The sequence below is a fragment of the Urtica dioica genome, chromosome 6, assembly GCF_054948205.1.
Source record: "Urtica dioica subsp. dioica isolate 48M chromosome 6, U.dioica_male_clone48M_v1_H2, whole genome shotgun sequence".
In the NCBI taxonomy this organism is placed as follows: Eukaryota; Viridiplantae; Streptophyta; class Magnoliopsida; order Rosales; family Urticaceae; genus Urtica; species Urtica dioica.
In genome coordinates, this window is record NC_142761.1 from 27860596 (window position 1) to 28004774 (window position 144179).

The window sequence follows — 144179 nt, forward strand, 5'->3', positions numbered from 1 at the left end:
AGAGTAGTAAGACCACGGAAGACAAGGAGGACGACCATAGCAAGTCGTCAAAGAAGAGAACCAACGACCCGATAGGGCCAGTCTGGGACTTGCACGTGGATGGCGCGTCAAACGCCCGGGGGGCTGGCGCCAGCGTTGTGCTCACAAATCCCGATAGGGAAAAGCTGAGATACGCCCTGCGGTTCGAGTTCAAGGCTTCCAACAACGAGGCAGAGTACGAGGCTCTGATCGTTGGCTTGGAGCTAGCGAACAAGTTGGGCGCCCAAAACCTGCGCATCCATTGCGACTCGTAATTGATCGTGAACCAGGTTAAAGGCGACTACGCCGCAAAGGAGCCACACATGATCGCCTACTTGTCCAAGGCCCAAAAGAACTTGGAGGCCCTATCGTGGTTCGAGATCGTCCAGGTTCCTCGAGAGGCGAACGTCGACGCCGACGCCCTAGCTCGCCTCGCGTCAGGGATAGACGAGGAGGGCGAGGGCAGCGTCCCAATCGAAGTGTTGACCCGACCCTACGTCTCGAGAGGCGACGTAAGGGTCATTGACGAGACTCCGCCTCCCTCATGGATGACCCCGCTCGTGGAATTCCTTAAACGAGGAGTCGTCCCCGAGGATAAAGAAGAAGCCAGAAAGCTGAGAGGCTTGGCGCCGAAGTACACAATAAGGGAAGACAACTTGTTCAAGAGAGGCTACTCTATGCCTCTCCTTCGCTGCCTGACCGAGGTAGAGGCAAGGAAAGCACTCCACGAGGTGCACGAGGGGGTGTGCGGTAACCACGCCGCTGGGCAATCTTTGGCATTGAAGCTGCTGAGACTTGGATATTTCTGGCCGACCTTGAAAAAGGACTCCCACGAGTGGGCCAAGAAGTGTGACAAGTGCCAAAGGTTCGCCCACATTCCGCGCCAAGCACCGGCCCCTTTGTGTCCGATTATCGTGCCGCGACCTTTCGCGAAGTGGGGAATCGACCTCATCGGCGAGCTGCCTACGGCCCCGAGACAATACAAGCACGCGATCGTGGCTGTCGATTACTTCACGAAGTGGGTAGAGGCTGAGCCGCTAGCAAAGATCACCGAGGCGAACACGACAAGCTTCATTTGGAAAAGCATCATCTGCCGCTTCGGGATCCCTGCGTCAATTGTAACCGACAACGGAAAGCAATTCGACAATGCGCGCCTTCGAGAAATGTGCGAACAACTTGGCATTAGCAAGACTTTCTCCTCTCCCCGCCATCCTCAAGCCAACGGTCAGGTCGAGGCGGTGAACAAGACGATCAAGGAGAACCTGAAGAAGAAGTTGGAGGCAAGAAAGGGGGCTTGGGCCGACGAGCTCCCCATGGTCTTATGGGCATACCGCACCACCGCCCGAAACGCGACCGGCGAAACCCCTTTCGCTCTCGCGTTCGGCGTCGAGGCTGTGGTACCCGTCGAGATCAAGTTGCCAACCTTGCGCATCGAGGAGTACGACGAAGCCGCCAACGATGACGCGATCAGGCTCGAGCTAGACCTCATAGACGAAAGGAGGGCGGACGCACTTACCCGGCTTGCTGCGCAAAAGAGGAAGGTCGAGAAGTACTACAACTCGAAGATCAAGCTGCGGAAGTTCGCCGACGGAAGCCTCGTCCTTCGAAGGGTGTTCCAAAACACCAAAGTGCAAGGTGCGGGAGTTCTAGGCCCCACCTGGGAAGGCCCGTACCGTGTGCGCCGAGCCATCCACAATGGCACATACGAGCTCGAGAACATGGAGGGACTCGTGTTCACACACCCGTGGAATGCGGAGCACCTCCGGCAATATTATCAATAGATGTTCATTCGTCCATTTTTACGCTTGGTTGTTCTCATGTAACTTTCGATTCTAGCAAAGTCAATTTTAAATTTCAAGTTTGGCCAAAGGCCTGGGATGTAATTTTTGAACCATTTCGATAATCAATGAATTACATTTCACTTCAAGACATTGTATCTTAGTTTCTAGCCTCCTCTACGAGCACCCAAGAAACTCGGGGGGCTAAGGGGGATAAGGCGAGAGTAATAAGCTCACCTATTCCACTTTCCACGCGCCAAGCGGTAACAAAACACCCATAAATCGGATCCGCGCTCCGGACCTCCGACTTCGTACCCTCCTCGTGCGACGCTCTCGCACGGGTTGAGGCCGTATGCCGAGAGATAGCGAAACGTCGATGAGTTGGATCCGCGCACCGGACCTCCGGCCTCGCACGTCTTCTGCTGCGACCCCCTCGTGCACCGATGCACCTTGCGCACCGATAGGCGGCAAGTCATCGATGGATCACGTCCGCGCACCGGATTGTCGATCTCGGCAGTCAAAACCCAAAACGTGACACGCGTACCAACGAGTACCACGCTCACTGGGAGCTGCAAACCCATCCCGATACGCACGCCGATAGGTAGCGTACTCACCGGAGGATGAGCGCGACGGCCACCCAGCTCGCGCGCGCCGATAGGCAGCGAGTCACAAATGGATGGCCGGAAATCGCACTCGTCGGATGAAACTGGTCTAGCCAGCGTCCGCGGGAAACTTCGCCGCCAAATGCGGCAGTAAGCCGCGCCAACCGGTTACGCTAAGCATAGTAAGCCGGGCTCGTAAGACACGCACTATTCAAATTGCGCAAATCGATTACACTAAGCGTAGCAAGTCGAGAAAATAAGACGCACGATGAAATAAAAGCTTCAATCAAAGCAAAACAATGTTGCACAAACGACCCAAACATAGCAAGAATCCGAAAGAAAGCATAAAGCAAGCGCTAAACAAGTGCGCGAAAAAACCAAAGAGAACTCGGTTACTCCGAGCCATAATCGACCTGCTCTTCGTCGTCCTCAAGGTGAGGGGCGCCCGACCCGCCAACGGCTCCTCCACCGGACCGACAGTTTGACGACTGGGCGGCCTCCGCAGGGACTTCGGGAGGCAGGTCGTCCTCCAGCAGCTCGCCCTCCAAGGGAGGAAACATGGCGTCGAAGAAGGAAAATGTGATCCCTCGAGACGCGTTCTCCTCCGCAGTCGCATCTTTGACCCGCATGGCCACCTCGTAACGGGCCACCTCTAGCGAGAGATCCCAGTCCTCCTCCAACTCCGTCTTCGATCGCACGGCGTCATCCTTCTCCTCGATGAGGGTCTGCACCTCCGCTCGCAGGGTTTCCCTCTCCCTCTCGGCCCTGACCCGGGAGATCTCGCTTGCCGACAATCGGGCATGGACGATGTTCAGCTCTTCGTCCCGGCTCGAGAGGGCCGCCTGGAGTTTCTTGGTCTCCCCTAGGAAAGTATCGGCCGCCTGCTCAGCCTTCTCCCGAGACGCCTTCTCGGCCGCCGCCTTCTCACGAGCCCGCTTTAGTTCCTCCTCAAGCACTTGGAACTCTTGGACGGTGCGGACCCCCGCCAAAGCAGCGGCATGGGCGGCCGCTGTATCCTCCTTATCTTTTTCCATGATCTGCATACGACGCAGCAAGTCCCGGAGAATGCGGTCGCTCCGTTCTTGGCGCGCGAGCATCTGTGGAAGCAAACAACGTACATGCAATCGAAATAAGCACAACAAATCACAAATGAGGTAAACAAGCAAGTCATACCTTTCGGGCATCGCCGATCCCGCTCTGGAAATGCTCGAGGTCGCTCACCGTCAGGAGACTCTTGAAATCCCGTAGAGAGGTTTCAAGGATCCCCCGAGAGCATCGGTCCCTCAGCTCCGCCGCCTCCGCCAGGAGCATCGACTCCATGCCATCTGACGTCGCCGACGTATGAGCGCGCTTGTGGCCGGAGGACGAGCCGGGGAGGATCGTCGACGACGGTCGCTTATTCAAGGAGTTCGCCTCGGCCCTCGCCCGCGTTGGAAGCCCCCCATGGCGGGCCTCGGCTTGTGGTTGAGCCGCGATCACGGCCTCGACGTCGGGCGCCACCCTCGGTGCCTGCGTGCGTGGTCGGTGTCGTCGGGTCATCGTATCTGAAAAAGATGAAGAGGTGACAGGTTAGAGTGCAATACAATGGAATATACATTAACTAGAAGCTTGTGTGCGGTTGGTACCCCCCACGTCAGGGGGAGGAGCAGACGAGCCCCCCGCCTCTGATTCGGGGTCCTCCGTAGCCTCCGCGACGAGGCCCGAGCTCGGAAGGGCGTCGTCTCCAGGCGGGAACCACCCAGTCCTTGCCATTAGGTCTGGGGACTCGAAGTGCGGTCCTTGCCGCCTCGATTCCGGAGCGCCCTGATCACCGCGTGAAGCTCAGAGCTTTCGATATCGCCCATAGGTGGAAAATCAGCCGCAAGACCAAAGAAGAGGGGTGCGACCCCGAAGGCTGATTCGGACACCCATATCCAAGGATATCGGTGCTTCGAATTAACGTTGCTGACAATGACGAAGCGCTTACGGTGTAGCGCTAGGTAGAAGCCCGGCTTCCCTGGCACCCCTCGTATCGTCATGAGGTCCTGGATGTCGTCGGCGGTGACAGCCCTCTTCTTCGCCCGGTAAAGCATCATGTGGCACGCTGCGACCACCCGATAGAAGGCCGGAGACATCTGTAAGGCGTGCATCCCCAGTCGAACTAGCAACTCCTGGATCACCGGCTGAAAGGGCAACCTTAGCCCACCGCGGAGGCTCGCCTCGTGGACCGCGGCGTACCCCCTTCGAGGGCGGGACGGAAGATCGTCGGGCAACGGTCTGAGGATTGACACAGAGTCCGGGATGCTGTAGCGCTTCCTGAGGCTCTTGAAGCTGACGATAGAGATCAGGCTCGGGACATCGACGCCCGAGCAGTCAAGGTTACCCCGCACGGCTGACTCTCCTATCGGGAAGGACGAGGTCCGCGTTTCCTCCTGCGCAGTAGAGGAAAGTCCCCTCGCCGCGGGTGCTGCACGACGGCTCGACGAGTCGCCGGAGTGCCCGGAGTCCGGGGCGGTGCCCGAGCGCCCGGCCGGCTGTCGGCCGACCGGGTCATTGCCGTCAGGCTGGCTCGTCCTGTGGCCGGCAACATCCTCTCCTGCGTGTGCATCAAGCCCGAGGACCCAGCCCGTCTCCTGGCTGGGTGGCTCCTCCACGCGCGGCCCCGGCGACCTCCGGCCTTCGGCGCACGCGCCAGGCCCGTCGGCCCGGCCCGGCTCTCGGCCAGTCGGGTCTCCGGCGCTTGAGGCCTGCCCGGGCGTCCCGGCGTTCGGCCCAGACGCGTCCAGCCCGCCGGCCCGGCCCAGCTCGCGGGTTGCTGGGTCCTCCTCGCGCGCCTGTCGCCCAGCGGCCCTGTCCGGCCTTCGGCCGGTTGGGCCCTCCTCGCGCACATCGGCCCGGCCCGACTCTCGGCCGGCTGCAGTCTCCTCACCTAGGCTCGGCCCACTGGGCCCTAGGGTTTGCAGGGCAACCAGGATGGCCGCCTCCTCCTCTCCGGCTGTGGGCAGTCGGCTTCCTCCCTCTCCGGCGTTGGGCGGCCGGCACTCCTCCTGTCCGGCGCCGCCGACCCCACCTGCAGCATCGGCCGCCGCCGGCGGCGCTCCCCCGTCGTAGACGCGCTCCAGCCCGGCTGGGCCCGACCCGCCTGGGCTCCCATGGCCGCCGACCACCTGCAACACAACCCCACCCGAGAGGGTGGGGTCCCCCCTGATGCCAACGCCGCCCCGGGCGGCGCTCCTCTGCACCAGCGCGTCATCGCCGGCGTCGGCCTCGCCAGACGCGTCGCCCGCGTCCTCCACGACCGGCTCGGCCCCCCTGGGACGAGGGACGTCTCCCCCAGGTCCTGGTTCGCCCCAGACGGCGCCGACTCGGCCGGGCTCGGCCTCCTCCACGCCGGCGTCGGCCTCCTCTGCCTTGTCGGCGTGCTCCCCGGCCGGGATCGTCGCGCGCGACTCTTCTGGCGCGATCCCGGGGCTGGGTCCAGCGCAGACGGCACCGACCCAGCCAGGCGCGACTCCCCCGGCGTTGGCGGCGGCCTGCACAGCGCCGCCCGCGGCCGGCCCGCCTCCTCCGGCGCCGGAATCGACGAGGGCGCCCCTCCCGGCGCTGGATGGATCGCCGCCGGTCTCCTGGGCGGTCGGCCCTGCGCGCGTGACCTCCATGGCGCGTCCCTCGGCCAAGCCAGCCTCGTGCTGGTCGGTCCGGCTGTCCCCGGCGGCTGGTGCCATCAGGCCGGCGCTCTCCGGCCGGCGCTGGCCGTCTCCGGCGCGCGCGCCCTCACCCTCGTCGGCCAGCCACGCTTCCACCAGTGAAAGATCCTCTCCGGTCATCTCAATAACGTTGAACGAATGCGACGAGTGTCGTGTGTCGGGTGGTGTTGATGGGGGCGAAAATTGAGCCCAAAAAGCATCCAAATCCACGTGGTTTTCCTCAAACAAGTCGTGTAAGCCATCGTCAACGGTCCCACATCCCGGGTCAATGGGGTCCATGGGCGCGAATAACGAAGCGAGCACGATCGACAAAAAATATAATAATAAAAATAACATGAAAAGACGTCGGAGCATACCTCTTGAAGGCGGGCTTCTCCGATGGGCCAACGTCGGACTCTGAGTTTACCACGCGATTTACAATCGATGATAAACTCGGGGGGCTAATGTTACCGGTCCGTCTCGGTCTGGTAGATCGACGACGGCCACGCTGGTGGCCGTCCTGAGCCCGGCGCTCGTCCGGGGCTGGCACTCGCCGTGGCCGGCTCTCCACGGCCGGCTCTCCAAGGCCGGCCCTCCAGGACCGGCGCTCCAGGACCGGCGCTCCAGGGCCGGCGCTCCAGGACCGGCTCTCCACGGCCGGCGCTCCAAGGCCGGCCCTCCACGGCCGGCGCTCCAAGGCCGGCTCTCCACGGCCGGCGCTCCAAGGCCGGCCCTCCACGGCCGGCGCTCCAAGGCCGGCCCTCCACGGCTGGCGCTCCAAGGCCGGCTCTCCACGGCCGGCGCTCCAAGGCCGGCCCTCCACGGCCGGCGCTCCAAGGCCGGCCCTCCACGGCACGGCCGGCGCTCCAAGGCCGGCCCTCCAAGGCCGGCCCTCAGCCAAGGGGTTCCTCAAACACCTCTTGGCCGCCTATAAATATGAGGGTCTCTCCCTCGACCCAGGTAATCCGAATTTGAGTACTGAAACGCTGTCGAACTCGTACCTCGCTCGTTTCTCTCAAGTCTCGACCTCTAAACACTAAACCCTCTACAAACCACCTCAATCCTACTAATGTTGAGCGTCGGAGAGGTAAACAGAGGTAACCCCTCTGTTTCCCCTTTGTAGTTCACACCTTTCTGTTCACGTTTCAGGTGCTTGGACGAGATAGAGATCATCTACAGCTAAGGGACGGCTTGGGATACCAAGCCCGACACGCTCGAGTCGAGACGAGACCACTTGGTTCGGCCTTGGGTCTAACCGTCTACGACTCCTAAATCGTTGTCCGAAAAACTGCGACAACATCGGTAAAAAATCATGCATAACCGTTATCGTCTTATATTTTATTGCCAAAATATCGCGATATCTCCCCAATTTTTCAAAATATCGCGATAAATTGGAGTGTATAAATCAAGAGAATATCGGCCAAAATTTGGAAAAAAATCGTCCATTTGTTATCGCCCAAAATCGTTCAGCCGAAGACCAGAAGTTATGTGATATCGGCGATTCTCGGCGACCAAGCTCTATATCCGTCTAATATCGTCCGGCGAAGAAGGAATTTTATAGCTTATCATCGATATCTCCGCAGATATCACTGGTAAGTGTATAACGGCTGGAAAGTTTGAAGAATTTTTTTTTAAGTTTTGTTTTTCGTTTTTTGATAGATTTAACTCATGTTTTGTTGAAATTTTTTGCATATTTGAAATTAGTATATGAATATCTTTCAGATCCCCAACTTTTTTTTAAGTTCCGGCGAGTTTTTAATTTTTCCGGCGACTCGCCACCCAAATTGATGGCGGCCGGAGACTTTTCTGGCGACTTCAAAATTTCCAAAATCTTTAATTAAAAGAGGTTAGTGTAAAAATTATGTTAGTGTAGAATTTAGGACATTTCGACGTGTGAATTGGAATCTATGATTGTGGACGGGAATATGTGAATTTACGATATAAATTGTGAATATGTGAATTTTTATGTGATTTTAATATATGTGAATTTAGAATACGGGAATATGTTAATATGTGAAATTGAAATTGTGAATATGGACGAGAATATGTGAATTTAGATTTTAGAATATGTGAATTTAGAATACGAGAATATGTGAATATGTGAGATTGAAATTGTGAATATGGACGGGAGAATATGTGAATTTAGATTTTAGAATATGTGAATTTAGAATACGGGAATATGTGAATATGTGAAATTGAAATTGTGAATATGGACGGGAATATGTGATTGTGATTGTGATTGTGATATTGTGGTTGTGAATGACCGACGAAATGACCGACGAAAGGGCAAGAAAGTATTGTACGCCCATCCAGGGGAGTTCGAACGGGTTCGCATGCCACTTTTGTGATTGGCAAATGAAAGGTGGTGGGATTACTCGAATGAAATACCACTTGAGTGGTAACAACCCCAATAAAAATGCGAGAGCATGTACTAAAGTTCCTCCTGAGGTTCAAAAACAGATGCAAGAACTGCTTCTACAAACCTCCATGAAGAAGCAGAAGAATAAGAGTTCTGATATTAACGTCGGTCGAAGGTTGACACAAAATCTTGAAGATTCAGAAGAAGACGCCACAGCAGAAAGAGAACTGTTCAGACAATTCCAAAAGAACCGTCAAGAAGAAGCCTCAAAAAGATTTTCCAGTGGATTTGAGGGTCCCGGGGGAGGCTCAGGGGCAGTGCCCCCCATCGGCCCCTTCTTTGTATCGATCAGAGAGTGCGAAGCAACAACGGATTCCGGAGATGGTGAATCTGCGCAAGAAAAAATTTGTAGGTCACCTAATTAGCAAGTTTTTCATCCACGCAAATATCGCGTTTAACAAAGTAAAATCGCATCATTTCAAGAATATGATAACTGGAGTCGCTTAAGCGGGTAAGACTACCATTCTTATAAATGCTTAATTATAAAACTAGTTATGTTGTAGCGAGCTTGAAAATAATCTTTTTTGTTATCGTCGTACAGGTCCCGGTGTGCCTATACCCTCACCGTATGAGATATCCTCCGTGTACTTGCCGATGGAGGTTGAAGACTTCAAGAAGTACGTGGATGCACAACGACCCACGTAGGAACGCTATGGTTGTACCATTATGTCCGACGGTTGGACTGGAACCACGAAGTTGAGTATTCTCAACGTAATGGTATATTCCGCTGGACGTACGGTATTCTTGAAGTCTGTCGCTGCGTCGAACAAGATCAAAGATTTTGTGTACATATTTGGCGTACCGAAAGACGTCATCGATGAAATCGGAGTGTACAACGTCGTGCAAGTTGTTACTGATAATGGCTCGGCTTACGTCAAAGCTGGGAAAGAGTTGATGAAGAAGTACCCAGTGTATTGGACGCCGTGCGCTGTACATTGCATCGACCTCATGTTCGAGGACATCGGGAAACGTCCTATTGTAGCGGGACTAGTTGCGAAAGCCCGTAACATTACAAAGTTCATTTACAACCACTTGAACGTGTTAGCAACGATGAGAGAATTCTGCCCGACGGAGCTTATTCGCCCTGGGAAGACACGATTCGCGACGAACTACTTGGCATGTAGGAGCATGCGCAGCAACAAAGTCCAGCTGCGAAACATGTTCATATCAGAATCGTGGGACGTATCGAAGCTCAAGAATTCTGCCGCCAGTAGAGCTGTGGAGGAAACGGTCATGGACTCCTCATTTTGGACTTCCCTTGACATGGTTTGCTCCATCTACGAGCCGATGTACGCAGCTCTACATGTCGTGGACACTGAAGTGGTTCTCACTCTCGGAATGATGTACAACGTGTTTGAGTCGATGGTTTCACGTCTGTTCGACCTTCAAGGCAAACAATGGGTGGTAGACATTGTGACTGAGCGGTGGAAGAAGCAGCTACATCATCCGTTACATGAAGCAGCTCATTGGCTAAATCCAAGGCTTCAATACAACCCCAATGTTGAGATGCGTAGCGAATATATGCAAATGGTGACTAGAGTCTACGATAAGTTGCATCCACATGAAGACTACACCGATATTGGGAAAGAGGTAAGCAACTGCTTGTTTTTAATATCGACATTGATTACATGCATAATAATTATAGGACGTACAAAATTGAAGTTCATGTACTGTTTTCGGTGTAGATGATTTATTTCCGTGATGCAAAGGGTGGATTAGGAGAGCGAGCTGCCATAGCCGCAAGAGCGAACATGCCACCAGATACGTTATTTTTTTTAGCTTTCATAATATGTATGAAGTTATTAATTACACGGTATATGATTTAATTTCATTTGCAACCGAATGGTGGAACGTTTTTGGGCATGAATGTCCGACATTGCGAAAGTTGGGAATGTGCCTCTTGTCCCAAACAGCATCATCATCCGCATGCGAACGGAATTGGAGTACGTTCGCATTGATCCACACGAAACAACGGAACAGGTTGGCTTACAAGCGCTTGGAGCAGCTTGTCTTTTGTAGCTACAACCAAAAGCTGCAACTAAGAGACATTGAAGGTGCGAATGACGGTGTTGATAGGCAAGATCCTTATGACATCCTCGAACGATCGATGGCGACGGTCGGTGACGAAAACCTAGACGAGGAAATCCTCGATTGGATTCGACCAATCCACCTCGATGACGATACTGGTAATCCTAATCCCGAAGTAGCTACCGAGGCGCGAAATTTAGGTGTTGACATCGACCGAGTTATGCGGGATGATGTTGGCCACGATGGCGGTAGTACTGGTGGTGGTAGTACTCACGGGGGCAGTACTTATGGTGGTAGTACTCACATGGGTAGTACTTATGGTGGTAGTTCACATGGCGGAGGTGTCGAATATGCTGGTGGTGGATATGGATTCGGTAGTGATTACGGGAGAAGTGATTACGGGGGTGGATATGGTCGGGGTTGTGTTGACCCAAGGGGCCAAGGAGATGGACATGACTTTGGTACTCGAGGTGATGTCGGCGGTTTTGGCCGAGGAGGTGAAGATACTGGTCAACCTGACAAGTCAGATCAGCTATCCACATTTGATTATTTTTTTGGCACGCAGCCAGTTTATCCAGGCCCCATGTCTCGTGCGTCAACTACTGATATTTATCAAATTTCTTCTCAATTTGATTCAATGTCGGTCTCTGGATCTGAGGCTCAAGCTCAACCTCAATTCTCAACAACCGGAATGAAAAATATTTATGAACAGTTTCCTGCCCTCAACATATTCATCGGTCTGGATCAGTACAACTATGAAATTCACATCAAAACCTACCTCGACTATTATTCATCATACATTTCGTGGCCCGAATACTGTCAAGGTCAGATGGTGCAACCCCACACATTTCAACCTCCTCGACACTCAACCTACAACTGATTCGGACTTTCAAAGGTTGTAGTCTTCTACTCTTCTTTCATTTTAAGCATGGTGGAACGGTTTCTTATGTTCTATAATGTCTACTTTGTGTTTAGTTTTTTATGTTCTATAATGTCTACTTTGTGTTTAGTTTTTGTCATGAACTTTGTAGTATTTGATTTTGTATTTTCGTAATTTGGATTCCAACACTACTACAAAATACCTATTAGAAGTCGCTATATTTGCGTCGGGTACATTTTTGAGCGACGCATAACATTATTTTTTGGAGCTCGTTTGACGTGGAAAAGATTAAAATTAAGCCATTTTAATTTTATTGGGCCACGTGGCCTGGCGTCGCTCAAAAAGCAAGCGACGTGGGGCGTCGCTCGTTTTTTGAGCGACGTGGGGCGTCGCTCGTTTTTTGAGCGACGCCAGGCCACGTGGCAGGGGCGTCGCTCGCTTTTTGAGCGACGCCAGCTCTCTGACCGACACGTGGCGTGGCGTCGCTCAAAAAATGAGCGACGCCCCCCCTTTTTAAAAAAAAATGCATAAGTATTTCGCACAACAGTTATTTAACACTTCATCTTCTTCATTCGACATTTTCTCTCTAAAACCCCCAAATACCTCCATTGAAACCCACCTCCACCACCATTACACATCTCCACCGACCACCTCCACCACCATTACATATTTCTAGCACTCTACTCCGGCCGGCGTCGTGGTTTTGGTGAACGTTTTCGGTCGTGACGCACGGGTAAGAGGTTAGTTTTAGGGTTTTTTTAGGTTTTTTTTTTTCTTTTTTTTTCATGATATTATGAGTAAATATTCTTAGGTTATTTTTTATTGATTTCGGTGTGAAGGATGTGCATTTGTTGTTATTTACGGCAGTCTCCGCGCCCGTAGTCGCCGCCGGTCCCTCCGCCCCTCTTTCGTCCGGTCGCCGTCGTCGGCTTAGGTAGAGTTTTTTTTTAATAAACATTTTATTAAATTTGTTGTTACATATTTTCAGCCTCTCATTAGCTTGTGGACGCCTTTAATCCGGTTTTCACTCGCCGTCGCCGTCGCCGCCCGTGTTAGCATCCAAGAAAGTTTTTTATTTTATTTTATAAAATGTCAATTTTTTTTTGTACATATTATATTGGGCGTCGCTTGAAAATTGTGTGTCACTAGATAATATAAAATGATTATTTTTTGGTGTTTTTGATATATGTATCGATATGTTATGTTTACTAGTAGTTTATAGACTTTAGACGTCGCTTTTTCTTTGTTGGACATGAATTGTGTGTGAATTGTGTGCGAATTTTGTTGTTTTGTAATGATTAAATAAGTTATGTTTAGCTAGTAGGTTAGACTTTAGATGTCGCTTTTTTTTTTTGCACGTGAATTGTGTGTGATTTTGTTGTGTTGAGATGATCATATATGTTATGTAGTTTAGATGTCTTTTTTTTTTAAAATTGGGTTTAATTTTTGTGTATAGTTTTATTATGGATAAGTTATGGATGTCGGCTCGTAGAGATTCAAATCAATATGTGGATGGTGTGAGAAAGTTCTTGGACCATTGTCTTAGTGTATGTGAAAACATAGAGAGAATTCCATGTCCGTGTGTCAAATGTGGGAATTTAAGCTTTGGTAACATTACTACCCTAAAATAACATTTGATATGTAAGGGTATCGATCAAAGCTATAATATATGGATACACCATGGAGAAAATTATGTGGCAGAACATAATGTTGTCGTTCAAGATAATTCCGATGAAGAAGACGTTGATGCCCCTTACATCGCTGAGATGGTTAATGATTTGAAAGATGAACTTCAAGACAATCCCGACGAGCTTTATTCTCTTTTAAGTGACGCCGAAACTCCTCTATATCCTGGTTGTGTCAAGTTCACCAAACTTTCAACCTTAATAAGGTTATTCAACTTAAAAGCCAAATACAGATCGAGCGATGTTATGTTCTCAGAACTTCTTGGCTTGCTAAGAGATATATTGCCAGAAAATAAGCAGATACCCTCGTCTGTATATGTTGCAAAAAAAACTCTAGCGGCTATTGGTTTGGGATATAAGAAAATTCATGCATGTCCAAATGATTGGATCCTTTACTGTAATGAGTATGAAACTCTTGAGCAGTGTCCCATGTGTGAAGCTTCTAGGTGGAAGCAGAAAAAGGATACAGAAAAGCAATCTAAAATCCCTGTAAAACTATTGTGGCACCTACCAATCATTCCGCGTTTTCGTCGATTATTACGAAATCCTAAGCACGCTCAAAGTTTGACTTGGCATGCTAACCAAAGGATCGATGATGGAAAGCTTCGACACTCCGCAGATTCGCCTGCCTGGAAACATGTTGACTCAAAGTGGCCGACGTTCGGCAAAGAGTCTAGAAATCTTCGTCTCGCTCTCTCATCCAATGGTATTAATCCACATAGTCTACAAAGCAGTAGATACAGTTGTTGGCCCGTTGTTCTTGTGACGTATAATCTCCCGCCTTGGTTGTGCATGAAACGCAAATTCATGATGTTATCTCTACTTATCTCTGGTCCCAAACAACCAGGTAATGACATTGATGTGTATTTGGCTCCATTGATAGACGAACTGAAGTTGTTGTGGGAAAATGGTGTCCAAGCTTTTGATGGACATCTTAAAGAGGAATTCACACTTCAGGCTGTTCTGTTATGGACCATAAATGATTTCCCGGCTTATGGAAATTTATCTGGTTATTCTGTCAAAGGCTTTAAGGGATGTCCGATTTGTGCAGACGATACTGAAGGTGAATACCTGAAATATGGGCAAAAAGTTGTGTATATGAATCATAGACGCTTTTTACCATTAAATCATCGTTTTCGCAGATGTCAAGCGGCGTTTAATGGCAAAAAAGAGTTTCGTACAGTTAAAAAGCCATTGTCAGGAGTTGAAACCTTTAATATGTTGTCGAAGATGAAACTTAGGCCTCTGGGAAAAATTGTGAAAAAGCCGAAGAGTGATACGTCTGTAAAGAGGAAAATAGGGGAGAAAGTAGTCTACGACGAAGGAAGTTGGAAGAAGAAATCGATATTCTTCGAGTTAGAGTATTGGAAGCATCTACTTGTGCGTCATAATCTTGATGTCATGCATATTGAAAAGAATGTGTGCGATAGTATCATTTCTACACTGCTTAACATTCCGGGAAAAACAAAAGATGGTATATCGTCGCGGCGAGACTTGGTTCATATGGGAATTAGAACTGAATTAGCTCCGAAGAAGAATGGAAATCGTACATATCTACCACCATGTTCTTTTACTCTAACGAGAGAGGAGAAAAAGAAGTTATGTCAAACATTGTTTGATATTAAGGTGCCCGAGGGATATGCAGCTAACATCCGAAGTTATGTTTCTTTGGAGGAGTTGAAAGTCTTTGGACTCAAGTCTCATGATTATCATGTTTTGATGCAACATCTTTTGTCCGTGGCCATTGAGTCGATGCTCCCAGACGGATTGAGAGATGCCGTTATACGACTCTGTGCGTTTTTTAACATTCTTTGTTCCAAGGTTGTTGATACATCGATACTTGACGAGCTTCAATCTGACATTGTGACCACGTTGTGTAAATTGGAGCAATATTTTCCGCCATCATTCTTCGACGTAATGATTCATCTTACAGTGCATTTGGTGAGAGAACTGCAATTGTGCGGACCTGTGTATCTTCGATGGATGTATCCTTTTGAGAGATTCATGCAAGTGTTAAAAGGATATGTAAGAAATCAAAGTAAGTGTTAAAAGGATATGTAAGAAATCTATTGTTGCATGGTCAAAGAGACTAGTTATACCAGATGATGAAGAAGTAAGTATGTTTTGGTTTTTGGTTATATTATATTACTATAGATGTAATTGAAAGTGTATGCAGGTTCTCATACGAAGCTCGAAGAAGAAAAGCAAATCAACTCCGGTCGCGCCTAGAACGCAACCAAAAACTCACCCACCTCCTCCTCCGACTGTCCCACTGACTCAAGATGTCGCCAATCCAATTACAACGTTGTTGGATATTGTGGCAAACACTACAGACGATCATTTATACACTATGGACACCGATCCTGTAGTATTTGGCACTCATGCGGATTTAATGGTTTTAAAAGAAGATATTGAACAGTTCTTAGCATCCGAGGAGATTGGAGCCACAACTATTATGATATACATGAGGTATGTATACTAAAAAAACTATTTATTTTAATTACGGAAAATCGTATATAACTTGTTCATTGATTAGGGACTTGTACGCGAATAATCGACAAACCGAATATCGATTTGTGAACCCGGTGGAAGTTGCAATCGATGTTAGACCTAAGAGCTTCGATGATCGAGTGAATCATATTGAATCTCGGTTGGATGCTTTGAGAGGAACACAAATGTTGCTTATGCCATGGAACTATTCGTAAGTTCGTTAATGAGTTATTATATATATTTTTTTCAAATTGTTTATAAGTTAAGAATTTTATTTATTCAGGAGGCATTGGATACTTTTGGTCATGGACGGAGATGGTCATGTGTACCACTTTGATCCTCTTCATCATGCTATTCCGAGTGATCTCAAATCCGTCCTCTCAACGTAAGTAGTAACTTTTTTTTATCGTATATGACATTTTTCAACTACAATTCTATTGTGCATTTAGACTTATTAGACTTATCTTATGTAGAGCGTTTGGAAGATATTTTAACGTGCCGTTGAAGGTCGCTTGGCATAAGGAAAAGGTACTATAAAACATACATAATTTTAATATAAACATGTTCATAAAAATGATGTATTTTACCATAGGGCCCGAAACAACCTTCAAGTACGGAGTGCGGATATTTTGTCTTACTAATGATGAGAGATTTTTTTAGAGGGAGATCATTCCGTGATACCCTCGCACATGTAAGTATCTAATTAATAGAGTTTCTTAATATGTTATGTATGTTTATTAATATGCTTATTTATTTTGATTTCAGTTGGGATCGTTGCAAACTTACAGTGATACCGACATGGACGAACTTCGACAAGATTATGCTAGAATTATTGTGGATGGTATGTTGATGTCTTTATATTGAACTATGATGCGTTAAGTTACTAGAATTAGTCTAAATATCTTTATATTGAACTCGAATTATTGTGAAAATGGTAAACTGATTATAAAAACTGCGTTAACTGTTATTTTGTTATGTTAAAAAAAAACTTGATTATGAAATTTAGCACGAAAAATTTGAGCTGCTATATGTTTTTCTGCTTGGTTTGAGTATTGTTTCGTCTGTTTTGTTGCAGGAAAATTGGGTAAACGTAGTTTTTAAATATTAAAAAAAAAAATCTGGAGTCGCTCAAAAATTGAGCGACTCTAAAAACCTTGAGCGACTCTAAAAACCTGGAGTCGCTCAAAAATTAAGCGACGCCAGCTTGGAGTCGCTCAATTTTTGAGCGACGCCAGCCTGGAGTCGCTCAGAAATTGAGCGACTCTAAAACCTGGAGTCGCTCAATTTTTGAGCGACTCCAGGCTGGCGTGCTCAATTTTTGAGCGACTCCAGCTTGGAGTCGCTCAAAAATTGAGCGACGTCAGGTTATTAAGCGACGCCAATAAAAAGAGCGACGCCCAATTAAAAAACCCGCCAATCCAACGTGGCGCTTACGTGGAGCGTCGCTCGGTCATAAGCGACGCCAAAGCTTTGGGCGTCACTAACATATGCGTCGCTCAAAAAGCGACGCCCAAAATATAACGCATCGCTTTTTGAGCGACTCTAAAAAGGTATTTTGTAGTAGTGCAAGACATATATATATTGAGTTGTTTAAAAAATATTTATTTGTTATAGGATTTCTGCCGATATATCCGTCGGTATCCGATATATCACCGATATAATCGGTACTCGGTATTTAAATTGTTATAGAATATCTGTCGATATATCCGTCGATACTCGATATATCCGTAAAATCAGAACCTCGGTATGGATATCGGTAACGATATTTTGAACATTGGTTTCGCCACATTATTTATGTTCGGTTTTCCGTCGGCACGTCGGTTTTCCGTCGAAAACGGCATTTGAAAACGGCATTTCCCTTGCCCTTTTCCACAATTTTTCCGTTCGATTTCCATCGGCATGACGATTTCCGTAAATCAGGAGGCTCGAAACGGCAACGAAAACGGCATTTTTTTTCCTTGCATGAAGCATCTGACCATCGACCACCACTTTGTTCCCGATGTAGTTCAAACTGGAGCTCTAAGAGTGGTCCACATTTCTGTCGGAGATCAGATTCTTTAACAGAAAGTCTCTTCCGTGACCCCATTTGCTCAATATTTGTAACAATATGGTGTTTCAGATTATACACCATGTTGAGTGCGCATATTATTTACGTATTACTGTTTTACATGTAATTTCCTTTGTCCTTGAGGTTATTATAAAACACCCAAATGCCTTTGATAATAATATAGGTTCATTCAAACCTAATACCCGAGACCGGATGATGCAGTACCGGACGACGTGATTTTTTAGTGAAAACGTGCCAACGGATAAGCCAAATTCCGTCGTTTTGGAATCCAGATTTGGCGTTTCTCAGTTTTTGTTTATTATTTTATAATTTTGGCAGTTTTTAGTATTTTATTTATTTTCATATTTTATTTATTTGTTTCCGGATTTTGTTTATTTATTTCCGTATTTCTACTTATAATTTTTGGATTTTTAGGATCTTTAAAAGCCCGAATCGTTATTTATACGACAATTTTTCAGAAAAAAAAAAAAAAAAAACCTTTTGAGAATCGTTTCTCTAGGTTGTTCTTTGTCTTTCCTAACCATAGCCTACATCAGCGGCTGCCCTTAGTACATTTATAAACACAAGTATTATGATAATTTATTTAATTAATATTATGATCAATATGATAATTATAAGGGCACTGTAGCGAAATAGCCAAAATGAAACTATGAAATTTGTTTTTAGCCTATGTTTCACAACTTTTGGGGAAATAACCAACAGACTTATGTGGCAATAATTAAGGTCTGATTTACCCTTATTTATTAACAAATTCGTCACTTTCTCTCTCCTACTTTTTTCCTACACTTTTTTTACATAAAAACTTCAAAAAACCATATCTATCTCATATGAACTCGAAATTGAGTGATTTCAAATCCTACGGATTCGTGACGCCGAGATCTTCAAAAATAGATCTATTGTGTTTGATGAAAAATCATGTTTAATACCATAGATGTAGAAAAATCAGTTTACTACCTTAAATATGGAAATAACTGGAAGTTTTTGAAATTATCAAAAAAATAAATGGAAACGTAACTATGATGCATTAAACATAAGTTTTTATCAAACACAATGGGTCTATTTTTGAAGATCTCGACGCCACGAATTTGTAGGATCTAAAATCACTCAATTTCGAGTTCGTATGAGAAAGATACGAATTTTTGAAGTTTTGATGCAAAAAAAATTATTTGAAAAAAATAGGAGAGAGAAAGTGACGAATTTGTTAATAAATAAGGGCAAATCAGACCTTAATTATTGCCACATAAGCCATTTGGCTATATCCCTAAAAATTGTCAAACATAGGCTAGATCCAAAATCACATATTTAAAGTGACCCAGTTACTTACAAATCTCTAATTATAATCTCTAAATTGTTATAGGTTATATATATTGGCTCGTTTATTACACAAATAGCCGGTGAAGTAACTATTTAATTCCACACCAAAGTCCATCGTAAAAAAAAATATTTAAAAAAAAAACGCATTAAAGGAATAAAATATTTAAAGGATGTACGTTATATATGTTTAGGCATCAATAAATAATCAGATATTACCATACGAAAAGTAACATATAGCAATCAATATTAGGGTACATTTATCTTCAGTTCAGCATGGTGAAGGAAATGGGTCGCCAAGTATTGGAATGTTGCCAGGGCGTGAATACACAATCTGCATTAGAAGCTCAGTATAAATTTTAAATCCAATCCTGAGAATACTAATCTATATGCATTTTTATGATCTGGAAAATAAAAATTTGAATAAAGATTTTAAAATTTAGAAGAACGCTTACCTGGTAATCTCCAAGTGTACGTGACTTGAACCCCGCTGCACAATAGTCAAAATAATACTCCCACGTCCTACGGAACTTTTCGTTGAATCCTAGAGCTATTATTTCCCTGGAAAAATAAAGCAAAAAGAATAAAACTTGCTAAAAATGTTGTATGAGATTTAGCTGGGTTATTTCTATGTATACTTCAATTGTTCAAATCTAGCGGCTCTAAAAAAATTAAAAATTTGGGTTTTTAATTTTCGGTGTCATTTATCCCGTGAGACAGAGAAACTTCAATGATCTCGATCAATGGAGGACTCTCCACCTAGAGGAATGTAGTTTTTATTTATTATTTTTTTTTTTCTTCATGTTTTGGTTTATGTTTCAATAATCCAGATTTATAAGATCTGGTTTTTGTACTGTCCAATCTTTAATCGGAGCGGTTATGGATTTTTCTTCAGATTTGAATCTCAGATCTAAAATATGATTTTTTTTCTTTGGACGTGGATGTCAATCGGCAAGACCCCTAAAACTGCAATCTGCAACAAACGAAGACGGACGTTTTCGCTCGCGATTCGTATAGTAATATGATAATAACTGATTAGTTACATAAATGGGTAACCCGCGAGTTATTTTGTTGTACTTATAATTATTTGTAGTTCACTTTTCATCTTTTTTTTATATAAGTTTTTTTATTTCTTTTGCGTTAATTTCGTAACTAAACCTTTGACTTTTATCAATATATTCATTTGAATAGTTCTTTATATAAAAAAAAATGTTGAATGAGATTTTAAGCTATTAACAGACAGCCAAGAAATCGGCATATACACTTTGCTAAAACTCGAACTTTGCCTTTAATTGTTTCAATATATATATATATATATATATATATATATATATATATATATATATATATATATATATATATTTGGCTATGGTCAGGAAGCATATATATCTTCAAAGTGAGCACTTAATATTATTTTGGATATTTTGCCGCTTGAGTTAAACCCTGACTATTTTTATTTGAAATTTATTTTCCCCAAGCAATTAGACTCCTACATACTAGGAACGAGACTAGAAAAAAAAAATAAATAAATAAAAATTATGTAACCTGAAATTTAGATTTCCAAACCTGTGATTATCCAATAAATTTTTTCTCCAACATCTCAGTGTCTTGTAGTAATGGATTCCAATGTTTTCAACGTGCTCAACACTGTAGTTCCAGTAATACAATATTAGAATAGATCCAATAAATTTCATTGCTAATTAACAAGTAGATTTAAACTATGTTATTAATGGAATAAGAAGATTTGTACCAAAATCTAGATGAACCAGCCATTGCAGATGTTACACTATTCAGAGAAGGAAGACATCCACCGGGAAAAATGTACTCTTTCATAAAATCTGGACTTCGTCTAAACTCATCGTATCGTTCATCCGGTATTGATATAAACTAATTTAAAAACAAGCAAAAAACTCAACACAAATTGTTCTTGAGGGACAATTAATATATGTTAGCTTAAAAAGTTAAAAATTAGTATTACAGTTATAAGGTACTGAGATGATCATTATTGAAGTAATTTATTTAAAATTATAAAATGTTTACCTGTAGCACAAAAAGGCCATTTTCTGATAGTACAGATTCACATGAGCTAAAAAACTCTCCCATATATTCATGTCCAACATGCTCTATCATCTCACTGGAATTAGGATGGGAAAATACAGCAAAATTGTCAGTCATTTGCTTAGAAATAGTGGTTAAGGAATATAACCAATATTAATAAATGAAAATTAACAATTAGTTGTGTGATTTTTGAAGTAATTAGTAATATCGTTAACTATACCTTCAAAATTAGATATAGACTTGGAACATGGAAGTTTTTGTTGAACGATGGAGGTTTTTAGGCCGTTAATAAAGAATAAAAATGAAAATTTAGGGAGTTGAAAGCCAGATATAAAAGTCCGGGAACATGCAAGTATTTCTTTTTTTGTTATTCAATAAAACTTTCTAATCTCCTTTTTGTGATTTAACAGAGCCTTTTTTTCATATCTCGATGGATATTTCGTATTCGACACACCTAACACTAATTAATAGATATGTATTGAGAAAAAATTGAAGGTAAAAAAATTAAAACTAACTATCACTCATTATTAGAATGTTGACAAAAATAAATTAAAAAAAGACACTTTTTTTTTTGTTTTTTAGTCTCTGAAACTTGTAGTCACTCTTTTCTTTTGTTATTTCCATATCAATTGAATAAAAATGTATATATAGGAGACCAAAATACAATTTAATGTAAAAATATTTGGTTTCTTATTATCATATAGTTGTATTTTTTTTCCGGTAAAAGTTATTATTCAACTTTTAAAATCTCAATAAACAACTTCCCAATCAGCTCCATAATAGGCTTTATTGCTGACTGTTGGAAGTGAAGCCCACATCCCCGAGCATTGAAGCCCAAGCCCATTAGTCAGAGAACGACGAGTTGTAGCACTGCTTGGTACCGAAAACGACATAAAGTCTCTAAACCGACTTTACCTAGTGTTTGATGACGTGCCAGAGTTGTTACCCGTTCGATCTGACTGAATCCAATGGACAAGAAGTCAAGGCCTCACTATCAGTATAAAAGACGAGAGTCAGACGTGTATTGACTCACTTCATCTTCTCTCTGCTGAAATTAGGGTTTGTTCTCTGAGTGTGTTTTTTGAGATCTTGATTGTAATCGTGTGAGTTTTGCTGAGAGGGTTCTTGGATACGTTCGATCGTCTTGATCGTGAATAGCGTGAGAACTTGTAAAACACTGAGTGATTACTGTGTGAGTTTCTGAGAGGTGAGGTGATTGTCTTGAGGGTGTAACTGAACAAGGATACTAGTGCGCAGACCTTTTCCGATCGGAGCTCAACGAGGATTAGCACAAATCTCGGTTTGTGTGAACCTCGGTAAAAAGGTTGTGTTGTTCTTTTATTTTCTGTTCAAATCTTGCAACGCTAGTTTGTTCTTAGGACCGACAATTTACAACAGTGGTATCAGAGCTTTTGGTATTCTTTCTTTTTGTTCGGTCCTTTATTTTTTATCTTCCGCTGCGTATCTTCTTGGCTCTCCTTGTTTTTTAGTTCTTTGAGAAAGAAATTAGGGTTTCTTATTTCTTTGCCCTAATCTTTGCTCTTGCTGGTTTTCTAGTATCTTGTTCCTGTCACCCGTGAATAGATCTGCTCTGATTTATTCTTTTCTTTTCTGTGTGTCTTCTTTCATGGCCACGACTCGCCTCGATATGTCCGTCTTCGACGGCAAAGTGGATTTCGGAGTTTGGCAAAAGAAGATGAAGGCTCTGCTGACCCATCACAGGGTTGCAATTGCGCTGGAAAAGGATCCCGAGAAGTGGCCAGAAGCGTCGAAGGCTCGGAAGTCAGAAATCGACGACGAAGCCTATAGTCTCCTGATCCTGAATCTCTCTGACGGGGTTCTTCGAAAGGTAGATGGTGAAGACACACCTCTGAAGCTGTGGTCAAATTTGGCCTCCATATTTCAGGCTAAGTCTTCCTCCAACCTTGCTTTCTTGAAAGGCTCTCTGTTTGGGTACAAAATGGATTCCTCTAAATCCATTGATGAAAACCTTGATGAACTTCTTAAGATGACTCTGGTATTGAAAGGCACCGATCTTGCCCTGAGTGAGACTAGCCTGTCTATGATCTTATTGAATTCAATACCAGATAATTATCAAGTTGTCAAGGACGCTTTTCAATATACTGGTACTATGCCTTCTTTTGATCTGATCGTTACTGGTTTGAAGACTCGAGAAATTGAGTTGAAAAACCAGAAATGATCAGGTACTAATCTGTTTGTGAAGAGTAAGTAGGATGCAGGTACCTCTTCTGGTTCAAACAAGTCAAAGAAGCATAACAAATCCTCCAAGTCAGATACCAGTAACAAGACAGAGTCCAGAAAATGCTACTACTGCAACAAAACTGGGCACATCAAGAAAGATTGCTACAAGTTCTTGAACAAGAACAAACAGACCAATCCTGAGACCAATCTTGCAGCAGCCCCTGACCAAAATTCCACATCCGAGGTGCTGAACGTCTCAGACGTGGTAAGTCATGAGAATTGGATATTAGATTCTGGTTGTACCTTTCACATGAGTCCAAATGCAGACTGGTTCAGCGACCTGAAGCCTGTCACTAATGAGTATGTGTTCATGGGGAACAATAACTCATGTAACGTGACTGGTACTGGCTCCATCACCTTTCTTCTTGATAGTGGGAAAAAGGTAACCCTCACAGAGGTCAGATTGATCCCTGGCCTCAAGAGGAACATGATCTCACTTGGTGTTCTTGATGACAAAGGTTATCCATATGGAGCAGAAAATGGTGTGTTAAAGGTATGGAAAAATGGTAAGGTTCTCATGACTGGTACTAAAAGGCATGGCCTTTATGTTTTGAATGGAATTCATTGTACTGCTTCTGCAAATACCACTACTGCTGGAACTAACCTTTCAGGTACAGAGAAATGGCATCTAAGGCTTGGGCATATGAGTCAAGGTGGCCTGAATGAACTAAGAAAACAAGGTATGCTTGGTAAGGATCCTATCTCTGTTCTTAGTTTCTGTGAGCCTTGTGTCCTAGCCAAACAACATAGATTGAAGTTTGGCACGGGTGTACATTTGTCTAAGGATAGGTTAGACTATGTGCATGCTGATCTGTGGGGACCAGAAAAGTGTGAAACCCATGGGAACAATAGGTATTTCCTGTCTGTAGTAGATGATTTTTCTAGAAGAGTGTGGACTTATCTCCTTAGGACCAAAGATGAAGCCTTTTCTAAGTTTAAGGAGTGGAAAGTTTTAGAGGAAAACCAAATAGGCAAGAAACTCAAAGCCCTAAGGACTGATAACGGTTTGGAATTCTGTAACTCTGAGTTTGATGCCTATTGTAAGGAACGCGGTATCTTGAGACATAACACAGTCCGAAAAACCCCTCAGCAAAATGGGGTTGCTGAGAGGATGAATCGGACTTTGTTGGAAAAAGTGAGATGCCTCTTGTTTACCTCTGGCCTAGCTAAACCGTTCTGGGGTGAAGCCTTATCCACAGCTGCTTACCTGATCAATAGGAGCCCCAATAGGTCCTTGAACCTTAAGAGCCCTATGGAAGTTTGGGATGGTAAGAAACCTAGCTTAGACCATCTAAGAATCTTCGGCTGTTCAGCCTATGCCCATAACCGAGAAGGAAAGTTAGACCTTAGGTCCCTTAGATGCATCTTTGTAGGTTACCAACAACCCTATGGAACCAAGGGCTATAGGTTGTGGGAAAAAGATACCAGGGGTGTTAAGATTATCATCAGCCGAGATGTTGTGTTCGATGAAACCTCTTTCCCGTGTAAAGAAAACCACACTCAACCAAACCCTGAACCTTCTCTAGTGCCTGATCTCCAACCTAGTACACAGTTTGAGGTGGAGCCTGATGACCAAGCCAACCCTAGAGAAGTTGACCCTGAACCTGATCCCTTAGTTGCTGAAAATGAGCCTGTAGACCATGATCTCCCTGACTTAGAGGAAAACCTAGATGTCTCTAACCATAATGACCTCGTTAACTATCAGCTTGCTAGAGACAGATATAGGAGAACCATAAAACCACCCAATAGGTTCTCCGTTGCTGATCTGGTGTTCACTGCTTTGGTTGCAGCTCATGAGGTTCAGAGTTCCGAACCAGAGAGTTATCTAGAAGCCTTAGAGTCCAAGGATAGTGATAAGTGGGTAGAGGCTATGAGAGAAGAGATGAACTCCCTAGCTATGAATAAAACCTGGGTTCTGGTTAAGCCTGAGAAACAAAAGCTGGTTGAGTGTAGGTGGTTGTTCAAGCTGAAAGAAGGGATAGGTACCTCAGATCCACCTAGGTATAAGGCTAGATTGGTTGCTAAAGGGTATACTCGGAGAGAGGGCATAGATTTTAATGAGATTTTTTCACCAGTAGTTAAGTTCAAAACCATTAGAATCATGCTTTCCCTTGTAGCCTGCCTAGACCTAGAGTTAGAACAACTAGATGTTAAGACTGCGTTCTTGCATGGTGAGCTTGAGGAGACTATCTTCATGAGACAGCCGAGGGGTTTGAAGACAAGAAACACCCTGGTCATGTGTGTTTGCTGAAAAAGTCCTTGTATGGACTAAAACAATCTCCGAGGCAATGGTATAAACGCTTTGACTCTTTTGTTCTTAAACTTGGTTTTACTCGGAGTAATTATGACTCGTGTTTCTACTTCTGTTCTCTTGATAATAAACCTGTTTACATTCTGCTTTATGTTGATGATATGTTGTTAATTAGTAGTTCTCTTGAGAAAATTGACAATTTAAAGCAGAACTTGAACTCCGAATTCGATATGAAGGACCTTGGTCCGGCTAAGCGAATTCTGGGAATGTATATTGAAAGAAACAGAAAGAATTGTACTCTTAAGGTTCATCAAACACCTTACTTGATGAAACTGGTTGATAAGTTTGGAAATAGAAACACAAAGTCTGTGAATATGCCTTTGGCAGCTCATTTTATGTTGAGCAAAAATCAGTGTCCTCAATCCAAGTCTGATATTCTTAAGATGGAGCATATACCTTATGCAAACGCTATTGGCTCTATAATGTATGCCATGATAAGTACCCGGCCAGATTTGTCCTTTGCTATATCTCTTCTTAGCAGGTTTATGTCAAATCCGGGCTATGATCATTGGGTTGCTTTAAAATCGGTTATTGCTTATATTAATAGCACTGTTGATTATGTTTTATGCTATGGTAAGAGAAATGTTGCTTTTGACTTGGTTGGTTTTGTAGACTCTGATTTTGCAGGTGATCGAGACAATAGGAAGTCAACAACCGCCTATTGTTTTACGCTTGGTAATAATTGCATCACATGGAAATCTCAGCTTCAACCCTTGGTAGCTCAATCAACCACGGAGGCAGAGTACATTGCTGTGGCCGATGCTTTCAAGGAAGCTGTTTGGCTCCAAGGTTTACTGAGAGAAGCCCAGTTGGTAAATTCTGTTGTGACTATTTTTTCTGATAGTCAAAGTGCTTTGCATCTTAGTAAAAATCCGGTTTATCATGAGCGTACTAAACATGTTGATGTTAGATTTCATTTTATCCGAGATTTTATTGCTAACCATACTGTGAAGCTGTTAAAAGTTTCAACAGAAGATAAACCTGCAGATATGGGCACGAAGGTGGTTACTTGCAACAAGTTTAGGCACTGCCTGGACTTGCTGTACGTGGGATAGTTCAACCTAGCAGGGAGCGATGAAGATCGTTGAAGAAGCCTGCGCATTAGTTAGAAATTTTCAGTACACGGGTCGATGGAGCTTCAAGGTGGAGACTGTTGGAAGTGAAGCCCACATCTCCGAGCATTGAAGCCTAAGCCCATTAGTCAGAGAACGACGAGTTGTAGCACTGCTTGGTACCGAAAACGACATAAAGTCTCTAAACCAACTTTACCTAGTGTTTGATGACGTGCCACAGTTGTTACCCGTTCGATCTGACTGAATCCAATGGATAAGAAGCCAAGGCCTCACTATCAGTATAAAAGACGAGAGTCAGACGTGTATTGACTCACTTCATCTTCTCTCTGCTGAAATTAGGGTTTGTTCTCTGAGTGTGTTTTTTGAGATCTTGATTGTAATCGTGTGAGTTTTGCTGAGAGGGTTCTTGGATACGTTCGATCGTCTTGATCGTGAATAGCGTGAGAACTTGTAAAACACTGAGTGATTACTGTGTGAGTTTCTGAGAGGTGAGGTGATTGTCTTGAGGGTGTAACTGAACAAGGATACTAGTGCGCAGAGCTTTTCCGATCGGAGCTCAACGAGGATTAGCACAAATCTCGGTTTGTGTGAACCTCGGTAAAAAGGTTGTGTTGTTCTTTTATTTTCTGTTCAAATCTTGCAACGCTAGTTTGTTCTTAGGACCGACAATTTACAACACTGACTTTTGTGGCTGAAAGACTCACCGGGTCTAAACAAAACCCTATTGAATATATGACTTTCACTTTCTTAAACTCATTTTTGCATTTTTTTACACTAAATAAAAAATCATAACTATATTAGACTATTTTAAAAAATCTCATCAAATTGTAGATTACTATTTTTCAAATAAGTAAGTGCTTTAGTTAATGTGAATTAATTCAGAACGTGTGAAAAATTAATATAAGGGATAATTTAGAATTTGATAAATAAGCTTATATTTAACATTGAAGTATAAAAAGTGAATGTCGATCTTGACATACCTTTTATTTTTATTTTTAAACACAAAATGTTAAAAAAATAAAGGGATCTCATTTTAAAAAAATATGATGTATATCTTACCAAGATATGATTCTGTCACATTTGTAGCCAGCAGGCAACTGCCGATAATGACACAGAAGAAATCGAATGTTTTCCTGAGCACAATCCAATTATGATTTCAATTGAGGCAAAATGACAATAGTTATATTCTAAAAGCGGAGGAATTATACATAATGACGCACATGGCATAATTCTATGCGTGAAATAAAATTATGACATTGATGTTTCACAAATATGATACTTTTCAAAATTTGAAAAATAATATACTATTGCAGTATCCTAACTTGATATATAATCAGTTCAAAATTAAAAACACAGTTAACTCATAATAACTTAGTACCTCAAGTCCAGCTTCTTTGACTCTCTCTTGAGCAAATTTAAGTTGCTCTTCAGATAGAGTAATGCCAGTGTATTTGCATCCAGTCTGTTTCACAACTTCAATCGCAAAACTTCCCCAACCACTCCCGATATCAAGAACCTCGTGATTCTTTTCAATTCTAGCCTATTTTTATGAGTACAAAATAAAATAAATTAAACAGTTTAATAAATCAACGTTCAAAGAAGCTGAATATATATTTTGTAGAAGTAATGTGCTTACTTTCTCAATCAGAGAGGATATTTTTCTCAGCTGCGCAGTCTTCAAGTCTTCATCTTCCGTCTGTGAAACAAAACCGATAAACATTTCCTCTTAAATAAAGCATTAATAGAGCAGGTATAAATGTGATGATAATATTTGAACAATGAATATGAAAATAACTGGATTATAAGAACGAGATCCAAGAAATCAAAATCATCAATCAAGTATAACCTTTGCAGTATTAAAAGGATAAAAGAACTGGTAATTAACCAGTTTTGTGGAAAAACGATTCACTAAATAATCGAGGCAAGTACACACCACATCTGACACTAAGAATTCCTCTAAAGTGTCTCACAATTCTTATGAACATCACACGCTTAACAAACACTTCTGCAAACATCGATCGTCTAGCAGAACCGACTACTAAATAAATAACGAATAGCTCGAACACCATGTACTGTCTTTCAGAAAAATCTTTGAAAGTAAGAATTTATCGTGGATGACTAAACTTTATATTTCGTTCGCAAGGCCATCACCCCAATTAATCGATACATCTCACTTATCATAAGATATCTCAAAACCAAATCAAACTATACCATCATAGAAATCTGGAACAAAAAACATCTACATTTTATGTTTGATCCCGTAAACAAAAAATCCATGAAATCATAAAATGACGAGGGGCCCCATTGCTGAAAAAATGCCTTGAAAATGAGATATCTCACAAAGCAATAGTGTTTTAAAAGTAAAATATTTTTAAAATAATGGTTTCTTTAAATACTTTTAAAAATAGTTTTTTTTTTAATTGTTAGAAGTTATTCGGGATTATTTTCCTATATATGAAACATTAAACAGTAAACAAAGTTAATTAGAGTTAAAAATATCAAATAACATTTTGAAAAATTATGTAAACATCAAGAAAAATTATTCTTTAACTTGGAGAACATTATTTTTGCGAGAAAATTTTCAAACATGCTATTCTTGCGATATGTTTAAAAACGCAATACCATATATGTAATTTTGACTTTTGTCTTCCGAACAAATAAGGGACATTTCCTTAACTAGGACTAAATTAAGGGACATTTCCATTTTCCTATTTTTTTCAAAAATTTACCAAACTAGGACTAATAAAAAAAAAATTCGTTTTTTCGATGGGATGAACGGGAAAATAGAAAGAAAGAGAAAAAATAAGAGATTTTATTGAGGAATATTGTAGGTTGGTAATTAGTATGATGGTATAATAGGTAGATTTTTGTGTATCTCTCATTTGACTTTTGTTTGACCGGTCCTAGTTTGGTAAATTTTTGAAAAAAATAGGAAAATGGAATTTTACCTTAATTTAGTCCTACTTTTGGAAATTTTCCAACAAAAAATAAAGATTTGACACAAAGATCTAACAACTGGCCGTATTGGAGCGGGTTAGTCATTGTCCTTGATTAAGATCCATAGTGTACTAATCTATGGTTGAGGTTGATTTTACAAAAAAATTAGGTAACTAACCAACTAAAACGTTTGAGATTACTATATAATCAACATTTCGAAAATCTTAGGTAAATAACCACAAATATGACGTGATATTCATGATTTTTCTCTTTTTATTTCAAGAAATAATGGTATTTACATCAATGTACGTGTGTAAATATATGGACGTGACTATTTACTTAAGATTTATGAAACATTGACTATATATTTATGTGAAATTGTAAATATGACTATATAGCTAATGGACCCTGATAATTTTAAGAAGGAAATAAATTATGTACGTAAGCGCATCTTTTTTATGGATCCAATTAGCTAGAATGAAAGTCTTCCTCAAAGCCTTGAAAGAAAAGCCATGCACCCAGAACTTCAAGCTACATCAATAAGCAGTAAGAAAATTTCTTTAACTTATTCTTACTACTAGAAAAGCCTCTATTGGAAACTACTGAATTCCTCCAAGTGTTAAACAATGTCCTTCAACATATGTTTGGCAAAGTTTTGCAAAAAACAAAAAAAACATGCACATAATCTAACATGAATTATATAATTAATCACCACATAAACATCATTATTAATATCATGAAGTTTTCCCTGACCTTGAATATAGCAGTGGAATACGTCATTGTCTCATCCAAGAACATAGCAAAGAACTCATTGCCCTGTCAATTCACCAATACAATATTGTTGGCTGTCCTTGTTCAGGAAACCTCTCCCCCTAAATTGAATTTTCATTGATATCCTTACCACATCATAATGGCGTGAGATATTCCTACGAGACTGTGTTAGAGTATTTTGTCGTATGACATGTCGAAAGAAATACATTCCTGAGGCTAAACTTGCTGTCAATATCATTGGATTCCACCATCCTCTCAAGCTGTACACAATATAGAATAAATAAAAGAACCAATTAATTTATGTTTGCGTACAGATGATCGGAAATCTGCAGTTTAATGTATTGTCATATGGCTTCCGGTTATAATCAGGAGATTGGTATCGCAATAACTATTTGGTCTGTTTGACCCCAAATAATGCGAGGGAAACAAAAATTTGACGGAAGACAAAAATGGAAGGGAAAATGAGAGGGAAATAAAAATTATATACAGTGTTTGGATGTAGTGAAAAAAAAAAAAAAATTGGGGAGGGCGTTTTCACCTTGGACCCCATGTAGCTCCCCCCTTACCAATTTAGGCCTCACGTGTATAAACTTAGATGAATTTAATTTCCACCTAATATTACATGGAAAATGAAATCCCTACTTTGATTATAAATTTCCCCTTTTTCCTCTCGTCTTTTTTCACTCAAATTTTTCTTCAACCGAAACAATAAAAGAAAAATAAGCCATATTTTATATTTTATTCACGAGGACAAAGTAACACAAGGAGCTACAATTTTTTTTACTTTTAATATTTTTTTTTTTTTGTTTTAACCAAAACGCAAAAATCTTCTATGCGAATATATCTTTTTTAAATGAGTTGAAGCTGGCCCCACCAATGGATAAAGTAGTTATATTTGTACCTTTTCTTGTATGATTTCGGGACAGGAGGATTCGCCTCTCTATTAGCAATGAGAATCTGAGACGATGAATAAGCGAGAGATATTTTGTCAAAATGATTCATGTTATGTATTTATCTAATGGATGATAAATTTTATTTGAAGGTTCAAAATTAAGAGTCTTACAAGGAAGAGGTTTAGAAGACCTTCGTCTTTGTCAACAAAACTAAAATCTCCATGGATGTAAGCGTCAGCAAGGCCTAAGTCGGCCTGAGTCATTAACTGAAATATATTTATGCAACTAGATATCATGGAGAGTTTTAATTTTATACAAAAAATATTTAGCACATAAATAGACATACCTTCCAATAGAACTGTGCACTATGAACTCTGATTACAGTTTTGTAGGAACATTTTGTTATGCTACCCTCAAACGTGAAGGAATTGCCTCCTTCCTCCCATAGGCTATATATTATTACATACATAATTTTAACATTAATCAAACACTCTTTTTATCAATTAAAAATAAATAAATCAATCCATAAATATTGTTTAATTATAGTAGCTCACACTAAACATCCTCTGGAGATGAATTTTTTAAGAAATCTAGTGACCATAAACCGGGCCCCGGTTTCAACTAGGGAAGGCACCATCACCATGTGTTTAGGATTGCTGAGAAGGTCGCAACTTTTACCAAGCATTCCATTTACAGAAGAAATCACTGCCTTCAATAAAATAAAAAGTAAAAAACAAACAAACAGAAAGAAAAAGAAAATTAACATCTGCTTATCAAGTTTTCCGAATAATATAATTTTCAACATTCTATTTTTCCATATTAGAAGAATAAAAATAAATGATACGGAGAGAGTAAATTATTTAAATACTTATTATGAGTACCTTCAAAGCATCATCATGGAAGCCGTAACCTAAGAAGAACCCAAAAGACCACCATTCACAATAAATTATACTAAAAAAAAATATTCAATTAGCACAAAGTTTGGTTACTCAGACCGCTCGGTTTTCACCTTGGTACACTCCGGAGAACCATATCCCTCTTTTCCCATTAATATGATGAAGCTCAAATGATGCTTTTGACATGGCCACGGTAGGAATTGAATGGCCAGATGACCACTTAAGCAAAGTGTTTTTCGGGGCTGCTTCTGGATTGACTGTCACGAGATAAGGCACATTTGTGTCGCCTAGGTTCTACAGAGATTGAAAGAGAAAAATCAACGAACTGTGTATTTTTTTTTATTCTTGAGAACGAATATAATCATATGTAAGTTTAGTTGTGACTATGTTTACTTACTTGAATAGCATTAAGCCAATATGTCACATACACTCTATTCTCATCATTCCCCAGAAAATTCCATGCACTCCATGCCGATGAGTTTCGAGGCATTAGGGCTTTGTCACAATGTAGGTATATTTCACTGCCCAATAGAATTTAAGAGCAGTGTGGCCATGAGCGACTAAATCTTGAGATAGGATTAAACGAGCCAGATACAGAAAATAAATTTCTAGAATTGGGTTAAAATAATTTATTTCCTTGGAATTAATAAGGCTTATTGGCACCAACGGCCTGTGACATTTTTGCCAGATATCCCTTAAATTTAAATAGAGATGATGACATGGCAGAGTCGTTAGGATCTGTTAGTACTGTTAGAAGCCTAACTAACTTATGCTTAGTGTAGCACAATTGCAGAAAAGGAATGTAAGAGATCCAAAGGCTCTTGATGATCTGTTAATGAGATTTCACTGTCCCCATTTTCGTGTCCAAATAAATTTCCCCCTCTCTCCGTTTATGGTGTAAGAGCAAGATCGTTTCTGAATCAAACCTCTCTCTCATTGATCATCCACGGCGTCCAGTCAAGCTTCATCAGTCTCAGTCTCACTAGCTTCAGCGTCAGCAACTCCATAGCTGCAAATCCTCAATCCTTCGTCACTTCCGATTTCCGTAAAGCATGACAAAGACTATTACCTGATCTGGAATAAACAGATCTCCCAATCAGTCAAAGGCAATGACCTTGAAGGTTTCCTATATATGGAACAATGGCATCTCCTGAAGAAATGATTCGCCACGAGCCAAACAATTCAGAAAACCTAAGGTGATCGATGAATCCTCAATACGTGGCGTGGTGCAAACAAGATCATCTATTAATCTGTTGGCTTTTGTTGTCCATGACTGTCGAAGTCCTTCCTAAGATTATCAGATGCCACACACCTGCAGAGATCTGGAGCGCAGTACAACAACTGTGCGCGACTCAATCCAAGGCAAAGGTAATACAATACAAACTCAAGCTTCAGACCTAGAATTTAGGCTAGCTATCTAAAGATGAATGATTACATTCTCAAGATATGATCGTACGCTGATTGTTTGAATGCGATAGGAGTTCATGGGAGCGATGATGATTTGACATTATACATCCTAACTAGTCTTGGTACCGAATACAATTAATTTGTGGTCTAGATTACATCGAGATCTGAGCCGTTCAACGTACCTCCGTGATGTTACGGCGTGGTTGAGTGCACATGAAGCAAGAATCGAGTAGAGCCCTCTCTATCGAAACCATCTATGTTCAACACCAACAAAGGCGATCGCTCCACGTATGTGGAAAATTGGGGACTGGAAGTGCTTCTACAAGCACAACTAGAGCTTTCAATCCCCTATCGATCCACAATTCAACAAGAACAACAACCTCAGCAATGAAAGTGCAAACGCAAATATGGCAATGGTGAACAATCCTCAGAACTACTCTCAGAGTCATTTAGTCTCTTTGAATTTTTCGATCCAAACTGGTTCCCATACTCTAGTGTGACTCACCACATCGCCAGTGACATGAGCCAACTCTTAGTGAACTCTTCCTGCAACGAATCTGACAAGGTTTAGATTGGAAGCGGTGCATGTTTGAGCATTCTAAGAATAGGCTCAAACTCTTTTTGTATTCCAACGAATCAGGTAGACCATAAAAACTTGAGACCTGATAGAGTACTACATGTACCTCTTATTAAGAAGAATTTGCTACGTGTGTCTCAATTTCAGAGATAATGACACGTACTTTTCATTTCACCCGTGTTTCTGTGTTGTTAAGGACCAGGCTACTCACAAGGTGCTTATCCGCGAGAGTGTTACGAATGGCCTCTACGTGTTCAAGAATATGGCTCAGCGATTCATGACAACAAGAAGTGCACAAGTTCAACAGTCAAGGAGATTATACGAAGGCTCAAGTAGTAACTCTAATGTTCAAGTTTTTATGTCTAACAACCATACATATATGGCAAATCTAGTATTTGTAAAGTTGTGGCATAGAAAGTTATGCCATCCTTCCTTGCAAGTTGTAAAGTAAGTTTTAAAGAGATGTAACATTGATAGTGGTCATCATGGTGACATGTTTTGTAATGCTTGCTACTTAGGCAAGAGTTATAAAACACATTTTCCTCTTTTTGAAACCAATGTCAGAGAATATCGGCGAAAATCGGTGGCGACGCCGCTGTCGGAACAAAAACGATCAGCGAATACACATTGTTGTTACGTTCAATGTTGGATTTATTTTTTAGTGCAAGTTGTAAGGAAATATGTCGGTCTTCATGCTCCAACTTCTGGTGAGACATCCTTCCTCCTGTTCACAGATTGTAATTCTGGCAAGTTTCCGGTTATTCCAGATTTCCTTGGTTGTATCTTTATTATGCATTATTCTTGCGAGTATGGGTAAGGAAATTGTAGATACATTTCCAGGTTTGTATGACTGCTATAAAAGCCATACTATTCGAAATACCTCCTTAGCAGCCTTTGACGCTTTATCAAAATACATTGGACTCCTAGACGTGCAAGACTGACGGACTGGGAGACTTTGTGTATTGATAAGAGCGGTGTTATTTAAATACTATTCGAGAAGATTGAGTGATTTGGGTTCTGTGTTTGCGTGATTGAAGACTCACGTGCGATTGAAGACTGAAGACGTCCGAGCATAGGCGTTTGCTTTGTGTCTTTTATTTATTGCACTGTTTTGTTGTTTATCAATTATCTGTGTTCAAGCAAGTTGTCGAACACATTGTCAATACATTGTGTGCGACATCTTGTCTTTGTGACTAATCAAAATCAAAATCGATTTTCGTGGAAAGGACATGTCGATCAGCCCAAAAACGATTGGTCATTTTTCGTTTATTTTAAAGAATAAAATTGAAATTTTATCGTGGATTTTCGTGGAAGGTCAAAGGAAACAGCTTTCTTTCGGCGATATTCCGGCGACCCACTCCGTACAAAATTTCAAAGAAAAAAATTCTGTAAAAATGGGTCGAGGAAGAAGAAGAAGAAAAGGAAGAAGAGAGAGAGAGAGAGAGAGAGAGAGAGAGAGAGAGAGAGAGATGTGGTGGGCTCTATTTTTATATAAACAAAACTCTGATAGGAGGAGAGAGAGACTAACATTAGATGATTGGAAGAATAATTTAGATATATGGAAAATTTATTATCATACTACAGACTAATTTATTTATGTTGCGAATGAACACAAGACACGTGTATGTAGTGGTTTGGCAAGAAACAATAGAGTATCATGTAGTCTGTCAGTATCTTATCCAAAAAAAATGTAGTCTGTTAGTATTGATAATAGCAATACTACTAAATAATAATATGCAACAAAAGTGGTTATTACATTTTACATTTAATCGTAAAAGAAGACCAATATTCTCTAAATGAGTACAATAGATTTAGATTATGGACTTAAGAAAAGAAAACAAAAAATAATAAAAAAATTAGTGACATGCTTTAATTTGTACACACGTTATTACGTATTAACTCTGACTGAGTATAACCATATTAAATGCTATGTACAATCGTAAAAAAAATAAAAATTAAAAATTAAAATTAAAAATTAAAAAAAAATAAAAAAAAATTAGTCGAACTAAGCCACCTGAAACGTTGAAATTGTAATCTAGCCAACGTTTCGTCCAAATTTTCATTCTAGCAAAAAATGATGATGTGTCTTAATTATGTAAGATGTTAATTACTATAATATCCTCTACTAGAATTTGGCTTAAAAAACTTATAGCCCACACGTTTGATCATTCAAAATTTTCGAAGTTAATACATGTGTATATATATCGAATTTTTAAAAAAAAATTATATATTTGGCAAAGTTGGTTATTGAGCGTTTATTTCTTTAATGAACATTATAGTCGTGTAAGCAAATACAGTGTAAATGTTTGTAAATTTTTGTTAATCTCAGCTGCTTTGTTAATTTCTGTTAATTATGGTAAATTTACATATGTGCATGTAGAACCGATTTCTTTCCTTTCTTTTAATACGCATTTAATACGGTCTTTTTGTTTTCCAAATTTATTTTCAAATTTTGAACGGGTCATGAATAATTACGTGTATTCATTATCATGTTTGACTTATTCAATCAATAAATATTTTCTTTCCATTTTAATTACATCACCGAATCTCCTATTATAAATTCAAAAATCTGAAATTAAATTGCTGTATACAATATAAATATGTGTATATATTTCGAATTTTAAAAAAAATTCTATATTTGGCAAAGTTTGTTATTGAGCGTTTATTTCTTTAATGAACATTATAGTCGTGTAAGCAAATACAGTGTAAATGTTTGTAAATTTTTGTTAATCTCCGCTGCTTTGTTAATTTCTGTTAATTATGGTAAATTTATATATGTGCAGGTAGATCCGATTTCTTTCCTTTATTTTAATACGCATTTAATACGGTCTTTTTGTTTTCCAAATTTCTTTTTAAATTTTGAACGGGTCATGAGTAATTACGTGTATTCATTATCATGTTTGACTTATTCAATCAGTAAATATTTTCTTTCCCTTTTAATTACATCACCGAATCTCCTATTATGAATTCAAAAATCTGAAATTAAATTGTTGTATACAATATAAATATATGTATATATTTCAGATTTCAAAATAAAATCTATATTTGGCAAAGTTAGTTATTGAGCGTTCATTTCTTTAATGAACATTATAGTCGTTTGTAAGCAAATACAGTGTAAATGTTTGTATATTTTTGTTAATCTTCGCTGCTTTGTTAATTTCTGTTAATTATGGTAAATTTACATATGTGCAGGTAGAGCCGATTTCCTTCATTTCTTTTAATACGCATTTAATACGGACTTTTTGTTTTCCAAATTTATTTTCAAATTTTGAACGGGTCATGAGTAATTACGTGTATTCATTATCCTGTTTGACTTATCCAATCAATAAATATTTTCTTTCCCTTTTAATTACATCACCGAATCTCTTATTATGAATTAAAAAATCTGAAATTAAATTGCTGTATACAATATAAATATGCGTATATATTTCGAATTTTAAAAAAAAATCTATATTTGGTAAAGTTGGTTATTGAGCGTTTATTTCTTTAATGAACATTATAGCCGTGTAAACAAATACAGTGTAAATGTTTGTAAATTTTTGTTAATCTCCGCTGCTTTGTTAATTTCTGTTAATTATGGTAAATTTACATATGTGAAGGTAGAGCCGATTTCTTTCATTTCCTTTAATACGCATTTAATGCAGTCTTTTTTTTCCAAATTTATTTTCAAATTTTGAACGGGTCATGAGTAATTACGTGTATTCATTATCCTGTTTGACTTATTCAATCAATAAATATTTCATTTCCCTTTTAATTATATCACCGAATCTCCTATTATAAATTCAAAAATATGAAATTAAATTGCTGTATACAATATAAATCGGTCAAATGTGGGCTAGTGCTTTAATCACGTAAGTATAAGAAAAATGGTAAATTAGGTATTTTATAACCGTAAATTTCAGTAAATGGCTAGATTGCAAAATTTACCAAACATGGGCTAGATTTCAAAAGCCATATTTCAAAATGGCTACGTTGCTAGTTTGCCCAAAAAAAAAAGAGTATATTTCCGTATATAATAACGAGTTATACAAATACAATAAATGACGTGCAATATATATGTATATATAATACGTCTATAAAAATATTAATACTACAAGATATATAGAAAAAAATATATTACATTTTAATAGAAAAAATGTATATTATTACATCCTTTAATATTGACCAAGTAATGTAAAAATTAGTAATATAAATTAATAAAAATGTTATAGATATATTTTATTAAAAATTTGAAATAGAAATATTAATAAGATTATACATGTAAAATCATACTTATTTTTCAATATATTTTACAACAATATTTCCGTTCGATTTTTCATCGCCATGTCAGTTTTCCATGGGAAATAACAGCATTTTAAAATGGCATATCAGTTGCTCTTTTCCGTTATTTTTCTGTTCAATTTTTCATCGACGTGTCGATTTTTCATAAATCAGGAGGTTCGAAACGGCGTCGAAAACGACATTTCGAACCTTGTTTGAAACTGAATTCGTACAACTTTTACAGCTTGATGTCTCTGATGTGTGGGACCCTACTCCAACACCTTCAATTGAACGATATAGATACTATGTTCACTACATAGATTTGTTCACTAGATTTGTATGGATTTACTTTCTCAAAAACAAGTTAGAGATAATCACAAAATTTATTTATTTCAAAGCTCAGGTGGAGAACATATGTAACTTGAAAATCAAGGTACTGTAGAGTGACCGAGGAGAAGAGTTTCGAAGCTTAACTCCAATTCTCAAGGCTAGTGGAATTATGCTCAAACATCTACGAACCACAAGAGTACGACCTTCTTTAATCTATGTATAGAGACCAACGTTTGAGATTATAAACTCGAATCCGATCTTCTTCCAATGTAATTTGGCAACTCAATAATCATATGGTATTGCTCTCAAAATTAATTTGAGCTATCACACTTCGGACTTGTTTAATAGAAAGCATTGAGAGAGAATTGATGAATTCTTTTACAAGAGAAAATATTGGAAAACAAAAGAAATGATCAAATAATTTTTTAGGTATGTTTAGTAGAAATGTAAGCATGATAGGTAGATTGATTGTTTAGAGGATATATGATTTTTTAAAAAACTAACTTTTTTTATTCTTTACTTCTCTTTCCATCAAAATTAGAAGGATTAAAAATGATGGGCCTGATGAATACACACTCCCTCGAAATTCTTCATATTAACCCCCTAAAATCCTCCATATTTTATCTCTCTTTCTGCCCCTCTTCTCTACGAAACAAGTCATTCATGTAGGTAACCACATAATATATCCTCTTACCCTACACAACAAAGTCATCTGTGTGATATACTTGAGATTGTATCGACAAATCGACAAAATTTGGGAAAACCGGCACATTTGCTAAGTTCTAAAGTTCAGGAAGGTTGATGCCAAAAATAAATAAATATAGGCCAATCTATCAAAATTCGTAAAACTTAGAGGCCCCCGATACATATAAGCTAATTTATTATGAAATTGGTCTGTCTTGTGAAGTGTTGTTACATCTTTTGTTGTCTATTTTTTTTTTTACTACAAGCATGTTAGGAAAGATATCTTGCAACATGTTGCACTTTGCGCTGAGACATCGTGTCTTTGTTCACTGGTAAGTATTTCTAGCAAGTTTTCCGTTTTTTCAGAACGTCTCGTAAATGACTTTCTACTTTGGTTTCATGCGCGTGTATGTGTAAGGAAACCCTATATTATCATATCAAACAAATGTTGGATGAGATTTTTATTTCTCAGGGTAAGTATGCCAAAAGTATTGAAAGAAATTTGGGTGTGAGAATGTTTCTCATAAGCGTACATCTGCTACTACCCATGTTAAACTCACTAAAGATGATCGAGGAGTCAGCGTAGATCAAAGTCTATACAGAAATATGATCAGGCCGGAGATGCTCTCGACGGAATGTCTGGTTGCACCAAGCGATAAATTCTTGTATGAAAATCTGTCATAAAACCTTTTCCCCAGAAAAAGTGGCTCTTGGAATTGCTGATGTCACCGGTGAAGTCTCTACGAGTGAGTCTTCAAAAGAAGATATTGTGCCCTCTCCTCCATTCACAAAAGAGGATGCTTCTCCTTTTCCCTCAAAGGATCATTCCTATGTGTCTCCTATTGAAGCTCCACACGTCTTGGTTCAAGGTATTTATGATACTAATGCTTCTAGATTGGATGTTGTTGTGGAGATGAATGTAGAGAATCATGTTGATGATGAGAACATTGCTCTAAATCTTGAGCCTAGGGTTGGTGAATCAGAAGAGACTCCTAAGGACTCTGACAATTTGGAGTCTCTCGTGGATCCTACTAACCCCCCTAGTGCAGATGCATAGGTGAGATTCTTGATTTGTCCCATGGTGTAGTGGATCATGGGAATCTGAGTCCTATTCAGATTATTGGTGATGATGTCGAGAAGGATGTCCCTCTTCCTTCTAAACATGTAGTTTAGAGATTGAAACTATGGGTGAAGTTACAAGTGAAAAGGCTCCTTCTAAGTCTGAGCTTGATGTTGATAGAAATCCTCTAAGAGGAAGGCAGTGCTTAATGATGATCAGATGGTTCTGACTACTTGGTTGTTTGAAAAGAAGAAGAAGAAAACTGCTGAGCAAGGGAAAAAAGGCAGTTGAAGAGAAGAAAAAAAGTTAACATTGGATGGAACTATAAGAAATACATGAAGAAGAAGCCTGCCAATAAATTTATTGAAGAAAATGTTACTGGCATCCTAGGAGATGTCTGGGAGGAAGATGAAAAGGAGGAGTCCTCTAGAAAGCTTCCTAGAGTTGGGAAGCATTCTATTGCTGGGAAAAAGTTGCCCAAGGATATCCCTCTTGCTCCTCTGGACACTATGTCCTTTCATGCAGAAGAAAATGTTGTGAAGTGGAAATATGAGTTCTACATGAGAATTGTTCCTGAAATGGAGCTTTCCGAGGAAGCTCAGAAGATAAATGATGTCGTGCAGTTTCTGGGAGATGCCTACTTAGTGAAGACTGTTGTTGGGATTGGACCTTACTATCCTAGAATTGTGAAGGAGTTCATAGCGAACCTACCCTCATGACTCAACAAGGCTGACAATCCTAACTATAGGAAAGTCTTTGTGGGAGGCCATTGTTTCTCTTTCTCTCCATAAGTGGTCATTGAGTACCTTGGTCAGGGGAGGATCATTACTGCTGAGAGGCTAGCTCTGATTCAACTCATTGTAAATGAGCTTTCAGGTCGTGATGACAAAGTTTGGCCTAAAAAGGGTCTTCTTGCTTCTTTTTTTCTGAGTCAGATACTTTGTTCTATATAGAATTGGGATTGCTAGCTGGAGTCCCTCTACTCATGGCTCTGGTGTCACTTCTGCTCTTGCAAGTCTTTTGCACCAAATAGGTACTTGTGCCTCTTTTAACTTTGGAGAATTTATATTTGATCACTTGGTCAAGCATGCAGAGTCATTTGTTGTGAAGTTCCCTATTGGCTCTCATTCCTTGATCACTAGAATTCTTCTCTCCCAGAAGAAGGACATTCTCTGTGACCAAGATCTTGCTGGAACCCCTTCCAATCTGCTGAATTTCAGTCACAAGCTCTTCATAGGGAAACATGCTCGTGACAATGTTCCACCATTTTGAGCAACATATGTCGGGTCAGCTGATTCTCTTGATGTGGGAGCCTTATCTGGTCCTCTGTGCAATGATGTTCTGAAAGCTCTCATTCAAGAGGTTGCATCCCTCCAAGAGATCATGGACTCATCCTCTCGCCGTAAAAGTGTTCTCGAAGAACTCATTACAACCATTTCCTCTACTACTCGCACGGATGGTACTTCTACCTCACATCATGTCCCCCTTGCTGGGACTTCTACTATTGCACCCACTGAAGATGAAGGTAATGAAGAGGAAGTTGAAAGTGTTGAGGAAGAGAATGAGGAAGAAGATGCTGATGAGGGTACTACTGGTGCTCCTTCCTTTTAGTCTGTTTGTCTGTTGGTTTGAACTTCCTGGATTGTATGTTTGGTGTTGTTTGCTCTGGCTCCTTTCTATTGGTTGTTCTGTGGGCTTATGGCTGATCAGATTGTGTGGATGTTTCAGCTTTATTTTGTCTACTTTTGTGCTACATACTCTTTATTACATTGGTTAGTATGCTTTATAGTGTTTCCTTCGGTATTTCTTGATTATGCTTTCAGACTTGACTCCATCTGGCTTGGCTATCTTTGTCTTTGGTCTGATTTTGAGGCAATCAATGGCAGAGATATGTATTGAATTGAATTTTGATGCATCCTGAATACCGCGCTGGAAGTGCTTGCCTAAAAAATAGCCAAAGGAGGTGTTAATTGTTACGTCTTTAGTTTGCTTATTTTTTACTGCAACCTTGTTAGGAAAGATGTCTTACATCATGTTTCACTTTGCGCTGAGACATCTTGACCCTGTTCGCTAGTATGTATTTATGGAAAGTTTTTCGTTTTGCCAGAATGTCTCGCGAAGTTTCTATACGCGTGTGTAGGTAAAGAAACTATAGATTCACTACTACAAATGTTAGATTCTACAACGGATAGTACCGCTGTGTAAAGTTTCGCCGCGGTGAACTATACACGTTGCCACGGCGAGATGTTTAAATCTGTTAAATTTTTTCACAACGGGACTATCCCGTTGCGAAATCATGGACATTTCCACAACGGGACTCGTCCCATTGTGGAATCATTACTTTTCCACAACGGGACGAGTACCGTTGAGAAAACATTCCACAGCGGAGGATTCAACAATGGTACATAACCGTTGTGGAAGCTTTCCACAACGGTTCTGTACCGTTGTGGAATCCCCAGTTTGTAGTAGTGATTGTCTTCCAGAGATGTTGTCTACAATAAAATCTGTGCGCTTTTCCCTTAGTAGAGTTGAGCATTCATCTTACTTATTCACGTGCGTTTATTTTGAGATCTACCAAACACACAGGAGAGTGTTTGAGAGTGGAAGTGAGGGGAGTTCAGATTCAGGGGGAGCCTGAGTTGAAATTCACGGGTAGTATTAGGAAAATGACATTGAAGCAGGGACTATTCAAATAAGTCCATTGATGAACTTGTAGTACTTTTCATATAGTGAATTTCCTTTCTACTTGGACACACTGCCATCCAAAATAAGTGACGTTGCACCGAACTTGATTATCACATCTTGTGTCATTTCATTTACGCACTGTTTATTATTTATCAGTCTATTGTATCAGTTAAGGTTGTCGCATATATTGACTCTACCTTGTGTGCGAGATCTTAACATTGTCCAAGTAGAATTTCATGTACATTTGTATATATTTTGATTAACAAAGGAAAAGGTCTAGACAAAACCTTTTTGTGCATTGGAAAGCACCGAGTACTCTGCGTTCTTCATGAGTAGCTTGGTCTCCAAGAATGCTAAGGGCATTAGGAGCAGGGACGGCCAATATACATCGATCATACATTTCTTTTGAACCATCTTCACAGTGTACTAAGCAACCTGAAATTTATAGAACAACGTGTTAAGCGTATTATCATTTGCGATTTTAATGAATAAAAAGTCATTGCCACAGTTATGCTTTGCTGTGATTAAATCATCGATAATTGGGTTTTTAATCCGTCACACTACATTGAATTTGTAATATGAAATGTTTAAGCTTTGATTCTAAAAACTTTATTTTTTTCCCTGTAATTATCTACCTTCGTCGGTTGTAGAAATCTTGTGCACCTCACAACGCGTCCTAATTTGACAGCCACTAGTCTCGAGAGCTTCTTTTACCTGAATGTACAGTTAATGTCTCAAAAAAGAAACATGCTGAGGATATATAGTTTCGAATTTTTTATAATTTAATATCATGATCCAATATCTAAATAATTACCTTCTTGATGTAAGCATGCGAACCACCTTTAACAATAAGCCATTGAGGGTGGCCAAAAAGCTGAAACATCAATAAAATAACTTAAATTACCAAAGAGAAAGGCTATCACGATGTAATTGACTTGAGAAGCAAGAAAGAGAGTTAAAAAGACCTGAAGAAGATGGTGATTGCGACAAAATGAAAGTACTGAGAAAGCAGAGAAGCTCAGAACACCTTTAGATTGACAAGACCATATAGAACCACATATTGGAATCTGAGGAAACAGTGATAATTCTGTTATACACTAATAATACCTTACTGAAAAATAATAGAAACATTAATGATCTTACGAGGTAAGCGTTCTGAAAGAGTTCAGAGTAACTGCGGGACTTTATAAACTCTCCCAAAGTTTCATTTCGACCAATATCCGGATTGTTCTCCAACCTCTCAAGATAACTGCAAAATAGGAACCTAATGAACATGAAATTCTTTTCATACGTTTTCAAAATTTTAATTTAATTGTGGAAATTTGATATTTAAATTACATACCTATTTACTAGCAAAATCATACCTACTAAACTGTTTAACTTAGAGGTTACTAAATATTTAAATTGAGAAAATTTATATTTATGTGATTTTATAATTTACAGGTAGTAATTCTTCGTTTTGTCTAAAAATAAAAATGTAGACATATGATTAGATAACATTTTTTTTTCATACAAAAGCTACAAATGTTTAAGGACCTATATTTAATTACAGAGGTGGTTGGATTACCGAATCACATCACTCTTGAACTTCACAATTTCTTTTAACATTTGATAGAAGTAAGGATTATAGAGGTTCTTCTTTTGCGCAAACAAGCTTGAGAACCCATTTTTGGTTCCCCACTCATATCCATTTTCTTTGTCCAAGCTCACCGAGAACGACATGTTTGTTGTCTCCATTTCTATTCCAAGGCTCTCGAAATGTTCCACCATATTTGGATATGTTACCTGACGAGTATCCACATAATGTATGTCCATTAGACGAAATTGAAATGTCACATTTCAACGTAAGTGAATTTAAGTCTAATTAAAAAGTTAGCAAAATTCATTCGATAATAAAAAAAAATTAATTTTGAGTTTGCGAGATAGATTGTTGCGCGACATAAATTTTTCATGTAGAGCCATAAGTGAATAAAAAAAATTAATAATAAACCGAGTTATATTATTATGGAAAGGCATATTGTTGTGCGATAGAATATTTGTCGTGTAAAGTAATATAATTGAAGCGAAAAAAAACTACGCTAAGCAAATCAACCGGTATATTTCTCTAAGTACTATATATTTTATAAGTATTTATACTATTCACCTTTTCTCTATTTTCCTATCATATTAAAATAAAAGTATCAAATCTAGTTCGATGTATTTTCTAGTAATTTCAATAAGTAGCTACAAAGACACATTCGGCCTGACATACCATTAATATTTAAATTAATAAATTGAATAATTTTATGTGTGTTTTGAGCAATAAATCAGAAAACATTCAAATTATTTAAATGAGTATTTAAATGGAAATTTGACTATTATTTAAATTATACTAAATAGGTGAATTAACTCATTAAGAATATCCACCTTTAAGATATATTAGTTAATATGTATTAAATTTTCTCAAATATATTATTTTATTATGTATTTAATCGTATTAATAAAAAATGTACGAAAATTACAGGAGCTTCGAATGAAGTTATATTATTATAATTATAATTAGTAATAAGTTTTTTTAGTTTTTATCTTAAGAAAATATTATAAATTTTCATAATAATTAGTAAATTAAAAATAGTATCTAGTAATAATTATTTCTTCTATATAATATTTGATCATTTAATACCATTGAGTACATTAAAAAATGAATAAAACATTGTAAATGTTTATTTACAAACCACATATAATAAGTTAAATGAAATTATTGAACTTCATATCAGCCAATGCTTGATGATACTATCACAGTTTAAATAATATTATTGATATGTGTTTAAGTTGCACTTAAAGGATGAGAAAATCATAATGAATAATTAATTATGAAACGTGTGCAAATTTGGGTAAAATAAAAAAGTTTAAGAAAAGTTGGGTATTTTGAGATTTGTAAATCTTTCGCGGCTTATTACAAGTAATTTTTCTCAATAACATAAGTTTTAATTTTTACATTATTTACATCATATATATTTTTTAGATGGTGACAACCGAACGCTAATTTATCAGTTTTCCGTTTGAATTGTTTTTTTAACGTAACTTCTTGAACGACATTTCAAATGGACAGCTTGAATGTTCAATTTATAATGGAACAGTTCAGATGGAATGGCCAATTCAGATAGTGTGCCAAATAGACCCAATGTATATACATACATCCATACACATTATATATACATATATACACACTCCAGCGCGCTATATATAGATTTATGTTACATATTTCATAACCATTTGAATGTCCATTTAAAAAGAAATAACAATTCACATTTGACTTAAAATTCTTAATCCACGACCCCTAGGAAGTTAAAAAAATATTCAAATTTAACTCTGCACAAGTTGTTAGAATCCTCATTTTGTCTCATAGGTGTTATAGACTTCTATCTTTCTATTATATTATGATGTTTTTTGCATCACAACTTTCAAGGGTTTTAGAAGATGAATATCGCATTTAGAGTAACATTGATGCGGAGGTGACGTGTCATTTCCAAGCCTCAACAATCACGAACAAAATAAAGGAATTAAAATATTTGTATTGATTTATATTTAGATGTGGATCTCAGAAATTTGTTGTATAGAAACATGTATTTATGCATAAATAATCAAATAACTGAAATTAAATAGGAATGAGAATAATTATATACGAGGCAAGAGATTTTCAGTATCAATTCTATAGTGGAGTCAATTGACACTATTATTAAATATTGGAGAAAGTAGGAGAATTTTTGTTCAATGGTTCAATCTCAAACTTTGCTCATATAGTTACATAAGGCTTCTACAACATACTATTGAAAGTATATTAGTGTTATTGGAATAAGATTTAATCGTCGAATCAAGTATATTTTGAGAAGTACGTGCTTGAATATTTCACTTAGAGTGAAAAGTAGTTTTCACTTGGGTTTGCAAATATGTAATTATATGATTTTGATGTTTATCCTATCATGCTTAATATATATATATATATATATATATATATATATATATATATATATATATCATAGGTTATGAAATTGAGTTATATATGTGGCATTAAAAGGTTTTAAGGCTAAAATCATCTTTGATTTTTCACATGTCATTGTCCTATTAGTTCTAAACTAATTAAGGAAATGAATGAGACGGAAAATTGTGATTGGTTGCTAAATCAATTAAATGGACAATTTTGGCTTGACCCCTTTATAGGAAAGCATAGACTCTGTTTATGAGATGTTTTGCACACTGTCATTTTGTTGGATTTTGAAACAAAATGGTTTAATGTGTGTCAAGGTCTCATTGGAAGTCATCCTCGGTTTTCAGATGAATGACTTGGCTGTATGTTACATGGAGAAAAGTGGAGAGTTGAAGGCTTAAGTGGTAGAGATCATGGCTCCAATATGTGCCCATGAACTTGTTACCACTCGGCTAAATAAGGCTATAAATAGCCTTAGCTTTGGCTCGGCCAAAAGACGTAATTACACACAAGTATTTTGTTTTGAAAAACCCTCTATTTCTCTTTGGCACTAGGTGTCGATCTTTTAGACTCGATATCGAGACATTCCATATAGTCTAGTAGTTTGGAAATAAATTTCAAAGCACTTTGATTCAATTGTTGCCACACGCAAATAAACATGGTTTTTTTTCTTTAGGATTGTTGACGATTTTCTTTTTGGATGTTCTTCAACATCAAGGAGGAGACGTGTGGTGAAAAGGAGGTCCAGAATTGAACAGCATTGCAGCTCGACCAAAAAGATTTGTCTCATTTAATGCTTTCATGCATCATGTGTAGGTTTTATTAAAATTGGGTTTTTATGAAATAAGAAAAAAAAATATTTTCCGCCATATATCTTGATATGACAAAAGTTTTTCAAAACCCTATATGCATTTTCAACAGCTTTGACCTTCACTTGTTATTCTTCTTCTTCCTTTCTATTTATTTTGTGGACTATAGAATATTGTAGAACATTAATTTTATTCAATATGGATTGTTTTTAATTTCATTGACTTTGTTTATATCAATTGTTTTATGTTTGATTGTTGTTATCAATTCGATTATGGGCTATGTTTTTTTTTATAGGATTGTGATGTAGCCGGAACTTAAGATAGGGGATTCATCAAGGTTAGATTGATGCTTGTTTATTTCAATAACATAGTACTTATTGCTATCCAATGATTGATCACCATTAGAGTTGTTATGTAAGATTATTTGGTTTTGAGAGAAAGTCGATGGTCGTGCAAATATTCATGTCTCCATTGTTGACCTAGGTTAGTAGAGAACTCTAGGAGACGGTATAATCATTTGAACTCTTGTCTGATTGTGTGTGATTGTTTTTAAAGAATTAGAAGCTAAGAGGATAATAATTCGTCAATTGAATAGGTTTCCTAGAATCTCGAGAGAGGCTAGTGAATATATAAGAGATAATGAGATTAGCATCCATAGAAATACATTAGTTGTTCCTCTATCTAGTTAATTTCGGTGAAATCTTAATCCTCGCTTACCCATTGATGAATTCTTGTAATTTTATTGTTTTCCATTGCAACCACTTATCAATATTTTTAATATCAATTCGAAATTTAAGTTTGATTAACTCGCTAGTATAACTAGTCTTTGTGCGTTCGATATCCACATATACAAATATATATTATTTGACTTGACACATACACTTGCGTGCATGGAAAACTCACAACACTCACCTAAACAAGGTAGTTGATTATTTGACTACTGGTCTAAGGACGTGTTCTGTTGACATCTACTTGTCATCTACTAACATATTTGTGAAGTATTCCTTGTTGCATGGTATCACCATCAAGAGCCGGTTCCGTCAGTCTACAAAGATGATTTATTAGCAGACCTCTTGCTTAATTCATATTTTTTGCTAGAAGCATAATGAAATTTAACTTTGGAGATGTCCTCTTCGATCAGATTGATGCACATGCTTCCTCGCTAAAGGTTAACCGACGTGTTAGTTTCCTCCCTAATATACGAGCTTCTCATTTCTCAACACGCGGATCCGAGGACCAGAACGACAACCACTCAGGGGAGCTCGTATTTTTTTTTTTTAAAGCACAAGATTTTTAAGGGAAACATGTGATGTGATTGGCATTCCTACCCAGTTGTGCAAGAAAATTTTCTATCTTCTTTCTCTAACTTTGGGGGTACTTCCTCCTTTCTCTCAACCCCATGCATGAAAGAATTATGAAGAAGATCGAGGTTGAGATCAACTTCTTGACCACAAAAGTAACTAATATTTTGGATTAAAATACCATTATCGGTATCAATACCGATGTTTCGATTTTATTGATATATCGACGGGTATCTTATAATAATCTGAATATCGACTACCGATGATATATCGATGAGATATCGACTATCGACTACCGATGATATATTGACTATCGACGGATATATCAACGAAAATCTTATAACAAAATTTAATTAAAAATACCCAAAATTCTATATGTCTCCGAATAATCCACAAAAGCTACTAATTCTTAATATGTACTCAAATTTTATTTACTCATAATTAATTAATGATATAATTTGAAATTTTTAAAAAGGATAGCAAATTAAAGTTAAGATCAATTTACCTGGGAAAATAGTATTTAAACATAGAAATTTCAAATTGTTTAAAAATTAATAATATCATTAATTATCTATAGAAATTTCAAATTGTTTAAAAATTAATAATATCATTGTTTAAAAATTAATAATATCATAAATTATCTTAATTAATAATATCTATTCAAAAGTTTAATTTTGTTTTCTTACAAATGTTTATAATATAATTGTAATAAATATAAATATACAAATAGATATTGTCAACTGGGAAAATATAAATATATATAGAATTTATAATACATATATATTTATAAAAAAAAATATTTGCAATTAGTTAGAAAAGTGATCATCCATATCATAGTTCGTATATGTATTATAAATATATATATATATATATATAAATTATTACTAGTGGATTTTATAAACTATAAAATATATCCCATATAGTTACGAATTACCATTGGACAGTAGGAGGATTATACTTTTTTTATTATTATTATTTTATCAAATAGTAGGAGGATTATACTTGATGCGAAATTGCCAATATACGTGAAGCTTTATATTATTAAAAACAAAAAAAAAACAAAAAAAAAAAACAAAAAACAAAACAAACAAACGACAACAACTGAGCGTGTAAGAATGAAAGAAGAAGGCAAAAAGAAGTGAAAGACAATAATTGAAAGAATCAGACATTATGTAAAGCAATAGAGAAGATCAACTCCAATATCATCAACTGGGCCTCATATTTCGCAGGCCTAGACTTTGTTGGGTCCGAATGGGCTTAAGTTAATATTTTTTTTTTATTTTTTTTAAGTTTTAATCTCAAGTTTGGACGATTTTTATGCCAATTCGGTCGATTTTTTTAGTTTTGTAGGCCTTTTTTTTTAATCGAGTCTCTTTTAGTAATGATATATTGTCCGTATTTTGAATCTTGATTAGGAGAATGCACCTCTATGCCCTAATGTGTGACCTCAAATTCCGTGTTGAAGAAATTGAAGACCTGAAGCATGAAGAAGAAGAATACCGATGCCCCCGCTGCTCTGAAGAAAATGTAATTTTGTTTTTTTTTGGGCTATTTTGTTAACTAGCCAAATCAACTTATTAATATTAAGAGAATTGCCAAAGTTTCAATTAATTAAGGGAATAGCCCAACTAATCTAAACTACCTAAATTACCATTTCACACAACTCTCTCTCTCTCTCTCTCTCTCTCTCTCTCTCCGAGGCTCCGCTCGAACATGATCGCCGCCGAGAGCCCGAGGTAGCCGTCGAGCGCCGCGGCGGAGACGAGATCGCTTGCGCCGCTGGTTTTCACGGTCAGGGTGCTTCGGGATCACCGCCACCGCATCGCCGTCGCTCACGCGGCGGAGCGCGTGCACGGAGAGGCCGCGATCGGGGGAGTCGAGGATGGCTATGGCGTCGCTGTACCGTTTCGATGTCTGTACGCTCGTCCTCGCAGGTACGCTCGTCCTCGCAGGAGATTTCTTCGGCGACGGCCTCGAGTCGTCCGAGCTCTTCCGATCGTTCTCGGAGATGGCGCGGAGGGTTTGGCTCCTCCACTGCCTTGCTTTCACGATCGAACCTGAGGTCTCAGAAGTCGACGGCGAAGCAAAGCCCTAAACCTAACCCTAACCTCAGGTTCGCTGGAGGTGGAGAAGAAGAAACAATTCGCGAATCGGTTAATTTAATTAACCTACTGGAGTGAGTTACGTTAATTAATTAACTGATTCGTGAATAAGTTAATTAATTAACCTAACTCACTCCAGTAGGTTAATTAAATTAACCTATTCGCGAATTTACCAAGGGCGTTATGGTCTGAGCCGAAAATATGGGCTATTTGCTTAATAAAATGAAACTTGGGCTATTCCCCCAATAAGAATGACAAACTTGGCTGATTACGACAAATTTCTTACCTATTTTTTTAGTATTTTTTTTCTCTGTTTTATAGACAGCTTAGACATTTTTCAACTTCCTTGTCCTTTTGTGGAAAAATGGGGATTAATTTTGTTCAATTTTTTTGTTGTTGTTGTTGTAATAGCTAATTTAAACAATTTAATATTTACCTGCTAGATACTTGAACTTCTTAGTTTCTTATGTGATTTCTTAGTTTCTTATAAGCGAAGGAGGATATTGTTAAGTCCTCTGTGACAAGGTTTTTCAATTTGGAAAACTATTAATTTGTTCAAGACATTGCGCAACTAGTTGTTCAAGACAACGGGTCATAAAGTAAATGTGTTCATTTTCACGCGAATCGAAAAAATATTATGTTTTTTATTTTTATTTTTTTGGATATTTCTAGATATGATCAAATTTGGTTTTCTGCTTCACTGATTCGTGGAAGATTTTGTTATTGGTTTTTTACAAAATGCGTCTAGGGTTTCTGTTAATTAACTAATTCTTTTTAGTCGCACATGGTCGAAGTAATTCTTGCCCCTCTATTTATCTGAGATCTTCATTGAAAATGAGTAAGAGAATTACATTCAATCTCTATGCACTTTGTTTACAGGTTTATTAATAACGTGTGTTTGCGTTAATTTCCTTGAGACAATGTTACAGAGAGGGTTGCGTTGAAGAGAGAGAGGGAGAGAGAGAGAGAGAGAGAGAGAGAGAGAGAGAGAGAGATAGATCCCTAATCTAAGGGTAACTTAGATTGTCTTTCATTAAACATTGGAAGAGACTGTCATTTGAGAGGGAGTCTACAAACCCGAGTTATTGTACTTCTGATTATTATAGTGAACTACTTTCCATCACCGGATTTACGTTGTCCTACAGAATAAGTGATTTTTCATTGAACTAGGGGTTACCAATTCTCTTTTCTAATTCTTTTGGATTGCCTTTTTATTGTTCAATCTATGACCACCTATTTTTAAAGGTTTATTAGTAACGTCTTTGTTTACATTAATTTATTTCAATGAAACAATGCTTCGGGAGACGATCGCGTAGAAAAGAGAGGGATCTCTGATCCAATTGGAGCTTAGATTGCAGTTCATCGGACATTGGAGGAGACGAAAATATGATAGGGAGTTGACAAAGCTGAGTCCTTGTATCTCTGATTATTATAGTCAATTACTCTCCACAACCGAGTTTACATATTACCGTTCAGATTAAGTGCTTATCATTGAAATTGAAATGGGTTACCAATTCTCTATCTCAGTTATTATTTTTCTACTACATGTTGATTTATTGTTATATTTCCCTGGTATAAGTAGTTGGTTATTTAACTAAATTTTTTAGTTAGTTATTCAAACAATTGTTTGGCCTAATAGTTGAACAGCTGTCTCATTGAGCGTTTAGTAATTTCAATGGTAAGATATCATAGATAAATTATTAAGTAATAATAATAGTAATAATAATAATAATAATAATAATAATAATAATAATAATAATAATAATAATAATAATACTGTGGAGAGATCTATACCGGGTACCACATACTGAAAAATATAGAAAAATGTGGATAGGAAACAACATGAATAAAACAAAATAAAGGAGACATTCATCATACATGTGACAAGATTTACTTAAGAAAAAAAAATAATCTCGGAATATAATTAAACTAGTAAAAGATGTTGTTACGTTATATGTTGGCTTTATTTTTTAGTGCAAGTTGTTTGGAAAGATGTTGGTCTTCATGCTCCAATTTCTGGTGAGACATCTTTCTTCTTGTGCGCAGACTGTAATTCGGGCAAGCTTCCAGTATTGCCAGATTGCCTCACCGGTGACTTTATTGCGTGATATTCGTGTGAGGATGGGTAAGGAAACCCTAGATACACTTCCAGGCATGTACAGCTTCTATAAAAGCCATGCGCTTTCCCCTTAGCAGCCTCGACGCTTTTGATAAAACACTCAGAGCTCCATAGACGTGCAAGACCGGCGGATTGGGAGGCTATGTGTTTTGTTAAGAGTGGTGTATTCTCTCAAACACTATTCCAGAAAGATTGAGTGTATGTGAGAGTTGGGTTCTGTGTACTCGTGATTGAAGATTCACGATCGTTTGAAGATTGAAAGTCAACCGAGCATAGGCAGTTGCTCGAAGAGTGGAATTGGGCGGATCTCAAATTCAGGGGGACTCCATGGTCTAGGTATTCACTGGTGGTAATAGTCTCTAGGTTTTTGATTTGGTGATTGTAATCATTTTAAACCTTGTGTGTACTATTGACTATAAAATAGTGAAATCCTTTACACTGGCAGAGTGCCCCCAGACGTAGGTGTATTGCACCGAACTGGGTAACCATATTGTGTGTATCTTTCTTATCGCACTTTTGTTGTTTATCCATTATCTAAGTTCAAGCAAGTTGTCGGACACATTGTCAACACTTTGTGTGCGACATCTTGTCTTTGTGACAAATCAGATTTTCAATTGGTATCAAAGCGGACACCTAGATCCTTTGGTGGTTTCCTGGGTATTTCTTTTCTGATTACCAGATATGGATAGTTCCATAGAGGGAGGCTCGGTCATTCGTCCTCCAGTACTTGATGGAACCAACTATGGTTACCGGAAAGCCCGCATGAGCGCCTTCATGAAATCCCTTGACAGTAGAACTTGGAAGGCAGTGATACATGGTTGAGAAGCCCCAGTTACTGTTGATGATAAAGGAGCTCCTACAGGTTCCAAACCCGAGAAGGACTGGAGTCCTACTGAAGATGAGGCAGCTCTGGGTAACTCTCGCGCACTCAATGCCATTTTTAACGGGGTTGATAAAAATGTTTTCAGGCTTATAAACACCTGCACGAGTGCCAAGGAAGCTTGGGAAATTCTTGCTGTTGCCTATGAGGGAACCACTAAAGTCCGTGAGCAGAAGCTGCAGTATCTTACTACAAACTTTGAAGCTCTCACTATGCTTGAAGATGAATCGGTTGCAGAGTTCAATGTGTGCATTCGAGACCTTGCCAACGAATCCTACTCTCTCGACAAACCCATGACCGATGAAGATCTCGTCAGGAAAACTCTGAGAGCTTTAAGCCCAAGATTCAAAATGAAGATCACGGCAATAGAAGAAGTCCATGACCTTAAAACTCTGAAGTTTGATGAACTCATGGGATCCCTCATGACCTTTGAGCTTTCACTTCCCAAGATGGAGAAGAAACACAAAGGAATGGCCCTCAAAAGCTCTATTCATGATCAGAAGGAGCAGGTATACTCGGATTCTGATAATGAAATTGACGATACTATAGCTATGCTGGCCAAAATTTATAGCAGGGTTATGAAGAGATTCATTCAGATGACTGGGAAAAATGTCTCCCAAGATGTCAAGGATAACTTTCAGCAAAGATTCCAGAAGAATGCTAACCCTCAAAGGAACGGAAAAAGTGGTGAACGCTCTAGAAAAGGCAAAGGCATTCAGTGCCATGAATGTGAAGGTTTTGGACATATTCAGAAGGAGTGCCCCAACTTCCTCAAAAATCAGAAAAATGGATACAACGCCACTCTATCTGATGAGGAAGAAGAAGATAGCGACTCCGACCAGATAAGTAACTTTGTGGCCTTCACAGCTTCTATTCTCACTCATAACCTTGAATCTATTGATGAATCTGCTGAATCCTCATAGAAATTTGTTATAGATGAGGAACTATCTGATGATGCTATGAATGATGCGTACAATATTTTACACACTAAATGGGTTGAAGAGTCCCATGTTCTTGACAAGCAGAGTGCTCTTATTCTCTCTCTGACTGAAGACAAGGCAATGCTCTTAGAAGCCATTGTTGATCTGAAACGGGAAGTCAGCCGTCTAAATGGAGAACTGGACCAGGTGACTAAATCAGTCAGGATGTTAAACTCCACCACCGACAGCCTCGAAAAAATCCTAACCATCAGAAAACCTGCAAAGAACATGAAGGGGCTTGGATATACTCATGGTGCTTCCTCATCCTAAACTATCTTTGTTCCCCAAAAGCCAGCTAGCCAGATATCGCGAAACATGTCTCAAACATCTGGTGATGACAAGTTTCAAAATCAACATCAGCGACATCCTTCTGGACCAACCCGGTCTCTTGTCAACAGACCTCGTTGGGTCTGCCATCATTGTGGTCGAATGGATCATTTCGGCCTTTCTGCTATCGCCTATATGGGAGGAATCTTCATCAGCATCAATCCACTTATAGACATGCTCTTCCTAGTCGTCAACCTTCTTCACAGTTGGAATAGAGAGAGAAAGACACATCCTACCGTGCCAATATTGCATACACATCTCTGAGTGCTTCCATCGGTAGCGGCTGGTACTTTGATAGTGGTTGCTTATGCCACAAAACAGGTGATCATGCTTTCCTGACCAATGTAAAACCTTACTCTAATTGTCATGTTACCTTCGGTGATGGAGTGAAAGCCAAGATTATTGGTAAAGGTCAGCTAAATTATCCTGGTATGTCTTGTTTGACTGAAGCTTTATTGGTGGAAGGTCTGACTGCTAATCTTATCAGTATCAGTCAGCTCTGATACCAATTGAAAATCTGATTAGTCACAAAGACAAGATGTCGCACACAAAGTGTTGACAATGTGTCCGACAACTTGCTTGAACATAGATAATGGATAAACAACAAAAGTGCGATAAGAAAGATACACACAATATGGTTATACCCAATTCGGTGCAATACACCTACGTTTGGGGGCACTCTGTCAGTGGAAATGATTTCACTATTTTGTAGTCAATAGTACACACAAGGTTTAAAATGATTACAATCACCAAATCAAAAACCTAGAGACTATTACCACCAGTGAAATGTCTCAAGACGTTTGTTGTTTGTTATGTATGTTCTGCTGTTTTCTTCAGTTATCACCCCTTTTCAGGCTGTGTTTTTCCTCCCTCGATCTTGGTCGATCCTTGTCTTTGCTATGTTTTTGAGGCAATCAGGGGGAGAGGCGTCATGAGGTCATTTATTTTGACTCTCTTCTCTGGTCATGACGCTCGTATGAGAACTGTTCCTGGAAGTGCTTGACTAAAAAATAGCCAAAGGGGGAGATTGTTGTTACGTTATATGTTGGCTTTATTTTTTAGTGCAAGTTGTTTGGAAAGATGTTGGTCTTCATGCTCCAGTTTCTGGTGAGACATCTTTCTTCTTGTGCGCAGACTGTATTTCGGGCAAGCTTCCAGTATTGCCAGATTGCCTCACCGGTGACTTTATTGCGTGATATTCGTGTGAGGATGGATAAGGAAACCCTAGATACACTTCCAGGCATGTACAGCTTCTATAAAAGCCATGCGCTTTCCCCTTAGCAGCCTCGACGCTTTTGATAAAACACTCAGAGCTCCATAGACGTGCAAGACCGGCGGATTGGGAGGCTATGTGTTTTGTTAAGAGTGGTGTATTCTCTCAAACACTATTCCAGAAAGATTGAGTGTATGTGAGAGTCGGGTTCTGTGTACTCGTGATTGAAGATTCACGATCGTTTGAAGACTGAAAGTCAACCGAGCATAGGCGGTTGCTCGAAGAGTGGAATTGGGGCGGATCTCAAATTCAGGGGGAGTCCCTGGTCTAGGTATTCACTGGTGGTAATAGTCTCTAGGATTTTGATTTGGTGATTGTAATCATTTTAAACCTTGTGTGTACTATTGACTACAAAATAGTGAAATCATTTCCACTGGCAGAGTGCCCCCAAACGTAGATGTATTGCACCGAACTGGGTAACCATATTGTGTGTATCTTTCTTATCGCACTTTTTTTGTTTATCCATTATCTGTGTTCAAGCAAGTTGTCGGACACATTGTCAACACTTTGTGTGCGACATCTTGTCTTTGTGACTAATCTGTTCAGCAAAATGACTAACAAATCATATGAACAAGGATTAATTTTATACAATTTTAAACGAACTAATATATCGCAAAATACCTCTCTTTACATGTTATGAACCTTTTTCTATTCCATTATTTTCACAAAGCCAGGTGTCAACTAGTAAAATCGACGAAACGTTTCTATATATGCATGTACCACCACTCTTTTAGTACAAGTAATAGAATAGATAGATAGATTAACCTTTTTTTTTCCTTTTAAATTTGTAACTAACTCAGCTATCTCAATCTTAACGTTTGAGGTTTAGCCAACGTTTAAAAAGTTATAGGAAAATAAACAAATGTATGAGGTGACAGTTGGAGTAATATGATAAATTCCAAAAGTATCATTAAATCAATTTCGCGGTTTTTTATTTATTTTTTTAATTTTTAGATTCGTCACTTTCTCTCTCTTTTGATTTTGAATTCGTCACTTTCTCTCTCCTATTTTTTTTCAAACATCTTTGGTTCATCCAATTTTCAAAAATCCATATCTATCTCATATGAACTCGAAATTGAGTAACTCCAAATTCTACGGATTTGTGGCGCCGAGATCTTCAAAAAATAGACCCATTGTGTTGGTTGAAAAATAATTTTTAATGCCATAAATGTAGAAAAATCACGTTACTGCCTTAGATATGGAAATAACTTAAAATTTTCGGAAATCATTTGGAAATAAATGAAAATTTATTGAGTTTTATGGAAAAATCATTACAAACACACGTAAACATGACGCATTAAAAATGATTTTTCATCAAACACAATGGATCTATTTTTGAAGATATCGACGCCACGAATCCATATGAATTGAAATCACTCAATTTCGAGTTCATATGATATAGATATGGATTTTTGAAGTTTTTATGAAAAAAAAATGTAGGAAAAGAAGTAAGAGAGAGAAGGTGACGAATTCAAAACCAAGAGAGAAAACGTGACGAATTTAAAAAACTAAGATCATATAAGTAATTTTTATTGACTATCACTTATATCACATAGATTATTTAGTTATTTTTCCAAAAGTGTATAAACGTTAGTTATTTCCAAAACGTGAATATTTTTGTTGGCTATTAAATTCCTGTATCCTTTTTCTTTTCGTTTATTTTTTTTCAGAGATAAGGAAATCTGTGCCGGGTACCACATGACAAATACGAAAAATTTGGACAGGTAACAAAATAAAGGAATAAAACAAAATAAGGGAGACATGTGTTATATGTATGTGATAAGATTTATAAAACAAAAAAAATAGAAATCTCGGAATATAATTAAGCTAGTAATAAAGGAATAAAACAAAATAAGGGAGACATGTATTATATATGTGATAAGATTTATAAAACAAAAATAATAGAAATCTCGGAATATAATTAAACTAGTAAAAGATATTCTCTAACCGAAAAATGTTCAGCTAAAGCGACTCATAACTCGTATAAAAAAAGGAAAATTGTACAAAACAGCAATTTGAAATTTATTGATTAGTAAACTACTCAAAATTTCAACTTTTCAATAAAGTAGTCAAATCTATGCTTTCAAATTTTTATGATTAAAATTTTTGTAGATCATTATAAGCAATTTATCACTGTTAAAAAAAAATAATATTAGGATCAAATTATTATACATTTTGACTATTTCACTAAATTAAAATAAACTTTGATTATTTTACAAAATCATAACCTCAATGGACTATTTAGTTACCTCCACCACCCTAAAAAAAAAAAAAATTACTGTTTATAAGATGTTAAAAACTAATATATATCGGATCCCAAAATACCTTTATTTACATATTATTAAACTTTTTTCTTTTACTCATTTTCTTCTTTTAAATTGTTAAGCTTAAGAATGCAGATATATGTATTTTTTTGGGGAATAAGAGTTGTTTTTACGAATAGTATGTCAAATATGGTCACTTCAGGTAACAATTTGGTAAAGGGAAAGAAATATATTGTCTAGAAAGCAACTAGAACAAATAACTTGAGACAAAAACATATCCGTGCCAGCCACGGTCTTGTCGGCCAGTCATAGTCTTGCCGATGCGGGTGGTTTAAAAGACGAGGGCTTATATATAAAAAGTTAGGTTATATATTTTTATATATATATATATAGGCCCGGCCTACCTTGTAAGCAACTAAAGTATTTGTTTTAGCCATCGTTTTGAAAAAGACCCACCCAAAAAATTATCCCTCAATTCTGCCTACATGATTCACTAATATTTTAGGGGTCACATATTTTAATGGGCTAAAAATATAACAACTGTTGTAGTGGTGTACGATAGCAAAAAAAAAAAAAAAAAAACTTTCGAATGCTTATATTTTCTCCGGCACTGACACCATCACACTAAAGGGCATGAAACAAATCTGATATTTTTTCATAGAAATGAAGAAAGTTTTTTTTTTTTTTTTTTTTTTTTTTTTTTTTTTTTTTTCAAGAAGAAGACAACAAATGAAAAAACTCGGGTTTTATCTATGTAACTTTTTTCTCCCCTTATATGTGTTGTTTGTTGCTTTCTATATTTAAATTAGTTGGTGTCCGTGTTTTTTTTTTTTTTTTTTTTTTTAAAGAATTGTATTTTGTTGTCTATATTTCTTAGTTTTTTTTTTTTTTTTTTTTAATTATGTCTAGTAAAAAATATCAACCGATATATCATAAAAATAAAAAAAAGCTTGATTCAATCTAAAAAAAGAATAAGAAGTTGAAATGGACAAAAGCGAATTTATTTTGTCATTATCATATAATAAATTTATTTTATGTGTTTGGAAAAAGACCTTATTTTATACGCTCGCTTTAGGCCTCTGATTTTGTTAAGCCGGCCATATATATATAAAAGTTAGGTTATGCTTGGAGCCTTCGCAAGGTCAAAAATAAAAATAAATGAAATAAAATAACTTTATATATTTTTAGGATTTTCCTTGTTTTGTTTTGTTTTGCATCACGGAGAATTCTTGGTATTTTAATTTGTCTTTAAATTTTCATTTATTTTTCTATAGCCAAGAGCTATCAGGCGCATGTCCAACACATTGAACTCTATAATGCATTTAGAGAGAGAGAGAGATGTACATACATGATTTAAGACCATGAAACTGAGGTCTAAATCAACGCCGTCAAAAGTAACGGTGTTGGGATGACCGCCCAAGTAGTTCTCCTTCTCATACAGAACTACTTCGACGCCGTTTTTAGCCAAAATATATGCTGAAACCAGTCCACTTATCCCAGCTCCAACCACACCAATTCTCATTTTATTTCTTTGATTTGTGATTTATACTGTGCACTGAAAATTTAAAAAGAATGCACAAAAAATTTCTGTGAATAAAAAGAAATCCAGCAACGGTTCTTTTTTTCTTGCTTTCCTGAAATGGAAATAGAAAATGAAATATTGAGATTGCGAAAGGGATCATAAGGTTGAGATTCAACTATAATAATACGTGATATGATATACCTGAAAGGGTAAACTACTCTCGCTTAGACGCGCGCACAGACGGATGGCACTGCAGACAGCACTACTTTTTTTTCTTTTTAAGAGCAGACAGACACTACTGTTGTACGAGAGAGAAAGAGGAAAAAAAAGCACATGGGGTACGCAACTTATTAATATTACGCATCCGAAGTGCATCTTAAATATTATCAACTTGCCAATGGTTGACAACTTGACATAACGTCCAAGTTCATAAAAGAATAATAATAATAATAATAATTTCCTAGTGAAATCGATCAATATTAAAAATAAAATATTTTCCTTAAAAAAAATATTTAAGATAGAGTAATGATACCTTACAAATAATATTATAATTTCAGTATTAAAAATATAGTCAAATTCATGAATGATTCTTTTATAATATAGTGCATAAGTATTGTCTTAGCTAAATTATTCTCTTAATTATTAGATCATTTAACTAAAATTTTAACATATAACGGTCTAAATGAGCCATATAGGTAGATTCATTATGGTGGTCACGACATGAAGTTGTGGATTGATGGTGGTTGCAGTTGTGATTTGGTTGGTAGTGACGGATGTTCCTACTCCCTTGTTAGACTGTGGTCTACTTAAGGTGGGGCCTACAGCACCGATCATATTCAACACGAACTCTTTGAGCTCACCCCATTAGATCAAAGTCTTGATTTGCCTCTTGATTTTAAAGCATTCGTAGGTCCGTTGACCATGATCTCGGTGGAACTCACAATATTTGGACTGGTCGCGAGTCGCAGGGTCCTTTTATATCGGAGTCGGCGTGGTGAACTTGTCACATGCTAATTTCAGGTTTCGATCCATCGTTCTGTTCAGTGGTGTGAATGAAAAGTATCTCCTTAAGTTTTTCGCAAGTCGCGGCTTCTGGGGCGTGGGCGGTTAAGTATTGGAAGTCGAACCTCCCTGTTTCGTCAATTACGGGAGTGGCCTTGTTCTTGGCTTGGCTCGTCTTGGCGGCGGGAGCCTTGGTTATTACTCTTTCGGTCATCGAGGTAATCTTCGACACCCATGAAAGTCTTGACTTGAGTCATTAACTTGGCCATGGTGGAAGGAAAACGACCGACGACAGACTTTAGGAAGTCGCTAGTGCGCAAGCCTTCAATGATCGTAGCTATTACGTCACCGTCGTCAAATCGATCTACCTTTATTCGATTTCTCAGTGAATCGGGCGAGATATCTTCTAAGAGATTTGACATTCTCTTGCTTTATGGACCACAAGTACATCTTGGTCTTCTTCAGGAGTGTGTCCTTCAAGTCTTTGAACAATTGAATGCTACCTGGTCTCAAGCTTTTGAACAACTCGAAGCCGGATCCGGCGAGTTTGAGACAGAAAGCGTGGCACATGACCCTAAGGGTATCACCTTGCATCGTTGTTGTAGGGTGCGAGGTCCTGGAGTTGAAATTTCTCGTGCATATCTCGATCAATATTTGGGGTGTGAAAGGTGAGGAAGTTTCCTCGATGACGCCATAGGCTGCACTACTGCCTACGCCGTATTCTCGGAGATCCCAAACTTCGTTTCGAAGGTTGTAGATCATCGTGACGACATCGAGGCAGGTGGTAGGAGTAACCCCTTTCTCAGGATGAATCATTCTCTCAGTTCTCTCACTTAGGTCATGTGCAAGACGAGCGTTAGGTCGAGAACTTAGTTGTTCTCTCAGTTCTTCATCATGCACAGTGTGCTGGGCGATTATATAATCCCTAATCCCTTTGACCAAATCGGTCATGGGCCGTCTTATTTATCTTACTTTTTAAACTTTAAAAATTCTTTAGAAAAATGGGAGGATTTTTATATAAAAAAAAAAACACACACACACACATACACACACACATCGTACAAATGCTAACCAAAATTTTAAAGATTTTAAAAAGAAACAAAAGTATTAAAGAAACATATAGATTGCATTTAAAAAATATCATGAGGAGTACTTAACCAAAACTCAAAATATGAAATACCAACTTTAAACCAACATAGTAGCAAAATAATACAAGCTAAACCAAATTAGAAAAACTCTTTGAAATTTCATAACTTCAAAATTATTGAAAATAAAAACTTTATTACTTATTTCTTAAAGATTTGTTGCGGAAGACTTATTCTACAAATGAAAATCATAACACAACCCTCTCGCTATCGACGCCGCTAGTCCGCTCTGCTTAGTTCCTTGCAAGTTGTTTACCTACAACACAAACGTATATTTTTTCGAAGAAATGAGCTTACGCTCAGCGAGAATAATATAAAGCTCACAAAATAAAAAGAGTAATGCAATGCATGAACCGATTATTAGTATTTTAAAACTAATTGATGACTTGATCTTTCTTTTCTTGATTCTATCAACTATTAGTGCGGGGTAAACCAAGGGTATACTCGTACCAGTTTCAGTACGAAGACATGTTGTTGTTACGTTATTTGTTGGCTTTATTTTTTAGTGCAAGCTTCATGCTCCAACTTCTGGTAAGACATTCTTCCTCCTGTGCGCATACAGTATTTCTGACAAGTTTCCGGTTTTGCCAGATTGCCTCACTGGTGACTTTAGTACGTGATATTCCTTCGAGGATGGGTAAGGAAACCCTAGATATACTTCCAGGTTTGTATAGCTGCTAAAAAAGCCCTGCGCTTCCCCCTTAGCAGCCTTGACGCTTTTTCAAAATACTTAGAGCTCTTAGTCGTGCAAGACCGGCGGACTGGGAGACTTTGTGTTTTGTCAAGAGCGGTGTCATTAACCAAATACTATTCTAAAAGATTGAGTGTTTGACTGATTTGGAATCTCTGTTTACGTGATTGAAGACTCACGTGCATTTGAAGACTGAAGTCATCCGAGCATAGGCGGTTGCTCGAAGAATGGAATTGCGGAAGAGCTCAAATTCAGAGGAAGCCCCTGGTCTACGTATTCACTTGTGGTAATAGTTACTCGGACCTTGATTTTGCGTGGTAATCATATAAGACCTTGCTTGTAATATTGACTACTATATAGTGAAATCATTTCCACTGGCAGAATGCCCCCAGACGTAGGTGTATTGCACCGAACTGGGTAACCATATTGTGTGTCACTTTCTTATTGCACTTTTTGTTGTTTATCCATTATCTGTGTTCAAGCAAGTTGTCCGACACATTGTCAACACTTTGTGTGCGACATCTTGTCTTTGTGACTAATCAGAATTTCAATTGGTATCAGAGCAGGCACCTAGATCCTTTGGTGGTTTCTTGGGTATTTTTTTTATTACCAGATATGGATAGTTCCAGAGAGGGAGGCTCGGTCAATTGTCTTCCAGTCCTTGATGGAACCAACTATGGTTACTGGAAAGCGAGCATGAGCGCCTTCATGAAATCCCTTGACAACAGAACTTGGAAGGCCAATACATGGTTGGGAAGCCCCCGTTACTGTTGATGATAAAGGACCTCTTACAGGTTCCAAACCCGAGAAGGACTGGAGTCCTACTGAAGATGAGGCAGCTCTGGGTAACTCTCGCGCACTCAATGCCATTTTTAACGGGGTTGATAAAAATATTTTCAGGCTTATAAACACCTGTACACGTGCCAAGGAAGCTTGGGAAATTCTTGTTGTCTCCTATGAGAGAACCACTAAAGTTCGTGAGCAGAAGCTGCAGTATCTCACTACAAACTTTGAAGCTCTCACTATGCTTGAAGATGAATCTGTTGCTGACTTCAATGTGCGTATTCGAGACCTTGCCAATGAATCCTACTCTCTTGGCAAACCTATGACCGATGAAGATCTCGTTAGGAAAACTCTGAGAGCTTTAAGCCCAATATTCAAAATGAAGATCACGGTGATGAACTCATGGGATCCCTCATGACTTTAAAACTCTGAAGTTTGATGAACTCATGGGATCCCTCATGACCTTCGAGCTTTCACTTCCCAAGATGGAGAAGAAAAACAAAGGAATGGCCGTCAAAAGCTCTATTCGTTATCAGAAGGAGTAGGTATACTCGGATTCTGATAATGAAATTCATGATACTATTGCTATGCTGGCCAAAATCTGTAGCAGGGTTATGAAGAGATTCAATCAGATGACTGGGAAGAATGTCTCCCAAGATGTCAAAGCCAACTTTCCGCAAAGGTTCCAGAAGAATGGAAACCCTCACAGAAACGGGAGAAGTGGTGAATGGTCTGGAAAAAGGCAAAGGTATTCAGTGCCATGAATGTGAAGGCTTTGGGCATATTCAGAAGGAGTGTCCCAACTTCCTTAAAAAGCAGAAAAAGGGATGCAACACCACTCTATCTAATGAGGAAAAATATGATAGCGACTCCGACCAGATAAGCAACTTTGTGGCCTTCACAGCTTCTATTCCCACTCATAACCTTGAATCTATTGATGAATATGCTGAATCCTCATAGAAATTTGTTATAGATGAGGAACTATCTGATGACGCTATGAATGATGCGTACAATATTTTACACACTAAATGGGTTGAAGAGTCCCATGTTCTTGACAAGCAAAGTGCTCTTATTCTCTCTCTGACTGAAGACAAGACAAGGCTCTTAGAAACCATTGTTGCTCTGAAGCGCGAAGTATACCGCTTAAATTGAGAGCTGGACCAGATGACTAAATCCGTCAGGATGTTGAACTCTAGCACCGACAGCCTTGATAAAATCTTAACTATTGGAAAACCTACAAAGAACATGAAGGGGCTTGGATATATTCATGGTGCTTCCACGTCTCAAACTACCTTTGTTCCCCAAAAGCCAGCTGGCCAGATGTCGCGAAAAATGTCTCAAACATATGGCGATGACAAGTTTCAGAATCAACATCAGCGACATCCTTATGGACCAACCAGGTCTCTAGTCAACAGACCTCGTTGGGTCTGCCATCATTTTGGTCGAAGGGGTCATATTCGGGCTTTCTGCTATCGCCTATATGGGAGGAATCTTCTTCAGCATCAATCCTTACACAGGCACGCTCTTCCTCGCCATCAACCCTCTTCCCGGATGGAATGGAGAGTGAAAGATCCATCCTTTCATGCCAATATTCCCTATACTTCTCTGAGTGCCTCCACCGGTAACGACTGGTATATTGATAGTGGTTGTTCTCGCCACATGACTGGTGTTCATGCTTTCCTGACCAACATAAAACCTTACTCTAATTGCCATGTTACCTTCGGTGATGGAGTGAAAGCCAAGATTATCGGTAAAGGTCAGCTCAATTATCCTGGTATGTCTTGTTTAACTGAGGCTTTAGTATTGGAAGGTCTTACTGCTAATCTTATCAGTATCAGTTAACTCTGTGACTTGAATTTGCCCATCAATTTTACTCGTGATAAGTGTGTTGTGATAAATGAGAAACAGGATGAGCTTATGAAAGGAACCAGATCTCGTGACAATTGCTACATGCGGTCTCCTGTCACAAACACTCAGGTCAACAAGTGTCTTGTGACCAAGGTAGAGGAAGCCAAGCTATGGCATCAAAAGGTTGCTCACTTGAATCTCAGGAGCATGTAGAAAAATTGTATCTGAGAAGGCCATTGTCGGTATCCCTGATCTAAAGATTGTTGAAGGAAGAATTTGTGGTGAATGCCAGATTGGAAAACAAGTCAAGAAGTCACAGAAGATGGTGCAACATTTTACCACATCGCGTGTTCTGGAACTTCTTTACATGGATCTGATAGGACCAATGCAGGTCGAAAGTCTTGGAGGGAAGAGATACGTGTTCGTGTATGTAGATGACTTCTCTAGGTATACTTGGGTTGGTTTTATCCGTGAGAAATCAGACACTTTTGCTGTTTTTGAGGCTTTATGCAAGCAAGTTCAGAGAGAAAAAGGAGAAAGCATTGGCAAAGTGGTCAGAATCCGGAGTGACCATGGGAGGGAATTTCAGAATATAAGCTTTACTAACTTTTGTACTGCAGAAGGAATAGCTCATGAATTCTCTGCCCCCATCACACCACAACAAAATAGGATTGTGGAAAGAAAAAATCGAACATTTCAGGAAATAGCTAGAGTGATGATGCTGGCCAAAGACATTCCTCTTCACTTATTGGCTAAAGCTCTCAACACGGCTTGCCATATTCATAATAGAGTAACTATTTGTCCATGTACTACTATCACTCACTATGAAATATGAAGGGGGAGAAAGCCGAATGTTAAGTACTTCCATGTCTTTGGCTCGGTGTGTTATATTCTTGCTGATAGGGACCCCCGACGCAAGTTTGATCTCAAAAGTGATGAAGGTATCTTTCTTGGGTACTCTAGAAATAGTCAGGCATATCGTGTCTTTAATAAATGCACTAAGTCTATGACGGAATCCATAAATGTAGTGGTTAATGATGATTCCAAAAGTCTAATGATGAAGATGAAGTGTTTCCTAGTAACACAGATGTCAGGACAGTTGCTGATAACATTGTGGACGACATTTCTCTGAGAAGCACTAATGTCAGGACAGATGTTGGTGACAAAGTAGATGACATTGTTCCTGATAAAGAGCCTCCCCCCTTGCCAGAACAAAGAATTCCTTCCAGAAGAATCCAGAAAAATCACCATGCTCATGAGGTGATTGGTGACATTGGTGAAGGTATGCACACTCGCTCAAAAGCACCTGTAAATTATCGAGAGATGATTGGTAATCTATGCTTTGTCTCTAAGATTGAACCTAAGAATGTGAATGAGGCTATTGATGATGAATACTGGATTAGTGCTATGCAAGAGGAACTTGTTCAGTTTAAAAGAAATGAAGTCTGGGAGTTAGTTCATAAACTGACAATGTTAATGTTATTGGAACTAAGTGGATTTTTAAAAATAAATCTGATGGGCATGGCAATATTGTAAGTTTTTTCTTAATGAAAGAATATTTTCTTATATGGAAATAATCTCCACTTATTATGGTCCATATAAACTCATTAATTCTGATCAAATCGCGCTCATATTAATGCCGGAAATCAAATCGAAATCCCTTAATTAAAGGATTGCAATATTCTCCATTGATGGTTTGGAGCCTATAAATATGACGGTTTTGGGGTCCCTAAACTCACTCACACATTCGGAATACCAACGCCAAATAAGGGTGAGAGCGAGAGTTTAGAAGATCCTCAAAGCAACTCGCCGGAATCGGAGTCCGGAGCTCGCCGGAAAAACGCAACAATGGCCGGAGGTAAACCGATCCTTTTCGCTTCCGTTTTAATGTGTTCATGTTGCTAGAACACCTTTAGTATGTGTAATAAGTTCTTACAAATATAACTCGAAACAAAGCTAGACTTGTGGCACAAGGTTATACGCAGGTGGAAGGTGTAGACTTTGATGAAACCTTTGCCCCTGTTGCTCGACTTGAAGCCATCAGACTCTTGCTTGGCATCTCTAGTCATCTCCATTTAAAACTTTTCCAGATGGATGTTAAAAGTGCTTTCCTCAATGGATACTTGAATGAGGAAGTCTATGTTGATCAACCTAAAGGCTTTGTAGATCCCAGCTCACTCCAACATGTCTACAAGCTTAGAAAGGCTTTCTACGGTCTTAAGAAGGCACCTCGGGCATGATATGAAAGACTAACTCAGTTTCTTGTGCAGAATGGTTATACTAGAGGTGGAGTTGATAAAACTTTGTTCATAAAGAAGAAGGATGGCAACCTCATGATTGCTCAAATCTATGTTGACGATATTGTCTTTGGAGGAATGCCGAGAAAGATGGTGGACCTTTTTGTACGACAAATGCAGTCTAAATTCGAAATGAGTATGGTTGGTGAGCTTAACTTTTTCTACGGTTTTCAGATCAGGCAAATGAATGATGGTATTTTTATCTTCCAAAGTAAATATGCTAAAAACATTGTGAAAAAGTTTGGCTTGGAAAAGTCTTCTCACAAGCGGACCCCCGATGCTACTCATATTAAACTCATAAGGATAAGCTTGGTGAATCTGTTGATCATAGCCTCTACAGAAGTATCATTGGTAGTCTTCTCTACCTTACTGCCAGCCGACCAAACATAGCCTACTCAGTTGGTGTGTGTGCACGTTATCAGGCTAATCCCAAAGCTAGCCATCTGGCTCAAGCCAAGCGAATTGTGAGGTACATCTCGGGAATTGCTGAATTTGGTCTTTTATATACTTACGATACCTGCTCTACGCTTGTGGGATATTGTGATGCTGACTGGGCAGGTAGCACGGTTGATAGAAGAAGCACTTCTGGTGGATGTTTCTACCTAGGAAATAATCTTATCTCTTGGTTTAGCAAGAAGCAAAACTGCATCTCCTTGTCCACGGCTGAGTCTGAATACATTGCAGCTGGAAGCAGTTGTACTCAGCTTCTCTGGATGAAACAGATGCTTGTTGAATATGGTGTCGGACAAGATGTCATGACATTATTCTGCGACAACATCAGTGTCATCAACATCTCAAAGAATCCAGTTCAACATAGTAAGATTAACACTACTACAAAAATGGGATCCTGCAACGCTTAAAAACAGTTGTAGAATGATTCTACAACGCTTATTAAGCGTTGTAGAAGCTTCTACAACGCTTAGATATCCGTTTTAGAAGCTTGGCTTCTACAACGCTTACGCATCCGTTGTAGAAGCTTCTACAACGCTTACGCATCCGTTGTAGAAGCTTATACAACGATAGAGTTCCATTGTCCAATTTTCAAAAATTCCAGAATTTCTTGCCGCGGCGATGTATATTTCTCACCGCGGCGAGATATTCTACAACGGATAAGATATCTGTTGTAGAACTATCTCGCCGCGGTGAAAAATATACACCGCGGCGAGAAATACCTGGGTTTTACCCCAATTCTCGTCGCGGCGATGTATATTTTGAGGCCGTCTTCTAGTTTTTTACTTTATTGCTACTGTAGAACTAGTAGTAGTGGACGAAATGAAATCTAAGAACCACAATTCCAACTAAATATCAAATGCAAACTCAATTCCAACAAAATATCAAACAAATATGATGTTTCAACCTAAATTATATCAATCCATACTCTCAATTCCAAACAAACACTTATTTTCAACCTAAATTATACATAATTCTCAATCAAAAACTAACCCGGAGTGTAGATGAGGAGCATGGATGCATGGAAGAAAGAGAGAGTCGGAGTTGTCACCGGAGATGCCTAGGCTTGTGTGAGTTTGACGTGGTGGTGGAGTTTATGGGTTTGTGGTTGTGGCTTTTGTTGGTTTGAGGTTTGAGTTTTGTGGGTTTGTGGGGATGGAGAAGAGTAGTGAGGGCGGAGAGAGAGTAAGGGAGGAGAAGAAGAGAGCGAGGGCGGAGGGAGAGAAGTGAGGGCGGAGAGAGAAAGAGAAGTGAAGGCGGAGAGAGTGTGAGGGCGGAGAAGAAAAGTGAGGGTGGAGAGAGAGAGAGAGAGAGAGAGAGAGAGAGAGAGAGGGTGGAGAAGAAGAATGAAGAAGAAGAAGAATAATGAAGAATGAAGAAGAAAAATTGACTAAGTCTGAAATTCGAGCGGGCCTTTTGAAAAAATTTAAATTTTTAGGTTTTAAAACGCTTCTACAACGCTTAGAGTAAGTGTTGTAGAACTCTCGCCGCAGCGAAGACTATTTCTCGCCGAGGCGAGGCTACTGAAAAGGAAGCCCAGAATTTTATCGCCGCGGCGAGAGATAGCCTTCGCCGCGGCACGAATATCTTCTCTAAAAAAGGCTTTCTGGAACTCATCTCGCCACGGCGAGAACCTTTTACAACGGATATCTATCCGTTGTGGAAGGTTCTCGCCGCGGCGAAGAAGAATTCTTGCCGCGGCGAGGTCCATTAAATTTCACTAATCCTACAACGCTTAAATTATCCGTTGTAGAAAGTTCTCACCGCGGCAAGAAAAACACGTCGCCGCGGCGAGGCTTCTACAATGGATAGTCTAAGTGTTGTGGGAGCTCTGAAATATGGTGAAATTTTACAACACTTATAGTAAGCGTTGTAGAAACACCAAGCTTCTACAGCACTTATAGTAAGCGTTGTAGAAACACCAAGCTTCTACAACACTTATAGTAAGCGTTGTAGAAACACCAAGCTTTCTACAACGCTTAGCCATAAGCATTGTAGATCTACAACACTTAGTCGTAAGCGTTGTAGAATATGGGTTGTAGAATCCAACATTTGTAGTAGTGTAAGCACATTGAAATCAGGCATCATTTCATTCGGGATCTTGTGGAAGATAAGAAGATCAAACTCGAATATATTCACACTGAAAAACAGCTTACAGACATCTTTACAAAGGCCCTGGATGTGACGACCCGACTTTTCGGACCGTCTTACTTATCTTACTTTTTAAACTTTAGAAAATTCTTCAGAAAACTTGGAGGAATTTAAAAAAAAAACACATCGAATCAAGGCAAACTAAAATTTTTGAGATCTTAAAAAGAAACAAAAGCATTTAAGAAAAATATGAAGATTGCATATTGAACACTTCATGAGAAGTACTTAACTAAAATTGAAAATACGAATTTAAAACTAAACATAACGAAAAAAAATACTAAAACATAATCCATATTCTAAGTCTTAACTAAAATAGAAAACTCTTTGAAACTTTATAACTTGAAATAATTGAAAATAAAAACTTTAAAATTTATTTCATAAAGATTTGTAGCGGAAGACTTATTCTGTAAATGAAACCATAACCCAACCCTCTCGCTATCGACGCCGCTAGTCCGCCCTGCTCAGTTCCTTGTAAGATGTTTACCTACAACACAGACGTATATTTTTTTCGAAGAGATGAGCTTACGCTCAGCGAGAATAATATAAAACTCACAAAATAAAAAGAGTAATGCAATTCATGAACCGGTTATTAGTATTTTAAAACTAATTGATGACTTGATCTTTCTTTTCTTGATTCAACCAATTTTTAGTTCGGGGTGCCCCTAGGGTAGTCGTACCAATTTCAGTGTACACTTTAGATACGAAGATGTGGGGGTTATAAAGTCCCACACTTTGCTCTATCATTTAAACTTATTAGGGCCTCGGCCCGAGAAATTTCTTCATTAGAGTCTCGGCCCGGGAAACTTCTCCTTAATACCTCTCGAAGCGATGCGACTCCCTTGCTTATTTTATCTTTTCACTTTTAAAAAATAACATTACATACTAATATTATATGTACATAAAAATTTTCAAACATATTCTCATACAATACATGACTAAAAAAATATAAAACATGTACATTCTCAAATTTACTTTAACTTAACACTGCATAGTTGACCAAACATAAATCCAACTACTACAATCAAACACACAATCAAATAAAGAAAAACCTACTCCAACATATAAAGCTTTAAACAAACTATAACATGAATTAAAAATCATCATATTTAATTTTGAACCAATCTGTGTTGTAGTGAGATTATTCTCACCTTCGTTTAGGAAGGTACGACCGTTGGTCGTGGACGGATCAAGAAAACTACACGGCTTAGAAAGCTAAACCGCTCGGAACCTAATCGACGGAATAGATTTTTGGGGATCAGCTTAGAAACGGATTTCAAGACATACTGTAGGTTCTGGAAATTTTCGGAATGACATTCGACGTGAAATTACGAAAACACCCTTGGCTATTAGGGTTTCGGGGAAAAACTAAAACTCTGTAATAACTTCTGTAAAAATTCCAGTCACTATAAAACGTGATTTTGAGAACTCTGTAATTGATGACTTGATCTTTCTTTTCTTGATTCTATCAACTTTTAGTGCGGGGTAAACCAAGGGTATACTCGTACCAGTTTCAGTACGAAGACATGTTGTTGTTACGTTATTTGTTGGTTTTATTTTTTAGTGCAAGCTTCATGCTCCAGCTTTTGGTAAGACATCATTCCTCCTGTGCACAAACAATATTTCTGGCAAGTTTCCGGTTTTGGCAGATTGCCTCGCTAGTGACTTTAGTACGTGATATTTCTTCAATGATGGGTAAGGAAACCTTAGATACACTTCCAGGTTTGTACAGCTGCTATAAAAGCCATGCGCTTCCCCCTTAGCAGCCTTGACGCTTTTTCAAAATATTTTGAGCTCCTAGACGTGCAAGACCGACGGATTTGGAGGCTTTGTGTTTTGTCAAGAGCAGTGTCATTCACCAAATACTATTCCAGAAGATTGAGTGTTTGAGTGATTTGGGTTCTGTGTTTGCGTGATTGAATGCTCACGTGCGTTTGAAGACTGAAGTCATCCGAGCATTGGCGGTTGCTCCAAGAGTGGAATTGAGGAGGAGCTCAAATTCAAGGGGAGTCCCTGGTCTAGGTATTCACTTGTGGTAATAGTTATTAGGGCCTTGATTTTGTGTTGTAATCATATAAGACGTTGCGTGTACCATTGACTACTATATAGTGAAATCATTTCCACTGGCAGAGTGCCCCCAGACGTTGGTGTATTGCACCGAACTTGGTAACCATATTGTGTGTCGCTTTCTTATCGCACTTTTTGTTGTTTCTTAATTATTTGTGGTCAAGCAAGTTGTCGAACACATTGTCAACACTTTGTGTGCGACATCTTGTGTTTGTGACTATCTTTTAAACTTATTAGGACCTCGGCCCGAGAAATTTCCCAATTTGAGCCTCGGCCCGGGAAACTTCTCATTAATATCTCTCGACGCGATACGACTCCCTTACTTATTTTTATCTTTTCACTTTTAGAAATTACGTTGCATACTGATATGACATGTACAAATTTTTTTTTCAAACATATGCTCATACAATACATGACTAAAAAAATATAAAAGATGTACATTCTCAAACTTACTTTAACTTAACACTGCATAGTTGACCAAACATAAATCAAACTACTACAATCAAACACACAATCAACTAAAGAAAAACGTACTCAAACAAATAAAGCTTTAAACAAACTATAACATGAATTACAAATCATCATATTTAATTTTGAACTAATATGTGTTGTACTGAGATTATTCTCACCTAGATATCGAAGGTTACGATCGTAGATCGTCGAAGGAAATAGACGCTCAAAATGACTCGGAACTTAATTAGGACAAAATGTTACTGGAGATCAGCTAAGGAAAGGATTCAAGACATACTTTAAGTTCTGGAAATTTTCCGAATGAGATTCGAGGTGAAATTACGAAAATACCCTTGGCTATTAGGGTTTCAGGGATAAACTAAAACTCTGGTAAAACTTTTGTAGAAAAATCCAGTAACTATAAAATGTGATTTTGAGAATTTTTTGTGAAGGCACCACAGCCGAAAGAAAATCAGAACTATTTATTAATAATAAAACAAGTATAACATTTTACTTTAAACACTTGTGAAAAACTGGCATGCGGACCTATCGTAAAATAATCAGAATATATTATGTATCGCATGAAAATATTTTTCGATTACATTTTTAAAAATCAGACATGTAAAACTAGCGTTTCCAAAAAGAATCAATGCAAAATAATGATTTTTGAATCCACAGTAAACGTTTTAAAGTCTGAAAATCGGATATAGGCCAAACCAGCGAATCAGGTCTGCGCACTGATGTAAAGATAATCGGAAAATGTTCTTTATTTCATATAAATATTTTTCGATTATCGATTTAGATAGGAGACATTTAAACCTAACTTTTCCAAAAAGAATAGATGCAAAATAACGATTTTTAAAACCATAGTAAGCGTTTTAAAAAAAATGATTTTTATTGAATCCGTACCAGATAGAAGAAATACATACTTATTTTTTTTAAGGATTGAGTTGTCTATCTAGGGATAAGAATTTTCAAAGAAAAAGAGAAACGGAAGAGAGATGATTGAGAGAAAGCGTTTTAAAAAAAAGATTTGATGATATATATAGGCTTTGATCAAACCTTAAAAGTCCGAACCCTAAAAGTCCAAAACTAATCCTACTTCTATTTTTAAAATATTAATAATAATAATTATTATATTTATATAAACACATACACACACGTCCAATTAGCACTCACTATATATATATATATATATATATATATATATATATATATAAATATAGATGCATTACTAACTAAAAACAAGAATTTAAGAATATATCATATATGTACACATATTGACACTTTATTTAAAAAAAATAAACTTGGCTTTCCGTACGTACTTATAATATCCTAATAAAATATTTTATTTATTAACTTTATATAAATATCTATATATACAAAGACTAAAAGCCGAAGGTCTTACGGCACATATATATATATATATATATATATATATATATATATATATCAATATATTTTGGGGTTTATATTAATAATACATATAAGTATATATATATATATATATATATATATATATATATATTAATAAACTCCACATAATTTTCCTCGTAGTTTAAATCCGAGATAAAAATTAAAAATGTATCTAATGCATTCCACATATCTAAAATTAAATTTTAAAATTAAGGATGAAAAGTTTTAAGTAATTAATAACTTAGCTTTTTGGGGTTTCACAAGTATGGACGCGCATAGCCCATCAAACAAAACAAACAGGAAAAAAAATACAATGAACATCATTCAAGAGAATATACAAGCAAAAAAACAAGTTGAATGAAAAACTTAATCAACTATTAACCATTCCCATGAAAACAAAATTAATCCAAGAAATGAAGGAAATAATTATAATAATAACAATGCATATAAAATGCAAAATTACAAACTGCATAGAACAACAAGTCTTTAGAGATAATAAACAAAAAAGAAATTCCCACATTCACAACCCTAATAAATGATTGAAACCAACTAAAGCATAAACCTAAGTAAAATTAATTCAAATCAAATCTACAACCACGTGAAGAGAAACGAAAAGACTAATACCGAAGTATAATCAGGGTGATTCACGGTCATGACAGCGGCGGTCTCGGCGGCGAGCTCGTCAAGCTGGGTGGTGGTGACGCCCTTGCAGATGCCGACGCAGATCTTCTGCGAAACCAACACAGGATCACAGTGCTCGAAGCTTAGGCCATAGCTCATTTTCTTCAGCCTCGCCGTGATTTTGTTGAAATGAACAGTCTCTTGGCTACCATCTCTCTTCACCACATACATCGCTCTCTCTTCGTCTGGTTATCTTCCGCGAGGACTTTTTTCGAACAGTTTGCGCGCACGGGATTTGAGAAATTAGTTAGCAGATTGTCAGATACGGTTATATATATATATATATATATAATATACGAGAGAGAGAGAGAGAGAGAGAGAGAGAGAGAGAGAGAGAGGAAGCTGAGATGACTCAATGGATGAGACGGAGATAGAAGCGTTGCTACTAAAGGCAGGATTAAATGCGATTGAAGAAAATGAAAAGGATAAAAATGTTGGGATTCAATGAAGAATTTAAGTCTGAAATGAGAAACATTGAATATAGAACCGTGTAAGTGTGTGTATGTGTTAGAATAAGAGTAAGCATATGTGTCATGATATGATTGGTTAAAATAAGAGTAAGTTTAGGTGTCGTGATGTGACTGGTAAAAAACACAAATGGATGGTAACCAAGACTTTCTCACTTATAATATTTATATAGATCACCAAGATATGATTCAGTCACATTTGTAGCCAACTGGCAACTGACGGTAATGGCAGAGAAAAAAAAAATGTTTTCCTGTCCCGAACATATAGATTCATGAAAATCATCATACATAAAAGAAAATAAAAAAGTAGTCAACACGTGCTATTCGTCAAGTACTTATATGAGTTTCGGTTTAGATCAACTCCTACTCAAAATATCAAAGAAAATTTTTATTTTGTAGATCTCAAAATTGGAAAAATATCAAGATTAGACTTCTTACTTGAAAAATATCAAAAATTAGACTTTTGTTCCAGATTCGGACAAAAAAAATTTCTTTTAGCCAATTTAACCTCTAATTTTCAATGAATTCCGTTGAATTTCATCTAAGTTCATCGAAACTCGTCAGAACTTATCAAAAATTAGATGAGTTCCGATGATTTGAACTCATCTAATTTCCAATGAGTTCCGATATAATTCAGATGAAATTCATCGAAAATTAGAGGTTGAATTGGCTAAAAGGGCATTTTTGGTCAGAATTTTAGTCAAAAGTTCAATTTTGGATATTTTTCAACTACGAGGTATAATCTTAATATTTTCCAATTTTGAAGTCTACAAATTGAAATTTCTCATATAAAATTAGTGTAACTTTGACACCAAATCATTGTTTTAACTTCAATCCACAACATCAAATTCTCACACCGAAAAGAATATTTTCTTTTAATACTTTTCAATATTACTTCATATCAATTGCATATTAACCCTTCTATTAATTTGTTATGTCAATAATAATCTGATTAAATATTTCATTATTTTTCTATATCAATAATATTAAATTAATTTATATTAATATTAGATATTATGTTAATACTACGAAATTAATATTAAAAAAACACCCTAAAAACACACATATAATAGTTTTTTTTTCCTGTAATTCATGTTTTTATTTTATTATGCATGTTTTTGTATTTCTTTTTTCTATTATGTCGTATGTCATAAGTTTAATTTTTATTGAGATTGTATTTGTATTATTATTAGTATAACTGGTGTGTATTTTATTTGGTATATATTGTGCTTAATCAATATCGTGTATTTTATAAATGTTATCTTATTTACGCTCTTTTTTAATTGATGATACGTATTTTTTACATAAATTATTTAAAGTAGGGTGAATTTGCTATTAAAAATTATGTTACACCAAATTTGATTTAGATGAATAGTCTCATACTAAATTTAGTGTGGAACTATTTATCCACATCATATATGTCTCATCTGGCACTAAATTTAGCGTGGTTGGAGTTGGTCGCCATTTTCTGTGAAACCCAAAAAAAAATCTAGTTTATTGTAGTTTATAAGGTTTTATGAATTAAGTAAGTTTTATTCTTTTTTTTTTTATATATATGTACAAGATGAACTAGAGTATACATATTAGTTACTATTTTTTTTGGTCAAATAATTTAATATCACTACGTAAATGAATAGCTTTACGTTTATGCTTTTCTTTTTATTGTACAGTATACATATAATATTGTGTTAAGAGTGAGAAGTTGTTTCCTTGTTATTATCTATTTAAGTAAATAATATATATTACCATATAATATATTCAGGAGGTTTGTTAGCGTGGAAGTTAATGTTTAGGATGTAGTGGGAAATTTTCGCGTATCTAGAAACGTGTAGGCTAGTAGAAGAAGGAATGACCTAGTTTTCAGCCTTATAAATAGATTAGGTTAGGGTTAGAAAGGGTTTACGCTCCCAGCCTCTCTCCCTCTTCTTCTCTCTACTGCTCTCTCTATCTCTATCCTTCCTTCTTTTCCAAAATAAAAATAAAAACCCTAATCACCAAATAGTCACCTTAATCTCTAGGTTTTGGTTCAAGAAGTGTTAGTGAGTTTTTCCAATCTCTTTAAGGTATGAAGTGATCCAAATATTATTTTGCTTTTACAGTAATTTTTATCGACCCCAAGGGTATTTTCATAATTTTACACCTTCAGCCGAAATTTTGATATTTCCAGAACCCGAGTTGTCTCTAGAACTTCTTCTACAGAAGCTTAATAATTTTTTCCCATCGATTAGGTTCCGAGCCGCGTAGCTTTTCCGACCCGTCTAGTTTTCCCGAGCCATCCTCGACCAACGATCGTAATTTCCGAAGCGAAGGTGAGAATAATCTCACTGCAACACGGATTAGTTAAAAAAAATATACTAAGTATTATGTGGTATGAAGTGTTTATGTATTGTGTGAATTTTTGTGTGTGTGGTTGTTCGGAATGTGCTTGGTATGATATGATATGACGATATGTGAGTTTATGTTATTATCTTATGCTGTGTATTAGAATATCTATAACATGTCTTATCTTTCTAGCTATGTTATCATGTATGTTTTATCTTATGTCGCTCATGCTTTTAATGTAATAAACACGATTAATAAGTTAAGTAAGCAAGAGAGTCGTACCGCCTCGAACTATGGAGGTAACTAGAGGAATTTCTCGAGCCGAACTACGGGCTCACATAGAGAGTTCCTCATATGTTTATGTATGTGACGGGGCGTCCTATGGGAGGTCGCAGCCCCAAGGTTCGTTACCAAAGTGTACACTGAAATCGGCACGGCTACTCTAGGGGACTCCCGAACTAAAATACGATAGACTTTTAATAGGGTATCTCATGTCACGGTTAATTTTAAAGTATTAATAACCGGTTCATGCATTTTATTTTATTGCTTATGTTTTGTGAGTTATAGTTATTCTCGCTGAGCGTTAGCTCACTCTATGTATATACGTCCGTGTTGTAGGTAAACAACATATGAACAAGTGAGGAGGTTGGATCAGCGGTGGCGATAGCGAGAGGGTTGGGTTATGGTTGCCGTTTTCGAAAATAAAAGACTTCCGCTTTGCTTTCAGTTTTTCAATAATCCAAACCCAAGGTTTTATTTTTCATGGTTTAAGTTATGTTTTTCAATTCCGTTAAAGGTTACGACTTTATTTATGGTATTTATTTACTATGGTATTTTTGGGTTTTAATTTTTGATTATGCAACTTCGACTTTTTGGTTGTTTTCGTTCATCAAGTTTTAAATGAAAATTTATTTTTTTGGGTTATGAGTTTTTCAAACTTTATATTTTATGTTATGTTTTAAAAAAAAATTACCTAAAATTTTCTTAAGTTTTAAAAAGTAAGATAAGTAAGACGGTCCGAAAAGTCGGGTCGTCACAGTTGGTATCAGAGCAACGAACCTACGACCCCCTTCGCTATCGATCGCACGGCTGCCCCCCTACTCAAGTAAGTTAGTTTAGTTTTTTTTATACCTTTAGTTTATTTTTTATTTTTTTACCCCTCTTATTAGATGGATGATGAAGTAATAAAGCACGTGATCGCGGAAACCCGATGCCGCAATGACGATAGCAACCTCCTCATCAAATTCCTAGAGACGAAACCTCCAGTTCTTAGTAGCGAGGTGACAGATATCATTGGCACGCGGGAATGGTGTAACAACATGGATATTCGTTTTAAAGTGTTGCAAGTTCGGGAACCTCTACAGTTATCTTTTGCGCAACTACAAGTTCAAGGGAGAGTATTGGAGTACTGGAAAAGGAAGGTTGATGATCACCCCCAAATCGTTTGGGAATACATGAAGGATGGGGTCATACGAACTTCACCGCTTAAGGATGGAAGAAAAAATTGGAGAGAAAACGTTACCGGAAAATCTTGAGTTCATGGAAGATGAAGGACGGGGAGACGGCAAGTGAGTACTACAACCGTTCCTCCGACATGTTCCATCGCTGTCCTTTTCATCTCGATGATGATGAGGCTATTAGTGTTTACTGGAACGGCCTCTCCGAGTTTGAAAAGCAACGAGGGAAGTATCGCACCTACGAACCTGCGCCTGGATTAACCTATGAAGATTTCTTGAGGCACATGAGGCACTACATGGAGCTGGTCGACGACGACGACTTGCCACTAGGGAACGATACTAGTATGGACCCTGTCGAGTCTGAATCAGAAGAAGATCCTAGTGAAGACGATCCAGAAGAAGACTAAGTCTTCGTATTGACTTAGACCATCACTCTTTCTTTCCTCTTTTCCTCCCCAAAGTCTAAAGCACTCGTTATTTTTTTTTTTTTTGTGAGGTTTTGGTTTTGTTTTTTGTTTTTGTTTTTGTTTTTGTTTTTTGTAGTATCACTTTCGGATTTGGATTATATGTTTAAGTTATTTAATATGAAAAGCAGTATCATCGTAATGGTTTTATAAAGTTCCTTGTATGAGGGTGTTTTGCATGTTAAGTCTTCTCTATAATCGATCCTAATAGTTATAGTAGGCAAAAACCCTAATCGCGAAAATGTCTTCGAAATGTTAGATGGAAAATGTTCAAGCTGCTCGTGGACAAGGCAGAGGTAGGCCACGAGGCCGAGGTAGTGGAAGAGGCAGAGTTGCCACTGATGTCCCAATGCAAGATGCTCATCATGCCACTCTGTTTCCCGCACAACAAGGAGCAGCAGTGAATCCCGACGGTCCAGCCCCCGCACCTCAGCCAGCGGCCCAGCCAGAGCTTGCGGTACTCGTTACTGCATTGCTACAACGTCTCAAAGCTCAAGAAGTGGAGATACAAGAGTTGAGGAACCACCTCCCCCAAGTGAATGGAAATATAGGAGAGGATCAACAAGCACCACCAGTACCTCATCAGGGCGTACCTCAGATGGGCCAAGTTGTTGTGGCTGATGATCTTTTCGAAAGGTTCAGGAGGATGAGAGCTCCAGATTTTGAAGGTTTCACTGATTCTCTAGTGGCTGATGAGTGGATGTCAGAGATGAAGAAGATCTTCAACTTCATGAATATCTCGGAAATAGAGAAAGTCATATGCGCGTCTTTTGTTCTGAAGAAGGATGCACGATACTGGTGGGAGACAGTTGCTGCTAGAAGAGACACACGCGCTATGTCTTGGGAAGACTTCATTGAGGAGTTCAATAGTAAGTATTTCAACATGCGAGCGATGAACACTCAGCAGAAGGAGTTTGCGGAGCTGAAGCAAGAGACGATGACTGTGACTGAAGCTGTTAGTAAGTTCAATCAATTGGCCAGACTGTGTCTTCACTTGGTTCCAACAGAGACAGAAAGAGTTAGGAGGATGATGGGAATGTTCCGACCGGAATTGGCCTTAGCCATTGATAGTGGAAGTCAGCCACCTACCTGTGAGACCCGACTTTTGTACACGTCAGCCTTTGTAAAAAATTTCCTCTTATCAATAAATAAAGGAAATTTTCTTCTCTCTCCATGTTGAATGAATTATAAGAATTCACAATAAGGAAATGGTGAGTTTTGATAATCCGAATATAAGGAAAGAGACTTTTGAAAGCACTTGAATGTTGGAATAAATTTAAGTGCTTGAGAACGAAGGAAATAATATTTGAGGGTGACGAAATTTCGGAATAAAGATATCCGAGGAAACCGGATATTACTTTCTGAATAAAATTACTTGGAATGTACTCGGAGATTTAAAAATCTCAAGAGTGAAAATAAATTCCGAAATCCCTTAAATATATTCAAGGTAACGAGAATTAATGAGAATTTTCTCGGTTATTTTTCGAGATTATTTTCAATTAATTTGAAGGACGAAGATGTGAAGTTTTACTTTGAAAGGACTTATGTGCAACGTTTTGAGGGACGAAACTGAAAAAAAATCTTGCTGAGGGGTTGTCTGGAGAGATACGTGGCCATCAGGACGTGGGCCACATGTCTATATGTGGCTCAAGAGGGACTTGCCACGTGGATTTCATTTCCTTCTCTCTCACTCTCATTTTCGATCTCTCTCTCTTTTTCCCTGTTCTTCTTTGCGTCACTCGGCCGAAAGAACCAGGCAAAGAAAAAAAAATTCAAACCGCCGCTGCTCACCACCATCCCTCACCGCTCGGTTACCACAACCACCGTCACCTCTCTCTCTCTCTCTCTCTTCAGTCCTTCTCCTTCCTCGCTTGCGCTCGTCCAGCTATCTCGAGCCCAAGCTTCGCGCGCGCCATCCAGCCAAGACCGAGCGCGCGACCGCCGAGAGCGCCGCCGGCGAGGAGACACCGGTGAAGAGAAGATTGAACCTCGGAGAGTTCGATTCCTCCAAAAGCAAGGTGAATTTCTTGCACCCAGATTGAAATCCAAGGTTAGGGTTTCATGGGATTTTTGGGGCTTTTGCTTGATTCGAGGTTGTTGTGAGAAATTGGTTGGTTTTGTGTGTTTTTTTTAGCTCGGTTATTGATGATTATAGCTTGAGATTGAGGATTGATTTCGAATTTCTTGTTTTGGATTCATTTGGCTGAAAATCTTGATGAACGAGGGTTTGAAGATCTTTTTTTTCTTGTGGCTTCTCGTTCCTGTGTATTGTTTAATGATTCTAAGACGTTTTTAGCCAGTTTGGTGTCCAGGAATTGTTTGAGAATCGTTGTTGGAATTGAAATAATTTTTGGACGAAATTTTGGTGATTATGTGAACATAGCCGTGTGGAATTGTTTTTGGCCGAAAGTCTTTTCTTGTACAAGTGCTTGTTTTGGCTGTGTGTTTGTTGTGGCCGTGGGCTTGGTTTTGATTCTGTGTGTTCAGCCGAGGCTGGTTAAGTGTTTGTTTGGTTTAGTCGGGTTTTGGGTCGAGATGTCGGGATTTGGATTTCAGGATTGATTATGAGTTTGAAATTGACTCGTTATCGGGTTCGATGACTTGTTCGCAGATTCAGACAGACGAGCGAGAACCGGCAGAGTCGAAGGCAACGAAGCCGGAATTTGGAATTTTCAAGAAAAGAGTTATCGTAGTTAAAGCTCGATAAACTCGTGAGTTTTTTAAATCGCTTAGTGCGTTTAAATACTCTTGGATTTGATTATGTGATGTATTTCGCGTATTTAAATAAATAATTTATGTTTATTTATTTAATAACGTTTAAGAGTTTGATTTGATTCGCTTTGGAATTCTCGGTTACTTTTTATTCGGATCAATTTATTTGAGACTCATAAGCATGTTATTGGATTTTATTTCGTATTATTCTCGATACGAAAATACGCGAGTCTTGAATAAGTTTGATTTCCGAAAAACCGGAGAATAATAAATTAAATTCTCGAATTCCGAACCGACTCGAATTTAATCCCGACAACGACCATTATCTTTTCAAGTAGTTCGATAACTAACGAAGTTTCAACTTCGGATTCTAGTTCTCTCGACGCTCCAGGACGTGCTAAAGGTCTCGGGAAGCGTGTAAAGCAAAGTGTCCTCCGGAATTCATCGAGTTCTCTGACGAACTATTCCGGGTAAGTGGGATTTAAGTTTGAGGCGCCAAAAGGGGAATGGTGCCTAGTAGAGTACTTGTTTATGTTTATTCGTTTAATCCTAAAACAAAGAGAAACCCTCAGTTAGACAAGATGACCGAATAAGGCTTCGGCCACTAACTAATAAGATAATAAAATGATAGGATTAAACGATTAGCGGGTTAAGAACCTTGAAGCCTTTAAAGTTATGTTAAGCTTCTGTTATAGGTTTTACCCTTCGTCCTGATGAGAGGACAACAGGAGGAGGAAAGACGGTGTCCTCCGGATTCAATCTCGAGAGGAACTGTTCTAGGAGAAGGTCCAGCCTCACAGCTGTCGACAACTCCTTCTAAAATACTTAAAGAGCCATACAGTGAAATTAATAATGTCAATGACGGGCTTTATCCCGATAAGATCTCCTCCTGTAATAAGATAGACAGGTTGGCTGTAGACAGCTCCTGTAAAACATAACAAACTTTTGTCGGCAATGTAGCGAGTGGCATTCCCGAAGGCCCTTTAATGGGAAGTCGATGGGTGGCTTCAGGTAAGTCGATGGGTGGCTTACCTGTCCTGAAGGAAATATGAACCCTGGATCGACCAGGGATTGGTGAGGGTTTGATTCCCTCTACCAAACGCGCGCTAAGGCCCTCCTACATGTGCTAGTGGATCCCAGACGTTAAAACTTCGGCCTTCTGAGGGCTAGGCTCAAGTTCTCAGAATGGTTTACTCATCTCTCATGAACGGCTGCGGACTGAAGTGTTGATTGGCCAGTCCACTGATGTAAGGCACCGGTATGAGCGAGATGGATGAGTTTCTAGGAAGACGGTTGTTAGCCGGATTCCTATATGATTATGTGGATTGTTTTAGAACGGGGTTCTAAAACTGAATATGTCTATGTTGATTGAATGATATTTTTGTTATCCTGATTGAATAATGGAACTTCTTTATTCTTCTGAATCTATCACCTGCAGTCATCTGCATTTTATCATCTGCAACCATGCATCTCATGTAGTGTTAGGTTAGATATCCTGCTTACTGAGTCGGTGTGACTCACCCCTTAAATCCCTCTCCTTGTAGATAAAGGAAAAGCTCAGGCGAAGCAGGAGTGCTAGTCAAGGTAGATCTCATGACGACCTGTGGCATAGGAAATGTCTTTTTGGGAAATGGGTATCAGGTTTTTGAAAACCGAGCTTATATGCTCGTGAAAGTTTTATATAGCTTTTGGAAGAACTTTTATTATATCATAACGTTTAGATAATCGGCCCGAACCTCTTTTTACGTTTTGAAACTCGGTTAGCACGATTATGGGCCTGTGCTTATGGATAGCAAGCTAGGGTAGTCCGCATTTTTGTAACGCTTTTAAAAGCGAAAAATTTTACCGGTTTTTAGCGGACTAGCCCTAGAAACCTTTGTTATTCCTTATATGTAAATTAAATTTATTTCCGCTGTTGTTCAATAAACGTTTTGTAAATGACGTTTGAAAATGTTTTATGTTCATTTCGTTTGAAAATATAAATGGTTATGAAAATGTTACGAGAAAGGTCGCGATCCGAGGGCGACGGGTGTCCTGCGGGTCGTGACAGAGTTTTTGGTATCAGAGCCACATGTTTAGTCGTTTCTGTAGACTGTGAGATCTATTAGTTGACTGAGCATCTTGCTTACGGTCTGAGTGTCTACATGTGTGACTTTTTTTTCATGGTTAGGAGTATGAGGGTATCAATGTGTCGGTGTGCTGTGTTTCCTGTTTGGATTCGTTGGGGAATATGTATGATATCTTGAGCTTTCTGGCGTCGTTCAGTTTCTGACCTGGCTATTGTCATGTGATTCCTTTAGAATCTGGAAGTAATGGCGGAAGAAGGGGAAAGTCTTGACGCTCGTATCGCAAGGATAGAGCAATCGTTGGAACGACAGGCTAGAGAAGCGCAACAAAGGAATGAGCAAACGGAGAGACAGAACCGTTTGATGGCATTGCTGCTTGAGCGAATGGATCAGCAGGTTCAACCGGATCCTCCTCTAGCTGCCGAGAACCAACCTCAAGAACCTCTTCCAGCCTTACCGGTAGCGAGAGCGGAAGAGCTGAACTACCGTATTCCTGATGTAGCCCCTGTTATAGGAGAGCCAGTGTACGAACGATTCCGGAAGCAGAAGCCACCAGTGTTCGAAGGAGGTCCAGACCCTGTAGCGGCTGAGAATTGGATCAAGAAGATCCAACAGATCGTTAGCTACATGCAGTTGTCCGACGCGGAGCGCGTAGCTTACGCGATCTACCAGATGACCTCCGAGGCTCGAAGCTGGTGGGAGGTAACTGTCATGTCAGAGGATGTAACGACTATGACATGGGTACACTTCATCAACCTCTTTCATGAGAAATACCTGAGCGAGGCAAGCACATCCGGCAAGATTCGAGAGTTCATGAATCTGCGTCAAGGGAAGATGCCAGTAGCGGAATACGTTGCGAAGTTCGACGAGCTGGCAAAGTTTTCTCCGTCCGTGGTTCCGACCGATCAAGCACGGAAGACAAAGTTTATGCATGGTTTGAACGTTGGAATCGTGAAGCTGGTAGAGAGCGGAGACACTGGGCCCAGAACCTACGCTAGTGCGGTTCAAAGGGCGTTGAGGATCGACGCTTGGCATGGAGACGTGGCAGTTTCTGCTCCAACTCCTCTTACTGTAGTGCCGCCACCACAAGCTGGTTCGAATACAGGGAATCAGTTCAAGAGGAATCGTTTCCAGCAGCAGTCAGGACGCCGTAATCCGACGAACTATGGAAATCAGCCTCAACAGAGGAATCAGTCGGGAGGCGGAAACTCGTATGGAAAAGTTAAGCGCTTCCAGAAAAATGACCAGAACGTCGATAACAAGCGCGCCAGACCTGACAATCAGAACATCCCTCAATGTGCGAAGTGTGGGAACCGACATCCAGGCGAGTGCCGAGCCAATAATGTTACCTGTTACAATTGTGGCCAAGTGGGACATTATTCCAGGACTTGTCCAAACCCGAGACGAGGAGATGTACCAGCCAAGGCCCCACCGAAAGCCAATGCTCGAGTGTTCACTATTCGTGAAGATGATGTGTGTGCAGGAACGTCTACTGCAGTTACAGGTCAGCTTCCTGTGGGAAATCTTTCAGCTTATGTACTCATGGATTCAGGTGCTACGCATTCATTTATTGCATCTAAAGTAGCTGAAAAGTTAGAAAGTGAAAAGTTGAATTTTTCCTACCCGTTCATAACTGTCAGTCCGGCAGGAGATCTGTTCGAATCTAAGTTATGGTTCAAGAACGTACCAATTCACGTTCAAGGTAGAGAGCTGATGGCTCATCTGATTGAACTTGAAATGGTTGACTATGATGTTATACTCGGGATGGATTGGTTAAGCAAGCATCACGCAGTGATTAACTGCAATAAGAAGGAGGTTAAGTTTCAAGCTCCTGGAAGTGAATCGTTCTACTTTCATGGATCATCTCGGAAACCAACCATTCCAATGGTGTCAGCAATGAGAGCTTTGAGGATGCTACAGAGTGGATGTGTTGGATTCCTAGCAAGCGTAAGAGATGTATCAAAGGAACAGAAGGTAGAGCCGAAGGATATTCCAGTCGTAAAGGAGTTTCTAGAAGTATTTTATGAAGATCTACCAGGATTACCACCTGAACGGGAGATCGAATTCTGCATAGAATTGATTCCTGGAACTGCACCGATATCGAAGACCCCATACCGGATGGCTCCAGCAGAGTTGAAAGAGCTTAAGACGCAGTTACAAGAGTTGTTGGATAAAGGTTTCATCCGTCCAAGTCACTCTCCGTGGGGAGCGCCGGTGTTATTCGTGAAGAAAGCGGATGGTTCTCTAAGGTTATGCATCGACTACCAAGGATTGAACCAGGTGACTATTAAGAATAGATATCCGCTTCCTCGTATCGACGATCTGTTTGATCAATTAGCAGGAGCGCAAATCTTCTCAAAGATCGATCTGCGTTCGGGCTATCATCAGCTTAAGGTCCGAGGTGAAGACATTCCGAAGACAGCGTTCCGAACGCGATATGGGCATTATGAGTTCTTAGTCATGTCCTTTGGATTGACGAATGCTCCTGCAGCATTTATGGATTTAATGAACCGAGTGTTTGAGGCGTTCTTGGATAAGTTCGTGATCGTTTTCATAGACGATATCCTCATATACTCGAAGACTCCGGAGGATCATGAGCAGCATTTAAGAATGGTTCTAGCGAAACTCCGAGAAAAACAGCTCTATGCCAAGTTCTCGAAGTGTGAATTTTGGCTTGACAAGGTAATCTTCTTGGGTCATGTCATTTCAAAGGAAGGAGTTATGGTCGACCCAACGAAGATTCAAGCAGTTAAGGACTGGAATAGGCCGAAAACAGTAACGGAGATCCGAAGTTTTCTAGGCTTAGCTGGCTATTATAGGAAATTCGTGGAAGGATTTTCTAAGTTAGCCATGCCTCTGACGCAATTAACACGAAAAGGAACCAAGTTTGAATGGACGGACAAGTGTGAAAGCAGTTTTCAAGAGCTAAAGAAGCGCCTAACGATAGCTCCAATCCTTGCAATTCCACAAGGAACTGAAGGTTTTGCAATTTATTGTGATGCATCGAAACAAGGCCTAGGAGCAGTGCTGATGCAACGGGGCAAGGTGATCGCCTACGCATCTCGACAGCTCAAGGACTACGAGACAAGGTATCCAACGCATGATATGGAGCTCGCAGCTGTGGTTTTTGCACTCAAACTTTGGAGGCATTATTTGTATGGAGTACACTGCGACATTTACACGGACCATAAGACCCTCAAATACCTCTTTACTCATAAAGAGTTGAATATGAGGCAGGGACGTTGGATGGAATTGTTGAATGATTACGACTTTGAGCTTCATTATCACCCTGGAAAGGCGAATAAGGTGGCTGATGCCCTTAGTCGAAAGACCGCCGCAGTAGCTGCGAATCTAGTTGGACAGTCTCCTCAGCTCAAGTCAGAGATAGAAAGGTTGGAGATGCAGCTGATCACTGGGAGATTAGCAGCTCTTAATGTGCGACCAACCCTTCTTGAGCAGATAAAGGAGGGACAATACGCGGATGATTTCTTGCTTGGGAAGATGTTTGACGCCCAAGGGAATCAAGAAGGTGAATTCAAGCTCGACGATCGGGAAATGTTGAGATGTAACGGTAAGGTCTGTGTGCCTGCCGATGATGATCTCCGACGCCAATTGCTGCAAGAAGCTCATGGGACTCCATATTCGATCCATCCAGGTGCGACGAAAATGTATCAAGATCTCAAGAAGATCTATTGGTGGCCAGGTATGAAGAGAGATGTGGTGACGTTCGTCCAAAAGTGTCTTACATGCCAGCAGATTAAGGCTGAGCATCAAAAACCCGCAGGGATGTTGCAACCCTTGGAAGTTCCACAATGGAAGTGGGACCAGATCACGATGGATTTCGTGTCGGGTTTACCCAGGACTACGACAGGGTATGACGCAGTCTGGGTGATTGTAGACAGGTTGACGAAGTCGGCCCACTTTCTTCCCATAAGGACCACTTATTCAATTGATAGATTAGCTGAGCTATTTATCAAGGAGATAGTGCGCCTGCATGGAGTTCCTTTATCGATCGTTTCAGATCGAGACACTCGATTCACTTCGAGGTTTTGGCAGCGTCTCCACGATGGCATGGGATCAAGATTGAAGTTCAGTACAACCTTCCACCCTCAGACTGATGGGCAGAGTGAGCGCACCATTCAGATTCTGGAAGATATGCTCCGAGCCAGTGTGATAGATTTTCAGGGCTCGTGGAGCCGTTACCTTCCTTTGATAGAATTTGCATATAACAATAGTTATCAAGCGACTATTGGAATGGCGCCGTATGAAGCACTCTATGGAAGGAAATGTCGATCCCCTGTCCACTGGGACGAAGTCGGAGAGAACAAGCTCGTAGGGCCAGAGATGCTAGAACAAACTATGGAAGCAATCAAGAAGATCCAAACGAGGATGAAGGCTTCTCAGAATCGTCAGAAGAGCTATGCAGACAAACGGAGACGACCTCTTGAGTTTCAGGTCGGAGATAAAGTGTTCCTGAAAGTTTCACCAATGCGCGGGGTAATGAGATTCGGCAAGAAGGGTAAGTTGAGCCCCAGGTATACAGGACCTTTTGAGATCCTGGAGCGCGTTGGAGTGGTAGCTTATCGTTTAGCTTTGCCACCGTCAATGTCTCATCTGCATAATGTCTTCCATGTTTCCATGCTAAGGAAATATGTAGAGGACACTTCTCACATTCTTCCGGTCCATGAAGTCGAGGTTTCAGAAAATGTACAATATGAGGAGCCAGCAGTTGCAATTCTCGACAGGAAAAAGAAGGTTTTGAGGAACAAAGTAATCCCCTTGGTGAAAGTGCAATGGAAAAGGCACAATGTCGAAGAAGCGACATGGGAACTCGAAGAAGAAATGAAGAAAAAGTACCCATCGCTTTTCTAAGTTTCGAGGACGAAACTTCTTTAAGGGGTTAGGGGTTGTGAGACCCGACTTTTGTACACGTCAGCCTTTGTAAAAAATTTCCTCTTATCAATAAATAAAGGAAATTTTCTTCTCTCTCCATGTTGAATGAATTATAAGAATTCACAATAAGGAAATGGTGAGTTTTGATAATCCGAATATAAGGAAAGAGACTTTTGAAAGCACTTGAATGTTGGAATAAATTTAAGTGCTTGAGAACGAAGGAAATAATATTTGAGGGTGACGAAATTTCGGAATAAAGATATCCGAGGAAACCGGATATTACTTTCTGAATAAAATTACTTGGAATGTACTCGGAGATTTAAAAATCTCAAGAGTGAAAATAAATTCCGAAATCCCTTAAATATATTCAAGGTAACGAGAATTAATGAGAATTTTCTCGGTTATTTTTCGAGATTATTTTCAATTAATTTGAAGGACGAAGTTGTGAAGTTTTACTTTGAAAGGACTTATGTGCAACGTTTTGAGGGACGAAACTGAAAAAAAATCTTGCTGAGGGGTTGTCTGGAGAGATACGTGGCCATCAGGACGTGGGCCACATGTCTATATGTGGCTCAAGAGGGACTTGCCACGTGGATTTCATTTCCTTCTCTCTCACTCTCATTTTCGATCTCTCTCTCTTTTTCCATGTTCTTCTTTGCGTCACTCGGCCGAAAGAACCAGGCAAAGAAAAAAAAATTCAAACCGCCGCTGCTCACCACCATCCCTCACCGCTCGGTTACCACAACCACCGTCACCCCTCTCTCTCTCTCTCTTCAGTCCTTCTCATTCCTCGCTTGCGCTCGTCCAGCTATCTCGAGCCCAAGCTTCGCGCGCGCCATCCAGCCAAGACCGAGCGCGCGACCGCCGAGAGCGCCGCCGGCGAGGAGACACCGGTGAAGAGAAGATTGAACCTCGGAGAGTTCGATTCCTCCAAAAGAAAGGTGAATTTCTTGCACCCAGATTGAAATCCAAGGTTAGGGTTTCATGGGATTTTTGGGGCTTTTGCTTGATTCGAGGTTGTTGTGAGAAATTGGTTGGTTTTGTGTGTTTTTTTTAGCTCGGTTATTGATGATTATAGCTTGAGATTGAGGATTGATTTCGAATTTCTTGTTTTGGATTCATTTGGCCTAAAATCTTGATGAACGAGGGTTTGAAGATCTTTTTTTTCTTATGGCTTCTCGTTCCTGTGTATTGTTTAATGATTCTAAGACGTTTTTAGCCAGTTTGGTGTCCAGGAATTGTTTGAGAATCGTTGTTGGAATTGAAATAATTTTTGGACGAAATTTTGGTGATTATGTGAACATAGCCGTGTGGAATTGTTTTTGGCCGAAAGTCTTTTCTTGTACAAGTGCTTGTTTTGGCTGTGTGTTTGTTGTGGCCGTGGGCTTGGTTTTGATTCTGTGTGTTCAGCCGAGGCTGGTTAAGTGTTTGTTTGGTTTAGTCGGGTTTTGGGTCGAGATGTCGGGATTTGGATTTCAGGATTGATTATGAGTTTGAAATTGACTCGTTATCGGGTTCGATGACTTGTTCGCAGATTCAGACAGACGAGCGAGAACCGGCAGAGTCGAAGGCAACGAAGCCGGAATTTGGAATTTTCAAGAAAAGAGTTATCGTAGTTAAAGCTCGATAAACTCGTGAGTTTTTTAAATCGCTTAGTGCGTTTAAATACTCTTGGATTTGATTATATGATGTATTTCGCGTATTTAAATAAATAATTTATGTTTATTTATTTAATAACGTTTAAGAGTTTGATTTGATTCGCTTTGGAATTCTCGGTTACTTTTTATTCGGATCAATTTATTTGAGACTCATAAGCATGTTATTGGATTTTATTTCGTATTATTCTCGATACGAAAATACGCGAGTCTTGAATAAGTTTGATTTCTGAAAAACCGGAGAATAATAAATTAAATTCTCGAATTCCGAACCGACTCGAATTTAATCCCGACAACGACCATTATCTTTTCAAGTAGTTCGATAACTAACGAAGTTTCAACTTCGGATTCTAGTTCTCTCGACGCTCCAGGACGTGCTAAAGGTCTCGTGAAGCGTGTAAAGCAAAGTGTCCTCCGGAATTCATCGAGTTCTCTGACGAACTATTCCGGGTAAGTGGGATTTAAGTTTGAGGCGCCAAAAGGGGAATGGTGCCTAGTAGAGTAATTGTTTATGTTTATTCGTTTAATCCTAAAACAAAGAGAAACCCTCAGTTAGACAAGATGACCGAATAAGGCTTCGGCCACTAACTAATAAGATAATAAAATGATAGGATTAAACGATTAGCGGGTTAAGAACCTTGAAGCCTTTAAAGTTATGTTAAGCTTCTGTTATAGGTTTTACCCCTTCGTCCCGATGAGAGGACAACAGGAGGAGGAAAGACGGTGTCCTCCGGATTCAATCTCGAGAGGAACTGTTATAGGAGAAGGTCCAGCCTCACAGCTGTCGACAACTCCTTCTAAAATACTTAAAGAGCCATACAGTGAAATTAATAATGTTAATGACGGGCTTTATCCCGATAAGATCTCCTCCTGTAATAAGATAGACAGGTTGGCTGTAGACAGCTCCTGTAAAACATAACAAACTTTTGTCGGCAATGTAGCGAGTGGCATTCTCGAAGGCCCTTTAATGGGAAGTCGATGGGTGGCTTCAGGTAAGTCGATGGGTGGCTTACCTGTCCTGAAGGAAATATGAACCCTGGATCGACCAGGGATTGGTGAGGGTTTGATTCCCTCTACCAAACGCGCGCTAAGGCCCTCCTACATGTGCTAGTGGATCCCAGACGTTAAAACTTCGGCCTTCTGAGGGCTAGGCTCAAGTTCTCAGAATAGTTTACTCATCTCTCATGAACGGCTGCGGACTAAAGTGTTGATTGGCCAGTCCACTGATGTAAGGCGCCGGTATGAGCGAGATGGATGAGTTTCTAGGAAGACGGTTGTTAGTCGGATTCCTATATGATTATGTGGATTGTTTTAGAACGGGGTTCTAAAACTGAATATGTCTATGTTGATTGAATGATATTTTTGTTATCCTGATTGAATAATGGAACTTCTTTATTCTTCAGAATCTATCACCTGCAGTCATCTGCATTTTATCATCTGCAACCATGCATCTCATGTAGTGCTAGGTTAGATATCCTGCTTACTGAGTCGGTGTGACTCACCCCTTAAATCCCTCTCCTTGTAGATAAAGGAAAAGCTCAGGCGAAGCAGGAGTGCTAGTCAAGGTAGATCTCATGACGACCTGTGGCATAGGAAATGTCTTTTTGGGAAATGGGTATCAGGTTTTTGAAAACCGAGCTTATATGCTCGTGAAAGTTTTATATAGCTTTTGGAAGAACTTTTATTATATCATAACGTTTAGATAATCGGCCCGAACCTCTTTTTACGTTTTGAAACTCGGTTAGCACGATTATGGGCCTGTGCTTATGGATAGCAAGCTAGGGTAGTCCGCATTTTTGTAACGCTTTTAAAAGCGAAAAATTTTACCGGTTTTTAGCGGACTAGCCCTAGAAACCTTTGTTATTCCTTATATGTAAATTAAATTTATTTCCGCTGTTGTTCAATAAAAGTTTTGTAAATGACGTTTGAAAATGTTTTATGTTCATTTCGTTTGAAAATATAAATGGTTATGAAAATGTTACGAGAAAGGTCGCGATCCGAGGGCGACGGGTGTCCTGCGGGTCGTGACACTACCACAGTCGCTGACTGCCTCGAACGTGCCATGCGGGCTGAATACCACTTGATCCAAGTAAAGGAGGAACGAGCCCAGTTTTACAAGGCTCGAAAAGAGGAGAAAGGTCAAAGCAGAGGACCCGACAACAGGAAGCCAAACCAATCAGGAAATCCCCAGCCTAACCATAACCGTCAAGGCTTCAAGGCACAACCCCAATGGAATGTGAATGGAAAGAAGAGAAACCATCCTGGAAATGGTGGCAACGCCAACAACAAGGTCAAGGTAGAGGGAATGACCTTTCCAATATGCAAGATTTGTGGGAAGATGCATCCAGGAGAGTGCCGGAAGGGAACCATGACTTGTTTCAAGTGTGGTCAGCCTGGTCACTTTCTCAAGGATTGTCCGAAATCAATTTCCTCTCAGAATGGACAATATCAGCAGCACAACCTGAATGGACGACTTAACTTCATGCAAGCTGCCATCGAATGGCCACAGATTTCCCAAGGTCGTTTAGAAGCACCTCCAACCACCCAAGTTCCACCACCACAACAAGCCCGCATCTACGCCTACACCAACGCTGATGCTCTAGCCAGCTCTTCGAATGTGGTAGCAGGTCAGCTTCCTATAGCTCATTTTGATGCTTTAGTATTGTTTGACTCTGGTGCTACGCATTATTTTATTTCGTTAGAACTGGCTAGGAAATTAGGCGATAGTGTAGTGAAAACTAGGAAGGTTTTTAGGACGGCATTACCGTCTGGTGATGTGCTATTATCAGAGTACTGTTTAAAAATAGTACCGATAATAATTGGTGGTCATGAGTTAAGGATCGACTTCATTGTCTTAGAAATGAAAGACTTTGATGCTATCTTTGGTATAGACTTCTTAGGCGAGAATAATGCAATTATCGATTGTCATCGTAAGAGAGTAATCTTCAAACCGGTAACGGGAAGAGGGTTCACCTTTGAAGGAAGGCCACTCAAGAAATCAAAGATGTTGGTGTCAGCATTACAAGCTAGAAGATTGTTGAGTAAAGGGTGTTATGGATTCCTAGCATCGGTGGTGGACAAGACTAAGGATGTAGAAGCAACTCCAAACGACGTGCCCGTGGTGGGAGATTTTGTTGATGTTTTTCCCGAAGAATTACCAGGCTTAGCTCTAGAGCGTGAGATTTCTTTTGGGATCGAATTATTACCTAGTACGAGACCGATCTCTAAGGCTCCTTACCGAATGACACCAGCCGAACTCAAGGAGCTACAAACACAACTTCAAGAGTTGTTGAATAAAGGATTCATCCGCCCAAGTTATTCACCATGGGGGGAGCACCGGTTTTATTCGTGAAGAAGAAGGACGGATCTTTCCGTATGTGCATCGACTACAGAGAGCTTAACAAGATCACCGTCAAGAACAAGTATCCGCTTCCTAGGATTGATGACTTGTTTGACCAACTCAAGGGAGCAAAAGTATTTTCGAAAATAGACTTGCGATCTGGGTATCATCAATTGCGAGTCAAGGAAGACGACATTCCAAAGACGGCTTTCCGTACCCGCTACGGTCATTACGAGTTCACGGTCATGCCGTTTGGACTTACTGATGCACCTGCAGCATTCATGGATATGATGAATAGGATCTTTAGCGACGTCTTGGATAAATTTGTAATAGTCTTCATTGATGACATTCTGATTTACTCTAAGAGTGTCGAAGATCACGAAGAGCACCTGCGAGTTGCACTACAGACTTTGAGACGACATTAGCTATATGCCAAATTCTCGAAGTGCGAATTTTGGCTGGATGAGGTGCATTTCCTTGGTCACGTGGTTTCTAAGGATGAGATCTCCGTTGATCCTTCCAAGATAGAATCCGTTAATGATTGGAAACCGCCTCGAAGTGTGACAGAGATCATAAGTTTTCTCGGTTTAGCAGGCTACTATAAAAGATTTGTTGAAGGGTTTTCTACATTAGCTGCTCCACTCACCACCCTCACGAAGAAAGATAAGAAGTATGAGTGGACTGAGAAATGTGAAGAGAGTTTTCGCGAGTTAAAGAGAAGACTCACCACCGCGCCAATACTTATAGTCACTGAAAGTGGAGAACCTTTGTCTATTTACAGCGATGCGTCAAAGACAGGTCTTGGTGCTGTATTAATGCAAAACGGCAAAGTAGTGACTTATGTGTCACGACAACTCAAAAATCACGAGAGGAATTATCCTACTCATGATTTGGAGTTAGCCGCAGTGGTTTTTGCCCTCACGATTTGGAGACACTACCTGTATGGTGATCGGTGTGAGATATTTATCGATCATAAGAGCTTAAAGTATATTTTCACTCAAAAGGAGTTGAATATGAGGCAAAGAAGGTGGCTAGAATTGGTTAAGGACTACGACTGTGGTATCCATTACCACCTCGGAAAGGCAAACGTAGTAGCAGATGCCTTAAGTAGGAAGGGTGAGGCTAGTCTATCGATGATGCGAGCTTTATCTCCTCAACTCACTGATGAAATCAACAATTTAGGGGTTGAAATTGTCACACAAGGATTAGCCAATATGACCTTACAGTCAGATCTTTTTGAGAGGATCAAGGAAGCGCAAATGCGTGATCCGGAGATGTCAAAGTTGAAAGACGATGCGTTGGAAAGCCAAGAGTCAAAATTTTCTATTTCGGAGAATGATGTACTCTTTTTCGATGGAAGGATTTGTATACCCAACGAAGATGAGTTACGAAGGCAAATTCTTACCGAAGCACATGAGACACCGTATTCAGTCCACCCAGGTTCCACGAAGATGTATCAAGACCTTCGAGAACACTTTTGGTGGAACGGAATGAAGGGTGACGTTGCAAAGTTTGTAAGTAAATGTCTTACCTGCCAGAAAGTGAAAGCCGAACATCAACGACCAGCTAGAGAATTACAGCCAATCGAAGTTCCTGAATGGAAGTGGGAACAAATCACAATGGATTTTGTGGTTTGATTACCTAAGACGGTTGAGGGTTATGATGCTATCTGGGTAATGGTGGACCGTTTGACCAAGTCTGCTAGGTTCATCCCGATGAAGGTCACGTACTCCGTGGAGAAGTTGGCTGAGTTATACGTGAATAACGTGGTGAGACTGCATGGCGTTCCTCTATCCATCATCTCTGATCGCGATGGTCGTTTCACTTCTAACTTCTGGAGGTGCGTGCAAAAGTCGCTTGGATCGCAACTGAAGTTTAGCACCGCTTTTCACCCCCAAACGGATGGCTAATCCGAGAGGACGATTCAGACCCTAGAGGAGATGCTAAGGGAACGTGTCATGGATTTTGGTGGGAGTTGGAGTAAGAGGCTGCCACTTATTGAATTCTCATACAACAATAGCTACCAATCCTCAATCGGCGTTGCACCGTATAAAGCTCTCTATGGGAGAAAGTGTCGATCTCCAATTCACTGGTTTGAAGCGGGAGAAAATAATCTCGAGAAAACAGATTTTATCCGAGACATTATAGAGGCCATCAAGAAAATTCGTGATCGAATGGGAACTGCCCAAAGTCGACAGAAAAGTTACGCCGACAAGAGAAGGCGGCCACTAGAATTTCAGTAGGAGATTTGGTGTTCTTGAAGGTAGCACCTCTCAAGGGTGTGATATGGTTCAGCAAGAAGGGAAAGTTGAGCCCAAGGTACATTGGTCCTTTAGAGATTATAGAAAGAATCGGAAAGGTAGCCTACCGTCTAGCCCTGAATCCCGAGTTAGCATTAGTGCACAATGTGTTTCATGTCTCGATGCTCAACAAGTACCTACCTGACCCAACACACGAATTAATCCAAGAGCCCATCGATGTTCACGAAGACTTGACGTATGAAGAGAAACTTGTCCAGATTCTCGATCGCGAAGAGAAAGTTTTGAGGAACAAGGTGATTCCTTTGGTAAAAGTGCTATGGCGGAATCACAAGATAGAAGAAGCTACTTGGTAACGGGAAGAAGACATAAAAACACGATATCCCGAACTTTTCAGAGTAGTATATCCAAGTAAGAATTCTTATGTTTTTCTCGACCTTTGTTAATTTTCGAGACGAAAATTCTAATAAGTGAGGGAGATTGTGAAACACAAAAAAAAAAAAAAATCTAGTTTATTGTAGTTTATAAGGTTTTATGAATTAAGTAAGTTTTATTCTTTTTTTTTTTATATATATATGTACAAGATGAACTAGAGTATACATATTAGTTACTATTTTTTTTTGTCAAATAATTTAATATCAGTACGTAAATGAATAGCTTTACGTTTATGATTTTCTTTTTATTGTACAGTATACATATAATATTGTGTTAAGAGTGAGAAGTTGTTTCCTTGTTATTATCTATTTAAGTAAATAATATATATTACCATATAATATATTCAGGAGGTTTGTTAGCGTGGAAGTTAATGTTTAGGATGTAGTGAGAAATTTTCGCGTATCTAGAAACGTGTAGGCTAGTAGAAGAAGGAATGACCTAGTTTTCAGCCTTATAAATAGATTAGGTTAGGGTTAGAAAGGGTTTACGCTCCCAGCCTCTCTCCCTCTTCTTCTCTCTACTGCTCTCTCTATCTCTATCCCTCCTTCTTTTCCAAAATAAAAATAAAAACTCTAATCATCAAATAGTCACCTTAATCTCTAGGTTTTGGTTCAAGAAGTGTTAGTGAGTTTTTCCAATCTCTTTTAAGGTATTTTTTCTTCGTGCTCAGTTCATACTATCCCTTTATATATTTTTTTATGCTTTTATTTCGTTTTTCATAAGAAAAATTAGGTTTAATATTTTCTATTTAGAAATCAGTTTTAAGCAGTGTCAAAATCGCAAGTTTTAAAATAGCGAAAAATGGTTTTTGAATCTAATTTTTTTACAGAATATACTTTCACATGTTATTTAATTTTGGTTTAAATTTCAGAATATTTCGAGTTATCAATATTATTTTATGAATTAACTACGATCAGTGCGCAGACTTGTTTTTACCCCGATTGTTTTTACAACAAAACGTCTTGTTTATATATCTACAAAATTCCTTTTGACCTAATTTTTATACACGGCCTAGTTCTATATGTTTATGGTATTTCCTATTTGGATGCCCACAGAATATATTAGGAATAAATTCCAAACGGTACGCAGAATCGTTCTAAAACAGTTTTTGTTTTTAAAAAAGACTAAATATTGCTTTCTTATACTTTTTTTTTTATTAAATAATCTGAGCATATTTTGTATATACCTCTTAAGTATGAAGTGTTCCAAATATTATTTTTATTTTACAGTAATTTTTATAGATTTATTTTTCAAAAAAATATTTTATCGACCCCAAGGGTATTTTCGTAATTTTACACCTTCATCCGAAAATTTGATATTTCCAGAACCCGAGTTGTCTCTAGAACTTCTTCTACAGAAGCTTAATAATTTTTTCCCATCGATTAGGTTCCGAGCCGCGTAGCTTCTCCGACCCGTCTAGTTTTCTCGAGCCGTCCTCGACCAACGATCGTAATTTCCGAAGCGAAGGTGAGAATAATCTCACTGCAACACAGATTAGTTAAAAAAATATACTAAGTATTATGTGATATGAAGTGTTTATGTATTGTGTGAATTTTTGTGTGTGTGGTTGTTCGGAATGTGCTTGGTATGATATGATATGACGATATGTGAGTTTATGTTATTATCTTATGCTGTGTATTAGAATATCTATAACACGTCTTATCTTTCTAGCTATGTTATCATGTATGTTTTATCTTATGTCGCTCATGCTTTTAACGTAATAAACACGATTAATAAGTTTAGTAAGCAAGAGAGTCGTACCGCCTCGAACTACGGAGGTAACTAGAGGAATTTCTCGAGCCGAACTACGGGCTCACATAGAGAGTTCCTCATATGTTTATGTATGTGACGGGGCGTCCTATGGGAGGTCGCAGCCCCATGGTTCGTTACCAAAGTGTACACTGAAATCGGTACGGCTACTCTAAGGGACCCCCGAACTAAAATACGATAGACTTTTAATAGGGTATCTCATGTCACGGTTAATTTTATAGTATTAATAACCGGTTCATGCATTTTATTTTATTGCTTATGTTTTGTGAGTTATAGTTATTCTCGCTGAGTGTTAGCTCACTCTATGTATATACGTCCGTGTTGTAGGTAAACAACATATGAACAAGTGAGGAGGTTGGATCAGCGGCGGCGATAGCGAGAGAGTTGGGTTATGGTTGCCGTTTTCAAAATAAAAAACTTCTGCTTTGCTTTCAGTTTTTCAATAATCCAAACCCAAGGTTTTATTTTTCATGGTTTAAGTTATGTTTTTCAATTCCGTTAAAATGTTATGACTTTATTTATGGTATTTATTTACTATGGTATTTTTGGGTTTTAATTTTTTATTATGCAACTTCGACTTTTTGGTTGTTTTCGTTCATCAAGTTTTAAATGAAAATTTATTTTTTTGGGTTTTGAGTTTTTCAAACTTTATATTTTAAGTTATGTTTAAAAAAAAAAATTACCTCAAATTTTCTTAAGTTTTAAAAAGTAAGATAAGTAAGACGGTCCGAAAAGTCGGGTCGTCACATTTTCAATGTAGCACTTATTAAATTATTGCATATTAAATTATAATTACGTGAAATTTGTTGTAACTAGCCCATCTTACACTTCTTATTAGGGAAATAGCCCAAGTTTCATTTAATTAAGAAAATAGCCCATTTTTTCTTGGAAGACAATTATACCCTTCGCGAATCAGTTAATTAATTAACAGACTGAATTGAGTTAGGTTAACTAATTAACTAAATGTTTGGATTCGAAATTCACAAAAAAATCACAAAAATCAGAACTTAAGTCAATTCCTATTAAAAGCATTCAATTAATTAACCTAATTCCTAATTCAGTTAGTTAGTAAATTAATTTTACTCAAAAAAAAAAAATCAGAATCTAAACTAATTCTTAATTCAACCAGTCAGTCAATTAATTAACCTAACATAATTTAATCAGATAATTAATTAACTGATTCACGAATTAGAGAGAGAGAGAGAGAGAGAGAGAGAGAGAGAGTTCGGAGAGAAGAATCGCGACGGTGACGCCGCTGGAATAGGCGGCACAAGTTTTGAGGACGCGAGAGGTGATCCAGTTCCAGCTCAGAGATCATGGATCAGAATCTTTGTCTTCGGATACCGGAGATATCGTGGACCTCGTGTGGTCGGCGAATCTTAGAAAATGATCGTCGTCTTGTTCGACCGCCATTGGGCTAGTAGGCTAATTCAGTCATTACTATTAAAAATACATTCTGCGTCGGTTAAAAAAATGCGTTGAAAAAAATAACTATATCATTGGTATCGGTAAAGAAGCAGAACAGGTTGTATTAACTTCGTACAAAATATGTCCCATGAAATTAATTTTTACAACTTATAACGATAAAAACAAATATATTAAAAAAAACACTCATGAATAAATCAATGGTATTGTGTGTGAAATTTAAACGTCTAGATATATTCAAGTCATTGTTTCTATTACCAAAATGTGGGTTTTATCATTTTTAAATTTTTTTTAGTACTAAAATATTGAAAAATTATGCACGGTCTAGTCTGATTTAAAATCGGTCAAAAAATCAAATCGAATCGGTCTAAACGATTTTTTAAAAAATTAAATCTGATCGGACGAAATAAGAAAAAAAAATCGGATCAGACCAAAACAGTTAAAACGGTCCGCTCCGATTTATATCGTTTAGACTAGATCGTTTTGGACCGTTTTAGTTAGATTGTTTTAAATCATACCGTTTAAGTTTAACATATTTTTATTAGTTTTTTTTTTTATTAAATAGTAACCAGTCTGGTCTACTTTAAGACCATTTTGGATCGTTTTAGACTAGACCGTTTTGGACATGTTGTTTTATTAATTTTTTTTAATGCGAATCAGTCCAGTCCGGTCTATACTACAGTTTAAAAAATTTAGACCGAATTGGACCGTTTAAGAGTACAAACCGAACTAGTGAAATTTTTAACCGTTTAAAATCGGATTATTGATCTAAAAAATCAATGATCCGATTCGATTTACGATTTTACCAATTTTTTTGTGCCGCCTTATAAAAAGTATTTTATTGTAATTCTCGTAAAATATAAGTTGGTACCTCAAGCCCCGCTTCTTTGACTCTCTCTTGAGCGAACTTAAGTTGCTCTTCAAAGTGAGTTATTCTTTTTCACGATTTCAAAAACTTCCCCAACCACTTTCAATCTTCAAAACATTATGATTTTTCTCAATCTTCCCCTAATATTTAATGAATAATAACCATAAAATAATAAATAAATAAAATCATTTCCATGAAAACGAAAATACAGTATATGGTATAAATAAAGGGCCCAACACTCTCAATAAAAGAGGATATTTTTCTCTGCAGCTGTGTCAGTCGTCAAGTCTTCATCAGAAATCAATTTAATTAATTATTTACCTAACAATGTTACTCTCTCTCTCTATTAAATTATTTACCTAACAATGTTACTCTCTCTCTCTCTCTCTCTCTCTCTCTCTCTCTCTCTCTCTCTCTCTCTCACACACACATTAAAGGTAGAGCTGGAATATGCCATTGTCACATCTAAGAACGTAGCGTATAGTTACCTACCCACAGCCACACCACACATATAAATTAAATACAAATGTCGTACATAGATAATTTGAGCTGTAATATAAATATGTACCAGATTGTAATGGCGCGATACGTTTCCCAAGGCCAAACTAGCCGTTCATAGCATCATCAGAGTCCACCATCCTATCAAGCTTTATACCAAGGATCGAAATACTGTTGTCGGCCCGTCTAGGGCCGACGAGGATAAAGGCATTTCCTCGACCCTCGTGGCCGGTACGAGGTCTTGAACGGCGAGGCCCTGACCCAACCAGGGGCCGGCCCAAACCGAGGGCCAGGTCAAATGCCCATGCAGCCGGCCCAAGGTTTGCCTCGGCCAATGGCCGGCCCAAGGCTTGCCTCGGCCATTGGCCGGCCCAAGGCTTGCCCCGGCCATTGGCCGGCTCAAGGCTTGCCCCGGCCAATGGCCGGCCCTAATGCTTGTCTCGGCCAATGGCCGGCCCAAGGCTTGCCTCGGCCATTGGCCGGCCCTAAGGCTTGCCTCGGCCGTTGGCCGGCCCTAAGGCTTGCCTCGGCCATTGGCCGGCTCAAGGCTTGCCTCGGCCGTTGGCCGGCCCCAAGGCTTGCCTCGGCCAATGGCCGGCCCAAGGCTTGCCTCGGCCGTTGGCCGGCCCTAAGGCTTGCCTCGGCCAATGGCCGGCCCAAGGCTTGCCTCGGCCGTTGGCCGACCCTAAGGCTTGCCTCGGCCGTTGGCCGGCCCTAAGGCTTTCCTCGGCCGTTGGCCGGCCCTAAGGCTTGCCTCGGCCAATGGCCGGCCCAAGGCTTGCCTCGGCCGTTGGCCGGCCCTAAGGCTTGCCTCGGCCGTTGGCCGGCCCTAAGGCTTGCCTCGGCCATTGGCCGGCTCAAGGCTTGCCTCGGCCGTTGGCCGGCCCTAAGGCTTGCCTCGGCCAATGGCCGGCCCAAGGCTTGCCTCGGCCATTGGCCGGCCCTAAGGCTTGCCTCGGCCATTGGCCGGCCCTAAGGCTTGCCTCGGCCATTGGCCGGCCCAAGGCTTGCCTCGGCCATTGGCCGGCCCAAGGCTTGCCTCGGCCAATGGCCGGCTCTAGAGCCTTCCCTCGGCCATTGGCCGGCTCTAGAGTCTTGCCTCAGCCAATGGCCGGCTCTAGAGCCTTCCCTCGGCCAATGGCCGGCTCTAGAGCCTTTCCTCGGCCATTGGCCGACCCAAACTTGTTCACTCGGCCAAGGGGTCTTCAATCCACCCCTTGGCTGCCTATAAATATAGGGGCCGCTCCCCTAGTCCAGGTGATCCATTCTTGAGCACTGAAACGCTGCCGAACTCGTACCTCGCTCGTTTCTCTCAAGCTTTGGCCTCTAAACACCCCTAAAACCCCTATACTCCACCTCAATCCCACTAATGTTGAGCGTCGGAGAGGTAAACAGGGGCACCCCCTTGTTTCCCCTTTGTAGTTCACAATCTCTTGTTTGCTTTTCAGGTATCGAGACGAGGTGAGCTTCACCCACAGCTAAGGGACGACTTGGGATACCAAGTCCGACACGCTCGAGTCAAGACGAGACCACTTGGTCCGGCCTTGGGTCTAACCGTCTTTGGCTCCTAAATAGTTGTCCGAAAAACAGCGACAACATTTTGGCGCTAGAAGGAGGGGATCTCTCGACCTTGGCAACACATCCCCTCTACCAGTCTTCTTCTCACTTCTACGACTCTCGAGAGATGAGTCGTAGCCCCGCCACCTCCGTGGGCGCCCGAGCGACTAGCTCGAGGCGCGACCTCCAAAGCTCTGCGCACCGTCTCGAAGGGCAACCTCATGATAATGAGAGCCAGCCCCGAGACCCGGCGAATGACCCCGAGGCCGCAGTCCGAGAGAACACGGCTCGAAGGCTCGCCGAACTCCTAGACCGCCCCGGCGTTACGAACGCGCTCATCGCCGACCTCCTCGACTCTAACAACGTCGATGACATCAACCACGAGACCAACCTCGACCACGCTGTTCACGAAAGTGGACGCGCGCGCGCGCTTCCAAGGGGACACCCTCGGGCGACCGCGTCAAGACGTCAACTTTCCGATGAGCACGCGCACGTGCCCTCGAGGGGACACCCTCGGGCAACCACGTCAAGGCGTCGAAGCTCGCGCAATACCCGAGAACGCTCGGTCTCGAGGTCCCGGAAGGGACGCTCCGAGCTCACCGTCCGCGTCCAAAACCCTTGTGAAGGTGACAACGTCGATGGTCTCGGCCTCCGCCAAAGGCGTCGCCTGAATAATGCGCCCTTAACAAGGGTGATAGGGACGGCCTCCGGAGACTTGAGAGACCGCCTCAACTCTCAAAGAGAGAATCACGAGTTCGACTTGAGAGAAAACCTCGACGCTCAACGTGAGACCGCGATCGTCTTGGGGCAGCAACCACCCAACACTGATCAAGCACCCAACCAAAAGCGCGCAGCCACGCTTGTGATGCCGGCCGTTGGTCCCGAGTCACGAAGGAAAAGGCGCCGGAAGGGTCAAGTCCCTAACGACCACCCTTCTCCAGCCCCGAAGCGATCCTTCGTCCCGCTCCACACAACGCCCGACCGGATCCTGCGCTTACGCCGCGATGAGCTGGGAAGCCCCGCTCCACTCACAAAGGACCCCGCGAAGCGAGATCGAAGTCGGTTCTGCGAATACCACAAAGATCACGGGCACGCGACGATCGAGTGCAAGCAGCTTAAGAAGCGAATTGATTCCCTAATTCGAGATGGGGATTTCAAGGAATTCGTCGCGTCTGCTAGCAAGCCATGAGTATCGTTACTTCGACCCTTAAACTCACGACCGAACTCGATCGACCTTTCAAAAATGTAATTTTCTTTTTTTTCATAAAAGAAGGCCAAATGCCATGACTACCTGTAACGACCCCCTTTATTGCAATAAAAAGTTATTCTACATATGCAACTCACACTATTGTATACCTCCAATGCGAGAGTTTCTTGGCCTGTCTCACAAACGCAAGAAACTCGGGGGGCTGACAGGGGTCAATGCTCCATCAAAAACAACTCAAAAATAATAATAATAATAATAATGAAGTCTCAAGGGGCCGGTGGTTAGGCCGAAGATCCCAAAGAAAGACTTCTCACGTAACTCCTCGAGATGCGTCAATTCCTCGAGTCGAGTTCGAGTCCACGAATTGACCAATACTCCTCGTGTCGACCCTCCACGTAACTCCTCGAGATGCGTCCATTCCTCGAGTCGAGTTCGAGTCCACGAGTTGACCAATACTCCTCGTGTCGACCCTCCACGTAACTCCTCGAGATGCGTCCATTCCTCGAGTCGAGTTCGAGTCCACGAGTTGACCAATACTCCCCGTGTCGACTCTCCACGTAACTCCTCGAGATGCGTTTATTCCTCGAGTCGAGTTCGAGTCCACGAGTCGACCAATACTCCTCGTGCCGACTCTCCACGTAACTCCTCGAGATGCGTCCATTCCTCGAGTCGAGTTCGAGTCCACGAGTTGACCAATACTCCTCGTGCCGGTTCATCACGTAGCTCCTCGTGCAGGCTCTACATGAGTCCTCGAGTTGAGCCCGAGTCCACGAGTCGACTGATACTCCTCGAGCCGATCCTTACGAATTTTCGGGATTTCAAGCTCATCAGGTCGCCTCGCCTGGCCGAGCTCATCAGGTCGCCTCGCCTGGCCGAGCTCATCAGCTCGCCTCGCCTGGCCGAGCTCCCCAGCTCGTCGCCTCGCCCTGGCCGAGATCGTCAACTCGCCTCACCCTGGCCGAGCTCATAAGCTCGCCTCGCCTGGCCGAGCTCATCAGGTCGCCTTGCCTGGCCGAGCTCGTCAGTTCGTCTCGCCCTGGCCGAGCACATCAGCTCGCCTCGCCTGGCCGGGCTCGTCAGCTCGCCTCGCCTGGCCGAGCTCGCCAGCTCGCCTCGCTTGGCCGAGCTCGTCAGCTCGCCTCGCCTGGCCGAGCTCGTCAGCTCGCCTCGCTTGGCCGAGCTCGTCAGCTCGCCTCGTCTGGCCGAGTTCGTCAGCTCGCCTCGCCTGGCCGAGCTCGTCAGCTCGCCTCGCCTGGCCGAGCTCGTCAGCTCGCCCCGCCCGGCCAAGCTCGTCAGCTCGCCCCGCCCGGCCAAGCTCGTCAGCTCGCCTCGCCCGGCCGAGCTCATCAGCTCGCGTCACCCGGCCGAGCTCATCAGCTCGCCACGTCGCCCGGTCGAACTCGCCACCTTGCCTGGTCAAGTTTGCCTGGTCGAGCTCGTCGCCTCATCTATCGAGCTCGCCACTTTGTCTAGTCGAGCTGGAGCGACTTCGTCACTTCGTCCAAACGTCTTTGGATTCGGCCGAAGGTCCCGAAGGGAGACTCCCCCCGTAACTCCTCGAGATGCGTTTATTCCTCGAGTCGAGCTCAAGTCCACGAGTCGATCAATACTCCTCCTACCGACTCTTCACATGTCTCCTCGAGATGCGTTTATTCCTCGAGTCGAGCTCAAGTCCACGAGTCGATCAATACTCATCGTGCCGACTCTTCACATGTCTCCTCGAGATGCGTTTATTCCTCGAGTCGAGTTCAAGCCCACGAGTCGACTGATACTCCTCGTGCTGACTCTCCACATGTCTCCTCGAGATGCGTTAATTGCTCGAGTCGAACCTCGAGTCCACGAGTTGACCGATACTCCTCGTGCCGACCCTTCGCGTAACTCCTCGTGCAGGCTACATAAGCCCTCGGGCCGAGTTTGAGTCCACAAGCCAACTAACCACTCCTCGTGCAGGCTCTACATGAGCCCTCGAGTTGAGTCTCAAGTCCGCGCTCGCCGCCCAGCTCGTCGGCCCACGGGCAACGAGTTACAAATGGGTTCAAGGTCTGCGTCCGCAGGGCGTATCTGGTCTGGCCAGCGTCCACGGGAAACCTCGCCACACAAATGTGGCATCGCGCTCGCCGCCCAGCTCGTCGGCCCACGGGCAACGAGTTACAAATGGGTTCAAGGTCTGCGTCCGCAGGGCGTATCTGGTCTGGCCAGCGTCCACGGGAAACCTCGCCACACAAATGTGGCATCGCGCTCGCCGCCCAGCTTGTCGGCCCACGGGCAACGAGTTACAAATGGGTTCAAGGTCTGCGTCCGCAGGGCGTATTTGGTCTAGCCAGCGTCCACGGGAAACCTCGCCACACAAATGTGGCATCGCGCTCGCCGCCCAGCTCGTCGGCCCACGGGCAACGAGTTACAAATGGGTTCAAGGTCTGCGTCCGCAGGGCGTATCTGGTCTAGCCAGCGTCCACGGGAAACCTCGCCACACAAATGTGGCATCGCGCTCGCCGCCCAGCTCGTCAGCCCACGGGCAACGAGTTACAAATGGGTTCAAGGTCTGCACAATACAACAAAGACGTGCAAATCGATTATGCCTTCATTGGCAAGTCGAGAAAACAAGACGCGCACAACACAATAAGGCCGTGCTAATCGATCACGCCCTCACTGGTAGATCGAGAAAATAAGCCGCGCACAATCAACCCGAAACAATAAGTCGTCCCTCGCGACGCCCAAAGGCCATTCCTCATGACGCGAACCCGAGAGCGTTCATCCCGCATTCGTATAAAAGCGTAGATTTTGAGTTTCCACTCGATCTACGCTCGACCAGAAACTCGGGGGGCTAATGTTGTCGGCCCGTCTAGGGCCGACGAGGATAAAGGCATTTCCTCGACCCTCGTGGCCGGTACGAGGTCTTGAACGGCGAGGCCCTGGCCCAACCAGGGGCCGGCCCAAACCGAGGGCCAGGTCAAATGCCCATGCAGCCGGCCCAAGGTTTGCCTCGGCCAATGGCCGGCCCAAGGTTTGCCTCGGCCAATGGCCGGCCCAAGGTTTGCCTCGGCCATTGGCCGGCCCAAGGCTTGCCCCGGCCATTGGCCGGCTCAAGGCTTGCCTCGGCCAATGGCCGGCCCTAAGGCTTGCCTCGGCCAATGGCCGGCCCTAAGGCTTGCCTCGGCCGTTGGCCGGCCCTAAGGCTTGCCTCGGCCAATGGCCGGCCCAAGGCTTGCCTCGGCCATTGGCCGGCCCTAAGGCTTGCCTCGGCAATTGGCCGGCCCTAAGGCTTGCCTCGGCCATTGGCCGGCCCTAAGGCTTGCCTCGGCCATTGGCCGGCCCAAGGCTTGCCTCGGCCATTGGCCGGCGCAAGGCTTGCCTCGGCCAATGGCCGGCTCTAGAGCCTTCCCTCGGCCATTGGCCGGCTCTAGAGTCTTGCCTCAGCCAATGGCCGGCTCTAGAGCCTTCCCTCGGCCAATGGCCGGCTCTAGAGCCTTCCCTCGGCCATTGGCCGACCCAAACTTGTTCACTCGGCCAAGGGGTCTTCAAACCACCCCTTGGCTGCCTATAAATATAGGGGCCGCTCCCCTAGTCCAGGTGATCCATTCTTGAGCATTGAAACGCTGCTGAACTCGTACCTCGCTCGTTTCTCTCAAGCTTTGGCCTCTAAACACCCCTAAAACCCCTATACTCCACCTCAATCCCACTAATGTTGAGCGTCGGAGAGGTAAACAGGGGCACCCCCCCTGTTTCCCCTTTGTAGTTCACAATCTCTTGTTTGCTTTTCAGGTATCGAGACGAGGTGAGCTTCACCCACAGCTAAGGGACGACTTGGGATACCAAGTCCGACACGCTCGAGTCAAGACGAGACCACTTGGTCCGGCCTTGGGTCTAACTGTCTTTGGCTCCTAAATAGTTGTCCGAAAAACAGCGACAACAAATACCGTTACCGTTACCGTTCCGAGCCTTCGAATTTACTGGTAACCGCCCGTACCGTAAAGGAATACCGGGGGAAGCGAGAAAAAAAAGGAAACCGGTACCGTTGAACTTACCGTTACCGTAGAGGAATACCGTCAAATACCGGTATTTACCGAGAGGAATTCAGAAAAGAAATATACAAAAAAACATACAAAGTACGTAGGATAAAATTCATAAAATTAAAAATAGTGTAGAATGTTTTCAACACAATAAGAAATTACAAACACAACAAAAAGTAAGTTTAATAACCAAAATGATAAAGTTCAACACAATCCACCAAATACTATTGTTCAACAAATTCAACATAGGAGGGATACAAATGACTACTCAAAGCGACCGTATGCAGCGGTCATACAGTAATCATACCAAGTCATGTAATGAGCATATGCACTAAATTACCTGTTCAAGTGATAGTCGTACTCATACTGAGATGAACCAACAGTCATGGAGTGGAGGGGATAACCTGGAACTGGTTGCACCGTTTCGGGAGCGTAACTTGATGCATAGGAGTCCTGGTAGTTGTAACTGGAAGATCCGTCATCATAAGATGACTCTGTGCCTTGAGGACCAATTGATACCGATCCGAAGTTGTAGGACAAGTCATCAACGTCATTGCTAGACGTAAATGACATGGCATCATTCATACCTCCGCCCTGACCTCCGCGCTCGTATCCTGAATCAAAAAAGGCAGGGTGATGAAGACGATCAAAATCTTCTTGCGATGGTGCGTATCCAAGTTGAGAACCGCCGACATCACCAAATGAGGTGCCTCCAGCAGTAAAGGAACCCCCAGACCGATAGGAACCTCCAGCACCTCCCCCTGATCCACCGTCACATGCACCTCCACCTGCTCCGCTTGATCTATGGCTTGAACCTCCGCCATCTGAATCCGAACTATCTCCGGATCCGCGTTGAGGTTGGACATCCTCGTTCACCACTCGATCCGGATCAACTCCATGCTCTCGAGCCGCTTCAGCTACTGCCGGATCCGGGTTCTGGTTGACGTCGTCCATGTGAACTTCGTCAATCTAGCGGAGCATTTCGTCGTCTCCCTCATTATCGTTCCCCGAGCGTTCGAAAGCTCGTTCGATGATATCCAAAGGATCCAGGAGGTTGAGGTTGTTGTCGTGAATCCGAGTTGCTTCTCGGAGCTGCAACTTCATGTTGTATGAGCAGAAAACAAGCTTCTCGAGTCTGCCGTACGCTAGACGGTTCCTTTGTTTTGTGTGGACGAGGGCAAATGTACTCCAATTCCTCTCACAAGCGGAGGCGGATGCAGTTTGTGACAAAATTCGAATAGCCAACGTTTGTAAAGTCGGGGTCCAATTTCCGTAAAGCTCCCACCACTCACCTGCAATCATGTGACATAAATCATATCATGTCATTTATTACCATTCCATGACATAGTTAATGGCTTAATGCATACAATTCATCTCACAAGCTTACTTGCACAAAGGGTGCCTCGTGCCGAAACAACACTTCTTTGTGAGAAGTCCCCTCGAGCGTCTCGAAATGCGATTAACTGTAATTAGAAAATCAAATAAGACTCATATATTCATAATGTGATATAGCTTGTAACAATTTATAGTTTTATACCTCTCTCCCAAGAGTTGACCCATCAAGATCCGAATGCAAGAAGTCGAACACCCTTGTCACAGCGGCCATGTGGGTATTGTCCATGTGGATATCCGGGTTAAACAGCAACTTTGGATTTAGGAAGAAAGCTGCAATGTGTAGTGGATGTTCCATTTGAGTACTCCATCTGTGGTTCACGATGTCGACAACCCATTTCTTCCCACTCATCGCTTCCAACTTCTTTCTCATCTCGTGGAAGACGTAGTATAGTAATCCCATCGTGGGATGCACCTCAGTGTCCACTAATCGAAGAGTGGTGTACATCGGCTCGAATATGGCACATACTTCGTCCACCGAATGCCAGAATCTGGGATTTAAACAAGTCTCGGCTATGGATGTACCTGTAGGAGTTGCACTCAATTTGGAATCATCCCACCATTGACTACTGAACATCGTCCTCAACGCAGCTCTCTTCTCTCGGAGACTTCTGAGAGCTAGGTAGTTTGTGGCAAATCTTGTTGTGCCGGGACGGATGATTTCACCTGGGGATGTCTCCCGTAACTTGGACAACACAGTGCCGTGGTTGTAGATGAACTTAGTCGCATCCCTCGCAGATTTGATAGTTTGCTTAACACTATCTCTCTTCCCAATATCTTCAAACATCATATCTAGACAATGTGCAGCGCAAGGTGTCCAGTATACATGGTACTTGCGTTGTAATTTCAACCCGGCACTCCTGTAGTTCGAACCGTTGTCGGTCACAACTTGGACGACATTCTCTTTTCCGATTTCTTTGAGCGCTGACCTCAGTATTCCGTAGATGTACTCCCCTGTTTTCGTATGCTTTGATGCATCAACGGACTTTAAAAACACCGTTGCACCAGCACAATAAACCATAATGTTTATGATGCTCAGTCTGGTCGGCCCCGTCCAACCATCAGTGAGTATGGTGCAGCCGTATTTTACCCACCGCTTCTTGTGTTCGTCAAGGTAGTTCTCCGCATCTGCAACCTCCATATCGAGGTATTTGTTATGAATTTCATACGGAGTTGGTATACGAACGCCTGGACCTGCAATATGCCAATATACATCATGTTAACGTTTCAAGAACACATGCGATTCGACAATATGAAAATAAAATTACTTATCACAAATTGAGGATTATCCAAGTCTTGAACGGATGCTATCATGTTTTTGAACTCATGCGAGGCGGCCTTACTCGCCGGCACATGTTGGTGAACAAAGAATTTTGTTATGTGTCTTCCGAGCCACGTTCTCTTCTTCGGATCCACGATCTCATCGATTTTTGTTTGCTTCGCACTCGCTGACTTATATAATGACGGAGCAGCTGGTGGAGATTTTGCCGTAGAATCACTGTCGGGCCCCGACATCATTCGAGCCTCCCATTCCGTCTGCGCCGCCTCTTGTCTTGACCTCTTCATAACTGCTCGTAATTGCGCTTCGTATGCTTCTTCGCTTGATTCTTCCCCGCCAACATTTTTAGTCAATGTCTTTTGAAGCGTAGCGTCCAACGACTTTTTGTTCTTCTTTTTTACGACATTGCCTTGAAGTAAAGCTTGCATCTCTTCTCTCACTTCAGGAGGGACTTTCTCACAGAATTTGACACTCCTCGTTGGGTCTACATGGGCTAGGTGGTTTTTCACTCTCGTGATGCCGCCACCTCCCATATTGTGCTCGCAAAATATGCACTTGTGGCCGCTACTTTTCCCGGGAATAGGTGTGCAATACTTCCTAGCTGGGTCGGGGGCCGACATTCTTGCAACTTGTAATCTACAAATGAACAAATAACATTACAAACATAAACACAAAATTTATAAAATTAAAAACAAGTCACAAAATGTATTCATAAATCAATAAACAAGTTCATCATAACCTTAATCATCACTAACTAATCACAAAATTATCAAATAATTCGGATTAAATCCAAAAAAATTACAAACATAAACACAAAATTTCTAAAATTAAAAACAAGTCACAAAATTTCTTCATAAATCAATAAACAAGTTCATCATAACCTTAATCATCACTAAATAATCACAAAATTATCAAATAATTCGGATTAAATCCAAAAAAATTACAAACATCAACACAAAATTTCTAAAATTAAAAACAAGTCACAAAATTTCTTCATAAATCAATAAACAAGTTTATCATAACCTTAATCATCACTAACTAATCACAAAATTATCAAATAATTCGGATTAAATCCAAAAAAATTACAAACATCAACACAAAATTTCTAAAATTAAAAACAACTCACAAAATTTCTTCATAAATCAATAAACCACTTCATCATAACCTTAATCATCACTAAATACTCAAAAAATTACCAAATAATTCGGATTAATTACAAAAAATTAGAATCATGAACACAAACCTTAAATCAACACTACATTTAAGTTCACAACTATCAATTTTTACTTAATCTTCAAAAATTATCAAGAAATTTCAAGTTTTAAACTCAAAATCATCAAGAAATAAAATTTGGCCGGGAAATGGACCGGGAAAGGAATTACCGGCGGGATCTGGGAGTTTTTGGCCTTCGGCGCGTCGGGAACTTGGCGAGACGGCGGGATCCGGTCGGGAAGCTGGCAAATTTGGTCTGAGTCGCGGCGGTTTTTTGAGCCCCTGTTTCCCGTCGCAAATGAAGAATTTTTTAGGTAAACCGGGTATTTATACCCGGTTTTGTTTTGTTTTTTTAACTGGACCGGACCGGGAAGTGGGAACCGGGTTCCCACCCGGATCCCGGTCCGGTTCCCCCGGTTTTTCAAACCTTGCTTTATACATATATTATTATTATTATTATTAGGAAAAATGGTATGAAGTAGCCAATTCAAATTATGACTTTTGCAAAATAGTCATAGTCTCATTAGGTATAGCAAAATAGTTAATTGAGAGTACTATGACTTTTAATCATGTCTCGATTAATTTTAATCCAATCATCATAAAACTTACATTCTGTCTTTATAGTTCGTTGTGATTAAATTTAATTCGGCCTAGATTAATCTTACTTGGACTAGTTTGCTTATAATTGGCAAACTATGACTATTTTGCAAAAGCTTAAGTTCTATTCAGCTATATAGCCGATTGACCCTTATTATTATTATTATTATTATTATTATTATTATTATTATTATTATTATTATTATTATTATTATTATTATTATTATTATTATTATTATTATTATTATTATTATTATTATTATTATTATTATTATTATTATTATTATTATTATTATTATTATTATTATTATTATTATTATTATTATTATTATTATTATTATTATTATTATTATTATTATTATTATTATTATTATTATTATTATTATTATTATTATTATTATTATTATTATTATTATTATTATTATTATTATTATTATTATTATTATTATTATTATTATTATTATTATTATTATTATTATTATTATTATTATTATTATTATTATTATTATTATTATTATTATTATTATTATTATTATTATTATTATTATTATTATTATTATTATTATTATTATTATTATTATTATTATTATTATTATTATTATTATTATTATTATTATTATTATTATTATTATTATTATTATTATTATTATTATTATTATTATTATTATTATTATTATTATTATTATTATTATTATTATTATTATTATTATTATTATTATTATTATTATTATTATTATTATTATTATTATTATTATTATTATTATTATTATTATTATTATTATTATTATTATTATTATTATTATTATTATTATTATTATTATTATTATTATTATTATTATTATTATTATTATTATTATTATTATTATTATTATTATTATTATTATTATTATTATTATTATTATTATTATTATTATTATTATTATTTTGTAATAATAATTATGTGTATATTTTCGTCGCAGCATAGTTATACTTCTACAACATTGTGAAGTTTAAGCTCATAAGCAAATCTGTGTTCGAAATCATATATAAAAAGAAATATATCGAATTTAATAGTAAATATTAATTATCTCGTAAACAAATTTAGTATATGATAGAAAGATAAAAATTAAACTTAATTATAAGATCATACTATTTTACGTTTTTGTTGTTGTTAATTAATCCTGATATTTTATAAATGTAAATGAATTAATTAAAAATTCATGGACCTCTCTTACACAAAACAAATTAAAAAGGTAAAATAGTTATTTTAAACTGTTATTTCCTAGTTTCACACCAAATATGCTCGACAAAATTTGGATTGGGGGTTATATTTTTAGAAATTAAATAGATGTATTTTTTGAAAGCATATATAGTATATTGATATTAAATTTGTGCTATTTTCCAAGGATGTAATTTTTTTCATTACTTGTTTTTTTTTATATGATTATGTCTTCATTTTTATATATGTAAATTTTATTAATAATATGTAATGTTAGAATTGAAGAATGATCCAAGTTGCATATGAAGTTATTAATTTAATTCTTGAACTCAGGTTTAGTATTGCAATAGGTATCATTTCAGATATTATTATGTGAATTAATAGAATAAGCCAAATCAAAAAAGGAAACTGCAATAAGAATCTTATAGTTTTTTTTTTAGGAAAAAAACTTCATGTTAAATGAAAACAAAAGCACTAGACACAATAAGGATCTTAGTATTTTATTATTTAGTTAAGATCAATTCAAATAAAAATAAAAAAACGAACGATTTGAGTTTTAGCAATTCAATTGTGTAGATGAAAACAAAAATATTGATCAAATATAATAGAATCCTCTCCATTAATAGTTTACTTGAACTGTGTTATACATGATTAATCTCAATTGATAAAATTACCTTAAGTGTGTAATTTATTAGTTATTTTCTCTAGCTTATTTTTAATCATTTAAAATTTATATTTCAATTAATTCTATTATCAGTAAAAAAAAAGTTGTTAAAACGAAATATAATGTAAACATAACATGTTTATATTAACACACCATTTTGCAATTTCAAACCTATTAGATACATAAAATTGTATTATGTAGTAAATAACAATAAAAAAGGGGGTCTCCGTTTCATTAAAAAAGAGGAAAACAAATGCAAACAAAAAATAAAACAATATATAAATTTATAAGTGGTAGCTAGCTTGGTCTAGCGGTAATCCCACACACACCTCGACGGAGAGGTTATGGGTTTAAACCCTCATGGGATGCAAAAATGCATACCCCCTAGGATTTATTCTAAAAAAATATGCAATCTTGGCCAATAATGCCACCTACTATGTAATCTTGACCGATAGTGCCACCTGCGCTTTGCACTGCTAATATATCATATAATCCTGGTCGATATTGCCCCTATTAAAAAAAATATAAATTTATAAAAACAATGGAGAAAACTGAAAAAGTAATGGTGGGAAAGGGAAAATAAAAGAAAATGAGAGAGAGAGAGAGAGAGAGAGAGAGAGAGAGAGGAAAAAACATAGACAAATCAGTGGGCCCCCATGCAGAAAAGAAAAAAAAGAGAAAAATGGTATCATTGGACCACGCAAAACGTTTTTTTATGCTAAGGCCTTCGTTCTTTTAATGTACGTAACTAGAAACAAAAAAATGATCTCAAAGAGTGGTAATACCAACATTCATATCAATAAACACATGTTTTTATTAGCATTCATATCAATAAACACAAATATTGACATTCATATCCATAACATGTTTTTATTGACATGAATGTATATCAATAATTGCATGTGTTTATTGACATTCATGTCAATAAAAACATGTGTTTATTGATAATAATGTTAATAATTGGTGTATATTGAAATGTTTTTTCATTCTATTAGGAGCAGTTGCAAGGAGACATGTAAACATACACTCCTACACCGAAGTCGCGGCTATATGTTCTATTCATCACCGGCCCAAAGAAAATACCCTCACCCTATCCACTCTCAGATTCAACGGCACCGCCTTCCACAGATGATGTTAATGTCATGAAAAAGTGGTTGGAAGTTGGTTTCAAAGCCGGATACAAAAAGACAAATGTCAATATTAAATACAATGACTTTAAAGAGTCGTTGTCTCCAACTTGGGACTTCCGGGACATATGCATTAACTCAAAGACATGGTTTAACATCTTGTGGACGGCAGACGAATGGCTAACCGATGATGTACCAAACATAAATTCATTTATTGGTATTCTTGTCAATAATTTATGTCAATAAGTCAATTGATTTATTTCTACTCATGTCAATAATTTATATGATTTATTTCTATTCATGTCAATAAACACATGTGATTTATTGGTATTCATGTCGATAATTCATCTGATTTATTTCTACTCATGTCAATAATTCATCTGATTTATTTCTATTCATGCCAATAAACATATGTGATTTATTGGTATTCATGTCAATAATTCATCAGATTTATTTCTATTCATGACAATAAACACATGTGATTTATTTCCATTTGTTTGCAGCACATGAGTGTACTATTCTACTACCTTAAGAAGAAAAGGAAGTACACGGAAGTCAATCATGCATACACGACCACCAACACGCATTTCACCAAATATGTCGAAGAACTACACAACGAATAGAAATCTTGTTAGAATCCCGACAAGTTTGACTGGTCCAAACAATCAAGGAATAAAATGTCGCCGATTTTTTTGGAAATTCGGCCGAAAATTCCATTTCGTTGAGTCACCGGCGAGCGACAGGCCTTTGTGTCGTTTCCATCGTTTTTGTCGTTCGATTTTCCAGGAAACGACATGATGTTTCGATCGTTTTATGCCATCGAATGTCGTTCCACAATGTGTATAAAAGCCTTGTTCTTTCCCTGAAAGTCGATAAAATCAAAGGAAAAGAAAAAAAAGTGTTTCGGCTGTTGAAGAAGAAGACTCTGTTGCCGGCGAATTTCCATAGCTGTCGGTGACTTTCCATAAATTTCATCAAGGTGAAGTTATAAATCAACTTATTGTCGGCGAATTTCCTCAGATTTTAAGGAAATTCGAAATTGTTTTTTTAACCCTAGATTCTGAAACTTGTATCTTCAATTTCTTGAGTAATTTGATTTTTTTTTCATATAATCATCTTCATGAATGTTGTTTGTAATGTGATGATCTATGATATATATTTTTTCAGATTTTTTGGTGAACTTCCGGCGGACCTTGAATTTTTCCGGTGAAACACAATTTTTTCCGGCGAACCTTGAATTTCTCCGGCGACTGAAAAAATAGAATTTCAAGTTTTTATTTCTATTTTTAAGTAAGGTTATGTGTTTAAGCTTTACATTACATTTTGTTTTGTTAGATGTAGAAACGTTGAATTGAAATTTATTTATCATGTATGTGCTAGAAATGAAATTAGTTAAGACTTTAGAGTATGAATTTATTGACATGTTGAAATAAATTTGTTAACATGTTTACATTAGATTATGAAATGAAGTTGTTACGTTTTGAATTGAAATGAAAGTAGTGTGAATTCAATTTATTGATATCTTGAAATAAATTTGTTGACATGTTCTCATTAGATTATGAAATGAAATAATTACGTTTTGAATTGAAATGAAAGTAGTGTGAATTGAATTTATTGATATCTTAAAATAAATTTGTTGACATGTTTAAATTAGATTATGAAATGAAATAGTTAGGTTATGAATTGGAATGAAATTAGTGAGTATTGAATTTATTGACATGTTGAAATAAATTTGTTGACATGTTTAAATTAGATTATGAAATTAAATAGTTAGGTTAAGAATTGAAATGAAAGTAGTGTGAATTGAATTTATTGATATCTTGAAATAAATTTGTTGACATGTTTAAATTTGATTATGAAATGAAATAGTTAGGTTATGAATTGAAATGAAAGTAGTGAGTATTGAATTTATTGACATGTTGAAATAAATTTGTTGACATGTTTAAATTAGATTATGAAATGAAATAGTTATGTTATGAATTGAAATGGAAGTAGTGAGTATTGAATTTATTGACATGTTGAAATAAATTTGTTGACATGTTTAAATTAGATTATGAAATGAAATAGTTAGGTTATGAATTGAAATGAAAGTAGTGAGTATTGAATTTATTGACATGTTGAAATAAATTTGTTGACATGTTTAAATTAGATTATGAAATGAAATAGTTAGGTTATGAATTGAAATGAAATTAGTGAGTATTGAATTTATTGACATGTTGAAATAAATTTGTTGATATGTTTAAATTAGATTATGAAATTAAATAGTTAGGTTGAGAATTGAAATGAAATTAGTTTTATTAGAATTTTTTGACAAGTTGAAATTGGATTGAAATGTTGAATTGAATATGCAGGTATATCGAAGATGAGCGAGGAAGGAGTTCGTAAGCATTGCACCCCAGCTGCAACAAACCCGAACCACTTCACGTGCAATTATTGTGGACACGTTAGCAGGGGAGGGGGAATCACATGGATGAAGTTAAACTTAAGTGGAAACGATCCGAAGAAAAACGTGAAGAAATGTCCGAGTATTCCTTCAAAAGTACGCAAGGAGATGTTAGCGTTACAAGCGGCGACTATCCAAAAGAAGAAAAACAAGGGCGTCCTTGATGAAACCGTAGACGAGCACTTGGCCGATCGCTTCGGTCCGACTAACGTAGAACGTGATATGATGCAAGCTCTTAAAAGAACCGTCAAGAGACACAACCGGATGCTTGGAGATCTGGCCCTGGTGGGGTTTTTAGGGATTTCACCACCACCACCTCATTTTCGGTCAGATAGTGGACGACAACCTACGATCCCAGAAATCACGAATCCTAAATTGAAGAGCCGTCTAGGACAAGCTGTTACCAGCTACGTCATCCATGAGAATATACCAACTGCCAAAGTGAAGTCGCCGCACTTTCGACACATGATCAATGAAGCTGTGGCAGTTGGTAAGTCTCGTGTATTTGAATTTTGAACTACCGGTTTTAATTTGACAAGTATTGTGGTGTCCAAGTGTACTTTCATTTCAAACTTCACAGGTCCAGGTATTCCGCTTCCGACTCCGTATGAGATTTATAATACGTACTTTAAAGCAAAGGTTGCATCCGTCAAGAAGTACATCGATCAGCAACGGGAAGTGTGGAAGGAATATGGCTGCACCATAATGTCGGACGGATGGACGGGACCTACGCGTTTAAGCATAAAAAATGTTATGGTGTACTCGGCGGGTAAGACTGTTTTTTTGAAGTCAGTTGATGCGTTAGATGAGATCAAGAACTATTTGTACATCTATAAGATTCTGTCGCCCATTGCGAAAGAAGTCGGAGAACACAATGTTGTTCAGATTATCATTGATAATGGTTCAGATTATCACTCGTTGATACAGAAGTTGTTCCGACGATGGGATTGTTGTACCACGTCTTCGATTTAATGAAAAAGAAGTTGGAAAGCATCCCAAAAAAGCAATGGGTGGTTGACATTGCGGTTGAGAGATGGAATAGACAACTTGACCATCCATTGCACCAAGCACGTATTACTCATTTCACTTATTCTTTGTGAACATCGTTGTATAATTTTTAATTTATATCTGTGATTATTTATGTCACGCCCCGGTAAAAGATGAGGCGTGATTAAAGAATAAAATTAAACATTAATAAACTTTACATAACTAACCCACGGTGCATACTCAGTTATTTACTTTACAAGTCCAAAGATAAAAGAAAGAAAACGAAAATAAAACCAACCTTCAATACTTGATAGTCTATCCAGCGAAAACCTTCAAACTCTCGACCACACTTAATCCCGAGGTCTTCCTAACCCTTCTCCTTATCACATCCTGATTATAAGAAAAATTTGAGGGAAATAGGGGTGAGCCTGAGGCTCAGTAGGTGCTACAGTAATGGTTTGATTTGTAAAAAGATTTTCAAAAATAATACTTACTTTATAATAATAATATTCTTGTCACACGGAAATCACCATACACGTACAAGTATAATAATAGTCTTATACGTGTAAATCACCATACACGCACAAGTATAACTTGCATGAATATAAATTGCATAAATGTAAATGACAGAAATGTAAATGACGGAATGCTGATGCTAGAAATGTAAATGCAAGAAATGCAATTGAATTTAAATGTGCATCTACGCCCATTTAAACGTATACTATTGCCTGAGCCCCTGTCAACATAACCCGTGACAGTCCTCTGATCAGAATGGTGCACTCTCCACACCCTTATATATACGATTGCACTATCCGCTTCATATATATATATATATATATATATATATATATATATATATATATATATATATATATATACGTTCCCGGCTCTATCAGGATATACAAAACATTTTATTTCGCAAATACGAGATATATGTATAATATCGAAAATATTCTCAACTTCATGATCAGATATCCTGTGATGAAGTTCTGCCACATCTTCTAAGAACGGTTTAGGTTTCATGGCACGTTCACAACCATTTTCCTTTTGAAAATAATATATACTTGAGGCCAAACCATAAAATCAAGAGAGAAGGGTTATAATAACCTACCTCGAGAGTAAGCGTCTATGTCGCTCTTCTACGAGACGTTCGCTCATCCTGTGAACCTGAACGTTCACTAAAACTGAGACTCCAGACGTTCACTTACCCCGTGAACCCTCTAAACGACTTTCAGTCTTGAGTCCTATCACGGTAAATCAAACCGATCATAAATCAGAATCCTATGAGTAGTCCACAATACTCAAACTCAAACGTACGATTTAATAATCGTAGAACCCAAAGACATATCCAATTATAAGGAAACCAAGTCCTCAGAACAAAACTTCAAACGATACGAGAACGTGTAAACTCGAACGAAAACCACGATCAATCTCGAAACCCGAGAATAATTCTAATAAGCAAGCCTCGTTCTTCTCTTTTCCGAATTCCAAAGGAAAGTATCCAAACTTATTATTATTAAGCTCGCGTAAACGACAATTCGAACACTAAAAGAAGATCGAGTCTTAACTCTCAAAATCCATAAACGAGCTTAATAATAAGAACGAATAATCTATATTTTTTTTTTCCTTTTCAACTTACATCGAAACCGACTTAAAAAAAAATAAAACGTTCTAACGTACTAACTCGAACCGATTCGTACAAAATAACTTTAAACTTCATAATTACAAGATAATAAATAAGTAATCCGTTAACTTTTTAAACAGACGCTCCGCGAGTCTCCGAGCCTAAACCGAAACGTCGTTATCCACCCGACGTTCTCTCGGTTCTACTCGGCCTCGCCTCACCGACGCTTGTGCAGCAGCTCCGTCATGTCTCGGCAGCGTCCTCGCCGTCCTGACCAGCCATTGTGGGCTCTGCGTAGCCCGCCTAAGAAGACCCTAGACCCTCGATAACAAAACTCAAACGAAGACCAAACAAAATCCATAACAACTCCGTTACACACGGCCAAAAAACAACATACACGGCCAAGGCCAAGTCTCACGGCCAATACCAAATCACGTCCAAAGTCGTTCAAAAATCAATAACAACCACAATTCCAAGCATGAATCAATCCATGAACATCCTAACACGTCCAGAAAATAAAACCCCCAAATACAAGTTCACATAAACCCTAATTCTCTAATTTCGTCCAAAAATCCAAATAAAATTCCAACAATCCATCTCAAATTCATAACTTCAAGCAATAAACATTACCAACCAAGTCTAATCAATATCCAAAACCTGTCAATCTCCCGAAATCACTCAAGAAACTCAAAAATCCCAAATTCAATTTCCATACCCTAGATTCCAAAATTCATTCGGGTTTGATTTCTTTTACCTTGTTTTCGGGAGATTCAATCTTCCTCGATGTGCGTCCTTCTTTCCCGACGTTCGTTTCCCGGTCGGCGACCACGGCGGCTCGCGGCAGTGATTCTTCTCGAAAGGCGCGCGGATCCACGGAGAGCGCGAGTCATCAACTCCTCGCCGGTCTCTTCTTCTTTGTCCATCTCCGCCGCCCACCTCGCCGGAGACTCTTTCTCTCTTCCTTTCCTTTTCTTTTCTCGGCCACTCCTCAGACGAAACTCTCGGCCTCTCCTTCTCACTCTGCGGCTCACTCTCTCAGTCGGCGTCGTGCGCTCTCTCTCTCTCTCTCAGTCGGTCCATCTCTCCGTCCTTCTCTCTCGGTCTCTCTTTCTTTCTCACGCTCATTTTTTTCTCTCCTTCCCTTCTCTCTTTTTTTCTCGTTTTTTTTCCTAGTTTGGTGGCTTCTTTGATCGGCCAAGAGATAATCACAAATGAAGAAGATGATTCCTTAAGGTAAGTGGTCATGTTGACGTGACATAAAATGAGTGGATGAAGATAAGGCAAGAGATAAGACCAATGTTGGAATCGATCTAGGGTTTAAAAAAATAATTAACGCTTCGGTAAGCGGCGGAATTTTAAAAATTTTCTTTTATAAGTAAAAACGGTTTTTTATTAACCTAGACAAAAGAGCAAGTACACGTAATTAAAAACTATTATAAGCTAAGAAGTTTACTAACCTTTCTTGAAGCTTGATCTTTGAGAAGCTCTTAGAAAGTTGCAACGCTCGTCTCCCCTCGCAGCATGTCTCTCTTTCTTTCCTCGGCACCTCGAGCAACCACGAAAGTTTCTATCACTAAATCACTCGAGAGAAAATGAATTAGTGAGTGGGCACTTTTAAACACTACGACTTAAGAACGAGTCTTGAAGTCGCAGAGCTAAACTCTAGGTCCAATGAGGACCTAGGTGCCAAAACAAAAAATCGAAAATAAACTAGAGAGAGAGAGAGGAAGGGGCGGCCAAGTCTAGAGAGAGAAGCTCTCAATCTCTAAAACTTTGGAATGAATGAAAAGTGAGGAATGGGGCTCCTATTTATAGGAGAGGTTTTACCTTCAATAAGGTAGTTTCCTCTTCTATAGAATATCACATATTCATGAGCAAAAATCCCTTATTTCCCATTCCATTTTGGGCGCCCAAGGCAGCCTCCTAGAGGCTTGGATTTGTTTCCTTTTTTGTTCCTTGGCTTGCCTTTTTCTCACTTGGCCGATTACCCTAATGCATACACATGCAAATTTGTTTCCTCTTTTTCTTTTTGCAAGTATCTTGATACATTTATGTACAAAATATTCTCTCTATCTCTTGGGTAGTAGGCGCCCAACATGTCCTCTAGAAGGAGCTTCTAGAAGTTTCTTTATTTGTTCATGAGAACATGAAAAAGGCCTATTAAGAATTTTCAATAAATTCTTATGAAATGAAATTAATCCACAAGGCCCAATAAGACTAGTATTGGCCGAGTGATGCATGTCATCAAATGACCTTGTCAAAAAATTTATTGACATTCATTTCATCTTATGTCTCAAAAGACAAAAATACCCTTTTGACAATTTTCGTTCTTGTTTTGACTTAGCTTCCAGTTTAACTATTCCTACTCGATGTGATTCGTGACAGTGACCTCATGGACCCAAATGAACAAAGCTTGAGCTAAACACTTGGACTCAAAAGTTCACAAACCTTTTCCAAGTTTAGCTTAATGCCAACTGACTCCACTAAAGAGTTGACACTGAAAATCTCTCGGTTCAAATGAATTTATTTTCTACTCAAGAATTCGACCTAATTATGATGAGCGGATCCACTGAATATTATCTATGTTTACCCTTCATGAATGTCATCAGCTAGTCGGGATTTACTAAATTACCATTTTACCCTTCTAACTGTTATTTCCTCAACTCCTTTGTCGCTTGTGAATAAGTTAGAAATAATGTATTGGCGAGGAGCTAACAAGTCACGTTGTTTCATCCAAAAGAGTCAAGACTCAATTTGGACACTGGCCAGTTCATTTATTCACACTCCAAGGAACAAAGCATGAGGTGACATACATTGCATTTCAGCAATCTTGTACATGAATTCCATATCTATGAGAACTTCACAAAGTTACTCATGACATTCTCACAACTTAGTACTTCACCAATAGGCCCTGTTCGGAATCACATAGTGAGTCCGAACTCTGACTTTCTCAAATGAGAATACTAAGCTGTGAAATGGCATGTCTCATTTCAGGATTAAGGTAAGCATGATGCAATTCATACGTAGTGACTTCGAGACATAAGAGGTTAAATGGTTTGTTCTTATCTTGTCTCTAGAAGTGCACTGGTCAATTCAGTACCTTCGGAAGATACCTAGAAGAACTATAGAGTCTCCAACTCTCAATGCCTCATAACCAGACATCATAGATTCTTCTAACAATCATACTGAGGTCAATAGTCCTTTGACCCTTAGATTGCGAATATATCGTTTTAAGCTAACTACGAAGAGTTTGTTCCTGCAAATCTACATTTGTCTCTTCGTAAGTTGTTAAGTTTGTTTATGGACTAAAAGACTAAGGTTTAATCATAAAGCTTCAAATGAATGAACGTTTCAACTTTATTATTAAATGAATAGGCAATTACAAGCAAGAGTCTTCATGAGACTTTATTACATCAAATGTACAAAATAAAGACTACAATTCTTCTTGTGGGCACCATTGACAACAACCAAGAGAGCATATCTTCGAGAATTACAACCCAACCCTTCTTTATAAATTCTCTTCAAATAGGTCCTGAAAATTGTTACAATTATATCCTTCATCGCCTAATTATATAATTAAATCCGTAACCGATTGAACTTTTAATTATATGTTTCAAACCAAGAATTTTCTCGTTCGTTCTCGATTAATTCAAATATATTGAAGGTTTCTCGGAATTAATTCTCATCCTTGAGAATTTATTTTCTTAAATTAAATTCCGGAATATCTCCTCAGAAAATAATTTATTATTCGAGACGAACTCGATACATCCTTCATTTTATTTCGAGATTTCTCCTTACCTTAATATATTTAAACTAATTCAATAAACGTGTTATTCCAACCCAAAAATGGTGGAAATGCTTCTTAGAAAATTAATCACATAATTTTCTCGTCCTTTTGATGAACTTAATTTACAACATTAAGCTTAAATTTCGAGTCCTACAATTTATCTTGTAGCTCACTACCTAAATCCAAAATTTCAATACAATCCGAAGATCGTCAAGGCACCCGAGCATCCTACGGCGGTTACACAAGTGTTTGAGCGGCTATTCCCGAACGATGACTGTGACAACATCAGGAACGAACTTCTAAAATTCCGCGACGCGAAAGGCATGTTCGCTAATAAATCCGCAATAGTGAGAAGGACGAAGATGGCTTCCGGTAAGAAGTATTTCTTATTCCCAATGTTCATATCATAATTTCATATTTACGGAGTTTCTTCATTTTCTTAGGAGAATGGTGGGCGATGTTTGGAATTAAAACCCCCACGTTGAGAAAGTTGGTGATGAGAATCCTTTCTCAGACCGCATCATCATTGGCGTGCGAGCGAAATTGGAGCACGTTTGCACTTGTCCATACTAAGCAGCGAAACCGACTTGCGTATAAGAGACTTGAGGAACTCGTCTTTTGTAGGTACAACATGAAGCTGCAATTACGAGATATCCAAAGCGACTCCGTTGACATGAAGGATCCGTAGGATATGATCCAAAGATCAATGGAGGTAATGGGCGACAACGTCGATGATGATGAACTCCTACAATGGATCCGCCCAACTTACCTCGACGATGAAGATCGGAAGCCCGACCCACGCGTTGCCTCACAGGCTCGGGTGGAAGGTGTTGATGTCAACACCGTCTTGAGCGAAGACGTTGGTCACAGTTCGCATGGATCATCAGACGATGGACGTGGTCCTAACGACGTTGACGATGGTGGAGACGGTGGTGACTTTGGCGGTTATCCAGCTAGTCAAGACGTTGGTGGTGGTAGTGGTGGTGGTGGTAGCCAATATTACGATCCGTGGACTATGGAACAAGGTTATCAAGCCACGCAAGATTGTCAAAGATCTGACAGATTACTGTATTCGCATTTATTCATGTTGGAGTTCACAAACAATGTACGTATGATGAATATGGAAAATAATATATTACATGTTTAACAGACTCGGAGAGTGTTGGAATTGATCTAGGGTTTAAGAAAAAGTTTAACGCTTCGTTATGCGGCGGAATTTTAAAAATTTTCTTTTTCAAGTAAAACAGTTTTTACTAACCTAGACAAAGAGCAAGCACATGTAAATAAAAACTAATATGAGCATAATAAATTTACTAACCTCTTTAGAAGCTTGAACGTTGATGAGCCTTCGGAAGGTTGAAAACGTTCGTCTCCCCTCGCAGCACGTCTCTCTTCCTTCCTCGGCAACTCGAGCAACCACGAAAGTTTCTATCACTAAATCACTCGAAATAAAAGGAATTAGTGTGTGGGCACTTTTAAACACTATGACTTAAGAACGAGTCTTGAAGTCGCAGAGCTAAACTCTAGGTCAAATGAGGACCTAGGTGCCAAAACAATAAAACGAAATTGAAGAGAGAGAGAGAGAGAGAGAGAGAGAGAGAGAGAGAGAGAGAGAGGATCGGCCAAGCTAGAGAGAGAAGCTCTCAAATCTCTAGAACTTGGGATGAGAAAAATGAGAAGAATGAGGCTCCTATTTATAGGAGAGGTCTCACCTTCAATAAGGTAGTTTCCTCTTCTATAGAATATCACATATTCATGAGCCAATTTCCTTTTCTTCTCCTTCATTTGGGCGGCCAAGACTTGCCAAGCAAGTCCTTGGATTTGTTTCCTCTTTTATTTGGCTTCCCTTTTTCTCTACTTGGCCGAAATTTCCATGCCTTGTATAGGAAATTTGTTTCCTCTTTTTCTTTTGGCAAGTATCTTGATACATTTATGCACAAAATATTTTCTCTCTCTCTTGGGTATGTTGGGCGCCTATCCTCATCTAGAAAGGCCTTCTAGAAGCTTTTCCACTTGTTCATGACAACATGAAAAAGGCCCATTAAGAATTTTCATTAAAATTCTTATGAAATGAAATTAATCTACAAGGCCCAATTATTTTAATATGGCCGAGTGACATTAAGTCATCAAATGAACTTGTCAAAAAATTTATTGACATTCATTTAATCATTTGTCTCAAAAGACAAAAACACCCTTTTGACTATTTTCGTTCTTGTTTTGACTTAGCTTCCAGTTTAACTATTCCTAATCGATGTGATTCGTGACAGTGACCTCATGGATCCAAATGAACAAAGCTTGAGCTAAATACTTGGCCTCAAAAGTTCACAAACCTTTTCCAAGTTTAGCTTAATGTCAACTGATTCCACTAAAGAGTTGACACTGAAAATCTCTTGGTTCAAATGAATTTATTTTCTACTCAAGAATTCAACCTAATTGTAATGAGTGGATCCACAGAATATTATAAGTGTTTACCCTTCATGAATATCATCAGCTAGTCGGGATTTACAAAATTACGATTTTACCCTTCTAGCTGTCATTTCCTCAACTCCTTTGTCACTTGTAAATAAGTTAGAAACAATGTATTGACGAGGAGCTAACAAGTCACATTGTTTCATCCAAAAGAGTCAAGACTCAATTTGGACACTGGCCAGTTCATTTATTCACACTCCAAGGAACAAAGCATGAGGTGATATACATTGCATTTCAGCAATCTTGTACATTAATTCCATATCTATGAGAACTTCACAAAGTTACTCATGACATTCTCACAACTTAGTACTTCACCAATAGGCCTTGTTCGGAATCACATAGTGAGTACGATCTCTGACTTTCTCAAATGAGAATACTAAGGTGTGAAATGACATGTCTCATTTCAGGATTAAGTTAAGCATGATGCAATTCATACGTAGTGACTTCGAGACATAAGAGGTTAAATGGTTTGTTCTTATCTTGTCTCTAGAAGTGCACTGGTCAATTCAGTACCTTCGGAAGATACCTAGAAGAACCATAGAGTCTCCAACTCTCAATGCCCCATAACCAGACATCATAGATTTTCCTAACAATCGTACTGAGGTAAATAGTCCTTTGACCCTTAGATTGCGAATATATCGTTTTAAGCAAACTACGAAGAGTTTGTTCATGCAAATCTATATTTGTCTCTTTGTAAGTTGTTTAGTTTGTTTATGGACTAAAGACTAATGTTTTATCATAAAGCTTCAGACAAGGAAGATTGAATGAACGTTTCAACTTTTTATTAATGAATAAGGAATTACAAGCAAGAGTCTTCATGAGACTTTATTACATCAAATGTACAATATAAAGATTACAACTCTTCTTGTGGGCACCATTGACACAAGTCTCTTAATCCTATCTAGACTGATATGACCAAGCCTTAAGTGCCAGAGGTATGTTGATTTTGTTAGATCGGAGGATTCAGAAAGTTTGATCTTCTTTGGCTCCCTAATAAGATCATTATCTATTTCGGTGTCTAAAAGAGAAGGTTGAGTGGGATAAATGTAAAAAAGAGCATTCTTCATACATGCATCAGTGACAAAAGAATTATCAGGAAACGAAATACGAATTCCATTCTTAATGAACTTTAAACAATAATCTTGCTCAAGAAGATGAGCAATGGATATTAAGTTCTTCCCAAATGTAGGAACAAAATAAACATTATTCAAGTTTAAAGTGCGGTCTTCAAAAGACTGCGTCACGGATCCCACAGCCTTCGCAGACACCAGGCTCCCATCACCCCATTTGAAACAGAACTCGCCTTCCTCTAAGCTTTTGGTTTTCTTGAAACCATTCAAGGAACAACAAATATGGTTAGTAGCAGCGGTGTCAAGAATCCATGTTGATACATTATCAGCTACTAAGCATGCTTCGGTAACTAGTAGAATACTATGTTCCTTTGCGTTGAGATAGGCAGGACAGTTCTTTTTATCGGCCTTGTGAGGTCTCTTCTCAGTTCCAGAGGCGGAGGCTTTGTGCTCAGTAGCATGTGCCTCTCCTTGCCTTTTTGTCTACTTGGCCGATTTCCTTAGTACATGTGTGGGAAATTTGTTTCCTCTTTTTCTTTTGGCAAGTATCATGATACATTTATGCACAAAATATTCTCTCTTTCTTTGGGTATGTTGGGCGCCTATTTCAATCTAGAAGGGGCTTCTAGAAGCTCCTTCATTTGTTCATGACAACATGAAAAAGACCCATTAAGAATTTTCAATAAAATTCTTATGAAATGAAATTATTCCACAAGGCCCAATGATTAAGTCATGGCCGAGTGTTATTGAGTCATCAAATGACCTTGTCAAAAAATTTATTAACATTCATTTCATCCTATGTCTCAAAAGACAAAAATACCCTTTTGACAATTTTCGTTCTTGTTTTGACTTAGCTTCCAGTTTAACTATTCCTACTCGATGTGATTCGTGACAGTGACCTCATGGATCCAAATGAACAAAGCTTGAGCTAAATACTTGGACTCAAAAGTTCACAAACCTTTTCCGAGTTTAGCTTAATGTCAACTGACTGTACTAAAGAGTTGACATTGAAAATCTCTCGGTTCAAATGAATTTATTTTCTACTCAAGAATTCAACCTAATTGCAATGAGTGGATCCACAGAATATTATCAGTGTTTACCCTTCATGAATATCATCAGCTAGTCGGGATTTACAAAATTACCATTTTACCCTTCTAGCTGTTATTTTCTCAACTCCTTTGTCGCTTGTGAATAAGTTAGAAACAATGTATTGACGAGGAGCTAACAAGTCACATTGTTTCATCCAAAAGAGTCAAGACTCATTTATTCACACTCCAAGGAACAAAGCATGAGGTGATATAAATTGCATTTCAGCAATCTTGTACATGAATTCCATATCTATGAGAACTTCACAAAGTTACTCATGACATTCTCACAACTTAGTACTTCACCAATAGGCCTTGTTCGGAATCACATTGTGAGTCCGAACTCTAAATTTCTCAAATGAGAATACGTAAGGTATGAAATGGCATGTCTCATTTCAGGATTAAGGTAAGCACGATACAATTCATACGTAGTGACTTCGAGACATAAGAGGTTAAATGGTTTGTTCTTATCTTGTCTCTAGAAGTGCACTGGTCAATTCAGTACCTTTGGAAGATACCTAGAAGAACTATAGAGTCTCCAACTCTCAATGCCCCATAACCAGACATCATAGATTCTCCTAACAATCGTACTGAGGTCAATAGTTTGTTCATGCAAATCTACATTTATCTCTTCGTAAGTTGTTTAGTTTGTTTATGGACTAAAGACTAATGTTTTATCATAAGGCTTCAAACAGACAAGGAAGAATGAATGAACATTTCAACTTTTTATTCATGAATAATCAATTACAAGCAAGAGTCTTCATGAGACTTTATTACATCAAATGTACAATATAAAGACTACAACTCTTCTCGTGGGCACCATTGACAACATAGACTACTTTGACTTTGAGCCCGGATCGTATTACGGTGGTGGAACACAGAGAGCGCCCACGCATTACATGTCTTCTGATAGTGATGTGACTTCCAACAAGGATATGGAGCGTACATGTCCTCTGGCAGTGAATACGGCGTCGATCACTTGATGTCGCAGTTCGACACAATGTCATTCACTACGTCAGACACACAGTGCGATGGTTCATATACTTGTCCTTCTTACCGTTATCCTAATCCGATAGGAGTGCCACAGCCACAGGTGAATCCGGACGTGGACGTCGTATGTACGGTGTACGCGTAGATCGGTTTGGTGCCGAGCTCATTATAGCATGTGCACAAGGATGTCCACTAATAAGTGAAGCTATGGGGCATGATCAATCAGACTACGACAGGCATGTTCAAAACTTCCGACAATCGTACCAGGGGAATTTCACTTGGTCTCAGTATTGCGAGCTTCAAGAAAGCCAATCGAGCTTTATCCAACCGGGACGCCATCGGGATTCTATCGATACATTTTATTTTATATTGTAACTATATGTTTGTAAAACATATTTATTTCATGAACAAATGGAACATTTATGCTAGATATGTATGATTTGAAGTGTTTTAAATTTGGACTACATTTAAAAATATATATATTTATGTGTTTGTTTCGCCACATCATTTCCGTTCGGTTTTCCGTCGGCACGTCGGTTTTCCATCGAAAAGGGCATTTGAAAACGGCATTTCACTTGCCCTTTTCCCCAATTTTTTGTTGTCAATGGTGCCCACAAGAAGAGTTGTAGTCTTTATTTTGTACATTTAATGTAATAAAGTCTCACGAAGACTCTTGCTTGTAATTGCTTATTCATTAATAAAAGTTGAAATGTTCATTCATTCTTCCTTGTCTGTTTGAGGCTTTATGATAAAATCTTAGTCTTTAGTCCGTAAAAAAACTTAACAACTTACGAAGAGACAAATGTAGATTTGCATGAACAAACTCTCCGTAGTTTGCTTAAAACGACATATTCGCCATCTAAGGGTCAAAGGACTATTGACCTCAGTACGATTGTTAGGAGAATCTATGATGTCTGGTTATGGGGCATTGAGAGTTGGAGACTATATAGTTCTTCTAAGTATCTTCCGAAGGTATTGAATTGACCAGTGCACTTCTAGAGACAAAATAAGAACAAACCAATTAATCTCTTATGTCTCGAAGTCACTACATATGAATTGCATCGTGCTTACCTTAATCCTGAAATGAGACATGCCATTTCACAGCTTACGTATTCTCATTTGAGAAAGTCAGAGTTCGGACTCACTATGTGATTCTGAACAGGGCCTATTGGTGAAGTAATAAGTTGTGAAGATGTCATGAGTAACTTTGTGAAGTTCTCATAGATATGGAATTCATGTACAAGATTGCTGAAATGCAATGTATATCACCTCATGCTTTGTTCCTTGGAATGTAAATAAATGAACTGGCCAATGTCCAAATTGAGTCCTGACTCTTTTGGATGAAACAATGTGACTTGTTAGCTCCTCGTCAATACATTGTTTCTAACTTATTCACAAGCGACAAAGGAGTTGAGGAAATAACAGCTAGAAGGGTAAAATGGTAATTTCGTAAATCCCGACTAGCTGATGATATTCATGAAGGGTAAACATAGACAAAGGAGTTGATGAAATAACAGCTAGAAGGGTAAAATGAGCCTTTTTCATGTTGTCATGAACAAATGGAAAGGCTTCTAGAAGCCTTTTCTAGATGATGTTGGGCGCCTACTACCAAAGGGAAAAGAGAGAATATTTTGTGCATAAATGTATCAAGATACTTGCCAAAAGAAAAAGAGGAAATAAATTTCCCATGCATGCATAAGGGAATTTCGGCCAAGAGAGTCAAAGGCAAGGCAAGGAAAAAAAAATGAAACAAATCCAAGCCTTCTAGAAGGCTGCCTTGGCCGTGTGACTCGTGAGGGAATAAGGCAATATTTGCTCATGAATATGTGATATTCTATAGAAGAGGAAACTACCTTATTGAAGGTGAGACCTCTCCTATAAATAGGAGCCTTATTCTCCTCATCTCATTCATCCCAAGTTTTAGAGATTCGAGAGCTTCTCTCTCTAGCTTGGCCGATTCCTCTCTCTCTCTCTCTAGTCAATTTCGGTTTTTGTTTTGGCACCTAGGTCCTCATTTGACCTAGCTAGTTTAGCTCTTCTACTTTGAGACTTGTTCTTGAGTCGTAGTGTTTAAAAGTGCCCACTCACTAATTCCTTTTCTCTCGAATGATTCTTGTGATAGAAACCATCGTGGTTGCTCGTGTTGCCGAGGAAAGAAGAGAGACGTGCTGCGAGGGAGACGAACGTTGCAAATTTCCAAAAGCTTCTCAACGTTCAAGCTTCTAAAAAGGTTAGTAATCTTTAATGCTCATAATAGTTTATATTTACATGTGCTTGCTATTTGTGTAGGTTAGTAAAAACGTTTTACTAGTTAAAAGAAATTTTTTAATTCCGCCGCTTACCGAAGCGTTAAACTTTTTCTTAAACCCTAGATCAATTCCAACAAAATGGTATCAAAGCTATGGTAAAAGATTTGCATGTACATGTATTTAAAATTATGAGCTTGAAAATCATTTTCGAAAGTTTACTAATTTTGTGAGAAGTTAGAATTGTTTTCTTAGATTTTTTTTAATTTATTGATCTTGCCTTTAAATTAAAAAACATGTTGATTTTCTATGAGTTTGGGATGATATTAAAACACATTAGAATCAGTTCTAAAAGTTTTTAATTTTTTATATTAAAAAACGTGTTTTTAAGTTTGAGAAAATTTAGAGTAATTTTTGTGACTAGTTTTCTTGTCTTAATAGTTTCTTTTATTTACTCTAATCGTTTTATGCTTGTTGTTATTTCTTTTACACCAATAAAAGCTTTAACAACTTCCTAAAACGTTTCGTTACACTCGTTTTTTTTCGCACCTAAAAAGACCGAACTTTAATTATTTTTTTTTTCTTCGAGCTGGTGTAAAACCCGTAGTAAAAGTGGCATAACTCTTTGGTCAGAAATCGAAATTTCATAATTCTTGAATCTAATTAAAGGTCTGTCTGTCCTCTTTCCAATGCCACTAGTTTTGGGTCAAAAGAACATCGGAGCCGCCAGTTATGGCGATTTTACTCTAAGGTGCGCGGCTGTTCCGAAAGTCCAGTTTTTTAGAAATCCGGATTTTCAGCCCCATTACCATGAGTTATAGAACACTAATGAGAAAGTTTTCTTGAGAAAAAATGTTTTTTTATAAGATTATAAACATAATGTGAAAGATTAAAATGTTTTGATTTTTGAAAGTTTAATTGAAATTGATTTTTTTCAAAACTAGTTTGAATTTTGAAAAACCGTTTTTCATTTTCAAACTTGAAAATATTTTGTCATCCAAATCAAATAAGTTTTCAAAATATTTTCAAAACTATATCTATATCACATATGTTCAAAATCTGTATGCTCTTGAATATTTGAGTAGGAGGTGTCCTCGTAGACGAGCCGAAAAATAAAAAGATGTATAATCTCAAACTTTCAAGTGTTCGAGTGAGTTGAAGTTCACACTTCCCTCATGCACTTTCCCGAAATAGAAAATAGGAAAAGATCCGAGTATGTCCCTTGTGCCTTTATGCACTAACACTGCTCTGAACATGAAGATCTAGGATTTTTTTCTAGTTGTCCGCTCTATCGCTCTATAACTAGGAAAACCGTTTCCGAACGTATAAGAGTCGATGTACCAGCTCCAAAAACTAAGTGGGAGGGTTATACTTGTTGTTTGTAACCCACGATCCCCAACACTAATGAAAGAATCAATTAACGTGAGACTAAGAGCCGTTCTTGCGACCCTCTCTTAAATGGGAGTACTCTAAGGCGTTTTTGCTTCGATCATTGCTCAATGAGCTACGTCCGAGAGTGATACGATGAAGGCAAGGCCTCCCCTTGGGGGATTGTTTTTCAAAGTTGACATTTTGGACTAAGTGGTTGGTTGCACACTTAGGCTCAATCCCTAGTAATCCTCCCTTGAGGCTCTGCGAAAGGATGTGAGTGATCAAACTATTTTAAAAGGTGGCTAGTTAAAATTGGTGTATTGACATCTTGGTTAAGCATTAATGATGTGTCATTTACTTATAAATGGAGATTTTTTGCGGCCTTCTCTTGAGGGAGTAAATTATCGTTTGGTTTATAACACCTTTGGATTTTATCAAATGTTTAAAAACTTAAATCCTAAACCAAAGACTAATCATAAACTTGTTTAAACTTTTATAGGCAAAATGTCTCTCAACCCTCTCTCAACCATTCTTTCCTCAAATAAACTCGAAGGCGACAATTACGTCGACTGGAAACGTAACCTCGACATACTCCTTACTATCGACAAGCACAAATGGGTTCTCACCACCCCCTGTCCTCAAACGAATGAAGATTCGACACAAGAGGAGAAAGACGCCCTGGCAGCCTGGATTCGATCCGATGAGATTGCGAGGTGCTATATTTTAGCATCTATGAACAATGTGTTGCAACAACAACATCGTGACTTCGAGACTGCCACCGATATGCTCTACAATCTCCATGAGATGTTTGGAGGGCAAGGATGACAAGCTAGGTAACAAGCGGTCCGACAGTTTATGAACTGTCGCATGAAGGCTGGGACTCCCGTTAGAGATCATATGATGGTGATCAATAGCTATCTAAATGAAATGGAGATCCTTGGATCTGAGATTGATGGGGAGACTAAAATTGACATGATCTTGGAAACTCTCCCCGAGTCTTTTGATACCTTCAAACTGAATTACTCCATGAACAAGCTAGAGTACACTGTTACCGAGCTTATGAAGGAACTTCAAACCGCTGAGGGACTCACTATGGAAAAGAGGGCTCAAGGAGAGGTACATGCTACTGCCTCCACCTCTGGATCTAAGAAGAGACCTCGCAAGGCCGAGAAGAAGAACCAACCTAAGGTTCAAATGAAGAAGAAGGCGCCAAAGGATCCGAATGTGGACAAGTCTAACGACAAGTGCCACCACTGCAATGAGCCTGGTCATTGGCGTAGGAACTGTCCTGCCTACCTCAAAACCAAAGTAAAAGGTATTGTAGTTATTACTGAAGCTTGTTTAGTACCTGATAATGTATCATCGTGGATTATTGACTCCGCTGCTACTAACCATATTTGTTGCTCCTTAACTAGTTTTAGGAAAAGCAAAAGCTTAGAGGATGGTGTTACCGGTCCGTCTCGGCCCGGTAGAGCGGCGACGGCCACGATAGCGGCCGTCCTAGGACTCCCCCGACGCACGGCCAACTCAGAGCCGGCTCCCGGCCACGGCCGACTCAGAGCCGGCGCTCGGCAATGGCCGACTCAGAGCCGGCGCCCGGTCACGGCCGACTCAGAGCCTGCACTCGGCCATGGCCGACCTAGGGCCGGCCTTCGCCTCCATGGCCGACCCAGGGCCGGCTTTCGCCTCCATGGCCGACCCAGGGCCGGCCTTCGCCTCCACGGCCGACCTAGGGTCGGCCCTTGCCTCCATTGCCGACTCAGAGCTGGCCCTCGGCCAAGGGATGCCCAAAACGCCCCTTGGTCGCCTATAAATGCCGGGGGACCTCCCCTGGTCCAGGTAATCCGATTTTGAGTACTGAAACGCTGTCGAACTCGTACCTCGCTCGTTTCTCTCAAGTCTCGGCCTCTAAACACCTAAACACTCTACAATCTACCTCAACCCTACTAATGTTGAGCGTCGGAGAGGTAAACAGAGGCAACCCCTCTGTTTCCCCTTTGTAGTTGACGTACTCTCTGCTGCTTTTCAGGTACCGAGACGAGGTGAGCTTCATCTACAGCTAAGGGACGACTTAGCATACCAAGTCCGACACGCTCGAGCCGAAGTACCGAGACGAGGTGAGCTTCATCTACAGCTAAGGGACGACTTGGGATACCAAGTCCGACACGCTCGAGCCGAAGTGAGACCACTTGGTCTGGCCTTGGGTCTAACCACTTTGGGCTACTAAATAGTTATTCGAAAAACAGCAACAACATTTTTGGCGCTAGAAGGAGGGGCACCGACCTTAGCACGCTCTCCATTCCATTCCTCACCTTCACTACATCTACGACTCTCGAAAGATGAGTCACATTCCCACGACCTCCGTTGGCACTCGAGCTTTGAGCTCGAGGTACGGTCTCCGAAGCCTCGCTCACCGTCTTGAAGGGAAACCTCGTGATAACGAGAGCCAGCCCCAAGACCCGGCGAACGACCCCGAGGCCGCGCTCCGAGAGGACACGGCCCGGCGGCTCGCGGAGCTTCTAGACCATCCCGGTGTCGACGGCTCGCTCATCGCCAATCTCCTCGGCTATGACGTCGAGGATAGGTCCGCCCGAGATGACTCTGACCCCGACTATGTGGGGGAGTCAAGGACCGATGAGGCAACGCCAAGCCTCGCCCCGTCGCGGTCCGAGAGGTCGAGCGGCGACTTGGCCGGATCGGCGCGGCAGCAAGCACGCTCATATTCCCGGGGACTCACCCTTTCGGTTCCAAGAGGCGGCCGGACACGGCCCCTCGCCGAGGAGAGAGCGACTCTGGTGGACGATGGAGCTGATAGCCAAAGCGCCCGCCGGACGGTCCGACCAAGGGCGACCTCGCCCCGCCACCCGCCGAGTGTGGACCTTAGAGAGCGCCTGACGGCGCAGAGAAACTCCCGAGGGGAGGATCTCCGTCAAAGGCTCAATTCTCGGAGGGACGTTCTCCCCACCGTGACTCTCGGCCGACCCCAGGCCAACGCCGGAGACCAAGTGTCCAACGAGCGCCAACAGGCGACTCACGCGATCCCGGCGGCCAGCCCAACTAACGGGCTTGACATGATCACGATGATTCAAAGCCTCCAAAATCAAATCATCGAGATGAGGGAATCAGGGAGGCAAAGGCCTTACGGAGGGATCGAGGAGTCATAATCTCCCTTCGCCGCTCAAATCCTCGCGCAGCCTTGCGTGGGGAACTTCAAGCTACTGTCCATCCCTCCCTACGACGGACGGATGGACCCGAACTTCCACATCCAACACTACGAGACGTGGATGACAATGCAAGGACAGACGGACGCCACCCTCTGTCAAGCCTTCAGCCTAACCCTTATGGGGTCGGGCTTTGAGTGGTTCCGAAGTCTGAGACCGGGAAGTATCTCGTCCTTCCGGGCCTTGCGGGAGGCTTTCCTTGCGCGATTCGCCACTCTCGTGGCACAAAAGAAATCAAAGACCCATCTTCTCTCCATCCGGTAAGGGAGAGACGAGACGTTGAAACAATACCTCGCCCGCTTCACCGAGGAATCTCACAAGGTCGAAGGGTTCGACGACAAGGACGCCATAACGACAATCACCGAGGGAGTTCGCACGAGCGACTTCCTCAAGTCTATTGTTGGAAAAGTCCCGCGAGACATGGCGGAGCTAATGTCGAGAGCCCGCACGTATATGGGAATCGAGGACTATCTCGATGGCCGAGACGGCCGGAAGTCGGGTGGACAGGGTAGTCGCCGCCGCGACGACCAGGATGGGGATCGCCCGACCTCGAAAGAGGAGGAACAAGGGAGGCCAGGCCCCAAACGGTCGCTCCCTCCCCGGGCCGAGACCACCGCATGTCGATAGCTTCCGAAAGTTCTCGACATTTACCCCTCTGAATACCCCGCAAGAGCGGATCCTGGCTCTGCTCCGTGACAAGCTAGGAAGTCCGACTCCTCTCACGAAGGATCCCGCGAAGAGGGATCGAAACAAGTACTGTGAATACCATCAAGATCACGGGCATCTGACGTCCGAATGTTACCAACTCAAGCATCAGATCGAGGCCCTGATTCAAGATGGAAAGTTGAAAGAATATGTCCTGAGAACGGTCGGGACGGCCGCGGCGCACGGAGAACGTCCGCGGCAAGAAAGAAAGGGTCCGGCGACGGTGACCGTCATGGACCGAGCAGCAATTGAAGAACCGGAGAGCTCACAACTGCATGTCGTGGGCTCGATCATGGGCGGCTCGGAGTTCGGAGACTCGGCCTCGCAGAGGAAGAAGTACGTGCGTGAAGTTTCCCAAGGGAAAATAGCACACTACATCAACCATACGTACGAGACTCCCCCTCCGACCCCATTCGAGTCCATGTTCTTCACTGGCCAAGAGGCGGCACGAGTCCTCCACCCACACAACGACGCGATAGTCGTCTCGGCCCCGATCGCCAACAACCTCGTCCGGATAATCCTAATCGACAATGGAAGCTGCGCCGATATAATCTCCAAGTCGGCGTTGGACAGGATGAAGCTATCCGGAATGAGACCGACCCCGATCTCGACTCCACTCTCCGGCTTCTCCTGGGAGAGGGTCATGACGGAGGGAACCATCGACCTCCCGGTAACCTTCGGGACACCGGGGGGGCTCGAGGTCACCCACATCGTGTCGTTCCTGGTCGTGGACCAACCTTCCGCTTACAACATCATAATCGGCCGCCCGACCCTCAATCGCTTGAAGGCCATTACGTCCACTTACCACCTGATGATGAAATTCCCGACTGACAAGGGAATAGCCATGATGTTGGGAGACCAATCGATGGCAAGAATGTGCTACATCCAAGGCGTGGATGGGAAAGAAAAGGGAAAGATGGTGAGCACTGTCTTCCAGCTCGGGGACAAGCTCCCATGCAAGATCGAGAAAGGAGGCACCTTCAGAGAACTGGACCAAAGGGACGATGTCTAGCGTCGAAAGATGGAGACACCAGACGACCTCGTTCCCGTCGTGTTGGACGACACCAAGCCTGACCAGGTAGTCAAGGTAGGCGCCCAACTCCCGTCCAAGGTCAAAGATGTCTTTGCGTGGACACACGCCGACATGCCGGGGATCGACCCCGAGATAATAGTTCACCGTCTCAACGACGACAAGAGAGTGACTGAGCGCGTTCAACCGTGATGGGCGTTCATCGGAGAGAGGTACTAGGCCATTGGTGAAGAGGTTGACAAACTTCTCGCCGCCGACTTCATCAGGGAGGCGGAGCACCCCAAGTGGGTGTCCAACGTGGTGATGGTCAAGAAGCCAAACAGGAAGTGGCGGATCTGTATCGACTACAAGGATCTCAACAAAGCCTGCCCGAAAGACAGCTTCCCTCTCCCGAGGATCGAGCAACTTGTGGACGCCACTGCGGGCCACGAGTTGTTGAGCTTCATGGACGCCTACTCGGGCTACAATCAGATCCGCATGCACGAGCCGGATCAGATCAAGACCACCTTTGTTACGAACCGCGGGCTCTACTGCTGCAAGGTCATGCCCTTTGGCCTCAAAAACGCGGGAGCAACGTATCAAAGGTTGGTGAACCGAATGTTCGCCAATCAAATTGGCAAAACTATGGAGGTCTACGTGGACGATATGCTCGTCAAGAGCCTCAAAGCCCAAGACGACGTTCGAGACCTTAGAGATCTGTTCACGATCCTACGACGCTACAAGATGAAACTCAACCCCAACAAGTGCGCTTTTGGGGTTGAGTCCGGAAAGTTCTTGGGCTACATGGTGAGCCGTCGCGTGATTGAGGCCAACCCTGAGAATATTAGGGCGATCTTAGAGATGAGGTCGCCGCAAAAGGTGAAAGAAGTACAGAGTTTGACGGGAAGGATCGCCGCCCTGACGCGATTCGTCTCCAAGGCAACCGATAGGTGCCAACCGTTATTTAAGGCGTTGAAGAAGACTGACAGATTTGTGTGGACTGAGGAGTGCGAGGAGGCGTTCCGCGAAATGAAAGCCTACTTCAGTTCCCCCCCGTTCCTCGCAAAACCGAAGGATGGCGAAACCTTATATGTCTACCTCGCGGTTTCCGATAGGGCCGCGAACGCAGTTCTCATACGCGAAGAAGACAAGGTGCAATAAGCGGTCTATTACGTTAGCAAGGCGCTCCTCGACGCCGAGACCCAATACTTGAAAATCGAGAGATTGTCCCTCGCCCTTGTCATGAGCGCGAGACAGCTCCGACCCTACTTCCAAGCGCACGCCATCATGGTACGCACGGGACATCCCATCGAGAAGGCCCTGCAAAAAGGGACCTCATCTCGAATGGCCATATGGTCCCAGGAGTTGGGCGAGTACGGGGTCGAGTTCCAACCGAGAACCTCCATCAAGGGCCAAGCCCTCGCCGACTTCATAGCCGAATTCACAAGCGCACCCTCAACTGACGAGGGTGAAAAAGGCAACAAGAACAAGGAAGACAAGGAGAACGACCACAACGAGTTGTCAAAGAAGAGGACCAACAGCCTGATAGGGCCGGTCTGGGACTTGCACATAGATGGCGCGTCAAACGCCCGGGGGGCTGGCGCCGGCGTTGTGCTCACAAATCCCGACAGGGAAAAATTGAGATATGCCCTGCGGTTTGAGTTCAAGGCTTCCAACAATGAGGCGGAGTACGAGGCTCTGATCGTTGGCTTGGAGCTGGCGAACAAGCTAGGCGTCCGAAACCTGCGCATCCACTGCGACTCGTAGTTGATCGTGAACCAGGTTAAGGGCGACTACGCCGCTAAAGAGCCAAACATGATCGCGTACTTGTCAAAGACCCAAAGGAATCTAGAGGCCTTGTCATGGTTCGAGATCGTCCAAGTTCCCCGAGAGGCGAACATCGACGCTGACGCCCTGGCACGCCTTGCGTCCGGCATAGACGAGGAGGGAGAGGGCAGCGTCCCGATAGAAGTATTGACCCGACCCTACGTCTCGAGAGGCGACGTAGGAGTAGTTGACGAGACTCCGCCCCCCTCATGGATGACGCCGCTCGTGGATTTTCTTAAACGAGGAGTCGTCCCCGAAGACAAGGAAGAGGCGAGAAAGTTGAGAAGCTTGGCGCTGAAATACACAATGAGGAAAGATAACTTGTTCAAGAGAGGCTACTCCATGCCCCTTCTCCGTTGCTTGACAGAAGTCGAGGCGAAGAAAGCACTCCGCGAAGTGCATGAAGGGGTGTGCGGAAACCATGCCGCCGGACAATCTTTGGCATTGAAGCTCTTAAGGCTCGGATATTTTTGGCCTACCTTGAAAAAGGACTCCCACGAATGGGCCAAAAAGTGCGACAAATGTCAGAGGTTCACCCACATCCCGCGCCAAGCGCCGGCCCCATTATGCCTGATCATTGTGCCGCGACCCTTTGCGAAGTGGGGAATCGACCTCATCGGTGAGCTACCCATGGCCCCGAGGCAATACAAGCATGCGATCGTGGCAATCGACTATTTCACGAAGTGGGTAGAGGCCGAACCGCTGGCAAAGATCACCGAGGCGAACACGACGAGCTTCATCTGGAAAAACATTGTATGCCGCTTCGGGATCCCCGCGTCGATTGTGACCGACAACGGAAAGCAATTTGACAACGCGCGCCTCCGAGATATGTGCGAACAATTGGGCATTAGCAAGACTTTCTCTTCTCCCCGCCACCCACAGGCCAACGGTCAAGTCGAGGTGGTCAACAAAACGATCAAGGAGAACCTGAAGAAGAAGCTGGAAGAAAGAAAGGGGGCTTGGGCCGACGAGCTTCCCATGGTATTGTAGGCGTACCGAACCACCGCACGAAACGCAACCGGCGAAACCCTTTTCGCTCTCGCGTTTGGCGTCGAGGCCGTGGTACGTGTCGAGACCAAGCTGCCGACCCTGCGCATTGAGGAGTATGAAGAAGCCGCCAACAACGACGCAATCAGGCTCGAGCTGGACCTCATAGACGAGAAGAGGGCGGACGCACTCTCCCGCCTCGCCGCACAAAAGAGAAAGGTCGAGAGGTACTACAATTCCAAGGTCAAGCTGCGGAAGTTCGCCGATGGAAGCCTCATCCTTAGAAGGGTGTTCCAAAACACCAAGGTGCAAGGAGCATGAGTTCTAGGCCCCACCTGGGAAGGCCCGTATCGTGTGCGCCGAGCCATCCACGACGGCACGTACGAGCTCGAGAATCTAGAAGGACTCGTATTCATGCACCAGTGGAACGCGGAGCACCTGCGACAATATTACCAGTAGAAGCCCGTTTTTTATCGCTTTATGTTTGTTGTTTTCGATTTTAGCAAAAGACGATTTCAAATTTCAAGTACGGCCAATGGCCTGGGAATGTAATTTTTAACTATTTCGACATGATAATTGAATTACATTTCACTTCGAAACCTTTATCCTATCGTATTATAATTTCTAGTCTCCTCTACGAGTACACAAGAAACTCGGGGGGCTAATGAGGATAAATGAGGGTAACAGGCTCATTTTTCGCGATTCCACTCGCGCGACTCCACGTTTCACGCGCCGAGAGGTAGCGAAACATCAACAAATCGGATCCGCGCACCGGACCTCCGACCCTCCGCGACGCTCTCGCACGATTCCACGCCTTGCACACTGATAGGCAGCGGGGCGTCGATGTATCGCGTCCGCGCACCAGACCGTCGATCCCGGCAGTCAAAACCCAAAACGTGACACGCATACCGACAGGTACCACGCTCACTGGGAACTGCACCTACGACAGGCCCGTCCCGATGCATAATGCGCGCACCGATAGGTAGCGTGCTCGCCGGAAGATGGGCGCGACGGCCGCCCAACTCGCACACGCCGATAGGCAGCGAGTCGCGAATGGATGGCGGAGAGTCGCACCCGCTGGACGAAACTAGTCTAGCCAGCGTCCGCGGGAAACTTCGCCACCAGGGGGGCAGTAAGCCGTGCAAACCGGTTACGCTAAATACAGTAAGCCGGGTTCACAAGACACGCACTAAACAAATTGCGCAAATCGATTACACTAAGCATAGTAAATCGAGAAAATAAGACGCATAATACGAAAGCAAACAATTTCGCATAAAAAATCCAATGGGAGGAACGCAAGAGTACGATAAAAATAATCAACGAAAGAAATCATAAGCAAATATCCGAAAGGAAACATAATGCAAGCGCAAAACAAGTGCGCGAAATTGGCTAATCTGAGCCGAAGTCGATCTGCTCCTCATCGTCCTCGGGACGGGGGCCTCCCGACCCGTTCGTCGCCTCTCCGTCAAGCAGGCGGTTCGTCGATTGAGCCGCATCCGCGGGAACGTGGGAACGCGGGTCGTCCACCAGTGTCTCATTGTCAAGAGGAGGGAACATGGCATTGAAGAAGGAAAAGGTGGTCCCGCGAGACGCGTTCTCCTTCGCGGTCGCGTCTCGGACCCGTATGGCCGCCTCGTAGCGAGCCACCTCCAACGCGAGGTCCCAGTCATCCTCCAAGTCTGTCTTGGATTGCACAGCATCGTCTTTCTCCTTGACGAGGGTCTGTACCTCCGCCTGCAAAGTGTCCCTCTCCCTGTTGGCCTTGACCCGGGAGATCTCGCTTGCCGACATTCGAGCGTGGACGATGCTCAGCTC

General features: G+C 40.3%; 4 protein-coding genes and 1 long non-coding RNA gene across 6 annotated transcripts; 3 read left to right on the plus strand and 2 right to left on the minus strand.

The window, feature by feature from the left end:
* Window positions 1-9196: 9196 nt before the first annotated feature.
* LOC149393548 (uncharacterized) lies at window positions 9197-11116 on the plus strand. The gene is made up of 3 exons (XM_089618071.1): window positions 9197-10072; window positions 10368-10971; window positions 11076-11116. The coding sequence occupies exons 1-3, from the start codon at window positions 9197-9199 to the stop codon at window positions 11114-11116; spliced, it is 1521 nt and encodes a 506-aa protein (XP_089474197.1).
* A 7958-nt stretch (window positions 11117-19074) lies between these two features.
* On the minus strand, window positions 19075-61059 carry LOC149393549 (uncharacterized). 2 transcript variants are annotated; one of them, XM_089617156.1, is made up of 25 exons: window positions 60894-61059; window positions 60519-60725; window positions 44716-44933; window positions 44292-44397; window positions 44114-44215; window positions 43963-44022; window positions 43784-43862; window positions 43436-43583; window positions 32543-32666; window positions 32259-32439; window positions 32131-32159; window positions 31804-31958; window positions 31596-31698; window positions 31420-31515; window positions 31258-31313; window positions 30487-30616; window positions 30339-30401; window positions 28285-28344; window positions 28027-28188; window positions 27708-27781; window positions 20985-21078; window positions 20695-20831; window positions 20511-20591; window positions 19400-19505; window positions 19075-19278 (listed from the first exon to the last, which is right to left on the minus strand). In XM_089617156.1, exons 2-25 carry the CDS (start codon window positions 60690-60692, stop codon window positions 19216-19218), a joined length of 2601 nt encoding a protein of 866 aa, XP_089473282.1. In that variant the 5' UTR covers window positions 60693-60725; window positions 60894-61059; the 3' UTR covers window positions 19075-19215. The 2 variants fall into 2 exon arrangements, with proteins under 2 accessions (XP_089473282.1, XP_089473283.1); XM_089617157.1 differs by having other exon boundaries at window positions 60519-60804.
* Window positions 61060-83024: 21965 nt separating this feature from the next.
* LOC149393550 (uncharacterized) lies at window positions 83025-84890 on the plus strand. Its single transcript, XR_016299941.1, has 3 exons — window positions 83025-83091; window positions 83467-83562; window positions 84637-84890. It is a non-coding gene; the product is annotated as an uncharacterized LOC149393550 (long non-coding RNA).
* A 25153-nt stretch (window positions 84891-110043) lies between these two features.
* LOC149393551 (uncharacterized) lies at window positions 110044-112365 on the minus strand. Its single transcript, XM_089618072.1, has 5 exons — window positions 111735-112365; window positions 110612-111660; window positions 110462-110537; window positions 110277-110366; window positions 110044-110156 (listed from the first exon to the last, which is right to left on the minus strand). The coding sequence occupies exons 1-5, from the start codon at window positions 112363-112365 to the stop codon at window positions 110044-110046; spliced, it is 1959 nt and encodes a 652-aa protein (XP_089474198.1).
* Window positions 112366-118905: 6540 nt separating this feature from the next.
* LOC149393552 (uncharacterized) lies at window positions 118906-126072 on the plus strand. The gene is made up of 5 exons (XM_089618073.1): window positions 118906-119476; window positions 119567-119810; window positions 119894-120057; window positions 125553-125756; window positions 125828-126072. The coding sequence occupies exons 1-5, from the start codon at window positions 118906-118908 to the stop codon at window positions 126070-126072; spliced, it is 1428 nt and encodes a 475-aa protein (XP_089474199.1).
* The last annotated feature ends 18107 nt before the right edge of the window (window positions 126073-144179 follow it).

What these genes read in the sequence shown, in the direction of transcription:
- LOC149393548 (XM_089618071.1), top strand. Translation starts at nt 9,197, where the DNA reads ATGGTATATTCCGCTGGACGTACGGTATTCTTGAAGTCTGTCGCTGCG. An exon ending in ACACCGATATTGGGAAAGAG is followed by an intron (nt 10,073 to 10,367) that starts GTAAGCAACTGC and finishes ACATTGCGAAAG; the next exon opens with TTGGGAATGTGCCTCTTGTC. An exon ending in AGGAGATGGACATGACTTTG is followed by an intron (nt 10,972 to 11,075) that starts GTACTCGAGGTG and finishes TTTGGCACGCAG; the next exon opens with CCAGTTTATCCAGGCCCCAT.
- LOC149393551 (XM_089618072.1), bottom strand. Translation starts at nt 112,365, where the DNA reads ATGTCGGCCCCCGACCCAGCTAGGAAGTATTGCACACCTATTCCCGGG. An exon ending in TAATCCTCAATTTGTGATAA is followed by an intron (nt 111,661 to 111,734) that starts GTAATTTTATTT and finishes GGCATATTGCAG; the next exon opens with GTCCAGGCGTTCGTATACCA. An exon ending in AACTGCATCCGCCTCCGCTT is followed by an intron (nt 110,157 to 110,276) that starts GTGAGAGGAATT and finishes AGCTCCGAGAAG; the next exon opens with CAACTCGGATTCACGACAAC.
- LOC149393549 (XM_089617156.1), bottom strand. Translation starts at nt 60,692, where the DNA reads ATGAGAATTGGTGTGGTTGGAGCTGGGATAAGTGGACTGGTTTCAGCA. An exon ending in TCCATGATGATGCTTTGAAG is followed by an intron (nt 31,959 to 32,130) that starts GTACTCATAATA and finishes ATTTTATTGAAG; the next exon opens with GCAGTGATTTCTTCTGTAAA. An exon ending in GTACACTTGGAGATTACCAG is followed by an intron (nt 19,279 to 19,399) that starts GTAAGCGTTCTT and finishes CTTCTAATGCAG; the next exon opens with ATTGTGTATTCACGCCCTGG.
- LOC149393552 (XM_089618073.1), top strand. Translation starts at nt 118,906, where the DNA reads ATGAGCGAGGAAGGAGTTCGTAAGCATTGCACCCCAGCTGCAACAAAC. An exon ending in CAATGAAGCTGTGGCAGTTG is followed by an intron (nt 119,477 to 119,566) that starts GTAAGTCTCGTG and finishes CAAACTTCACAG; the next exon opens with GTCCAGGTATTCCGCTTCCG. An exon ending in CCATCCATTGCACCAAGCAC is followed by an intron (nt 120,058 to 125,552) that starts GTATTACTCATT and finishes TTTATCTTGTAG; the next exon opens with CTCACTACCTAAATCCAAAA.